The 119,203-nt window shown below is 38.7% G+C and overlaps 1 protein-coding gene and 1 pseudogene across 2 annotated transcripts; both read right to left on the bottom strand.

Moving 5' to 3' along the window:
• Positions 1-13,507: 13,507 nt before the first annotated feature.
• Positions 13,508-85,073, bottom strand: LOC110157672 (NACHT and WD repeat domain-containing protein 2). 2 transcript variants are annotated; one of them, XM_055156662.1, is made up of 9 exons: positions 84,998-85,073; positions 84,709-84,833; positions 83,939-84,114; positions 72,840-72,928; positions 48,878-48,994; positions 24,277-24,480; positions 22,519-22,669; positions 19,382-19,971; positions 13,508-17,404 (listed from the first exon to the last, which is right to left on the bottom strand). In XM_055156662.1, the coding sequence occupies exons 3-9, from the start codon at positions 84,087-84,089 to the stop codon at positions 13,508-13,510; spliced, it is 5,199 nt and encodes a 1,732-aa protein (XP_055012637.1). In that variant the 5' UTR covers positions 84,090-84,114; positions 84,709-84,833; positions 84,998-85,073. The 2 variants fall into 2 exon arrangements, with proteins under 2 accessions (XP_055012637.1, XP_020777685.1); XM_020922026.2 differs by lacking the exon at positions 84,709-84,833 and having other exon boundaries at positions 83,939-84,113; positions 84,998-85,012.
• Positions 37,921-38,038, bottom strand: LOC129409910 (5S ribosomal RNA; annotated as a pseudogene).
• Positions 85,074-119,203: the final 34,130 nt, after the last annotated feature.

The raw sequence follows: 119,203 nt of genomic DNA, 5'->3' as shown, positions 1-119,203 counted from the left end.
TGATAATGCAAACATATGTAAATGAAACAAAACACAACTCTAGGTATGTTTTTGAGGAGGTAACATTTCACGTTTCTTGTACTTTGTTTTTAACAGTGGCTGAACGTAGTGGAGTATTATAGTAGCCTACTATACTTAAGTATACAATTTAACTATCTGTACTATATTGTAAGTTGATTTTACACTGAATACTTTTTACTTTTACTTTACTACATTTCTACTGCACTCTATTTTGGAACTGTACTGAAAAGTAAAAGTATTTTTTACAATTGTGTGAGACCAGCTGAAAGGGCAAACAAGCAAAATATAGAAACAAAAACAGCTAAGAAAAAAAAAGTAAAAATTGATTCAGTTATTTAACAAATTCACTACATTTGAAACTTTATTACAGCTCAGATCTGTGTGAAGTACTTTGTACTCTTAAGTCTTTAAGTGCATTAAGTACACAATGGATACTTTAATATTTTTAGTGTTGACTTTTTCATGTCATACTTTTACTTGAGTTTTTTTTCTTTTTGCTCCAATATCACTACTTTTACTTAAGTATTTCTTCCACCCATGACTCAAAACGGTAAGCTTTCTTTTAAATTTAGTCTGTACATCGCCAATTTTGTTTTTATTTGATATTTTAATGTTTTACAGACAGAACAAAAGGTGCCCACATGGTGAAGTCGTTCTCTTTACTGAAACAAAAGGACGAAAATGTATCCTAGTCTTCCATATTGTATTAGTAAGTAAATGAGTTGATAATATTGTCTCTTTTAATTGCAATTTTATGCTGATTATTTATGTGAAATTCACTTGAGATATATACAACTTATTTTTCAAACTGAAGAACAAAAATGGTTACAATTTAAAGGCACTCTATGTAACTTTTCCAGCTTGTCTTCATGGAGATATTATCATTTTGTTTGGACTGTTTGTTTCACAGACTGGCATTAAAAGTATGTATTTAGCAGGTATTTGTTTTGTTGCTCATAACAGTGAACAGTAAGCTGCCATGGGAGAGTGGATAGATAAGGACCATTCTTTTTTAGGTGTGTATTTTTATCTGTACTTTTTATTAACTTTCTCAAGTCCAGTGTTCTCCCTTTTAACCAACACCTTTCACAGGGATGAGGGCTGCAAATTAGTCTTATGTACATGGACATTGATTATTAGCAGGGGTGTTGGACTGGGAGGGTAAATGGTACTGTTTACACAGGGCCCAGTGAAGGGAGGGGCTCCTGACAAAGTTTTCTAATCTACATTTTTCTTTAGACAGCAAGTAGTGTGGGCCCACCAAGATGATTTGTACCTAGGGCCCACAATTTGGATATATGCCCCTGATGACTGGTGTCAATGTTTGTCAATGTCTCTGTCAAATAAATTAATAAAAATACCATCCCAGATCATCTTTAAAGGTCCCATATTATGCTATTTCATGCTATTTCTGTGCCCAATCATGTTTTTAAACTCCCTACACCTTCACTGGAATCATTTGGATAATTTCAGCTCAGGAACTGGAATCTCTACTGAGCAAAAAGCAAAATGTAGCTGTTAAATTGAAAACTGCCACTACATGACATCACAAGGTGGAACATGTGTAAATGAAACAAAACACAACTCCAGGTTTGTTTTTGAGGAGGTAACAACATTCTAACATGGCTTAAAGCTCAAAAGAGTCAAAGTTACATAATACAAGATCTTTCTTGTAAATTTGGAAGTAATTATTTGATTATGCACTTGTGTTATTGTTTGTTTGTTTTGTGATTTTAATGTCCTTCTTTAAAGCACTTTAAATTTCTTTGTGTACAAACTGTGTATACAAATTTGCCTTGCCCTGCCTTGGCTGTATTAGTTAGTCAGAATGGTGACTTTATCCCTGCTATTATTACTAGTACTATGACTGCTGCAGGCCATTCTGTTATAACCATTTTCCTTAACCATTTTATGAAACAAGTTTGACTACTGTATTAGCTACTTTAAAGGTCCTAAATTACACAAAATGCATTCTTGCGAACTTTAAGCCATGTTATAATGCTGTTACCTCATTAAAAACATACCTGGAGTTGTGTTTTGATTCATTCACACATGTCTGAGTAATCCTTTGTTATTAGTCTGTCTACATCTCCAAAGCTCAAAATACTCTGTTCCACCCTGTGATGTCATGAGGCGGTAGTTTTCAAGTTAACAGCTACTTTGTTTTTAAACCTTTAGTTCAGTAGATATCAGCAGTTCCAGGGCTGAAATGATCAAAATGATTCTAGTGAAGGTGCATGGAGTTTAAAAACACAATGGAGCACTTCCTGTATTACCACATGACATCACAAGGTGGAACAGAATGTGAGATAAGAGAAGAACTCAGCCTAAATATGCAGGGTTTGTGTGTTAAACATGCATGAATGAAACAAAACACTTTAGTTTTCATTCTCCCAGCAAATCATGTTATTTGACAGATACACAACTGATAGACTGTTTATTGACACTAAAGGAAGGAGAACAATGCTCCCTGAATCCTTGATGTTTGTCTGAGCAGGTTAAACGGGACCAGACGGTGCGTGAATCCATAGCAGCCATATTTGATTATCGTGTGTGTGGGCCTGAATACAAGCACATTTCCTCTACAGCATGACTTCTGAGGTTGAAAAATAAAGAAAATAAAGGGAAATACAAACACTGAGGCTGTTTTATATTTTGAACGCAGCCAACTGGATGGTGGGAAGGCTCTAGACATGACATCGGTGTGACAAGCGAAATGCAAAGTAGGGTTTCTTGTTGCATTCAAAATATAGCCACATAAAATCAATTCTTATTCGCTTTTGAATACAAAATACAGAATCTCCTTTGCCCCTCAAGAACATAAATATTTAATGCTCAAGTCTTATAGGTTCTTTGATATATGTTACTCCCATGACAACAGAAGTAATGTTATTAATATTTCATTTGGAGCTAAAGATGCATTAACTCTTCTAGGTTCAAGTTACAGGTCAGATTTGTGGAGAGAAGACACTGCTCAAAGGGTTTCCAAGGCAATTTCTGAGCAATAAAAACTCCCGTAATTAAGGTAATACAAGATAGACAACTTAAATGCCGTACTGTGGAGTATTCCAGACAAAGCAATAACTTCTGGGAGACAAGCAGATGGTCCCACCAGAAAAGTTAAATTTTTAAAGGTCCTAAATTATACAAAACTGCTTTGATCATTCACACATATGTGAGTAATCCTTTATTATTAATCTGTCCAAATATCCAAAGCTCAAAACGCTATGTTTCACCTTGTCATGTCATGAAGTAGTAGTTTTCAAGTTAATAGCTACATTTGACTTTTATTTCACGTGAATGGAGCATTTATTGTATAACCTAGAGATGTAATGATACCCAAACCTCTCGGCACGATATTATCACGATATACATCCACCGGTACGATATTTATTGCGATATTTTGGAGAGGCAAATATAATTCTAGACTGGACACTTTTTTGCTTATAAAATATCTTGACAAGATTTTGGTGTGAATTATTTCTGTCAGAATCCCAAGAATTCAGGTAAAAACATATTTCTTCATGTTGTCTGTGCTGAAATGAATCATGGGACATGTAGTTCCCTATGTTTATTAGCTGTTCCTACTAAAGAACAATGCATTTAAGAAGAGGAACTGCTAATCTGATATATTGAGACTTCTGACGATACAATATCACAATATTTTGGTTATTGTAACAGCCCTAGTATAACCACATGACATCAGAAAGTGGAAGGTGTTTTCTGTTTCAGAGAAGAACTTAGCCTAAATATGCAGGACATATGTGAATGAAATAAAACACAATGCCAGGTATGTATGCACTGAGCAAACAACATTATAACATAGATACAAGAAAATAGTGTTATATGGTCCCTTTAAGTGCCCACTGACTTTCAGAGCACCATTGGCACTGCATGGGTCAATAATAATCTTCTTCACCCATGGAGTCATTTGAAGATTAAGAAACATGCTAACTTCTTAACATTTGGCCCCTTTTTCAGAGTAAAACGTCAGGAAATTATGTGGCTCTTTATCTTGGGTGTGCATGACTGACCCTTAATCATCTTCTGCTTTGTGACTTTGTTAGCTGGCCCACACCAAACACAAGGGACTCTAATCTGTGGACAAATACAACTCAATGTACTCTTTGTTGGGCCCAGCGCAATGGTGACGCACCTGTCCACAGATATGGACTTTGGTATGTGTATGTGGGCACCAAAGTTTGTTCCGGAAATCACATCTGTATAATCAGTTATAACAAAAAGTAATGTATAATAGTAATTACCTCTGCAAAGGCACTGATGTTCAAGGTGCATTGTGTAACTTTTTGGTTTTCTCCATGGAAAAGTTATTGCTTTGTCTGGAATGTTTCACAGTATGGCATTAAACTTTTCTAGCTTCATGGAGACCAAACCAGATTTGGATTTGGTTATCTCTCTCATGACAAACAGCGTCTTTGAAAAATCCACTCTCTAGCAAACCAGGAACTAAACAAGTCTTTGGAGAAAAAAGAAAAGTATAGGAGCTAAAAGGAGGAGTGAGGCATTTTAAAGTCTTCAGTTGTAGACTTTGTGAGATAGGATTTGACTCGCCGCTCAGACAAAGACCAGCCCTAATCGCCTCATAAATTCAGGGCTTTATCTTTGAGCTGGATGAAATTGGGCTGATTTCTCTGAGCAAATACCACATATTTGATATAGAGCTTTTAGCTAGTCAAACACAGCCTATTCAAACAGCTGGGGAAGCAGTGTTTTCCTTAGCTGATATGCATAGTGCTTCATAATTTAACATAAATCGTGTTAATGAGTGAGTTATGACAGGAAACATATGTACATGATAGACAGAATTAAAATTAGAATTACCAGCCAAAATAGCAGTAAGTACCAGTATAATTAGCAGTCAAAGTACCATGGTAAGTACCACTGTAAGTAACTAGCCAAGTATCTACTAACTACCACCATAAGTAGTAAGTCCCTGACCTTATTTTAAGTAGCTACCATAATGGATACTTTGCAGCTGATGTCCTCAACATTCACTGGGGGTGTGATGCTCGCTGAAGGCACTGCACCATCTGAGGTTTGTTAGACTTTAAATCTGAATTTTAGTTTAACATAATCTGACCATAAAGAACTGATTTAGTTGGAACTACAACAGATGAGCTGATTTGTGTTGTTAAAGGAACAGTCCGGAATTTTGGACGTAGGACCTCATTTCCTTGTGAGCCACAGAGTTGGAGACGTGTGGAGACACTTTTTAAAATATTCCATCCAATCCTTTTATTTGCAGAGGTCGCTGGTGCTAGGCTAGCACATGTCAATGGTCATAGTTATCCTGTCACTAAAAACAGTCTTACCCACTTCACAAAACACCAAAACAATTATAACACCAGACTGTCAAGGTGAATGTCTGTGTTGATAGAATAATTTTAGAAGTAAAACCAACTTTGCATTTGAAGGATTTATGTCTTAGCAGCAGCAACAGCAGCGAGTTGTACTTCTAGATTGAAAGCCTGACAGCAGCGGACTGATATATTAGAAAATAGTTCCTCAACATGCAACAATTCATGCGATGCAAGGTTAGTTTTATTTCAAACTTTATTTTATCAACACAGACATTTACATCGACAGTCTGGCATTATAATAGATTTACATTGGATGTTTTGTGGAATGGGTAAGACTGTTTTTAGTGGCAGGATAACTATGGCCATTGACATGCACTAGCCTAGCACCAGCGACCTCTGCAAATACAAGGACTGGATTTAATATTTTAAAAAGTGTTTCCACACGTCTCCAACACTCTGGCTCACTAGGAAATGAGGTCCTATGTCCAAAATTTGGAAATGCCCCTTTAAACAAGTCCCTCTCAAACAACATTACTAAAGTAGGCTGAATAGGCATACATGAGTTTTTTCTGTAATTTATATTTTTACTTTTTTATTTTACATTTACAATTTTTTTCCTTTGCACATTACTTCATGATTGGTGTAAAACTGTAATTAATTAATTTATTTATTAATTTAATATATTCCACCAAATTATGCCAAAATTCTAGAATCACACTTTAACTAAGCTCACCAAGAACCAAAACGTATTATTTGGGTCACTGCAGTACCATTTGATGTACTTCTAACAACACATGAAAAGCCATGACGAAGAGGGGTGGGGCCTGGATCATAATAATACCAATGACAAAGCTGGAGCTATTCTAGTCTGAGTAAACACATGAACCATACTTCTACTGTCATATTCGCATCCCCCCCCACATACACACACACATGCGCGGTTGCTCTGTGTGACCTGGGAGACCTCCTGTTCTGCAAACACTCTATTGTAATTATGGCAGTGGCTGAAGCAGGTGGAATGTACCAGCCCATGTTGTCATAGGGCCTGGAGAGAGACAGCAGTGCAGAGCCAACAGACATGAGCTCACTGGCATTACAATGAGAGGGGGCGTGGCCACAGTGTCTGCGGGGTGGACCTGGTGTTGCCGTGGTGACTGCACACACACGACACATAGGGTTAGAGTGACACCACTGGGAAGTTGATATATATCTTTGTTATTATATTATATTGTGTTGTGTGAGCTACTGTCTCCAAATAATTTCCCTTGTGGGTCAATAAAGTGAATTAATAAAGTCTGAGTCTAGTAGCCTATTATAACTGTTATTGTTTTAAAAGCACAGTATGTCGCCTGATTATTGCTTTGCTAGGAAAGTTCCACAGTATGGAATTACAGTTGTTTTAAAAGTACCTTGAAAAACATGCATTCTTATTCTGGTGACACTGTTGTTTGTATCCCAAGAGAGAGACGGGTTTAATGCCATAGAGTGGGACATTTGTAGCCAGGCTGGCACCACCTGGTGCCTCCATTCAATTTCATTTCTCTCCAGCGACTAGGTCAGGAATCGGAATAGACTAGATGGTTTGAAAGAACCCTGGAAGTTGTAGGCCGCGGATCAGTCAATCAGCGAAGAGCTGAACCAACCCGAGTTGCGATAGTAAACTGCATACGCTATCCTCCTTTGGACTTGCTTTGTCAAATACAAACTTTGCATTTTTTATTACACCTTTAATTTGCAAGTTCATCTCACAGAAACAACGATTGTTGACAGACATGTTCACTCTCTGATTTGTTTGCTGTTGTGCCGACAATTATTTGGACACCACTGAGTGTTCCAACACATGACATACATCATGATCCAATAGCAGCGATTGGTTAAATAATCCTAATGCTGCGAGGACAGATGGTTTCCACCAAGTGAAACTGGCTGATGAATCAGGCTAGGACAAGAGTTACAATGCTTATTTTCCAATGTTTATTCATTTTATATTGTCTCATTATATATATATATATATATATATATTATATATATATATATATATATATAATATATATATATATATATATATATATATATATATATATATATTAGCTCATTTACCTCTATGTGCTTTCGGTCAACTTTTTAAAGTGCTTTCCAAGCAAATGTGGATTAGATAAGTTTAAATTTTATTTCATCCACACGTTTGAATAACCCTTTCTTATAATTCTAACTCTAACCCTAATTCTTAGTATGCCTACATTTTCTTAATTAAAGATTGGTAATCTGAAATTATCCAAATGATTATACTGAAGGTGTATGGAGTTTCAAAACACAGACATCACAAGGTGAAACAGTTTTGCTTGAGAGAAAAACTGGCATTTGAATATGCAGAGTCAACACTATAACCTAGAATAAAAACTGTGAAATATGGGTCCTTGAAATATTTTTTATAGTTTATTTATGGTAGAGAACACACTCTGACCTCTTTGTGTATATTGTGGTTTACCTGGCGTGGGTCACTGTACAGGTGCGCTCTGCATGTCTGGTCTAATTATGATGACATTGTGGGTGAGTGTTGGAGAATATTCAGCGAGCTTGTCTGGCATTCGCTATTGTACACAGAGGAGCAATTACCGGCCTATCAAATCATTTTACAGCTCTGCTCTGCTCTGCGTGCCTCTCTCAGCCATTAGTTAAACTTGGAAACCATAAATTAGACCTGTTTCCCATCATGCACTGCAATGTACGTGGTGACACACATTAAAGGTCCTATATTACGCAAAAATTGGGAGTCTTGTGAACTCTGAGCCATGTTAGAACATTGTTACTCTATTAAAACTATACCCAGAGTTGTGTTTTGTTTCATTCACGCATTTGAGTAACTCTTTATTATTAGCCAGTCTACATCTTCAAAGCTCAAAATGCTCTGTTCCAACTTGTGATGTCATGAAGTGGTAGTTTTCAAGTTAAGAGCTACCTTTTACCTTTACCCAGTCAGTGGAGGAATTAGCAATCTGGGGGCCCTAGGTGAACTTAAGTTTTGAGCCCATGCTATAATGCACTGTTTTTCAGTTGTTGTTTTTTTTTTTTTTTTTAAATATATCTATTGTCTGTTTTTCTCCATTGTTCTTGGAACTTGCACATCTCTATTTATCTATTTGAATTAGGGCAGATTGGAAACTTGTCTTATTAGGTCAGTCACCTACTGGATAACCAGAACTGAAAATAGTTTTATTTTTTTGCTATTACAATTACATTTTTGTTTAGATCCATTACATATGATTATTATTATTTTTCTTATGATTATTCTTTAAAAGTAAACCACTCTCATTTAATGTCATATTGAGAGAAAATCAACATTGATGGCACTTGGTTGGGGGCCCCTCCAGATTTGGGGGCCATGGCAGCTGCCTACTTTTGCCAAATGGTAGCTCCACCTCTGATTACAATAGAGATTGGCAATTTCCATGACTGAAATCACCCAAATGATTCTAGTAAAGGTGTAAGGAGTTTAAAAACACAGTGAAGCACTTCATGTATTACCATATGACATCACAAGGTGGAATAGAGTGTTTTCAGTTTGAGACTTCAGTCTAAACATGCAAGGTGTATTCATGTGTTAAACATGTGTGCATGAAACAAAACACAACTCCAAGTATGTGTGTGATGAGGAAACAACATTATAACATAGATCAGAAAACAGCGCAGTATGGGGCCTTTAAGAGTGCCAATTAAAACATATCTTAAATATTCTGATTGCTTTTCTATACCATGAAAAACTTTAAATAATTCTAAAACAAGAAATGAGATTGATATCTGTGGTAATCTGCAAAATGACATGAAAAGTTATCACGCATTGCAGTTAGGCCAAAAGTGAACCATTTTATTACATTAAAATGCTCCATACAAACAATGCATACACACTAGATTCATATTGCTTCAGACATTAATTTTCTTTTTCTGCTCGACTCCCAGTTAAACAACTCTGTAACAAAATGTAAGTACAACAATTATGAAAATATAACTCTCTAAACAGGTAAAGTCAGCTCTGACAATACAAAGGATACAATAGAAACATTCAACTATGACCTGCAAACATTTAAGTTATGAAAAGTCATTCAAGTTACGGAAACATACAATAATACTGGCTTCCATATGGTCACATTCAAATTATACTCTTAAAACTGGCATTCCGATATTATAGAAGAAGGACTCTTTTAAATACTTGTTAGCAAAGATAGCACATTTCTCTATCATCAACAGAATCACAGTTAAACACTAACAATTTGGTAACAATATCTTTACAGTACAAGCTTCAAAAACAAATATTCTCAACTTTGGCAATTACAAGAGAATTTTTTTTTTTTCTCAAATTGACAAAAAAAACGAAATATTTTAAAGCTTAGTGCTGCTACCCAGTTTGACACTACCCAAGGGCCGTAATTTTGTAAACTATTAAACATACAAAAGATGGAATAGCCCTTTAAAAGTATACGAAAAATGTGAAAACGGTGCCATGTGGTTTTTTAATCATGCCTGGCGTTTTATCTAGGGATGCACAGATACCAATACTGTTTTCAATATCGTGCCGATCCAGGACAATTTGCGGTATCAGGAAGTGGTTCCATGATATCAGTTTAGTCGATATCCTGGTTACGCTCATATCAGTCATATCAGTCAGTAAATGACTGATATAAGCCCAGGAATTCTCATGATGTTTGAACTTTAAAGGTGCACTGTGTAACTTTCCGAGTGAAGGGTCCATCACCATGGAGACGTTATTGCCTTGCCTGGAATTTTTCACAGTATGATATTAAACTTGCATGGAGACGAGCACCATGCCAATTTACAGGTCCGATTTGTGGAGAGGCCCCGCTTACAGTACCATGCATATTTTTTATTTATTTATTTTTATTGTAAAAAAAACACCTATAATTAAATAATATGCAAGTTTAATGCCATACTGTGGTAAATTCCAAGGAAAGCAATCTCCCTAGCATATCTCCATGGACACAACGAGGTGCTGGACTTGTACCACAAAAGGTACATAGTGCACCTTTCGTCCATCAGTAGTTACTGTACTTGCAGGAAACGTAACAGTTACATAATTCCTGGGTTTCAGATGTCATCATAGTATTCTATAGTACAATATTAATGAATACAGATGGGGGATAGTTAAAATCTATATTATTTAAGTGTTAAAATGCCAAATGATGTTGTAATACAGTGAGTTCTTGGGTTTAGGCAATAATAGAAAATACCAGGTTCAACATTTGTGAATTTACTTTTTGGATATTTCATGGCATACAATGTAATCAATATGGAAATCTGGCTCTTGCCCCTATTTGGGAGTATCATGAGATGACATTATCACGTTCTAGAATTTGAAAACTACCAATTAGATAAATTTTGTGATAAGTTAACTGTATTTTTTGAGAAAAAAAAGCAATTTTCAAATCCTACATTGGTATCGGTTAATATTGGCAAATTCTTAAAGACAAAGTATCGATATCGGTTTCAGAACAGAAAAACCTGGAAAGGCGCATCCCTAATTTTATCTGAGCAAAAATAAACCTTTGGGTTTGAAACAGACATGCTAACAAATGCTATCACGGTACCTGCAAAAACCTTCACATTATTTAGATTGTCAGAAGACATTCTAAACCAGTTTCAAATGATGTCATGCTCAATTTTTTTTATTTATTTTTTTACAAACTTGGTAACTTGCAAGTACCTGGATGCCCTGTACTCTTTGTGTAAAAGGCAAGTCCAATGCCTGTTAAGGATACTTCTAGGCCACTTAAAACGATATATATAGTACTTTGTTCTATTAATAACTGTAAATCTTTTTTTCTCTTAAACTACACGTAAAGTGCTTACTGTCTAAATCTCTCTATATATTCACATATTTTCGAAATAGAATAAAATTCATTATATCTAAAGCAACATCTTTAAGGCGAGGATGTATATGGTGCTATGCTACACTGTATGCTCATAGTGGTTTCCCCTCAAAATAAATAAATAAATTAATAAAAATAAATAAATGGCACAGACCTCAATGAAACTGCAGGTAATTTGACACTAAGGTAGACAAAGAGATGTTCATCATTTTGAATTTCACAACGTAATGCCGTATACAAGGTGCTATATTACGCAAAATTTATTCTTGTGAGCTTTAAACTATGTTAGAATGCCGTTACCTCATCAAAAACATACCTGGAGTTGTGTTTTGTTTCAATCACACATGTTTGAGTAATCCTTTATTATTATGTCTATGTCTACGTACATCTCCATAGCTCAAAATTATCTGTTCTACCTTGTGATGTCATGTAAGGGTAGTTAAACAGCTATCTTTTCTTCAGTAAAGATTGGCAATTCCAGAACTGAAATCATCCAAATGATTGTAGTGACGATGCATGGAGGAGCACGACCTGCATTACAACATGACACAGCTAAATACGTGGGGTTTGTGTGATAAAAGTGTGAATGAAGCAAAACACAACTTCAGGTATGTTTTTGATGAGGAAACATTATAACATAGATCAGAAAATAGCGTAATATGGACCCTTTAAATTGTTCACTGGATTAATGCAAATATGCAACTGTGTGTGTTACTCTTGAGTCTACAAATTCCCTGCATTTTGACTCACTCTTGTCTGCACATATAGAGAAATATTTGAAATTTCCAGGCACTCACTTTGATTGCATTAAGCACAACAGAACATTTTTATAAGTAGTTGCACAAATTGCAGCAGCCAAAAGAGATATGTACATATGTTCATAGGTCTTTTTTGTACAGTACCGACTGATGTGGATTTGAATGTAACTATGGCTTAAAAGTGCATTGTGTAACTTTTCTGGTGGAAGGTCTGTCAAATGCTTTTCTCTGTAGAGATGTTATTGCTTTGTCTGGAATGTTTCACAGTATGGCATTCTGTCTTTATGACCAAACTAGACCAAGTTACAGATCAGATCTATGGAATGGCGACCCCGCTCACAGTCAGAATGCCTGTTTTTCAAGGTATTTTTGAGCAATAAAAACACCTGTAATTGAGTAACTGTAAGTTTGAGCTGTTTAATGTCATACTGTGGAACATTCCAGGCAGCGCAACGACATATCCATAGAAACAGGCAGGTGACAGACCCCTAACCAAAAAGTTACACAGTGCGCCTTTAACGTGGACAAATACATACAATGAAATAACAGGCTACAGTCACATCGGCCCACAGAGTTTAAGATACAGTTTGTTCATTTCAGCGCAAGCAAGCAGATTTTTTATGTATTTATTTATTTATTTTTTGCAATATTGGGTCATTTTTTTCAGTTTCAGACATCTAACCAACGGACTAAAAGCTCATTTATACTCTACATTCTAAATGCATACAGATACGCATAGAGACTTCTGTCCATCATATTTGATGTTCTATTTATAATCTGGTCCTGGCTCCTCAGAACATGTGGAATCTTAGCTACGAAACTGTTCACCACTGTGGACAGTAATGAACACAGCTCAACAGCAGAGTTTTAAAAAAAGTGACTGCAACCAGCTGCAAAACAAATAAATGCTTCCCTCACCTCATTTTTCTTGGCTCTTTTCCAACAGATGTGATCTAAAAACTGCTGCGGGTGCCTCCATATTTGTTTATTTGTTTCTCTATTTTGTCCTTTTGGTCAGTTCAATGACTTTTAGTGCACTCTGGTGGCTTTTTAACAGAATGCAGCCTTTACATTGAAAACGTTTGTATAAATGCAGTGACAGTTACTTCACTTGGAACACACGTATCTGTTTACATACAAAAGTGGAGCATAAATGAGGATTAAGTGGGCCAATGTGAAATAACCTGAAAACTATGGAATGCTTAAAAGAATTAATGGCAGCTTTAAATAATACTTTTGTTCTTCAAATGCAAAAAGGACACATTATGGCAAACTAAGCCGGCACAAAATTTACATTTTTTCTTCTTTACAAGACACAGCTTTTTTCTAACAGTCTTCATGTGTAAAACTGTATTGTAGGTTGGAAGTAATACTAGTAATAGGTTGAGTGCAGCGCTAAATTGGTCAGCCCATAAATTACCCAAAGGGCTGACATCTGCAGCTGATTCACGTGGCTGTAAACAAGAAACAACTGCACCCCAGAGATTCGGACTTAGACCCCGCCCATTTCCTGGTTTTCCACCAATCACTGCAGCAGTTCAGTCTTTTTCGTTGGCGTGGTGGACTCCCCCTCCCCAGAGTCTGATACGTTAATGGGACTGTCCCTCGAGAAGACCTCAGTCGACTCCCTCCATGTACAGTCCGCTACCGTCTTAAAGGAATGGTTACCGCATTTTGGTCGCACCTTTTGTGAAGCATTATTGACAATCTGTCGACTATTCGAAGTGGCGATTTTGATTTTCAGGGCAGCATCCACACGATCCACAACAGTGTATGTGCCAATGCTACCGTCTTCAAAGCCAATAATGATGTTTAATGCCCGCTGGGAGAGTGACAAGTATGTGGGTGTCTTGTATAGTGAACATGTGCCAATGCTTTTACCATCCGCGAGGCGCATCACGATCAAATTAGAGACAACCCCAGCTTCATCGTCCTCCTCACAGTTACGGAAACACACGTAGACTAAATAGCGCCCATCTCGTGACAATTTCTGCCTCCAGATTAACCCAGCCGCATGGACAAGTCTTAGTTTACCACTATGGAGATCGAGAACGTTAATATTTTCGTCACCCTTTGAGACGATGCCAAGTTTGCCATTTGGTGAGATTTGGAAGTCTTCGAGATTTTTGAGAAAATTGGCCGGCAGCTGCACCCGCCTACAAATGGACTCATCGGCAACGCTCCAGATAAAAACAGTTTCGGTAGAAGTTATGAATACCACGCAGTCTGGGCAGTCTGGAATGAGTTTGAAGTTGACAATGGTGATCCCGTCATCGCATATGAACTTCTTGGATACACTCCCTGACCACAAGCTGACCGCAAGTAGTTTGTTTTTCGAAGTGCCTACCAGAAAAGTGTTAGCTGTCGTGATTAATGCATTTTGAAGAGTTACTAAAATGTTGCAAACTTTGTGCCCAGTAGCAAGCCTCCAAACTCTTGAGGCATTTTGCTCACAAAGAGAAACCACAAACTGATCGTTGTGGGTGATGAGAAGCTGTGATATTCTCTGTCCATTTATGCGAAATATGTTCTCTCCGGTGGTGGTTTGCCAGATGTATTGGCTGGACTTGTCGTCTGATGAGACCATGAGATCCCCTGAGGAGGTGAGGACACAGTTTTCCACTATGCCCTCGTGCTTGAAGACTGTCTCGATGAAACCTGTGCTGAAGTTCCATTTGTGCACAGCCTCTGAGCCATCCATGGTAAAGACATAGTCCTCTCGTCCGGACAGCTGCAGAGACTGGATTTTCTTGCCCGTTTTGTCGATATTGGACATGGCTGTGATGATGTCGATGTCCCAAACTGACAGGACTCCACTGCTTGCGACTGAGAGCAGTAGATTGTGATGGGCAGATTTGATAAGTTTAACAATAGCGCCTGAGATTTCGATGAGGCTAGCCATGCACTGTCCGCTGTCCCTTCTCCACACAAATATGGAGGATGTGTTTTCCATGGACGCTACAATGCTCTGTCCGTTTTTTGAGAGCACCGCGGCAACAAAGCGCTCTGTTCGCTTGGCTTTAAACTTCTCCACCATCTTCCAAACCTTCGTGTCAAGAACTTCAATGCTTCTGTCTTTGCAAATAAGAATGGACTTCTGGTCTTCAGATAACTCGATGCCCACAACTTCACTGTCATCACCTCTGCAGTCGTAATCCTCCATTAGCCGTGGGTTTGTGATCTCTTTGGTGTTCCACACTGACAAACTACCCTCATTGTCTATCATTACCATTTGATTTAAGGTGTCTAAAACCAGAATGGACTTGACAAAGCCTCCAGAGAATTCAGATGTTATAGTGGCCAGCTTGTCCCCATTGCCCAGGTGAAAGATGGATGCAGTGTTCAGGTACTGTCCACAAAAGGCATACATTCCATCAGGCGAGCACTGGACACATGTGACCTCGTACCAGCAGTGGAACTGGTAGAGAGGCCAGCCATAAAGCAGGTCGATCACATTAACATCTTTACTGGCTTCCAACCAGGCCAGAGCATGGTGGGTGGATAAGGTAAAACCGTTGATGAAGGCCACACCCCCAGCCACACCACCATGCTTCGACCCTTTGATCTCCACCTCAGACAAAAGGCAGGACTTGTGATTATCATAGATTAGCAGCGTATTTTTGGTTGTGGCTACAACCAGGTACTTTTCATCAGTTGTTAGCCTGATTCCCAGTACAACAGATCGGGCTGTATCGATCTGTCTCAGCAGCTGTCTGCTCTCCACGTCCCATGTGCTAACAGACCCGTCTTCCAAGGCTACGAGGACTATGTTGGGGGCTAAAGTGGGCAGGATCTCCACTATCTGCATGTAGCTGGAGCAGAGAGGCAGCCGTTCTGGACTGTAGGTGACATCCATAGAGGAGTGTAGAGGCACAATGGAGCAGTACTTTGGACCATCTTTGTCACACTCCAGGAGGAGGTGTCTGAGCTTAGGCAGAGAGGTGACCACTGGGAGGAGCCTCTGCTGGAGCTCAGCAGACAGGGATGCAGGGTTCTTCAGCACCTTCACCTTAATCCCACGCAAAGTGGTGGCCAAGAACTTCAGCTCCTTTTCTTGGGAGTAGCTGTATGCTACGTCAATATCAGTTAAGGCCTTGTCAAACTGACCGATCTTAATCATTGTGTAGAGCCAGCTGAAGTTCATGATGACACCGAACATGAGATCATCTGTCCTTCCACTGCGAGTGAGATGGTAGACCAGCTCAGTCATCTTCCTGTGGTTCACAAAGAAGATGTCAGGCTCCAGTAAGTTGCACTGAAAGACCCAGGGCTGCTCTGGTGTCTGCCTGTCATATGAGTACTTATCAGAGGAGGCCTTCTCGTGGGACTGCTGATGATGAGGGTTTTTATGGTGGGAAATGTTCAGTGAAGTGAAGTGGTTGTTATCATAAGTAAAGATTTTCTTTCTGCCCCCAGACCAAGCCCCCAGAAAATACTCGGCCAAGAGACTGTGCATTTGGTGGACATCCTCCTCATTACTGAGATAGAGCTTCTGAGCGATGAGGTGCAGGTGCCTGTTGGCCCAGACCATTAGAGTGACATTTCGCACTTGTCTTTCCACCAGATATCCCTCCAGCTCCTCCTTCAGCTTTGCCACTAAGTCGTAAGAAATCCTCAATGGATTTTTGAGGTAAGTCGCCACGATGACATCCCCCAGCACTATGTTATCTAGGGACAGAATATCCTCCAGCTCAACCTCAGTTAACCCTGCTTTGGCCATAGTGATGTAGCCCAGTGCTCTAAAGACAAATCTCTGGCCCAGTTTGTTTTCCACAGAGTAGAAAAGCTGCTCGATGCTTTCATGCACTGTGGAGCAAAGGGAGCGGTCGTCCACGTCTTTGTGAGAGCGCCAGTGGACGACTTCTCTGTAGATAAGATTTACAAACATGGGTAAAGTACACTTGGCCAGAGCCTCATTGACATAAATCTGTTGTCCTGAGGTGACCTTTCTCTTGACCCTCAATAACTGCTGCTTTAAAGTTTGACTGCACACTTTACGATCTCTCTGCATCAGCTCGACATAGTTCCTGTCGTCATGGATCAGGTTTCTCAGCTTTTGTAGGATGCCATGTTTGTTCGGCAACGTTGAAACTACAATACGGACCGTCCTAGGCAAATGTATGGGGAGCCACCACAACTTCCTGGCTTCATCCGCGTCTGATAACTGCTCGAGGGAATCCAGCACTATAACCAATGGTCTGTGAAATGAGGATTCCCCGAGAAGGTTGATGAAGAGTTCTCTCATCTCCTGGATCTTGTTAGGCAAAAAGTGAATCAGGCAGCGGTAGTTTAGTGCGATCTGTTCACAAATGTTCTGCAGCAGAGGCCGAAGGTCTGTAGAGGCCTGTGAGGAGCCAATGAACCGGACAATCACCACTGGGTCGGTCTCGGGGCCCATCTCCTTCTGTAGCCATGAATACGCCTGAAAGCATAAAACAAAAAAGGAGGCACATATTAGTAATGCTAGTATTTGTAGTTACATGTAAAAGGACCAGTTTGCCTGATGAGCCAGTCCCTTTTGAATCCAAAAGGGACTGGAAATAAGTTGAAAGTTTAATGCTTCGATTGCTGATTCTGTAAAAATCTGCACTGTTTCTCAGCACTTAATGCAGAGTTTTCTCCTTTTTTATGTGTAAACAGCCATGTTTGTTTTATACACGAAGGGACCATAAGACTCTCTGATTGGTTAATCTGCCTGTCAATCACGCTCTCTGAAATCAGGGAGACAAGATACAGCTCCTGATCCACTCGTCTGTGTAAAGTTTTTTCAAAGCATGTGGTTCTGGCTGGACCAGTGAAACTTCCATGCAGACGTTAGGGTAGTTAATGTATTATAAGAAGTCTGTTTTTTCATTTTGAGGCTGTCCTTCAGTTAACCTCTCCAGCCACGCTAGTCCAGTCATTAAAACATTCAGTGGTAAAATTGTAATGTCCTCAAACATTCTTGGTATTATTAATAGATGAGAGATTATATAACAAATTATTAATTCAGACACAGCTGTTGCTTCTATCAAATTTCAGTCAAAATGTATTTAAATAATTTACTCATATGTAAATATGAACGTCATGAAGTCAAGAAATATAATCAGCCAGCTGAATATTATTTAAGCTTTTTTTTTTTAACTACCAAATTAAGACTTGAAGATTTCACCTTCAAATTCCTGTTGAATACCAAATCTGTAGGCATTTTACTGAGCGAGGTGAATACTTTAAGTTTACTTGTATTTTAGCCTTAATTTTAAGGGACAATGTACACAGGCATTAAAGCGTCCATATTATATCCTATTTTCTAATCTGTTATGTTGTTTCCTCATCACAAACATACAAGAAATTGTGTTTTATTTTATTCATACATTTTTAACACACAGATCCTGCATATTTAGGCTCTCTACTGAACTACAGCATTTTGATCTTTGGAGATGTAAACAGGCTAATAGCAAAGGATTACTCAAAAAACCAAACACAATTCTGGGTATGTTATTGAGAAGGTAACAACATTATAACATGGCTTAAAGCTCACAAGAGTCAGTTTTGTGTAATATAAGACCTTCAAGCATAAATAAATAATAGAAACGTTCCATAAGAGATTATAAGTAAATATTTTCCCTCTGCGGTCCTTGACTTTCTTTATGGATATGGATAATGCATATTTCACTTTTATGTAGAAGTGAATAGCTCCCAATAGACATGATGACTACATTGTATTGATATTATTGATGTTTTCAAGGGCTGGCATGCGCTCTAGAGTTTTGAATGGCATTATATTATAGTCAGCTGTCTGATCTGAATGTGATCAGGATGCATTTTCAGCTGTACTGTATTTATTTAATTGATCATTTACAATTATGCATGTGGAATTTCTTTGTGTGAGACTATTGAGTGTAGATCATCTTATACAATTAAAGCATTGTTTTGTTGTTTCAAAATGTCTTTCATATTACATAGTGAGTTACGATGGAATTCCAAACCATGTGCGAGTGTGAATGAATGAGGAAAAAACAAAAAAATGAAGCGTGCAATAGCAAAAACATGTATCACCATTTTTTAAATTTGATGAAAGTTTTTTTTTTCCCTTTTCTTCTTTTTGTTTCCATCTTCTACAAAGATTATCAGTGACAATAATGTATAGTGCATTTTATCAAGAAGGGATAATTTTCTGATAGCTCAAAAAAGACATCTAGCTTTAACAACTATGTACATTTAGCATATGTTTTTGGGAATAATTCTGCTTTATAGTTTGGTTTCAATATTATTGTTTATCATCTATATTTACTTCAGCAATATGTCGCACAAATGGCACTCATCTGTTTTTGCAACTGCATGTTTCAAATAACAAATAACAACAAACCAACTGAATAAATGCATACATAAATAAACCCATACATGAATATTAGATTACCTGTTTGGCGACTTCAGCGAGCAGCAGTGTTTTCCCAGTACAGGGCCCTCCATACAGCACCATGGGGGTCATCCTGCTCCCTTTAGAGGGCATCAGATACTCTTGTATGTAATCCAGGGTTTCACTTGGGTACTCGTACAGTTCAGCGTAGGTCTTACATAGCGAAAGGTGCTGGAGAATCTCATCGTAAACCGAATCTGTTTCTGTATCAAAGTTTTGTTGGACCGTGGCTTGTATTATATCCACCATATCTTCATAAAACTGTTTACAGAGACCTTCTACGTAATGGCTCTCAACTTCTTGCGAGTATCCTAACTTCATATCGCAATGTGTGACCGAGGAGTACACGCGGAGGTTGGAGGCAGCTACCACGGTGGGGATGAACTCGTCTCGTACTTTCAGAAGGCGCTCGTAGGCTTCCTGGTTACGCATGACCCGGTCGCTACTGACGACGATGTCCATGTACTTGGCCATCTCCGGGAGCTTGGCGAATCGATCGAAGTTGGAGATCTTTCGGATGTAGCAGACACATTTCCTGAGAAAGGCAGGGGTTTGTTTTCCCAACGCAAAGTCGAGTTCATCCTCCAGAGCTGAAAAAAGAGAGACAAGCCCGTTATATAAATTTTCTTCCATTGTTTTTATTGATTTTATTTGTTTTGTTTGAAGCTTTAAGACACTACACAGTGACGGAAGTGAACAAAACTAACACTGACAAAGAACATAAGTAAATAAATATAGTCAGATACCTGCATTTGTGTACACATATATATGATCTATGGGGCTGTCAGTAAATCAATACCCACATGACCATCAATACAAAAAACAGCATCAAAAATATAGATATGATATTAGTTTTCACAATGCATGGAAATTTCAATCAATATGTGTTAGAATGTTTTTGTTATAATTATCATTTATTGCTTGTGGGCGGATATACATTATTTGAGTGAATATTTTGTGAATATTTTGAAGTTTAAGGTCCTATATTACTCAAAAACGACTCTTGTGAAATTTAAGCCATATTATAATGTTGCTACCTCATCAGAAACATAAGTGGAGTTGTGTTTTGTTCCATTCACACATGTTTAAGTAACTCTTTATTATAAGTTTGTCTACATCTCCAAAGTTCAAAATGCTCTGTTCCACCTTGTGATGTCATATGATGAAGACAACAGCTTCTTTTACCTTTAGTTCAGTAGAGTTTGGCATTTTCAGGGCTGAAATCCTCCAAATGATTCTTGTTAATGTGTATGAAGTTTAAAAACACAGTGGAGCACTTTCTGTATCCCCACATGACATCACAAGGTGGAACAGAGTGTTTTTCTGTTTGAAAGAAGAACTTTTTCTGTTTGAGAGCGGAAACTTTTATGAGGAAACATTATAACATGGATCAGAAAATAGCGTAATATGGGCTCTTTAAGTACCAGTTTGACTACAAAGGAAGTGGCCAGCAGTCATCTAAACTACAAAAAATAACTGATTTCTTTCAGATAAAAAATTTGAATCACTGTTTCAACACTGTTTCTCGAATACAACAGCTGTCGATGGATCCTAACCTAATCTTGGCATTACAAAATTAACTCAAGGGTTCTAATTTACATTTAAGTCCTGATCTAAGGCTGTGATTAAAGCCACTGCTGCTGCCTATAGATAACCATCAAAAGACTGACGGAAATCTTGCCGCTGAAGTGCCTTTTAGCCTGCGATTAGCCCGATTTCTCTCAAGCCTTGTTTAAAAGCCCAAACAAAATTGATAAAATCTTATAATCCAGCGTCACTGAGCCGTATCACGGGCTCCCCCACAAAGAAACAGCTGACTGACCCTCCTCCAGCCTCTCCTGTGTAGTCCGGTGCACATGGCAACGCAATAATTACCAGAGAGAGAGAAAGAGAGAGAGAGGAGGAGAAAGCAGGAAAGTTGGGATTTCTAAAAGAACTGGTAGATTTTTCTTTTCTATATTTTCTTTTGCTTTTCTACTTTCAGAAGAATGCTTTGAGTCCAGAGCGCATAATTATAGAGCTTTAAACAAGAGAAGTGTTTACAGTTTGAATCAAATTATAAAACTTTAACTGCAATTACTGTAGGCACTATGGGAAAAGACTGCTTTATTTGGATCAAAGACTACTTCCAAAAGAGACCACTGTACTGTTTTTGTTATATAAAAAGCATTGCACGAAAAAATAACAATCGAAAACCTTTAACAGCAAGGTTGCAAAGATCTTCCTTGACAAAAATCGATAGAGTGGGTTCATTCTCATCAAAGAGTCTTAACTTTTTCAGCATTTTAAAGGTGCCTATCTCCAGGGAAATTATATTGTTTTGCCTAGTATTATTTTGCCTCAAAGTATGGCCTTAAACTTCTCTATCTGTATAGAGATAAGCGGCTAACTCTAGTTTCTTTACACCATAACAGTCTATTTGTGTTTTATTCATAATCAGAGACCATCAGCGCTTTTATCTGCTTCGTTCAGTTCGTATTATGTCATGGTAAAAACTTGTTGTTTTTCCAATTCTCGCAACTTTTCATGGTGCACTGTGGGAAATTTTGAATGCACTATTTTTTCACTCACTGGACATTTGGACACAACTAAAATGACACGATCGTAAATAGTCACGCGGGGAATAGTGTGAATATTCAGACACAGCCATAAAGAACACTGATTAACTGTTGCCGAGCTACCTGTGAGGTTATACAGAACTAAAGCATGGCAGTTAGCATTAGAATTCTCACTGACCATCATATAACCATAGACAATGTATAAAGAAGTGGACTAAGGGAGTGTGACGTCACCCAAAGCTCCAGCCAAATGAAGCGCACGAGGTTAACAGTTAATTTAGAAACAGCTCCATATTAGACAAAATCGAAGATAAAAACACCAGGATCATGTAGAGCGGGATAATACGAAAATTTTAAAACCAAAATGATGAGGCTCACTGCAGCAGTTACAGAGAGGTGTGACAATTCTTCAATGTAAAGTCAATTGGAACAAGAGTCGATGGAGCTGGAAGCGCCCCCATGCTCATTTCCTATTTAGATGCCCATTTATATATAGAGTCTATGGGTCTAAAAAAGTATGCACTCGCTGACTGCCCTCAAACAGATGATGGTGGAGACATTACAGGAGCAGACACTGACCTGAGCAGAGGAATTTCTTGGCCTGGAGGCTCTTCATGGTCCCTTTCTCCTGGAGCTGGAGCACGGCCGTCCTGAAGATGCGCTTGATCTCCTCTGACACACTCCTCCAGGCCTTGTCGTTCTTGCTTTTGGTCACACTGCTTGATTCCATCTAACAGGAGCAGGAACAGGAAGAGTCTCAATCTACATGTCAGGCACACGCTCCATCTTATACACACTTAACACTGGTCAGCTGAACATGTTTTGTTTTTGTTTTTGTTTTCTAGTTTGAACAGGTCAGTCTTCAAAATAATAAAAAGTACAACCTACATATTAATTATGTATTATTTATTATATGGTCCTGATATTTAATTTTAATTTAGTACAAACTCATCCACAACATTGATTTGCTACATACTCTTTGGGCTTAAGTGTTCAAATACAGATTTAATGCATGTTCTTTAGGCAAATGGTCAGCCCAAACTAAATACTGGACTCTGCTGAAGATTGAAGGCCAATATGCTAAAAAGTGCAGATACAGTTTCTCTTAGCACAAGTTCATAGAAATCCACAGCCTAAAATATTCAAGCAACACAGCATGACTTTCTGTAGGAAGTTAAAACCAAACTTTGAATAATTCTCTGTGGAGACTGGCCACGTCTCTGTAGATAAGATCGATCCCGATAAAGACATTATACACTTGAAATGACGCAAACCAGAGGTGGGACCAAGTCGTTGTTTTGCAAGTCTCAAGTCTTTGACCTCAAGTCCGAGTCAAGTCCCAATTTAAATACAGGCAAGTCCAAATCAAGTCTCGAGTCACTGGCTCATAAGTCCAAGTCAAGTCCAAACCGTCTGCTTCGAGCTTCAAGTCATTTCAAGTCTTTAAACCAAAGTACCAAATATATCTTAGATTTTTGCAATTTTATAGCTTAAAATAAATTGTACTTAAGGAAGTCATGGTATATTTAAATATGAGTATTTACAGAGTATATAAGAGTTGTAGAAATGCATTTTTTTTTTTCCTTTTTAAATGTTTTGACAAGATCTTAGTGTGAATCATTTCATCAGAATAGAAAGAATTAAGATTTTAAAGTGCTTAACATCAGTTATTTTGTTGTGTAGTCTGCACTGAAATGAAAGGATTGTGCTCTATCTAGTTCCTTGTTCCAGTTTTGCTGTATTGTACTGTATATGTGTAATACATTTGAGTATCACAGTACTTCACTTCCATCCAAAGTACCAAACAGAAGTGGGAGGGACATGTTCCAGTTTGTTCCTGTAAGATTCAGCTCCGCATTTATCAACTGAAAACCAAGTCGAGTCCCAAGTCTTAGTCCATTTTATCAAGTCAATTCTCAAGTCCTAAAAATAGAGACTCAAGTCTGACTCGAGTCAAAGTCACGATTTGCAAGTCCCCACCCCTGACGCAAACCACCAAACTGAAAACACTATCGATCCTTTGCAGTAACGTTATGGTGGGTGTGTTTTACATGTAGCACATCTCTATGGTGGAGTGTTCAGCAGTTACCATGGAGACACAATTAGCAAACACTGTCAAAAGATTTAAAGATTTTGTGCGTTTTATTCTACTTAAATTGGTTCTTTCTGGTCAGATTGCGTTAAAACAAAACTCAGATAAAAGTCTAACTTGAGATACAGTGCTTCAAACAGAGCAGTGCCTACGATTAGCATCAAATCCCCAGGGAACATCGATGACATCAAGGATCAAAACACTTGAAATGACACAAACCACCAAACTGAGAGCATAATACTTACAGAGTTCTGGTAGTTCTTGAGCAATTGGGCTTTGGGTTTGAGGTAGTAAGCGGGTGGTACTGAGTTCTCGTCCCGGCAGTACCACTCCTCCAGTATGTGTGTGTCTAGCCCCGCCTCCACCGCCGCATCCAGGATCATCTCAAACTCGGCCGATTCCACCTCCCCGGGCACACGAATACTGCCATATTTCTCCCCCACCAGGCCCTGGGAGACACCAAGCCAGGAAGGACAAAGAAGGTTAGAGCAGAATCGTAATCTCCAAACAGTTTATAGGAGCTCCATTTCTTGGATCAGTGGTGCACGGTGAATGGTGAAGCCAACGGTGCTAAGAGGAGCTACTTATTTAAGGCAATTTCAAAGCCTACAGCAATAATAAAGCACGATACAAATTCAAGTGTGCGGACTATAATCTCAAGCACAGTACGGATTAAAAGGGGAAATATTGCATCTGTGTGTTATGTAATAAGACTTTAAGTAGCGGTGTTAAAAATACATGCAGGGAAAATGAAAACTGCTTGTTCAGGGACACACCATCTGCCTGTATTGTAATTTGAGTTGAACAGTTGTACGGTGTCTGAGGAGTGCCAAAATTAAGCCAAAGCAAAGCAAAGCAAAGAGTATTCACATAATTGAAAGATGAGACTGTTCCTCAGATTCTGCCAAGGCCATTAACCCAATTTTGGAAAAAGAGTTGAGGCTTAAATATGCAATTGAGGTATTATGCATGAAGGAGTAAACGGGCAAACAGATAATAGCATTTGAAGATGAAATGGAATATTGACAAAAATGAAAATCTTGGTCTCTAGATAAAATTTATAACAATGTCAAGGTTGTGGTTCAAGTATGGTACAAAAAATGAATTAACTGTAACCTTAAAACACAAGACTGCCTTATACCATTGTTTGAAAGATTACGATTTAGTTTTATACATATAGCTTGTTTTCTACTCAATTCTCAACATTTGCTCAAAAACGATACGGTACGATATTTTAGGCTGATATAATTATAAATGGGACACTTTTGTGCTTTTAAAATACCTTGACAAGATTTTGGTGAAAATTATTTCCGTCATAATCCCAAGAATTCAACTCAAAAACATATTTTTTCATGTTGTCTGCACTGAAATGAATCATGGGATATGTAGTTTCCGATGTTCATAAGCTGTTGCTACTGTAAAACCATGCATTTAAGCAGAGGAACTTGTAATTCGATATATTGTGACAATTCATGATAATATTGTGAGACTTCTGACGATACAATATCACGATATTTCGGTTACTGTTACATCCCTAGCATCCCGGTTTCATCATGGTACATGTATAGGTGGTATCCCGGTTTTAGTATCTCGAATAAGACAGTATACCGGTTATGAGAAACCAGGATACTGTAACTGGTTTATTCCGATAGTAACCGGGATACTGATGTGCATGTGTATGTACTCATTGACTCCTGTGAGCTTTAAATTGTTAGAATGTTGCTACCTCCTTAAAAACATACCTGGAGTCCACCTGTGTCAGTTCAATAGAGATGGGTAATTCTAGGGTTGAAATCATCCATATGATTCTAGTGAAAGTGTATAGAGTTTAAAAACACCGTGGAGCACTTTTTGTATTATCACATGGCACCAGAAGAGTTTTCAGTTTGGGAGAAGAATGAAACAAAACACAACTCCAGGTATGTTTTTGATAACAACACTGTAACATAGCTCAGAAAAAAGCATAATATGGAGCATTTAATGTTCACCACCACCTGTTTAGTTTATTTGTTTAATATTATGCAACCCAAAAAAATTCATTCCCAGTCAATATTGTTTTCAAAATTACAAATGTGTTGCTTTGAGCTCTCTATTGTCTTTAATTAACCACAGAAAAATCCAAGCAGCTTTTATCCTTCTGAGAACAGATGGCCCTATTTTAAATGACAGAAATTACCACATTAATTAACATGGCTTTATATCAAAACACACACACACACACACACACACTCACCGTAACATTAACATTTGTATTTCTTGTTTTATTACGACTCCAGCCATCGCCAACGCTGCGCATATCTGCCATCTTTGTGCGCAGGAAGCTCTCATCGCAGTAGTGCCATAATTACCCAGCGTCCAATGAAACGTGGTCTTTTCATAGCGCCATTATCTCCCACTCCACATTGGCATATACTGTAAGCCTGAATGAGCAGCCCCCAAGCTTTTTGATTGACAGACGATTTGTCATGGTCGGAAATGATTAGGGCTATTTCCTGACGCGTAATATCAGATCTATTCACAATGGCTACTCCACTGTACGAAACACTGTCTGATCTTTATTCTGTGGGTCATTTACGCGCTGCTAGAGGCCTGGGGAAGTGTGGACTTGGACGAAAAAAGGGGTAAGGGAATAGAATTGGCCTCTACATAAAATTTATAACAATCCAACAAAAATGTGCTAAAACATGCCTGCAGTGTCAAAGTTGTGGTTCAAGCTTCAAGGTTTGCGCTTTAAGCCATGTTATAATACTGTTTACTACTTAAAAAAAACATACTCAGAGTTGTATTTATTTCTTTCACACATTATTGTCATTAGTGTGTCTATATCTCCAAAGCTCAAACTGTTCTGTTCCATCTTGTGTAGTCATGAAAAGGTAGTTTTCAAGTTAACAGATACCTTTTACCTTTAGGCCCTGTTTACACGTACATGGGTGTTTTTTAAAAACTGAGCCATTTCCCTTCATTTGTACCTATTTTTTACATTCAAATGGTGAATTTGCCTTTGAAAACAAATCTTTCTAAAAACTCTGGCTAGAGTGGAGATTCTGGAAAACTATGGTTTGGCGTTTGCATGTAAAGTGAGATAAAAAGAGTTTTAGACAGCTGACACGCCAAAAGTGCGACCAATGTTTCCCTTTAGCTCTGATGATGATCTTGGAAGTATTCAGAGCAGCAGTTGCATTTGCACACACAGCTGATGTATCATATCAATGACCAGAGAAGAATGAGCTCGGAGGTCAGCAATTTTGTCACAACAGATCTGTGTAGAGGCGAGTCCACTCAGTAATGCACGTTTTTCAAGGTATTTTTGAGAAATACTTACAACTGTAATGAAATAAATGCTACAGGATTAAATCTAAGCCAGGTGTCACCCAGAGGCTTGGTTCCAGTTATGATGGCACCCAAGGGCATATTTATCCGGGTTGATGTTATTTTGGGAAACTGAGGGAGGGAAATATCCGTTTCTCAACATACCTGGCTATGTATAAACGTAGCCTTAGTTTAGTAGAGATTGGCAATTCCAGGGCTGAAATTATCCAAATGATTCTAGTCAAAGTGTATGGAGGTTAAAAACACACTGAAGCTGTATTACCACATGACATCACAGGGTGGAACAGAGTGTTTTCAGTCTGAGAGAAGCACTCAGCCTAAATATGCAGGTTTGTGCTTTAAATGTATGAATGAAACAAAACACAACTCCGGGTATGTTTGTGATGAGGAAACAACATTATGTGTAATACGCGCTCTTTGAAATATCGCAACAATATCGATATCACAGTTCTGAGCAGCCATATCGGATATTACAAAAATGTCCAATATCTTGCAGCCTTCATCGGTACGGTGCTAGCTAACAGTAATGACGTTTGGTAGCAGTTCCATGTTGGGTTCCTGGCTGCATTGGCATTGGCTGAAGCAGCAGATGCAGAGAACAAACCGAATGGGACGACGGCATGTGGCACGGTCAGCAAGAGCGGCCCACACGCAAAGCTACACATGTCCATGAAGTCTCCAAATCATCTGAGTTCATCTGGTTTATTCTGCAAGCGGGTTCCATAGACCAGTTTTAAAGATGAAAGAGTTGGTGCATGAAAAAACACTACCTTGTCTTAAAGAAGAAATATTATGATTTTATGAAATACCAAAACATGTATGTATGGTGTAGAATAATATAAGGAAATGATCCCTCTGTTAAATGGAGCCTGTCAGCAAATCCTTCGCATTACGGGTGCAGGTTTGTGAAGCGTTCCTCTGTGAAGTAGTTAGCACATACAAAAAGCAACCTGGGCACGTTCGTAGGCACATTTCCCCAAAAAATAAAAAAATAATCCAAGTAGTTCTCAGCCAACAACAGAACACGTAGCTTTATCAATGCAACACTTTCTTCATCATGCTGCGCTTGGACTGCAAACCAAAAACAAGATGGTGGACTCTGAGAGAAATTAGATGGAATTTATTGAACTTGTTTCGCCTTTTAAGGAGATTTCCTCTGAAATTCAGTGACATAACAGATAGAGAAAATGTGACAGATAGAAGAAAATGAACATCGCGTATCTATCTACTGGAATTGAAAGGTGTCTAAAATGGTATAATGATATCTTTGCAAGTACTGTATGTATTTCAAATTAAGCTTTTTTCAGTCAGTACAAACCTTATATACCCAGGAAACACTATTAAAAAGCTGAAAAAGTTGATTTAGCATAATATGTGTTCTTTAAGGAGCCTACATTACGCTACATTTATTCTTGTGAGCTTTAAGTCATGTTATAATGCTGTTACCTCATCAAAACATAGCTGGAGTTGTGTTTTGTTTCATTCACACATGTTTGAGTTTTCTTTTTTTATTAGTCTGTCTACATCTCCAAAGCTCAAAATGCTGTATTCCACCTTGTGATGTCATGAAGTGGTAGTTTTCAAGTTAAAGGCTACATTTTACCTGTAGTTCAGTAGATATTGGCAATTCCAGGGCTGAATTTATCCAAATGACTCTAACGGAGACTTAGTGAAGATTAAAAACACAGTGGAGCACTTCCTTTATTAAAACACCACGTTCCACCTTGTGACATCACAAGGTGGAATGGAGTGTTTTCAGTTTGAGAGAAAAAATCTGCCTAAATAAACAGCGTTTGTGTATTAAACTTGTGTGAAGAAATAATAATAAATAATATGGGCTCTAATAAAATGCCATACATTTTGATAATTTTTTTCATTCAAGCACTTTGACGATTCACTCCCGAGTCCCAGAAATGAAGGAATACAAATTTGGAAACGTGCCATGTTTCTGAAATAGTAATTCTACACGTCTCTGTGGTAAAAATAGGTCAGGTAACAAATCGCAGTCTGCTCAAAATAACAGGCTCCAACCCAGACAGAGGCAGGGATTCCCCCAGTGTGTCTCCTCTGCCAAAATCAGGCATTTAGCTCTTAAGTAGGGCACACTATATTCAGTCTTGATTGATGGAAAAGGTCACAAGCTGGATTCAAGCCCAAAACAGTTCCAGAGCCAAGATAAGATAGGGATTTCAAGACATTTTGGGTTTTATTTTTAATTAATTTCTTTTGCTATTTTTGGTTTTAAAAAGAATGTGCTGGTTATTTGGCAGAAAGTCTTGACAGATATTCTGTTCAGGGGCAACTGTAGCTCAGTTGTTAAAGCATTTCTCTACTGATCTGAAGGTTGGTGGTTTAAATCCTGCTCTCTGTATAAACATCATTGGTTGAGTGGTCAAATCCACTGACACACAGGTTGCTGGTGTGATTCCAGCTTCACAGATGAATGCTTTCACTTAACCCACCTCACCCCCCGTGTCTGCGTACACTAGTATATGAGTGTGTGTGTGAATGGGTGAGTAGTTCCTTGTTGTACAGCACTTTGAATGCCTTGAAGGTGGAAAAGAGCTATATAGAAATGTGACCAAGGTGACCATTCTTGAATGCATACAAGGTTTTGGATGTTAAAGGTGCATTATATAATTTTTTGGTGGAGGGTTGACCAACTGCTTGTCTCCATAGAGAGGTTTTTGGTTTGCCTGGAAAGTTTTACAGGGTGGGATTATACAGTCCCTGACAAAAGTCTTGTCGCTTATCCATTTTGTAGAAACAAAAGCTTATAACCTGACTTTAAATTAATCGATTGGTTTTAGAAATGTCTCATATGAAAGCTAAAACCCTCAATATACTAAAATAAATTTGCTTCACTGAAGAAAGAAAACCAAAGAATCTTGATGAACTCTGGGAGGCATGTAAGACGCTTTCTTTGCTATTCCTGATGACTTCATCAACAAATTGTATGAATCATTGTTGAACCACATGGATGCAGTCCTTCAAGATCATGGAAGTCATACAAGATACTAAATATAGATCTCACAGTACCACTACTTCATTCACTGACGTTATGCAACATATTTTTGTATTTGAAGTAAATTATTAGTTAAATTTTCTGTAGGCGACAAAACTTTTGTCTTGCCAAAATCTGACCTTTCTGTGTTCATTAAATGATCAATCTTTCTTCAGTGAAGCAAATTTATTTTAGTATATTGAGCATAATTTAGGAGGGTTTTAGCTTTCATATGAGACATTTCTAAAACCAATCGATTAATTTAAAGTCAGGTTATAAGCTTTTGTTTCTACAAAATGGATAAGAGACAAGACTTTTGTCAGGGACTGTACTTTATACTACTATCTATTTTGCAGTGATTCAGATACAGGAGTGTTGCAAAATCACATTGAGTGGGGTTGCCTCTCCATAGATCTGACCTGCAGCTTGTCCTACAGTGGCATTGCATGTTTGTCCCCATGGAAATAGATACATTTAATGCCATACTGTGAAATTTCCAGGCAATGCAATAATGGACTAGCTGGTGACAGACCGTATTCCAGAAAAGTTACACAGTGCAGCTTTAAAATTAGATCCCTGTAGCTACATCAGTGTAGCCAGGCTGGCACCACCTAGTGCCTCGACTCAGTTTAATTTCTCTCCAGCAACTAGGTCAGGAATCAGAATACACTAGATGATTGGCAAGCTGTGAAGCCATGACTGGGTTCATTTTGTGGTACAGCACAACAGTAAACAAAGCGGTCAAGATCGATGTAGATGAAGCCATACATTCTGTGTTGGCAACGATTCCTGAGATTGAGGATTTAAAGCCCGAACAAAGAGGATGTTTGGTAAATTTTATCAAGGGGAAAGACATTATTGCATTACATACATCATGACCAAATAGCAGTGATTGGTCACTGTAACCGACTACCGTCAAGAGAAGGAATCCTAATGCTGCGAGGTCAGACCTGATGAATCAGGCTAACATCAGTGAGCTGTGCTGAAGAAATGGTATAAGAAATAGATCACAATATTCTGAGATAGATGGTCAAATTTTCAGTATATTCTACGTTTATTGCTTATTGATACTTTGCAGTGAAGTCACGCCGCACATTAGCAAACATGGACAAAAAATGTTTTAAGTTTTAACTCAAGAAAAAATATAAAATGGAGAGAGATTTGTTTAAATGCACAAATCAGCTCACTTGTTGTAGTTCTAACCAAGTCAGCTTTTTCTGGTCAGACTGTGTTAAAATTAAGCTCAAATGTAAGTCTGTGTTTAAATAAAGCTCAAATTTAAGAGGTTCTAACAGAGTAGTGTTGTCAGTTTCAGCTTCACACCCCCAGAGATTGTTGATGACATCAGCTGCACAGTATCAATAGTGTGCTTCTTTACAAATGCAACAGACATTTCATTGTAACTCATAAAATTGTGTAACCGTCCATATTGGTTATAGAGTTTTAAAAGGTGGGGGCACACAGACCCTTATGTCCCACTGGTCGCTCCACTCCTGCTCTGACTCATTGGAGATGCAGTGTTGTTTTTTTTTTTTTTTTACACAGGGCTGAATTCACTGAACCACACTGGAGCTTGGAGAGGCCCAGAGAGCAGGAAGTTGGGTTCTGTCAGTGCGCCCGCTCCAGATAAATGGAGCGGGGGACTGGCTTTGTGAGAGGAGGTTGTGGTATTATAATTGGATATGATCAGGAAAAGGTTCACCAAGATGTATGTAGTTGTTGTCAGATGCCCTACTTCTTTGTTTCCCCAGGCAAGAGAACATTTGGTACAACCTGAGAAATAATTTAATGGTAGTGAATTTTACTGATCTAGTATATTCACTCCATAAATATCAATACCTATCCTGCTTGTGGCATATAGCACCGCTGGGTTTTGCCCTGGCCCCAGGGTAGTATTCCTTAAAGGGGAAGCTGGGGGTTGCGCAGGTGAGTGCCAGTTTCCTATAAGTGCCAGAGTGTTAGCTGGGCCCACACTGCTTGCTTGTTTGTGGCAACTGAGCCAACTTAGGTAAATATTATTATTATGCATTGAGTTTTTAATGCATTTTGTATGGCAGGGCTGTGTGATTTTAAAGAGGACTTGAGTAAGTGCTGGGATGAGTGGGCATGGGAAAGTCGACACCACAGGTAGCTTTTTAATGGCTTTTTAATGGTTTTACATTTGCTTAAAGTTTGTCTGAATACTTTGTAACTGTGTATTTTTGTTTTTATTACAGTGTTCATTTGTACTGCTGCCTGCTGTTCTTTATAAATTGTTTTTTGTCAGTGGATGAAATCTCCTCTGGAAGTGCTTCTGCTGAATATCTTTACCTTTATAAAAAAAAATCTTTTGTATCCTTGGGTCACTTTCTGAGCTACATCTATTTTATGTTTAATGTTTTAACATAATTTGAATGAAGTCATTTGTGGTGTAAACTGCTGTACTTGTCGTGTATCTTGTGGGGTGGTGTGCAGTTCAGCGGCCTGGCTCGGCTTAAGGTGATTTTGGTTTCATTCATTGTCTATAACAAATAATATTAGTAAAATAATGAAAAAAGTATAAAGGGCACCCATCCTCACGCCTTCTGTGAAAATAAATAACATTAACGTTATGCTCGTGTCGGTTTTATGCTCAGCTACAGTACCACTTTGCATACTTAAAGAGCCTGTGCTTTCTTTTTATCTAAATTAATAATTAGGACTTTGTGAATATTCAGAATGCTATAAATGCACGAGAAAAATGATGAATACAGAATATTGTCCATGTTCAAATACTCATTTTCAAGACAGTAAAAATCAAGCATGGCATCGTTAAAGAACATATATGGTGTTTGTATCTGCTATATAGTTATAATTTATGACACCCGTGGATCATTATGTTATAATTTGCACATTTTATATCACATTATATATCTAATAAAAGAACCATATCCGCTGACTTGTGCTTCAGAAAACTATGGTGCCCAATGGGAGCCTAGTGATGTTTTTATTTGTACCAAAATGACAAGATGCTGCAGAATTCTACGCGTATTATCGATTAAGAAAATAAAATTGAAGAACAAAGTAAGCGTAGTGGGCAGTGGATTTATACTGGTGGCAATGAATAGGGGGATTAACATGTACGAGTCACTTCAAACACAACTTCAAGAGGGTAAATGAGAAGGGGACACAACTAAAACATGGCTAGAAGCTCTGAAAAGTCAATTTTATAAAATAAGTCTGCTAAAAATGTACTAGCCTGTATTTGTATAAGAATGAATGTATGGATGAGTGTATATTTAACAACATACCGATATTGTGGTTATGTAACCTGTGTGTATCATCTACACACCACCATAGAAAACACATGTTTGAAGGCTTTAGATTCTTTGGAAGGCGGCCATCTTAAGTGGATTACACCTCAGAATATTCCAGCCTCCAGTTTCTCTGAATAAACCAGTCTGACTAACAGCTTTTATTACTTCAGTGACCAAAAGTGCATGAGAGCAAAAATGGTGACAACAGCAAACTGAACTCTGTGGACAAAATGTTTCCACCATTTCTTTCTCTCTACTCTTCTGAACGAAAGGTAAAAGGAGCTCTTAACTTGACAACTACCACTACATGACATCACAAGGTGGAACAGAGCATTTTGAACTCTGGAGATATAGACAGACTGATAAAAACGTGTGAATGAAACTAAACACAACTCCAGGTATATTTTTTGAGGTATATATATATATATATATATATATATATATATATATATATATATATATATATATATATATATATATAGATAGATAGATAGATAGATAGATAATATTATAAGATGGCTAAAATTTCACAAGAGTAGATTTTGTGTAATATAGGACTTTAAATATGCATTTCAGATTTTAAGTGTGGGTAGGACTCGCACATAACAAAATGCACAAAAGGTTTCATCTTTAACAAACTCCATTGTTTAAGATGCAATAGCTTTTTTAAAAAAATTCCAACTGCAGTATTAGTTTGTACTGTATTATTACTTTAGCAGGTACTAACTACTGCTTCATGACATCACAAGGTGTAACAGAGCATTTTGAGATGTAGACAGACTAATAATAAAAGATTACTCATACAAAACACAACTCCAGGTAAGGTACCAACATTGTAACATGGCTCAAAACTCACAAGAGTCAATTCTGCAAAAAATGGTGACAACAGCAAACTAAACTCTGTGGACAAAATGTTTCCACCATTTCTTTCTCTCCCCCTCTCTCCTCCTCCCCCTCCTTCTCCCTCTTTAAGCTTTTCATCTTTGGGAGCAGGTCCGTACTCCGGCTAAGTGCACTTTATTTGATGAGCTAGCCGGGAGAGTCGACCCAAGATTTTTTACACAGCTCCGCTATGAATCAACAAATCCATCACGGCGCAGTCAATCAGTCACTGCTCCACGGAGTCCACAGATGTGAGACTTGCAGCGTAAGCTTTAGCTCTGCACACAAAAATGCACTGGGAGTTATGGTCCTCAGCTCTCTTTCAGGTACAAAAAACATGTGGGTGTGTGTTTTTTTAACGATAAATGCTGTTCCACCTTGTCATGTCATGTGGTAATACAGGAAGTGCTTCAATAACATCACAATGCACTTTTAATTTCAACTGCAAATATTACCTTGTATTGTATTATTACTTTAGCAGAGGCCATGCTAACTATACAGAAAATGAAACTGCATTATCACAAAATCCTCAACTGCACATCTCCTTGCATTGCACCCTGTGAACCTGTTTTACGGTCAGTGAAAAAAAAAAAGAAAGTCGTAAAACCTGATGATCCACTGACTCCTGATACACCTCCTAAGGGCAACTTTTACATTTTTTCCCTTTCTTTTTTTTTTTTTTTTTTTTACAAGGGGACATTCAAGACCGTTGGCGAGCAGCGGAAGACATGGGAGAGAAACTGTCATGGCTCATTGTCATGCCTAATCCCCGGGTCATCGACACTGTCACCATGCCAACACCTGCCATCTCCATGGAAACCCTCTTCACAGCATCGGCAGGTTTGAGAAAAGCCCCTAACAGCCAGGTGTGTATAGATGTGTGTCTGTGTGTGTGTGTGACCACCTGTCTTGTATTCAGCAGTGCCCTTTTAAAAACACACACTTGCACCATTGATCTAGACTCATAAAAGAAGATCGACCAAAGCTGGTTATATTAGGAGCCCTATATAAATGTACAGTCTCCAAGGACAGGACAAACTATAGAGAAGGATCTAACTTTTAAGACATTGGCAAACACGCAGCTGCTCTGAAGACATGAATACTGTCTTCTTTCAGTCAGTAGCAGTTTTTTCCTCTGTATTCAGGTCAATACAAAAACCGATCCATTGGTCTCAGTGCATTTCACATAAAACTTGAACAAGAGAGCGTTGCATTTTTTAGAAGAATTGTCAATTCAACCTTGTATTTCAAAACAGAATTGATTAAAAGTCCATAATTTAATGTTTTTGTGTTATAATCCAATTGATACTTTGTAGTATCACCACTTCTCAGTTACCTAGAGACACAAAGCACACATTAGAAAACACAGTCAAAAAAGCTTTTAGAATCTCAGGTTTGTAATTTTATGTGTAATCGACATGTTTAACAGCACAAATCAGCTCAAGTCAGTTCAGTCTGTGTTAAAGGGACAGGCCGTAATTTTGGACATAGGACCTCATTTCCTAGAGGGTTGGAGACTTGTGGAGACACTTTTTAAATATTCCATCCAGTCCTTGTATATGCAGGGGTCACTGGTACTAGGCTAGTGCATGTCAATGGCCATAGTTAGCCTGACACTAAAAACAGTCTTACCCACTCCACAAAACACCCGAAGCAAAACTATTATTACGCCACACTGTCGATGTAAATGTCTGTGTTGATGGAATAACTCTGCATTGCATTTGAAGGATTTATGTTTGAGCAGCAGCAGCAAGTTGTATTTCCTGATAGAAAGCTCGGCAGTGGCGGACTGATATCACCTAGCACCTATTTTACCAGCAAACTAAAATGCTGCTGAGAAAATAGTCCCTCAACATGCGACGATTCCTGTGATGCAAGGTTAGTTTTATTTCCAACATTATTCTATCGACACAGACATTTACATCGACAGTCTGGTGTAATAATAGTTTTGCTTCGGGTGTTTTGTGGAGTGGATAAGACTGTTTTAAGTAGCAGGCTAACTATGGCCATTGACATGCACTAGCCTAGCACCAGTGACCTCTGCAAATACAAGGACTGGACGGAATATTTAAAAAAGTGTCTCCACACGTCTCCAACACTGTGGCTCACTAGGAAATGAGGTCCTATGTCCAAAATTCTGAACTGTCCCTTTAAAATAAAGCTCAGAATAAAGTTTGACAGAGTAGTGACAACAGTTAGTATCACACCCCCAGGGAATTTTGATGACAGCAACCGCAAAGTATCAACGGTAAACCAACAGAATTGACTACTACTGACTACCACTTATTTCTCAAGTTGTACCAAATGTTCTCTTGCCTGGGGAAATAAAGAGGTAGGGCATCTGAGATAAACTACCAAAGCGATGTGACTGTATTTTTATGTGTGAGAGACTTGTTAACAGCACAGATCATTCACCTTCCAGCTAAGTCGGTCATTTATTTCAGATTGTGTTAAAAAACAAAGCTCAAGACTAAAGCCTAACTTGAATAACAAAGCTTCAGACAGAGCAGAGCCTACAGTTAGCATCACACCCCCAGAGAATGCTGACGACATCAGCTGCAAACGATCAATACGTGGCAATTATGATATGCAAAACCCATCCGGAATTACTCATGATTGCATTTCAACAACCATTCTTTCAAAGCTATTCTTTTAACTTCTAAGGGACCCCATTCTCCCCCTCCTCTCATTTCTCCTTCTCTATCTCCTCCCCTCCACTGTGATGGAGCCTCATCACAGTTTGACGCTGCTCATTTAGACTAGTAGTAAGTGCAGATGCAATCGAAGCCCGTTATTCTGTGGTGATGGCTCGTTGACAGCTGCTGAGATTGTTGATGCTACTTTTTGTTTGTTTGCAGACAGCTTTAGGATAGTCGATAGTTGCGTTTTCCTTCTGCCAATAGAATATCTGTTGTCAAAGTACAGGTAAGTAATAAATAACTCACCTTTATGTGACAGATAACCCTATGACTTGTCAATCATCATATCATTTTTGACTGTTTTCCTTACGACCTCTTGTATATAACGGAGATATTTTTTTCATTTATTTTTGACTTATACATTTATATAATTATGCCTTATTTAACACCTGTCTCTTGCTGTCTTTTTGCTATTTATTTTTATTTAATTAATTAATTAATCATTGCATTTATATAGTGCCTTTCAAGATACCCAAAGTGCTTTATAGTTCATTATTCATTCACTCAACACTCAGTGGTGGTAGGCTACTACTGTAGCCACAGCTGCCCTGGAGCAGACTGACAGAAGCAATCCTGCCAATCTGCGCCACCAGTCCCTCCGACCACTACCATCACTCACGCACACACCACTTTCATACTAGGCAATGTGGGTGAAGTGTCTTGCTTAAGGACACAATGACATTTTTTGTGACTGGCGCCCCATTGTGGCACCTGATTTTCCCAGTGGTCTCCCATCCAAGTACTAACCAGGCCTGGCCTTGCTTAGCTTCTGAGATCTGATAGGATCAGGATTTGACAAGCCGGTATGGCCACACATTTAGAATTTATTATTACCATTTATATTTTTTTTTACTGTTTTTTATTATAAAATATTGTGATGTGTGAGCTACTGTGTTCCCTTTTGGATCAATAAAGTTTGTCTAAGTCTAAGTCTAAGTCTCTAACTACTGCTAAACATTAATTGTCAGCAGTACAGTAGTGTTTGGTGCATTTAGCTCTTTTCCTGACCAGCCAGTTCCTTCTACATTCTGTTCGAATCCAGAAGGGATCAGAACTGGACCGCAGAGGGTGAAAATGATCTGTCCAAATTTTACATAATCCAGCTACAGCCACTAATTTGTAGCATGTGTCTGTCAAATCTCTCTCTCTCCAAAACTCTTGTAACATTCAGAAGAAATGAATCACTTCTTTCATATGCGATAAGAAATAATTTGGTGCGTCGATAGTTGATTCTGTAAAAATCCATGCAGTTTCAGTCCTTCATCAGGATGTAACGATATCCAAATCTCTCAGCACGATATTTTCACGATATGCCTCTCAAATTATATTTTTTTGTGTTATTTTGTGGAGACTAACAAAACCATGAATATGCTCCTTTTTCCTTTTAAAATGCCTTAACAAGAGTTACCCCAAATAACTCAAATTAAAAGTACTTATAACAGTTATTTATTCATGTAGTCGGCACTGAAACTGAGCAAAGGATCATGGTCTTTTTTTAGCTATTGCTGCACCATAGCTATACATTTAAGCGAAGAAACATTTCTTTCTTACTTAACTATTTTTCTCATTTTATGTATAAGCAGCCACGTTTGTTTTTCAGAGCATGCTTCTCTCTGATTGGTTAATCCACCTATCAATCACGCCACCTGGAATCTGGAAGACAGGATACTCCTCCAGATTCACTCGTCTTTGTGAGGTTTTGTCAAAGCGTGCAGTTCTGCCTGCTCAGGTAATGTACTACAATGGAAATAAAAATAGATGTTGGTAAAGTTTTAGAAATACTTTTAGTATTACAATGGCTCTGTGTGAAGAGTCACTGACAGCTGCTGAGACCCTGAAACAGTCTCTCAGAGTGGGGGATGCTCCTGATTGACAATGAGGCTGTAATTACACACTGGGATCACTCATGACAAAATGTGTTTAAAACTGCAAAACTGTTTCAATCCATTTTGTATTATCTTACAACTACTATCCAAAACTACACCAGTCATTTTGCACTGACGCTTGTTTTACCACTGAGGACTTTGGAAGAAGGTACTATGTTCAATGGTCATATTGATACTTTGCAGCTGGGGTCATCAACATTCCCTGGGGGTGTGATGCTAACTGTAGGTACTGCTCTGTCTGTCATATTCAACTTTGATCTGAGCTTTATTTGAACACAATCCGACCCAAAAGAGCTGAGATCATTTGTACTGTTAAATAGTCTGTCAGACATACATTTACAATCACATGGTGGTCTGTGGTGGAGGGTTCAGAAGTTACCATGGAGACACAATGCACACATTACCAAGATAATACAAGATAATACAAAATTAATTTAAGCAGCACGTTTTCAGGGTCATATGAGTGTTCAGGGTCCTGTTGAAGTGTTTGATTTTCAACAAAAAGGTGAGAGTGGCAAACTGAAAAAAGCGTTGTCTATGTGTGAGAGACTTGTTTAACAGCACAAATCAGCTCACTTGTTGTAGTTCCAGCTAAGTCAATTCTTTATGGTCAGATTGTGTAAAAAAAAAAAACAGAAAAAAAAAACAGATTATAGCCTCCAGTAAGCACCACACCCCAGGGAGTGTTGACGACATCTGCTGCCTGTTATGGCTTATACATAAATTGCAATATTCTTTTATTAATCATAAAAGTCCTTGGTTCAGAGCTGAATCAACTGAGACCAGACTTGTATAATTATGCAGTACATGGTAATAATGAGAAACAGTAACTAGATGGATAATGAACAAATGCCAGTGAATAGAGTGTTAATGCTGCAGTCTTTAGTCATTTAATCGACTGACTGGACATCATTTTTATCTCTTTTATCTCAAAATGTAATTTTTTTTTTTGGTATTTAAGGCAGATTAAAATCATGACTCACACGTTGAATCTTTCTTTATATTAATACCATAGACTGTATGTATGAATGGACATAGCAAACCCATGAGCCGCCGTTCCAATTAGGAAGCGAGCATGGGTGCGCTTCCAGCTCCAATTCACTTTGTATTGAATAAATGTCACCATCTCTCTGTAACTGCTACTGTCAGACTCCTCATTTTGGTTTTAAAATGTTCATCTTAACCCGCCCTAAATAATGTTTTTATTTCGCTATTTTGTCCGTTAATAAATTCCTATTCCTAATAAGGATGGGCATGATTAGTTGATTAATCGATAATTGATCATTAAGAATCTCATAGATTACTTTCATTTTCATCGACAAACCAAATGCAGGTTGCTGTGCGTAGCGTGACCAAACAGGGGTCCGTACATGTGTCTCTCTGCACCCAGAAGGAGCGAGTAAACACAAACAGTCAGTCAGTCTGCAACGTACCGAAGCACAAATGCGTATTTAACGATGCCTTGTAAAAAAATTCCACGCTTTCCATTTCGGAAGGGACAAGTGTGAGGCCATGTGCAGAGTGTACAAAGCAGCACATTTGTTTCAGTGTCCAGTGGGAAAAAGCTCACCAGGACACCGAAAACATGAAAAAACTTTGCCAGGTGAGAGTAGCGCAATGTCGATGACGAGTCCCCACCTCCCACCCCCCGTACGGTGTCCTGGTTTTGACAAACGCAAATATGGTCACACTAACCTGTATTCCACTGACTCGTGTCCTTCAGTCCGACAGAAGTTGACCGCATCAGAGCTGGTTTTTTTTTCCTTCGCTTAGTTTATGCAAATTAGCCATGCAGTTTAAGTTTCGTTTCTGTGAAAGTTGCGCAAAGCTTATAATCTCAAATGGGCTGATGTGGCTCTAGAGTGGTTACGGTTTATATGTCGTAAAGTTGAATTTATTTATGCAGATTGATAGTGCAGATAGTAATAATAATGCTGATAAATTTTAATATAAAACGTTAATGATTAATCGATAATCAATCGTTAATTCTCCCGACGATCCATAAGGAAAATTTAATCGAATGCCCATCCCTAATTCCTAATATTGAACTTGGCTCCAAATTCTCTCCTATAACTGCTAGCCTCTCGAGCTTCATTTGACTGAAGTTGAACGCCATGGGTTACGTCACATTCCCTTAGTCCACTTCTTTGTACAGTTTATGATTAATATATTGTTTCCTAGTACCTTTTTTCTGCATAAATATGTGTATTTATGAGCTCCCCCTGCAGGTGTAGTCTTGTGAGTGCAGTTTGTGTCAGATACACAGAGATACGTAATAGTTTTGAAAGCTTTTCCCACTCCCCCAAGAATTTAGTTAGTCGACTACAGTGTTATTGCGTACATATATCCACATTCCAGTCGCATAACCCACTGACATTGTTTCTGTCCTCACTGATAAATCTAGGTCTCTCGCTTGTTAAAAAATAAACAACAATCCTCTAGAGATCGCCCTGGCAACCTAGAACTGTCATAATTGTTGATCCAAACCCTGATCAAAGAAACCACGGCATTCCCTTTTGGAAATGCTGTGGCCGGGGCAACCAGAGGGCTAGCCATCTGCATCTGACAAGAATAAAGGTGCTCGGGGGTCGTCGGTACGTATTGAAGGACCGTAATATGGCATTAAAGATTAAACCAGCCAGATGGGGAGCCTTCACTGTGGAGTGTGCGGGGTTTGAGAAAGGTTGTAAAGATCCAGACATCAACAGATTCTATTTCATGTCAGGAAGAGTGCCGCAGGTGAAAATGTTGGAGGTGGGTGGTTTTTTGGAGAGGTCTTTAGAAGCAGCAGGGAACAGCCAACAACAAGTGCATTCTGGGACAGCATATACTTCTTCAAACTAGGGTAGTCAAAAGTATAGGGAAATCAAATACTAAACAACAGGGGCGTAAAAAAATATAATAACAAAATATTGTGATATCGTATCTCTCTCAGTCTCACAATAATATCGTGGGCCATCTTCTTTTCTCCATGAAGATGTTATTGCTTTATCTGGAATGAAACACAGTATGGTATTAGACTAAGTTACAGGTCAGATGTGTGGAAAGGCGACCCTGCTCAGTCAGAATACCTGTTCTTCTAGTTATTTTTGAGCTATAAAACCACCTATAATTGAAAATGTAATGTAGATCTGTTTAATGTCCCACTGTGGAACATTCCAGGCAGAGCAATGACATATTCATAGAAAAAAGTTACACTGTGCACCTTTAAATTAATTGTTATGTAGCAGCAACAGCTAAAAATCAAACAGAACTACATAGAGTTTTTTTTTAAATCATTATGGTATTACAATCGGTATTGAGTATCGTTACTGAAATTGAGCTTGAAATTTTAGTATTATGACAAAATCCGTGTATCATTCGTTTTCAATGTAAAACAAAAAATAAGAAAATGAAAAAACAAGTGTTTTCTTCATTGTCTCCAAAACCAAAATGAAGACAAACGGATAATGATTCATTTTTTTCACTTTTCGATTTTGTGTTTAAATGAATAATGGAAAAAAGGATAATGACCATTTCCCGTTTTCATGACTTAAACTGTGATGATGGACTTCTGCACTGCATACAGACTGAACCAGGACTGAATCAGGACTAAAACAGGACTAAACCGTTTTCAGTCCTGATCTGGTCCCAGTCTCAGTCCTAGTCTCAGTCCTAGTCTCAGTCCTAGTCCTGTTCCCGGGCTCAGTCCTGGTGTCAGTTCTGGTCTGGTCCCGGTCTAAGTCCTGGTCTCAGTCCCGGTCTGGTTCCAGTCTGGTCCCTGGTTTAGTCCTGGTTTAGTCCTGGTTTATCCCTGGTTCAGTCCTGTTTAGTCCTGGTTCAGTCCGTATGCGACACAAAAGTCTGGCATCACAGTTTAAATCACGGAAACGGGATTTTTTCATTATTCATTTAAACACAAAATCGAAAACTGAAAAAAAAAAAACCAACAACGAATCTTTATCTGTTTTTTCATTTTAGTTTTGTAGATAAATAATGAAGAAAGCTGTTTTTTTTTTTGTTTTCTAATTTTTTGGTTTTATATTGAAAAACGAATGAACGAATGATACACAGATTTGACAACACTACTTGATAATGAAGACATCGTTTTTGCTATTTTTTGGGTTCATTGCAGACAGCCTTAGAATAGTGAAGTTTAATTCCCAGTTTTCCATAAAAATTCCTACTGAAATTGTTCGCGGTAAAGTATGCTTAGAACAAATATTTACTACAACTACACAACTACTTCAGGTGCTCAGTTCGGGTAAACTCCAGGTGGAAATGCTGCAAACCTGATTCACCATTTTATGTTGGGAAAATGGCCTCAGGTAAAGGTGTTTTTTGTGGGTGAGTTTTTGCAAAAGAGGAAACCAGAACTATTCCCAAATTCATGCACTGGTTGTGTGTGCTGATCGGCTGAGTGTGGAGAGTTTGGAGGGGGTCAGGCAGGGTTAAGGTGGTGAAATTACAGAGGGAACAGAGGGCGCCGGGGCTGATGGGAAAGAATCAAATCACTACAGCTGTGTACAGACAACACAAAAGCACAAAGTCAGTTCTATTCAACTTAACAATGGACCGTTCACTTCAACCAGCGTGTACATTAAAGCCACAACTTTTCAGGTGAAAGATCAGCCACCTGCTTGACTCCATGTTGTTTTTGTCCTGAAATGTTCTACAGTATGGCATTTAATAGGAGGGTTTCAGTCACGTGATCACGATGACATGCAAATTTCAGGTGGGGGGGGATTTAGAGCAAGTAGCAACGCAAAAGTACGAGCAGTTAGTTGACAAATATATTGGACGTGACCCCATTTTACTGAAAATGTGAGAATTTTCGACCGAAGTAAAAGATTTGCCGACAATCGAGGCAGTGGATATCACGGACTATCTAGTTCTCCAGACATCGTTCTACACCAGACAACAGATGAAGGTGTACAAAAGTTTGGAGGCATATAACTTTTTTGTCAGTGGATGGGTCCACAACCTCGGTGCAAAACGCCTAAATGATGATTATCGTTTGGTCTTCGCCGGGGTGAGTGTTTCTCCTATTTTATATGTATAGACTGTTATGGAAAAACTGCAGTGTATCGGCAGTAACCTATCTATTCAGACTATTTAATGTCAACAAATGTCGTTAGCCGTTAGTCGTTAATGATTCCTTTATGTTTAGGTAAACCACAAAAAACAATTTAGCTTTGTAACAAACCTTTGATGAAGTGGTCACTCCAGACATGAGCATTTGCGGATTCTGCTCCTCCCGACCGCAAACATAGGTTTGTAATCCACTTTTTACGGCTTTGTTCAGTCAGCTTTTCCCATTTCTGACCTTTGTGAACGACTATATTCGGTACTCTAAAAAAATTGCTTTTCCTTCTCTCGTTTAGAACAATTGGCACAGCCGTAAACTACACAACACATCGGCATTTTCCTCCACTCAGTTCACTTCCTGCCCTCCATCTGATTTTGCGTGCTGACAAACGTAGCCCTGTGACGTCATGTGAAACCCAGCTATTGAACTATCTCCATGGAGACAAGCAGGCCACCAGGCCAATTTACAGGTCAGAGCAGTGAAAAGTGGACCAGTTTTAGAGTTTTTTCAAGGCAACTCAAGCTTTTTACATCAAGAAACCACTCACCCATTCACACAAACATATACATATACACACTGGGGACAAGGTGGGTTAAGTGTCTTGCCCAAGGACAAAGCAACAGCATTCATCTGTTTCAGGATTTGAACCACCACCCTTTGGATCAAACGGACAAAACGCTGATGGGCCAAACCATACATGCATGTATCAGCAGGGAAACAGCTAGAAAAAGGTTAAAAGCACTAAAGTAGATTTCGGATAAGTCGTCTGCTTTAAAAAACATTGCTGACACAGATTACAGACCACCCAAAAGTATCAATTCACCACACAAATTGAGAAGAAACTACATTGCCCAAAAATGCCTCATTTCGCTTCAGGGCATGTTTTCTAAAGTGAAGAGTTGCACTTGTTACGACACAGTTTTTCATGCCTGCTGTAAGCTTGCATCACAACATACCCAGTCAGAAGAAAGGGTGATGGTTTCAGTTTCATTTGGTCTATGGTAACTTCACTATTTCCGATATGTGCTGCAACAGAGATTATTTCCCTTTGGTACTAAAGGCAGGCGGTACTTATCTAGCTGTACTTCTAAAAATATTCAGAAAATTTACAACATTCGGTACTTTTCATCACTTTAGTAAACAACTACTTACACTTCAGTAGAGGAACATGGACAAAATATATTCTATTTTTTTTAAGGCATGCAACATTTGATTAAAAAACCTGCAAAAACATAATACAAATAAAATTATATATACAAAATGATTCAGTTTGCAGAGAGTGTATTCATTCAGTAGAGTGTGTGAGTGTAGAGTGTGTTCATTCACTTTTTTGTAAGGATGTAACAATAACCAAAATCAAATAATCAATAACCAAAAGCTCCTTTGCTCAAATGTTTTTTAGTTGCAGCAGCTAAAAAAACAGAGGAAACTACATACACCATGATTCTTTGTTCCATTTCAGTGTAAACAGCCAGTATTAAGAAATGAATTAAAAAGTCCTATATTACAGAAAGTTTACTGTTTTAAGCCATGTTATAATATTGTCACCTCCTCAAAAACAGACCTGGAGTTGTGTTTTGTTTCATTCACACATGTTTGAGTAATCCTGCATTATTAGTCTGTCTACACCTCCAAAGCTCAAAATGCTCTGTTCCACCTTGTGATGTCATGAAGCAGTAGTTTTCAAGTTAAAAGCCACCATTTGCTAAGTAGAGATTGGCAATTCAGGGCTGAAATTATCCAGATGATTTTAATGAAGGTGTATGGAGTTTAAAAACACAATGGAGCACTTCCTGTATTACCACATGACATCAGAAGTATTTTCTGTTTGAGAGATGAACTCAGCCTAAATATGCAGGATTTGCGTGTTAAATGAATGAAACAAAACTCAACTCCAGGTATGTTTTTTGAGGAAACAACATTACAACATAGATCAGAAAATATCATAATATGGGCCCTTTAAAATTATAGACACAAAAATATATATACACAAATATATAAACACTACTCTTGTACAATAGTGAGCTTTGTTTGCTTGTTAGCCTGGCCTACACACAGCTCAGAGTGAAGCGATGCATGCAGGACAGCAGAGGACAAAACTCCAGTCTAGTGGAAGAAGATTAGTGTCCCCCCCGAGACCTGCGCTGGCCCCTGTTTTACCCATAATGCATTACTCCTCTCTGTGATCTCTCACCTCAATTTCAACCTCTCAAAACTGATCCGTTCCATTTGAATAATTCACAATCAATCTCTGGTTCCCCTCAGCCCTGTCTTCTCTTTGCATTAGTGTATTTTATAGTTTTATGCAGGTTAAAATTATCTTCAAAGATGTGTCAACTGTAAAGATGGCTGAAAAATTAAAGGTTCTATATTATGCAAAATGGACTCTTGTGAGCTTTAAGCCATGTTAGAATCTTGTTATCTCATCAAAAACATACCCAGAGACCAGGACTGAAATCATCCAAATGATTCTAGTGAAGGTGCACGAAATTTAAAAAGTGGAGCACTTCCTGTATGACCACATGACATCACAAGGTGGAACAGTGTTTTCAGTTTGAGAGAAGAACTCAGCCTAAATATGCAGGCTTTGTGTGTTAAACATGTGTGTTGTGTGTTAAACTCCAGGCATGTTTGTGATGAGGGAACAACATTTTAAAGGTCCAGTGAGGTTCATTTGGTCTTCCGATAATTTATGTTATTAGTTTTTTTTTTTTTTTCAGACCAAGAGTCACAGCAACATCATGTGACCACTCTCAGGAAAATCGCTAGTGAGCAGTCGAAAGGGTCAGGTATGAAAACAAACTCTTGGTCTGAAAAAAGAATCTAATAACATAACATTTTAAAGGTGCATTATGTAACATTTTGACTGTGGGTTCGTCACCTGCTTCTTTCTATGAATATGTCACTGACTGCTCTGCCTGAAATGTTCCACAGTGTGACATTAAACAGCTCTACCTAATATTTGTCCAATTACAGGTGGTTTTATAACTCAAACGTACCTAGGAAAACAGAGCGGGTCGCCTCTCCACAGATCTGACCTGTAACTTGGTCTGGTTTAGTCTACATGATGATAAAAAGGTTTAATTCCATACTATGACACATCTCAGACAAAGCAAAGCATCTCCATGGAGAAAAGCAGATGATGGGGCCTTTGCCAGAAAAATTACACAATGCACTTTTTACATATTAACAGCTTTAACCTTTAACAGCATAGCTAATTTTTGTGTAATTTTAGTCGTAAAAATGTGTTTGGAAAGCCTTGCCCTTGTTATTTCATTGTCATTCTAAACTGTGATGGAGATACTACAGCAATAAAAGCAGATTTCCGCCTTATTAGCTAGTTTCACATTGTTATTGGCTGTTCGGCGTGCACAGCTGGGGAACAATTTGGTTTCATTGTCAAGTAACTGCATCGCAATCAGATGGAAAAAAGAATTGAACGTAATATTCTTTTCGTTTTGCGGGGGATTATGTGTGTATTTTTAAAAATTGCGAGGTGACGGAAGAATCTGTGAAGATGACAACATGACTATCGAAAATGATGGTGAATTTTTATCAGACGATTTTCAAGTAAACAAACAAACTATATTTCTTCAACTAGAATTCGTGCCACTGGAACATTGCAATTGTAACTTTTATTTGCCCAGAGTGAAATAAGTTTCATATTATGTCTTTTTCTCTTCTATGTTATAATGTTGTTTCCTCATCACAAACACAGCTGAAGTTGTATTTCGTTTTTTTCACACATGTTTAATGCACAAATTCTGCATCTTTTCTCAAACAGAAAACACTCTGGTCCACCTTGTGATGCTTCTGGTACTGCTACAATATTGTGTTTTTAATACATCTTCACTAGAATCATTATTTATAACATTTAGATATTTTCAGCCCTGGAAATGTCAATCTCTATTGAGCAAAAGATAAAAGATAGCTGTTAACGTATCACTACATGACATCACAAGGTGGAATAAAGCAGTTTGACTAGTAATAAAGAATTAAACAAGCATGTGTGAATGAAACAAAACACAACACTGAGTATGTTTTTGATGAGGTAAGAACATTTTATCATGGCCAAAAGCTCACAAGAGTCAGTTTTGTGTAATATAGGAGCTTTAAAAAATAATACATTCATAGATTACTTTTACTAAGATATATAAGCTCAAATATATTGGATAAAACAAATGAACAGCTAGAGTATTACAGTAATGTTGCAAAACCAATACAAGCAAATGTCTGGCTACAACAGTGAATGTAGAGAGCAGCTTCGTAACGTACTGAAATCAGACACTAATCAGATACTAAAACTAGTATTGAAACTAGATCGTCATTTGAGCAAGTATCAATATTAAAACAGTCACATTCACAGGACAGAAATGAACCTTTCCTGAATAAATTTAGAATGATCTTGAGCTGGATCAGAACAAGTATAAGCACAAGCACATAGACTAGTGTACGCTCATGGACCACTAAGGGATCACACAGATATAGGACCACATGGTTGAAAATCACATTCTGTTATCTAAATGCATCAAAATCAGAATTGAGTATCGAGTCTTTTCCTTAATATTGTAATAGAGTTTGAAATTTTAGTATAGTGACAAACTGCCAGCATCTGCCTTTTGGTAAAATGTCTTAACTAATTTACTTCTCTTAAACCTGTTCAGTGTTCATTTAAATAGTTTTATCTGTGAATATTTCTTACCACAAAACATGGTCCGGCAGAGGTCTTCAGGCATTCCTCCAGCAGCTTCATTCTGAGCCTCTGCAGCTCTGGACTGTCCCACTCCTCGGGGTCCACACCCCAGTACAAGTCCACCACCTGGACACAAGAAATAAAGTGATAAACATGGATGTCTTTCAAGTCTTAAAGGTGCACTGTGTAACTTTTCTGGTGGAGATGTCATTGCTTTGTCTGGAATGTTTCACAGTATGGTATTAAACCTTTCTATCGTCATGGAAACCAAACCAGACCAAGTTATAGGCGGTTATAGGCACTATGACTGTCAGAATACCAGTTTTTCTAGCTATTTTTGAGCTATAAAAACTACCTGTAATTGAATAAATGTAAAGTAGAGCTGTTTAATGTCATACTGTGGAACATTTCAGGCAGAGCAATGACATATCCATAGAAACAAGCAGGTGACGTACGCCCAATCAAGAAGTTACACAATGCACCTTTAACTGTATCATTGTGTAACATGGCATCAATTTGCTTTTGTATGTGAAAAAAAATACTAAACACTAAAGTTGACACTTGCTCTGTTGTAAATCTGCAAATTTGATGCCAAAAGGTGACAATTAGTAAATCACAAAGACCTGTTAAAACTATGTGTGAGACTTTGAAATAATTTGCCAACAGAGTTTCTAACCAGCACATGCTTTAACGGTGTGCTATGTAACTTTTTGGTTGCGGGTCAGTCACCTGCTTGTTTCTTTGGATATGTCATTGCTCTGCCTGGAATGTTCCACAGTATAACATTAAAGTATTGTAAGTAAGTATGACAGTTCTACCTGACTTTTTTTTTTAAATTACAGTTGGTTTTATAGCTCAAAAATACTGACAAAATACAGACATTCTGACGGTGAGTGGGGTGGCCTCTCCACTGATCTGACTTGTACCTGGTCTGGTTTGGTTTCCATGAAGATAGAACACATTCCAGACAAAGCAATATATATTTCCATGAAGACAAGATAGTATAAGAGCGGAATGTTACACTTGTTATGCGGTTCATATTTCAGTCATCTATTGCAAATGTGTTTAAAGGGCCCATATTACACATATTACCATGTTTCACATTATGCTGTTGTGTGGTAAAACAGGAAGTGTTTCACTGTATTTTTAAACTCCACACACCTTCACTAGAATCATTTGGATCATTTCAGCCCTGGAATTGGCGCTCCGTACTAAACAAAAGGTAAAAAGTAGCTGTGAACTTGAAAACTACCAGTTCATCAAATCACAAGATGGAACAGATTATTTTGTGCTTCGGAGGTGTCGACAGACTAATAAAAAAGCATGACCCAAACATGTGTGAATGAAACAAAACATAAGCTCCAGGTATTGTTTTTTTCGAAAACATAACATGGCTTAAAGCTCACAACAGTCAGTTTTGTGTAATATAAGACCTTTGAAATATCCTTACATCATTTTTACATACATCTGATCACAATAAAATCAGAGTAACACAAGTAACCCTGCACCCCAACCGATCCTCAAACCTAAATACTAAAGTAAACATTTGTATGTGTATTGTATCTAGCTCAGGCCCATTCATACTCATATAAAACTACGCTGTATCCCAGGAGGACACTATGGAAGAAACCCACGTTCACTCCCTCCCTCTCATTCACACTATACTGGGGTCTTCCTCAACACATTTGTCACAAGTGTTGGCAGCCCAGACAATATGCACCATAAACAGACCGCAGGGGGGATCTCCCAGCCAGCTCTGTGAGAGAGGGAGAAGAAACACTGCTGAAAAAAAAGAAGGAAAAGGTACTACATGTCTTCTGTGGAGATGCTGGCGTTGGCTTATCTTTAAGGACAGCATCCTCCCTCCTCCCGGCAGCTCTGTGGCAGTGACAGATCTCAGGATGCTGCAGCAAGCCCTAAACTTAAAGGGCCCATGTTACGCTATTTTCTATGTTATGGTGAATGCTTGTTTTGGTAATACACTGGGCCGATATTTGTCCTTTTTAGCTTATCAACTATCGGCCTTAAATATCCAGCAGAGGTCGATATTTTGTTTGGCCCAACCAGCTGCCTTCATATGTATTAAGAGTATATGTATATGAAGCTTTATTTGAACACTTAAGTCCAAAGAGGGTACTGTAAAAACATAACTATACTGGATTCTACACACTTTTGTCGTAAGAGAGGGTTGTGGTTGAGTTTGTACTAATTTTTAATTTGATAATATGGGAAAAATGATCTAAATCGGCTCAACATATTGGCCCAGATATATCGGTAGAGGTCACTGGACATTGGTTCCTCTGGATTCTAAACAAACAGGTATCGGCATCGGCCATGGAAAAATGCATATCGGTCGATCTCTATGATGTTATAATGTTGTGGATCTGACTACTCTCCCAAAGATATTTATGTCGAGAGTGTGATTCAAACTGCCAACCTTCAGTTCCATGGACAAACACTCTTCCAACTGCGTTATTGTCATCTCAAGAGGTGCTACACTTTGTTTTTAAACTCCATACACCTTTGCTAGAATGATTTGGATAATTTCAGCTCTGGAATTGTCAAATCAACTGAACAAAAGGTAAAAGACAGCCGTTAACTTGAAAACTACAGTTCATGACAACACAAGGTGGAACAGAGCATTCTGAACTTTGGAGATGTAGACAGACTACGGTAATAATGCAGGAATACTCAAATGTGCAAATGAAACAAAACACAACTCTGGGTATGTTTTTGATGAGTAACAATATTATAACATGTCTTGAAAATCACAAGAGTTAATTTTGCCTAATATAGGACCTTGAAGAACACCAAACCTCACTCCTCCCGGCAGCTCTGTGACAGTGACAGATCTCAGTGTGCCGCACCGAGACCTTACCTTTAAAATTAGATACTGCTTGAAAGAACCCAGTTTGTAGTCCCTTACAAATGTCCCATCATTACATATTCTTCTCCAGATTTCGCTCACCCGCACAGATCGATTTTAGTCCTTAGATATCCTGCTGCTTTTGAGCAAAGACCCAAAAAGTACAAGGGAAAGCCGGGGATAAAGTGATGTGAAAGAGGAGGTGTCGTCAGCCAGCTTCACACTCCACTGCTCCTCAGACTGGGAGGGGAAGAATGGACAATGAATGGGAATGTAGTACACGTTATGGATTTATGGATAATTTGGGTGGAATTCACAATGTTGGGGAAAGTAAAAAGTAGAGCTAAAGAAATTCTTGATTGACTAAACATGTATTGCTCATTGGTAAGTGTGTTCAAAAGGGGGGCGTGGCATAAAGCTCTAAAAACTATTATGTGTCTCTATATATCTGACCCAAACTGCACTCACAAGGCTACATCTGGAGGGGGAGTTCAAGTAAAAACAAACAAAAAAGACAGATAAAACTTGTGAATCATGCCTTTTTACATCGAAAAACCCAAAAAAAAACCCCAAAAAAAACCAAATCTCAGCTAATTGATTCACTAACTAAAATTTGATTCCTAAAAATGAATATGTAACAACTTGTTAAAACAGACCTGTTCTGCAAAAACAACTTGATTTGTGCACGCTTGAGCAAACTTTAAAGGAACAGTCAGGAATTTTGGACATAATACCTCATTTCTTATTTAGCCAAAGTGTTGGAGACGTGTGGAGACACTTTTTAAAAAAAATATTCCATCCAGTCCTTGTATTTGCAGAGGTCGCTGGTGCTAGGCTAGTGCATGTCAATGGCCATAGTTATCTTGCCACTAAAAACTTACCCACTCCACAAAACACCCGAAGCAAATCTATTATTATGCCAGACTGTCCATGTGAATGTCTGTGTTGATAGAATAATGTTTGAAATAAAACTAACCTTGCATCACATGAATCGTCACATGTTGAGGGACTATTTTCTCTGCAGCAGTGGAATTTTACTTTGTTGGTAAGATAGGTGCTAGGTGATAGTGATATCAGTCCGCCGCTGAAAAGTTTTCTATCAAAAAGTACAACTCGCTGCTGCTCAGACATAAATACTTCAAATGCAAGATTGGTTTTACTTCTAAAATGATTCTATCAACACAGACATTTACATCGACAGTCTGGTGTAATAATAGATTTGTTTCGGGTGTTTTGTGGAGTGGGTAAGACTGTTTTTAGTGGCAGGATAACTATGGCCATTGACATGCGCTAGCCTAGCACCAGTGACCAGTGACTCTGCAAATACAAGGACTGGATGGAATATTTTAAAAAGTGTCTCCACACGTCTCCAACACTCTGGCTCACTAGGAAATGAGGCCTTATATCCAAAATTCCGGACCTTTCCCTTTATTTTCTTAATCAGTAGAATTCGACAGAGTGGTGTAGTAATTTTGGTTAAAAAATTCATAAAAATTGCTACTCGATAACGTGATCTGCAGCTATCATCTGAGGTGGCGACTCATATGTTGTTGTGATGACATTTACAGGTCAGTTCCCATTGAGCACCGCAGTTTTGTAATGCGGAAGTCAGCGTACTTGTTTCTTTTACTGAGTTGGAATAAAGCATGTTGAGTTTTGGTGATGTAGACAGTCTAGTAATAAATGGTTACTCAAATATGTAAATGAAACAAAACACATCTCCAGGTATGTTTTTGAGGAGGTAACAGCAACATTCTAACGGGGTTTAAAGCTCACAAGAGTCAGTTTTGCATGATATAGGACCTTTAAAAAATATCCCACTTTTAAACAAAATCTAAAACCAAGCTGTGTGAAAGCTGTGTCCATCTTCCATCTTACCTCACTCCAGGTAGCATCGGCCACTTTAGCCCTCACCGAATGACTGATGGCGCCGTGATGACTGGCAGCCTCATAGAACTTAAAAAAGCCATTGCGGGACATTGGGTCTGACAGCTGCGGAGAGATTGGCCCCGTCCCATTATAGGAGAGGGGCGGCGGGCCAGAGAACACCTCCTCGCTCCATTGGTTTGATTGTTGCCCTGCACCTGGATCACTGCTCTGGGAGACAGCTGTCAGACACACAATCCATCCTGACTCCTCACTGCAAACTGGAGGATACTACAAGTTTATTTTCATTACTGATCTACTTATTCTTTTTAAACCAGACAATCTGAGGCAAGCTACGACTAGGGTTGGCAAAAGTATCAAAAATCTGATGCCTGACCAAAGCTAAAAATAGTATCTAAACTAGGTAGTCATTTGTGCAGGTATTGATACTAAAAAAGTCACATTCACAGGACAGAAGTGAACCTTTCCTGAATAGCTTTAGAATGATCTTGAGCTGTATGAGAGCACATAGAATATTATACGCTCATGGACCAATATGGAAACTACCTGGACCACTGAAGGATTACACAGATATAAGACCACATGGTAATATAAAAGAAAGTACTCTTATATTATATACTATGTTGAAAATCAAATTATGCTTCCTAAATAAACTGTGTTTTTATTATCATTGTTGTATCTGAATCAGTGTTGCTCAAAAAAGTAGTAGTACTAGTTAGAACTGGATGATTTGAGAAAAAAATATCCAGTTGAGATTTTTCTGACATTATTTAGTTGAAGTAGTAGTGAAAGAAGTTGCAGTAGAAGTAACAGTAGAAGTAGTAGTAGTATTAGTAGTAGTACTAGTAGTCGTAGTATTTTGTGTTTTGTGTTTTGTTTCATTCACCCATGTTTGAGTAACCCTTTATTATTAGTCTGTCTACATCTCCATTTTTCTTTTCAATTCCAGGGCTGAAAAAACTCAAAAACTGCAGCACTTCCTGTATTACCACATGACATCACAAGGTGGAACAGAGTGATTTCCATTTGAGAGGAGAACTCAGCCTAAACATGCAGGATTTGTGTGTTAAAAATGTGTGAATGAAACTAAACACAACTCCAGGTATGTTTGTGATGAAGAAACAACATTATAACATAAATCAGAAAACAAAATAACCTAGGCCTTTAAAGTTCAGTGCGGACCGATACTCTGCAAGTAAATGGAAAACTTGTGAAGGTTTCTTATATAAATTCCTTATCAGGAAAAAGAAAAAAAATCCGAGGCTAGCGTGTAGTGAGTCATTCAGTGTAGAATAATACAGAAGCGTACAGTGCGTCTCCATGATTTTCAAAGTTGTGTGAGAGCAAGTGAAGTGCTTTGTCTAACCAGTGCTTTTATAAGAAACGTGGGCTGTGTTTCTCAAATATGATGTCTTCTGAAAAGCTTTGCCTTGAAAGGTTCCCACACCCACATCAGCAGCTCAAAGCAAAGTGAAAAACTCGCAGGCAACATTTCGTTTCGGACTGCATTTCAACGTTTCTCCAAAGGTGCATTGTGTAACTTTTCTGGTGGGGGTACGTTTAATGCTTGTCTTCAAGGAGATGTTATCGCTTTGTCTGGGATGTGTCACAGTATGGTATTAAACCTATTCTATTTCCATACCAGACCAAGTTAAAAGTCAGATCTGTGGAGAGGCAACCCCGCTCACAGTCAGAATGCCTGTTTTTCTAGGTATTTTTGAGCTATAAAACCACCTGTGATTTAAAAAATATAAGGTAGAGCTGTTTAATGCCATACTGTAGAACATCAGTGCTTCAACCTACTTGTCTACCTTGTAATAGGTAGGTATAATCTGCACTGTGGAACATTCTAGACAAAGCAACAACATTTCCAAGGAGACAAACAGTACAGAATCTGTATTGTCAAGTCTTTTCCGTACTATAGACCTTTTTCACAATGGCCGGAAGTGCCGTGATGTAGGGTAAACGTCACTTACGTTAATGCTTTTCTATGGCAAAATATCTGTTTAAATGTCTCACGTATTTTCCGCCAGCTTCATAAATCTACGCCAACACCAAATCTTCATCCAACAAGGTCGACAAAGGACAGATTCGACTAGAATTAGTGAACTGCTCCTGAGCAAATCTAATGTTATGGTCATGAATAAAACATAAGTAATAAGTAAATCGTTGATAAGTAACTTGTAAATTCAGACTGATTCTATAATTAAAATTAAAATTTGATTTTATGATGTAGATATTAGCAGAGACAGAGAGATTTGTGCAGTTCAAATGCCACAGATGTTCACAGATTACATATCTAGAATTTAAACTGCACAAATCTCTCTGTCTATGCTACTATCTGTGTCTGAGTTCACAAGTTACTTATTAACGAATGACTTATTACTTATGTTTTATTCATGACCATAATCTTAGATTTACTCAGGAGTAGTTCACTAATGCGTCGTCGTTGTTCGCCTTTACATTTTCGTCTTTCTTTCCTTGATAGTTGTAGATAAATTCTTTCATGGACAGAATATGTCCTTTGTCGACTTTGTTGAATAAAGATTTGGTGATGGGGCAGATTTATGAAGCTGGTGGAAAATACGCGAGACATTTCTACAGATATTTTGCCATAGAAAAGCAATAACATAAGTAAGGTTTACCCTACATCCATTGTGAAAAAGGTCTATTGACGTTGAAGTTAAAGATAAGAATTATGACAACACTATATGAAATTAAATACAAATATTACAAAATAATAAAATTGTAAGCTATTTTTCGCAGTTGTATCCTGTCACATTGCTATCTTCATTTCATTCCAAGAGACACCAAAATCCAGCCTGCTCTTACGACTCTAACTGAAACTGGAAAGTATGTAGTTCAAAATCACACCATTATTCTTGGTGTGTAGCCTCAAGCATCCTACAGGCGGATAGGAGTCGTAGCAGTTGTAAATTTCATTGCGATAGTTAAATCACACTTACTCTAACCACTGTTGCGGAATCTAATGAGAAGATACTTCATTTTGATCCTGTACCCTGGAGCAGCCCTGGGTCTCCTGCTAAAATGCAAAACTCATTTTCTCACACCACCGTGTTTTTCTAATGACTACTTGGTTTGGGGTTAAAGTACTTATAGTAAATATTTATCATAGTTTTATAGTAGGTTAAATGACCTATATTATGCAAACCTGACGCTTATGAGATTTAAGTCATGTTATAATGTTGTTACCTCCTCAAAAACATACCCCGAGTTGTGTTTTGTTTCATTCACACGCATTTGAGTAATCCGTCATTATTAGTCTGTGTACGTTTCCAAAGCTCAAAATGCTCTGTTCCACCTTGTGATGTCATGACGTGGTAGTTTTCAAGTTAACAGCTAACTTTTATCTTTAATTCAGTAGAGATTGACAATTCCAAGGCTGAAATCATCCAAGTGATTCAAGTGAAGGTGTGTGGAGTTTAAAAACACAATGGAGCACTTTGTTTTTGATGAGGAAACACCATTATGACCAGATGATCAGGAAAGAGCATAATATGGGCTAATATGAGTTTTTGTTTCAAACTAAAAACACTCTGTTCCACCTTGTAATGTCATGTGGCAAGACGGGAAGTGCTCCTCTGTGTTTTTAAACTCCATATACCTTCAAGAGAATCATTTGGATCATTTCAGCCCAGGAAGTGCCAATCTCTTCACAGAAGGAACAAAAAAAAAAGGTACAAAAGGTAAAAGTTAGCTGTTAAATTGAAAAGGTGGAACAGAGCAGTTTGAGCAGACTCATAAAAAAGGATGACTCAAACATGTGCGAATGAAACAGAACACAACTCTAGTAGTATGTTTTTGATGACGTAACAACATTCTAACATGACTTAAAGCTCACAAGAGTCAATAGTGCATGATATAGAACCTTCAGATGTAAATAATTATGTTATCTACTGCATGTTTGAGTGCAATGAGTAATCTAATCTGTCATATACACTTTAAATCACGCCGCTACAATACCCATCGCTTCCTCCCACTCACAGGAAGTCTCCCTGTCGACCTCTTTGCGCCTGCCAACCACAGTGGCCATCACGCACCGCCAAACAGTCAACACCAATAGAAGGAAGCAGGTCCTGGCCACAGCTGTGAAAAGCACTTCCAATGGTTGTCACTCACACGTCCTCCGCCAGCCTCCAAAAACACGGCGGCGAGAGGGGAGGTGAGACACAAGGTGCACAACATTTCACCACGATTTCCAACAGCAGATTTGAGAAGCAGATGGAGTGTGTCACTTGTTCGAGTTATATTAGAAAAACTTGGATGGATACAGCGATGGGGAATGTTGTGATGACATGAGAGAGGTGATTTTTGGTTATTTTTGATGGTTTGATGTCAAAGTAAAGCAAGATTCAATCACGACTGAACATGGACGGGCTAAGTAGGGTTATAGAGATGAAATCTGTAAATAAACCCTGTGCTGGACTAAAGCAGAACTAAAACTGACGTCAGGTCTAGACATAAGACCTTATGTAATTGAGTTACCTAAATACTAATTATAATTAAAGCTAATATTGAAAAGCAAATAGCACAAGCAATACCAAGAACCACATATTATCTAAGATCACAAGAGGAATATTTTAAAGGGCCCATATTATACTACTTTCTAATCTATGATATGATATTGCATCTTCATCAAAACATATCAGGAGCTGTGTTTTGCTTTATTCACACTTTTAACACATAAACTCTGCATATTTAGGCTGAGGTCTTCTCTCAAACAAAAACATAATAAACATAATTATTAATACCTGAAGTTCTTATATCATACACAATTGACTCTTGACTTGACTCGTGATCTTTAAGTCATGTTATAATGTTGTTTCGTCATCAAAAACATACTTAGAGTTGTGTTTTGTTTCATTCACCCATGTTTGAGTAATCCTTTATTATGAGTCTGCTCAAAATGCTCGGTTCCACCTTCTGATGTCATGTGCTATCACAGAAAGTGCTTCACTGTGTTTTTAAACTCTGTACATCTTCACTAAAACTATCTGGATGATTTCAGCCCTGAAATTGCCAAACTCTACTGAACAAAATGTAAAAAGTAGTTACTATCTTGAAAACTACCGCTTTGATGGAACAGAGCCTTTTGACAGTAAGACAGTAAATATAACTCAGGTTATTTTTTGAGGAGGTAACAACATTATAACATGACTTAACATGACATGGCTTCCTGTGAGCTTCAGGATAGACTTTAAAGTTCTTTTATTGGTTTATAAAGCTCTTAATGGTCTTAGTCCTATTTATTTATCTGATCTGCTTTTATCATATGAGCCCTCTTGGACTCTCAGGTCCTCAGGTAGTCGTCTTTTAACTGTCCCAATAGTCCAAACTAAAACTCACGGTGAGGCGTCATTCAGCTTTTACGGCCCCCATTTGTGGAACAGTCGACCTGAGGATCTGAGGTTCGCTGCGAGTGTTCATATTTTTAAAAGTAAACTCAAAACGTATCTTTTTAATTTAGCTTTTAATTGAAATTTTACTTGTTTTTTCATTATTATTATTATTATTATTATTATTACTATTTGCTTTTAATTAAATTACCATTAATATTTTATTTAGTCTCCATCTGTTTTTAGCTCTCTATTTATATATTTACTATAACCTTTAGGAGCTTTATGATCATGTTTTATTGTTGTATATATGCATGAAATAATGGGGTGGGGGGGTTGCTGTTATTTTTTAATATTGTAAAAAAAAAATTCTGTTGCATGTGAAGCACTTTGTGCTACATTTCAAATCTATGAAAAGTGCTATACAAATAAAGTTTGATTGATTGATTGACTTAAAGCTCACAAGAGCCAATTTTGCATAATATAGCCTTTAAATTCACATTATATTCTGCAAACCAATTTTCACATAATAATTCCCGGTGATAAAAACACACTTGTTAAAATACTGTGAAACATGGCATATTTGATTGTGTTTATGGTCTGTCACTGAAGTTGTCATTTTCAGTGGATCTCAGTCTGTCTCTCTCTCTTTGGCAGCGGGCCCCTTCTCCATTCACTCTCCTGTTGTTGTCTGGTCCGGGCTGATTCACATTGACGTACCAATATGCCTCCACACCATCACAACTCTCCCAAACGTGTCACCGAGCTCTGCAATATTTATCACCCACAGCACCAAGCAGCACATCCAGGTGCAGGGATGGACCATTTATTAGGTACAACTTGAGCTAACTGTGCTGTATACACAATTCTGAATCAGGCTTTCTGTCACACTCACTGACACTGTTTAAGTCAGATATGTTAGCACACTGTCAAATTAACGCAGCCTACTAAGTCATTGAAGAAAGCATCTGTAACATTTAAAGAAAACATATTGTGCTTGTGTCTGCTGTATAGTTTTAACACCAGTGGATCATTATGTCGTAAGTTGCGCATATTAAATCACAAAATTGATCTAAGACAACTTAATAAAAGAAACAAGTCCACAGTAAACTGCGTTGCCCAATGGGACCTCACGTCGCTCTAATTGTGATCACAATATCACAGCAGTTTTTTGTTTGTTTTTTTCATTTGTACCAAAATCACTACAAAATGTTGCTGAACGTAGTAGAGTGCAATGAGTGTATGCTGGTGGGAGGGAAAACGGGTATTGATCGGCAATGTGGCGTCAGGAAAATATTAGAGAGGAGAAATGAGAAGATTCATTTCACCAAATGCATGAAGAAATATGTTTTTTACTTGAATTCTTGGGATTGTGACAGTAATAATTCATATCAAAATCTTGTCAGGTTATTTTAAAAGCAAAAATATGTCCTATCTACAATTAAATCAGGCTCTCCAAAATATCGCAATAAATAATGTACCATGAGATGCATATCATGATAATATCGTACCGAGAGATTTGGATATTGTTACATCCTTAAAACTAACTATAGTCAACTATATTAACTTCTGCCATAAAACAAATAATTTCTTGTGAATACTAATCGCAAAAAGATACAATACGTAAAGTTTCAGGTTGAGGGTACACCATCCATCTCCATGCGTGCTTTGCATAAAATATTCAACACTATGGTATTAGACACATCTATCGCCATGGAGACAGGCAGGAGACGCCATCAAGCCAGGTCAGACGTGAATGTTTCTCAGGGTGGAATAGTGTGGTATAGTCCAGGAAACAGGCAGGGGGCTTATGGATTTTTGTACCATATCTTGTTTGAAATTTCAGCATTTTGGACAAGGTCTGTATCTTCCTCTTTTAAAATCATTCTTATAGTGCATCGTACTTGTTGTACATTTCAATGATGAGCAGTGTTCAGCTAAAATAGCCCCACATTCCAGATCTGAAGATACATTTATGCTGGCATCGGATCTATTTTCGCTGTTTTCTTCTGTCTCTGGGGGTTTCTGTTGGTGGTTGTTTTATTCAGCCTGATTTCATGCCCTTTCTATTCGGGCGTCTTGGGCATTATACCAACTTGTAATATTCTAACATTCAATAAATACAGCAGAGCTTCTCCTACACTTGACCTGTTACGGGCAAATGCCTTCCAAGGGCATTAGAAAAGAGCTTAGCACAAGCTGCTCGAGCTCTTACGTAATCAAACGCACCCCCCACTTTACTGTAGTTTATGGGAGAGGCAATCAAACAGAGAGGCAGAGTGAGGAGGAAGGGAGACTTGAAAAAAGAAAAAAACACAAGGAATATGGCCAAATTAGTCCCATGGGTATTCACGTTATAGCTTTCTACCGCGTTTTATCTGTAACTTGAATTATTTCATCTTTATTAGAACTAGTATACGACCTATACACTGTATAAAGAAGTGAACTAAGGGAGAAAGATGTGTTCAGTCAAATGAAGCTCATCGAGGCTCACACTTATAGGAGCCAATTTGGAGCCAGGTTCCATAGTGAGAATCATAGCAACCAAATAACCAATCCGGAGCAAAGCTATTGAATATAACTCCCCTAGACTGTATATATAACTGGACATAACACACTAGCTGTCATGTCCCAAATCATAGTGCATAACGCGTGGGTGCACTTTGGCTCTGTCTGACCCTGGCTCCAAATCATTGTTTAGCTATGTCCATTTATATATACAGTCTATTTATACATACAGATAAGACACATAGTAACATAAAGAAAGAACTATTACTTGTGTTGGAAATTACATTCTATTGTCTAAAGAAGAGCTTTTTTCATTTTGGATTTTCATTGAAGTATTGAAATTGGTATTGAGTATCAACTTTACGCAGTACTTAAAGCTAAAGTATCAAAGTATTGGAACCAAAAACACTGGATTGGTGCATCCTTACTGAAAAGAGGTCAAGTCAAAAGCTCTCTTATGGCCACGTTTACATGATGTTTTTATTTCAAATCAATTGTTTTGAATTAAATAGTTCAGAATTAAAATATTCTCCTTCAACTTTACGTGGCAAAAAAAATAAAAAATAATAATCCAAATTGAGGTTTACATAGAAAACATATTAAATTGCCTTTATTTAATTCTGCTCAATGTTTTGGGGTCAAGGAGGGTTCTGATTGGACAGGAACACAAATGTATTTATGTCTAATAGAAGAAAACACACACTTCAGTTGCTAACGGCTTTTTTGGCATCTCGGTTTGTCATTACGCCATAGACACAAACATGATACAAACTTTTTTCACAGTTGTTCCAATGATAATTAAACAGTAGCTTGAGAATTCTATCATCACACTTTACATATGTCAGCTGAGGAGGAGAAGAGTATTGAAGAAGGGAGGAAGAAGACAAACTGAGTCAACGGCTGCTCTACCTCAGCCCACTCCTGCATCCTGCTCACAAATCCAAAGAGCAGTGGATGAAAATCCGAAACGAGGACTGGTGGAGCCGGATCGCGTCAAAAGGGCCACCCAATGAGCATGCACTGAAAGACCAGAATTATTTTTAAGAAGAATAAACATTTACATGATCGAGAAATAAATTAATTCGGCTTTAAAATCGGAATAAACTATCCACTTACTTCAGAATAAAATTTTATTCTGAATAATAATTTTCATTAGCAATTAAGTGTTTACATGGTCTTTTTAAAGCAGAATGCATTTATTCGGAATTAAAGCTCTCATGTAAACGTGGCATGTAACACTAGGTATTTCTATGTATCTGACCCAAACTGCACTCACAAGACAACATCTGCATGGTAGAATGAACAAGACAATTATTTATGCAGAAAAATGTAGAAAACAGTGTATTTAAATGAAGATTAAACTTGCGAATCATAGTTTAATCTGCCTTTTTAAATACCAAAAAGTACCAAATCTTCATCTAACTCCTTCACTAACTTCTCCTTCCTCAACCAATTAATCAACCAAACCACTAAAGGACTTTATATTCGATTGACCTGGCTTAGTGCTATTATTAAAAGAGATCCATCATTATAGTTTCTCCAGTATACTTATTTGCATCCTACCCCCATCTTGAGTGTCCTTCTTGCCAAAATTAAATCAGCGCTCCCACCCCACACTCGCTCAGACAAATGACTAATGCCTTAGTTTAGCTTTTAATTAGCATGCATCTCCACATACCCAACACAAACATGTATAGCCCCCCTCGCTCGAGAGCCCTTCGCTGTCAGCTCTGGGCCAATTGCAGTCTCCCACTCGCGCGCGTTGGAAGTTGGAAGTAGATTAGTGACAGTGATAAGCTGTGACTGATGTGCAGAGGAATGACTTTTCCACAATATGGCCGACAGAAGAGGGATAGGGAGATCGTGTGTGGGAGGGTTTTATTTTTCTAAGTAATAGCAGTCGGTGGTTACAGATGAAGGGAGTGAACCTGAGCCCCCATATAGAAGAGAGATGCACAGGCTCGCTCAGTATGGTTGTGTGGTATAGTTTGAAAGCGGCCCATGTGCACGCTTTGAGGAGACTCAAAAGACCAAATAATAAAGTCTATAAACATGCACTAATGCCTAATCATGGACTCATCATAGACAAAAACGGTGCACAGTTGGAAGAAGAGACTAAAAACACCAAATAGTGCAAGTATACAGACTTAAGGCCGCCACTCACTACAGGATTTTTCGATCTTGAACAATTTTTAAATGTGCGGCAAAAAGCGCACACCACCAGTGTTGGGAGTAACACATTATAAAAGTAACAAATTACTGTAATGCATTGCGTTTTGCTGTAACGCAGTAATGTAAGGCATTACAGGGAAAAAAAATAGTAATAATTTACTCAGTACAAATGTAACGCGCTTTACAATGCTTTTTTAACCTGGATTGAAGTGGTGGGTTTTTCCTCATACAAATTCGCTTCGTTCAGTTCTGGTTTAGTTCTGGTTTAGTCCTGGTTCAATTCTGGTTCAGTTTTGGTTTAGTCTTGGTTTAGTCCTGGTTCAGGTTATATACGGCGTGAAAGTTCAGCATCTTCACAGTTATTTTGGTGAGAGTAACTTAAAAGTACTGCAATAGTTGTGTAATGCCTTACATTTTAAATACAGTAATACTGTAATGTAACAAATTACTTTGAAATGACAGTAACAAGTAATAAATAACACATTACAGTTTTAAAGTAACTTGCCCAAAAGCGCACGCCACAGACACAAGGAGAATATTATGAGACTTAAAATCTCCGATCGCAAAGACTGGAGCAGGATATGGCTGCGTACCACAGGCTATAAAGTTGTGAGCACGATTGCTTCATGTCTACAGTAAAACCACTCACTTTGAAACTCTTAAGTGTTCAAAAAATCAGAACACTGCACTTTTAGTTTAGATACAAGTCAAAACTGTGCTATTATTATTTGTGGAATGTGGTCCAATACTTCAAATGATTTTTAAAGCATAAAAGATTGACGATAAAGGACACAGAAAGTAGGGTTACTATCAGTAATCTGCAGCTCCACCTCGATCCATGTGCTGCATAGATATAAACAGACATACAAGAAGACTCCTCTTGCGTTTTTACTTTTAAAGAACACCTCAGACTGGATTAATAGCGTGGTTTTGTGGACTGGATGTCATTATTTCTATGGATAATGTGGATGAGATGCTGCTGTTTAAATTTACCACTTTACAAGAGGTGAGTAATAAAGTCTTCTCATTATTTTCACAATATCCCGAGTTTGTATCTTGTGCCTCTGTGACCGTCACTCCTCTGCCCCTGATGCTGTGTTTTATTGGCTGTTACAGTGGTTTATTTTTTACAATATGACAGAGCCGCTCAGAGTCACACTGACACCACACACACACGAGAAGCATAGAGGCGTCAAAATCACACACAAAGACAAAAAGTCAGGTCACGTCTCCCTGAACTTGAGGAGAAGCACAACGCCGCCAAAATCGAGCAAATTCTCCTGTAGTGTGTGGCGAGCTTTGCATTACTAAGCATAGCTTCACCGTGGAAAATGGCGAATGGTGGTTGCAGATGAAGGGAGTGAACCTGAGCACAGAAATGCACAGGCTCGCTCAGTATGCTTGTGTGGTATAGTCTGAAAGCAGGCCCTGTGTACGGTTTGAAGAAGAGACTATAAACACCAAACAGATTTACATGAACACCATATACTGTATTTATAAATGGACATAGCTAGGGCTGGGCAACATGGAGCAAAAAATATATATTGATATATTTTGCTATATCTCAATAGTACAATATATATCTTGATAAGTGTATAGAAAAAAACAATTCCCCCAAAACTCCTGCAAAAACAAATATGCCAAATTCCACAAGGTCTTTTTTTATTGAAGTGCAGGAGGTAGGCAGTTCATGTAGGAACAAAGTGCTTCTGCCACATTTAAGATTACAAAAAATCCTTGATTACATAAATAATAATTTTACTGTGAAATAAAATAAATAATACATATTGCCTTCTTTTCATTCATAAATAAAATAACTCAACTCGTAACCGTACGAGAACCATGAGCTCCTTTAGCAGAGTAAGCTCGGGAGGTTTCTTATTTTGACAGACCCAAGTTCATCAGCAGCAGTAAGGAGCTCTGAGGTCTCCCACAATCCACTGCAGCTCAAACCCAACGTTTCCAAACACTATTGTACAAGTGACACTGCAGCAGATTATTGATTAAAATCTTCTGCATAAATAAACTTTACATTACTAAACTTTACAACATATAAAGCACAACCACTATAGACCCACATTAGCCCGTGAGAGATTATAATGCGTTTAATGCAGTTTTGCGCAAGTGTTTACGTTTTACAAAAACGAAACTTAAAACTGCATGGCTAATTTGCATAAACATTGGCTCCCACTCATGCAGTTCAGCTTCTTTCGGACTAAAGGCCACGACTCAGTGGAATATGATTGTGCTTTCTGTGACAGAGGATGTGCTGCTGATGGCCTTGTCTGTAAATGGAGGAAAAGGTTTGTGGTGTTAGAAGCTTTTCACTGGCACCAATTTCACAGTGGTAGTGAGGAGTGAATGAGACACAAGCGAGCAAAATCAGGGAGGCGGGAGCGTGCGGTGGTGACGACAAAGAAGGCAAACAAGCGAAGCGGCGAAATCAGAATTGAATATAAGTATTATATCGATATATACAATATGTCAGAATCCATATCGAGTTTAAAATCCACCCCTAGACATAGCTACCCTCCTACCCACTGCATTCCAAATAGGAACAGAGCATGGGCACACTTCTAGCTCCATCGACTCGTCATTTCGATCTTAAAATGTTCATATTATCCAGCGTTACATGATTCTTGTGTTTGTACATAGATAGTTTGTCTGTAAATCAAAATATAAACTTTAGTAACAGACAAATCAGGTGCCTCCAAGCGCTAGCAACAGGTTTGATTAACAGCATCGTGAAACCAGCGGTGTGGGCGAGGAGGGTTGTTACCTTCAGTGCTGCTGAATCCTACATGTATCACTCATTAATAAAATAAGACTGGAGAACATACATGTGAAAGTATAGAGCAGTAGGTGTCTTGAAAATAAGTGATGCACGACTCACTCAAAATGGAACGATAACATGGTTAAAAGTCAATTTTGCACAATAGGTCTGCCTTAACATCAACAAGGAGACAAGCAAATGACAGATCACACTATAGTAGAAAGGTTAAATAGTGCACTTTTAATATTATATGCAGTTATAGCAGGATGTGTAAGTGATTCAGATGGTTGCATTTAACACAGTTTAACAGAGCCCCTAACCCTTTAATAAGGCTTGATCCATTAACTGTACATCTCTATCACAATGCAATGTCATGTGATTGAGGTTATAGTGGTATATTTGCAGGAAAATTTACTGCTTATGATCATTCACAATTCAGAAGGGTCAACCTAAACTGGTCTGAGGTCCGCATTTGGTCCCTGGGCCATAGTTTAGACACCCCTGAGTTATACGGCTGTGCATCCATATGTGAATGGTAGTAAAAGCAGGCATATATTGTGATAAATAATAAAATGTGTATAAAGCAAAAATCCCTTTGGTGGCTTCTGTCTGACTGAATGAGGACGCACCCATGGGTCCTTGGGCTGAATGCTTGTGCCCTCTCCCCTCTCTCTCCCCTCTCTCTCTCCTCTCTCTCTCTCTTCTCGCTCTCCACCCTTTCTCTTTCGACCCTCTCCCCCGTCTCACTCTCTTTCTCCTCTCTCTCCTTCCCTCTCTTCTCCCTTCGTCTCCCTCAATCCCTCTATCCTATTAGAGCGGTGCAGGGGGTATGGCTGTGGTGGGGTGGTTGGGAGGTTTCGTCAGCTTGGCGTATGTGTGTCAGTGTGTGCCAGTGTGTGCCAGTGTGTGCCCGTGCGAGTGTGCGAGAGACGGAACGGGAGGTGGCAACGACACATGAATTAAAAATTGCAGCTAAAAATAAACACAAGTAAAAAGCAGACATACATTACAACTGGAGAAGCAAAATGAGCTAACAGGGAGAAAGGAATGATCTCATGCCTTGGGTAAATATTGTTAATATAAGCGCTGTCAAAAGTATCGAAAATCAGATACTAATAGATTCTAAAACTAATATGCAAGCAGATACTCATTTAAGCAGGTCCTGATTCTAAAATAGTAACATTCACACGACAGAAATGAACCTTTCCTGAATAACTTTAGAATGATCTTGAGCTGTACACATCATTTTTACTCACACTACTAATCAGGATACACTGATCCAGCTTCTAATACGATGTCAATGTTTTGGCTTTAAGTATCTATACTCGAAATTAACCGATACCAGTGCAGAGACTGAGGGCCTGTTTACATGAGAAGGCTTGCAGGTAAAAACAACAAAATATTTTATCGGAATTGCCTTTCGTTTAGATGGTGACGGCATTTTTGGGGCTTAAAAACGCAAAAATCTGAAACCACCCTCCAGAGTGGAAAAGTTGTCTACACAGCCCAAGACGCAAAACTCTGGTCAGATCTACTCATGTTGCATCCGTGTTTATGTCATATACATCTCCACCTAGCGTCACCACATAGGCGCCTGGTATGCACATCCAATTGAATTCCACACATTTTTGCGTCACCGTATGCACGCAGATTTCCTCACGAACATGCTCGTCTAAACATGTAATAAAAAGTGCAGACATGACGCCACTTTTGTGTCTTCTGTTCAGACCGTCATCATATCAACGTGAAAATACAATATGTTTCCTTCGTGCAAATGGCGTATGGTACTAAATGATCCAAATTGTAACTGTTATTTATCATTTAATGTTTAACGTCTAGTAAATTTTATTACTAGAGTTGGATGGCCAACCGATATATTGGGCCGATATTTGCACTTTTTTTGTTTATCTGCTATTGGCCTTAAATCCCCAACATAGGCCGATATGTTGTTTCAGTGACCACATTTGGACATTTAACTTTGAAGAGGGCTCTGCTCAAAATGTGACTACACTGATGGGTCTGCAGTGAAGCAAACTGATTGTTAAGTTTGATGTAATTTCAAATCATATTATTTGGGTAGAAATTATCAATATCGGCTCTATTTAACAAAATCTTCCGTATCATATCAGTGTATCCCTAACTACTACAGCACTGATATTACTGAACTCAGAGCACTTTCATTTCAGGCCTTTTGTAAAGAGTAAATAGGACGGACACAAACAAAGCAAATGCGTTTTGACGATTGATTTTAAAATTAGGTCATTTTTTTCCACAGAGAGTTTTTAATCCACAGATATAAACAACTTGCCATCTACCAAGACCTTGACACTGTCCAGGAATAAAACAAAATTAACAAAAAGGAAAAGCAAATACAAAATGGCCAACAATATGAGTGGGCAAAGCGTGGGTGAGGATAAGGAAGAGCAGGGGCCTTGAGGAAGAGGAGGAGGCAGAGTAAGTGAGTCACACAGTATTAAGTCCTGGGCCTTCTGCATAATCATTTCAGATCACGCTTCGTCACCGCCAGCTGAATCACCAGACAGGCACGTGGCCACCGAGAACGCAGCCAAAAAAACACTCCGACAAACTCCCCTCGCCCGGGTTATTTTACACTGGTATCGCACACAGCTCCAGCTCCTATGTTTAAAGCTGTAGGCACAGTCCTATACTAGAGAGCAGTTGATCGTTATTGAATCGAAATCGCAATTTGAATGGACGCAATTAGCAAAAAGTAAAGTCAGCGATTTTTTAAATAACGCAGTTTACCCACAAACGACAAAATATTCTGTTTTATTCTGCATTAAAAACATAAACTGCTAACCCTGTAGTTTAGACCTGTATGAGCATTACCTGAAAAATACTTCTTGTATTACTTTGACTGTGTTATTAGAAATCATACTAAACTTGTACTTTTAAAAAAGCTGTTCTGTACTTACTAAACACATTTGGACATTTTTTAAATCTTATGCTGTGTGTGTTTAAAGGAAATAAATGCTATTTTCAGTCTCTACCTTAATATTGAAAAATATCAGGTTTTGTCAGATACTTCCGTCATTGGTAGCGGACCGAAATTCATGGATTTTTGCATCCCTAGTAGATATAATTTTGTGGACTGCGCATTAGACCAAATCTTACAACTAACCGTAACAAGGGTTTGAATAGAACGTATGGAGAGATTGCTAAATTACTCAAGCATGAATGGCATGAATGACATCTAAAACCTCTTCAGGCATGTTTTTTGATGACGGAACATTATAACATGTAGCCTAATTCACCGTCTGACCTCGCAGCATTAGGATTCGTTCGCTCGACGGTAGACAGGCACTTTTTTATTTAACCAGTCGTTGCTATTTGGTCATGACATATGTAATGCACCAAATTCTGTAGAAAGAAGGGCAATAACATCTTTCCCTTTGATAAAATTCACCAAACATTCTCTTTGTTCCGGCTTTAATCCTCAATTTCGGGAATCGTTGCCAGCACAGAATGTTTGGCTTGGTCTTCATCCACCCTCGACCGCTTTGTTTACTGTTGCGCTGTACCACAAAAGGGACCCAGACAGGCGCTTGAGTTTGATGTCATGGCTTCACAGCTCTTCACTGACTGGCTGGTGCATGGTCTACAACTTCTGGGATTCTTGCAAACTGTCTCGTGTATTCCGATTCCTAACCTAGTCGCTGGAGAGAAATGAAATTGAGAAGATGCACTATGTGGCGCCAGCCTGGCTATATAACATGGTAGCAAGCTTCAAAAAGTTAATTTTGCTTAATACCCCCTCTTTATGAATTTCACTGTTTCGTCATGGTTCCAATATATTTCTCCTCCTAATAATCAAACCACGTAATTTGATATCGTACCATCTCTAGATACCATACACAGTTAATCCTGATTTATTTGCAGATGCTTCGAGGCAGTAATGAGCTTTCAGCATTCGCGCAGCTGATGTGGGACTTCCTGCTGACTACAGTTGACAGAACAATTCCGGGGTCACGTTCCCTCCTCAGAAACAAACCCCTCTGAAGACTTCAGGAATAATCTATATCCAGAATCTCCCACTGGCTCCGGGGCTTTTCCACATTTGTCCGACAAACAGCTCGCTCTGATACTAATCTGACCGTGTACTCTGATTAGCAATTCAAATCGGCTCCATCGGCGGACCCCACAGGCAAAAGCTCCCACTGCCCACAACAAAAGAAGGCTCCAGTGTTCAGGGTCTGTGTTTGAGCCAGTCACTCACTACAGTCTTATCAGCGCCAGCCTTCTGTGAGCTTTAGGGCACACACAGACCAGTGCATGGGACTGCAGGGGTCCCATGACATAATGCAAACACTACTAACGTACAGTAGTGTAAGTGTGGAGGAACGAGCGATGGCACAAATAAACAGCAAGTAAAAGTGTCTGATTGTGCATTTTAGCAAGAAGAGTTTACAAAAACAAATATCTCAGCTTTAAAAATATGATCGGTGAAAATAAAGTGGACTGGATTTTATCAAGGAGCGATGAAAGAATATTTTGAATGCAGTAAAATATAAAGAGTAAAACTGCAATGATTTTAAAAACTGATTTCTAGACCCAAAGTGCTTTTTATTGCAGTTTTCATTCATTCCATACTCTGAGGTGGTAAGATTATTGTAACCTCCAAACACCACAGCACTCACACTGCCCTAAGCCCTATTTAGTAGTGATGCACCGATGCAGCTTTTTCAGTTTTGAGTGATTTTGAGACTATACCTCTAGATACAGAGACTGAAATTTACTTTTATTCCCTTTAAACAAAAATAAAGTAAGCCACAACTCATCCAAAACTTGTCAAGTACCTACAGAACAGCTTTGTTTAAATATGAAATAAAACTTCAAATATTCTGGTAACATTCAGGTAAAGGGTGCTCTTGGAAAAGGATCAAAACTTTAGACATAATGAAATCCTAAGTTGACCACTAAGCCCTGTTTGCTTGAAAAATGTTGGCTTAGTTTAGTTTAGACCTGTATGAGCATTACCTGAAAAATACTTCTTGTATTACTTTGACAGTATTATTAGAAAGCCTCATCATATTAAACTTGTATTTTTAAAAAGCTGTTCTGTACTTACTAAACACATTTGGACTTTTTTTTTTATCTTATGCTGTGTGTTTAAAGGAAATCATGTTATTTTCACCCTCTGCCTTAGGGTCATTTAATATCAGGTTTTGTCAGATACTTATGTTGGTATCGGAACAGAATTTCATGGATTTTTGCATCCCTAGTAGATACAATTTTGTAGGCTGTGCATTGGACAGAATCTTTCAACTAACCGTAACAAGGGTTTGAATAGAATGTATGGGAGAGATCGCTAAATTACTCAAACATGAATGGATTACATGTAAAACCTCTTCAGGCATGTTTTTGATGAGGGAACATTATAACATGTAGCCTGATTCATCAGCTGGTTTCACGTCGTGGAAACCGTTTAAACCGCAGCATTAGGATTTGTTTGCTCGACGGTACACAGGTACTTTTTTATTTAACCAGTCGTTGCTATTTGGTCGAGACTTATGTAATGCACCAAATTCTGTAGAAAAAAGTGCAATAATGTCTTTCCCTTTGATAAAATTCACCAAACATTCTCTTTGTTCTGGCTTTAAATCCTCGATCTCGGGAATTGTTGACAACACAGAATGTATGGCTTCATCTACATCCCTGATGAGCCCTGATGAAGCCCTGTTTGGTTGAAACATGTTGGCTTTGGTCATCTAAACAAAGGCCTTTTAACTATATTTTTCCTCGTGCAATTTTTACTTCTTTGGCCTGCCTGGATTTCATTGTGTCAAAAGCTCAAGCACACTGAGACTTTCTGGGCGACTATATGACCAGTCCTGAAGACTAGTGCCAGTCTTCATAGCCTTCTTCTTCAACAATTTATATGTTTGACCAGGATATCAACTGATCAGCTGATATTTAAATGCCAATATCTGATCCAGCTCAGTTTTCAGGATTGATACCAATATCAAATACCACTACTAGATCAGTGCATCCCTACTGCTGAGCTTCCGAAATCAGAAGAGAAGAGATTGGGACAAGGTGGTACAGCATTGTGGAATACCCTGGATAATGACCAGTCAATTTGTCACTGATATCTGCAATTTTAAACTATTTTTGTAAACACCTTCCTTTCTCAACAATATCTACAATATGACAAACATCTGTGGTCATATCACTCCTTCACCACCAGACAGAAGCCAAAGAAAAGAAATAGGATTTAAAAATGTTTTCAAATCCTCGTGACTCCAAGGACAAAATGTTCCCATGCTACAAAAACACAGCACAGCACAATGATATGCAATGCAAAGATTCTCTGTGCGTTATTATACTGTCAGTGGTTACATATAAAATTATAAGAATATATAAAAGTAATAATTAATCACCAATTACCTGGAACTCAATGCCATAGTTCTCCCTGCAGAAGTCTCTGAGTTTGGGGTAGACGTGTTCCTTCAGCGCATTCCTCTCAGCCTCCGTGTCTGGAAGCACAAAAGAAAGAAGATGCCGATAAGTTACACAACAGTCTGCTGCGACCTCTCTGTGGCTCCATCTGTGGGGGGGAAATAGGACAAAACTATATTCCCAATGTAATACGTACTGGTGCACTGACCCAGAGCTGAACCATACTGTTTGTGTGTGTGAGTCTGCTACTTTCTCTGGCAGTGGAGTCTCTAATAAACCTTATATATTATATATAACACTATGTTCTGATCCAAGTTATAATGTTGTTCCTCAACATAAGCATACCTGGAGTTGTTTTGTTTCATTCACACGTTTGATACAGAAATCCTGCATATTTAGGTTGAGCTTGTCTCTCAAACTGAAGAAACGGCAAACACCTTGTCATGTGGTGATACAGGAAGTGCACCACTGTGTTTATAAACTCCATACTAGAGGTTTGCACGGGACAGAATTTTCAGTCTTGCTTCTGCTCTTGCCCACGAAGAACTGTAATTTTCATTCCTGCTGTAATATTTTGTCCCACTCCCGCCTGCAAATCCCGCAAGATGGGGATGTTCGCTTTCTTAAGCTCTATCAAACACAGAGAAGCGGAAAGGAATTATTAAAAAATGCGCGAGATTACACCACATCCGCAAGTTTAGGCTGCTTAAAATGTTTTAATTAATGCCAAATAAAATATCTAGTACAAATTATGGATTATAGGCATACATGAATCATTTGTATATTTTACTTTACACTCATATTTGTGGGACTGCAGTTTATCATCCCACATACCCACTCCCGCAGTGTGCAGTCCCGCTTCCGCCCGCGCCCGCAATGAGCTTTGACAGTGTGTCCCGTGCCACACTGTCATGCGTTGTGTCGAGTGCCGGGCTCTACTCCATACACTAGAATCACTACAATCATTTGGATGATTTCAGCCCTGGAAGTGCCACTTTCTACTGAACTACAAGGTAAAAGGTGGTTGGAACAAGGTGGAAAAGAGCATTTTGAGCTTCGGAGATGCAGACCATCTAATAATGCAGGATTACTCAAACATGTGTGAATGAAACAAAACACAACAACACAACAACTACAAGTATGTTTTTGAGGAGGCCTTATAACATGACTTAAAGCTCACAAGAGTCCATTTTTGTGTAATATAAGACCTTTAACTCCACTACTTGACTGAAAACAGCAAACACATTTGACCAACAATATAGCTCATCAAAACATAACACCAACTGACCAGCAGGGGGCTTGTTTTGGTTTAGCATCAGGTTATATTCAGGTTAACTACAACAGCATTCACAACTTATCTATATGATGAGCCCTTTTTCTCCATTTTTAGACACACACGCACACACAGACACACAGACACACACACACACTGACCTGCTCCTTGACTTGTGGAGGTAAATTGGTCTAAAACACAGTGAAGCGGACTGTCAGGATGTGGCACTAATGAGGCCAGCGGGTGCTCACTTCAGGGCCACTCTGAGCACTCAGCATCAAAACTGGACACACATTTTATCGTGGAACAACTTATGGTTTTAGCCTTGATATGCTTAAATATAGTGGTGGAAAAAGGTAGAGATGGATCGATATGTAAGTTCGCTGATATGTGGATTTTTTTGCATATTGGTTATCGGCTTGGTTAAGAGACTCATGTAAGATTTAAGCCAGTTTTCAGGTTAACAGCTACCTTTTACCTTTTGTTTGGCAATATGGACTCTTTAATACAGTATACTTATCAATAAATGCAAATTGGGCAGCTAAAAATATGAATTTTCAGTAGTATTTTCAGGTTAAAAGGCCCATGCACCTTCACTAGAATCATCTGGATCATTTTGAGCTTTGGCGATGTAGACAAATAATAAAGGGTTACCGAAACATGTGTGAATGAAACACACAACTCCAGGTATGTTTTTGATGACGTAACAAAAGTATAACATGGCTAAAACCTCAAAGGAGTCAATTTTGTGCAGTATAGGACCTTTAAAATATCTCATTGCAATCCAAAAGCTCCTCCCTTCACTCCAGCACATTACATCTGCTCCTGCATTTTCTGACAGATTAAAAGGAGAGCTCCAATGATGCGGCAAGCCCCATTTATTTCATTTGCATACAATTTAGAGATATGAGTTTAGTATGACATTTCACTGGGGTGGCTGCTGGCGTCTACATACCCCCGCTCTCCCCTAAGCCTTACTAAACATAGACCAGAGAAACATGTCACTCCAGATCTGCTCTCAAACTGTTACTATGGTGTCTACGGAGATTGGTAGATGCCATAGTAACAAAACAAAAAAAACAGGATACCACAAGGGCATGTCCATGAAAATTGTAGTAATTTTGGGAGCTGGAGTGGAAAAGTAGGGCACAACAATGAGCTCGAGGCAGGAGGCTGGTCCAATGGTCAAAGCTCTGTAGTGTTCCTCAGCAGTATGGAAGCATCTTTTCTGCATATCTTTACACACATTTTTACTTCAAATCATTGACTGTATAAAGAAGTGGACTAAGGGAGTGTGACGCCACCTATAGCGTTCGGCTCCAGTCAAATGAAGCTCACTGAGGCTTGCAGTTATAGGGTGAATTTGAAGCAAAGTCTATATTAGGATAAGGAATTTATTTACATTAATGCAGACATTTTAAGGCCAAAATGATGAGGCTCACTGCGGCAGTTCCAGAGAGAGGGGCGACAATTGTTCAGTGTAAAGTGAACTGGAAAATGGAAACAGTTGATGGAGCCGATAGCGCTCCTATGAACACTATGTTATTTGGAACATGATGGCTAGTGGTTTAGCTATGCCCAATTGTATTTACAGAGCTTCAAATGCAACTGAAGTACTCTGCCTTCGCCCTAGCCCTCAGCCTGCCTCCAAGAATGCAATGATTAAAGCAGACCCATTTAGCAAAATCAACTTTTCAGAGCTTTTAACCATGTTATAGTTGTTTCCTCTTCTAATTTCCCCTCTCAAAGTTGTGTTTAGCATGATTGGTGCATGCTTGAGTAATCTTTCAAGGTTCAAGGTTCTTTATTTGTCATTCAAGCAGGCGAGAGAAACACGTGAAAGAACAAAATTTGTTCCTCGAAGCCCAGTGATTAAAACAAATAGATATATTTATTCTTTAATCTCCTGTATTCAAGATGCCATTGCTCTGATCAGTTGCTGTTTTCACTTGTTTTCACCTCCACCGATACACGCCCACTGATCTGTACTTACTTCATCCTCCAATTTTACTTTTTAAACCATTAATGCACATAGGATTTAGCAGCATCATGTAGCTATTTTAGTACAAATGAAAATAAAACAAAATGACCTACTCGCTAGTGTGATCTCCAGCTATACATAGGAGGTGATCGCACAATGTCAGCTCCCATTGGGCGCCGCAATTTTCTAACACAGAAGTCAGCGGACTTGTTTCATTTTAGATCAATAAAGCAATTTAAAATGTCCAAATTAGAACATTATGATCCATGGGTGGCTATTTAAAAAAAACAAAACAGGTTTTAAGTTACTTTGAATACATTTTTGGTTTTCCATATGTGTTCAATCATAGTTTTGTTGCTTTCAATGAGAATCTACCCTGTAAATAATCATAGAAACTGAAGAAAAATACATGAAACCATAGACTGTATAAATAAGTCGACTAAAGCAATAGGAATTTATAAAAGGAGAAAATAGTAAAATAAAAACACCAGGATCATGTAGAGCGGATTAATATGAACATTTTAAGACCAAAATGACGAGACTCACTGCAGCAGTTCCAGAGAGAGAGGTGACAATTTGTCAGTGTAAAGTCAATTAGAGTCAGAGTTGATGGAGCCAGAAGTGCATCCATGCTCACTTCCTATTTGGAACGCGACAGCTAGCAGGTACGCTATGTCCATTTTTAGATACAGTTCAAACTGGTAGTGTTACTGTAACTCGAAAGCAACCCTATCGCGTTCTGAAAAGGTGTGCATAATTTCATCAACTCTGCCCCGTTTGGAAGCAATCAGCTTTAAATCCCCTTCATATAAACAGTTCCACGTTCGCTTCTGCAGATACATGAAAAGCAAACACTCCGCTGTGATTGTGGGGCTCATTACAGTGTACAGCAGCTGTACCCCAACACTGTAAACTTTGTTATCGTGCGCTGCGCTTTCATTCATGCTCACTTTCTTTCATCAACGCGCAATCACTGCACACAATCACCCAGCTCCTCTCCAGCCCCACTCCAGACGCGATCAGGGCTGGAGAATACAATTACACATCTCTGATTACAAAATATGGAAAATGCCGATCATGAGTGCAAGTATCGGGTTGTAAATGGGACAAGGTTGTATGACATGCTGGTTATCTACTCCACTGGTATGGATTAGTGTCATGATCCTGAAATTTCAAACTAGATTTCGATGCCAAATGCCAAATGGGAGCTGTCATAGGTGGAAAGGTCATCACAATGATAGTTTGGGGCCGATATATTGAGCTAATTTAGGCTTTTTTTTTTTTTTTTTCCAAATTATCAAACTGACATTTCATACAAACTCATTCACAACCTTCTTTTGCTACAAACTCTGTAGTGCAGTGTAGTCACATTTTTGCAGTACCCTCGCTCAACTTAAGTGTTCTGATGAAGATTTATGCATATTTTTCATCCATATTTAGGCAAAATATCGGCCTCTGCTGGAGATTTAAGGCCGATAGCTAATACACTAATAAGGGAAAAAATCAGCTCTCTATCTGTTGTTGATATAATAATTGTGACAGGCCTGGGTACAATATAAAATAAAAATGAAATTTAATTGCAAAATGTCCCAAAAACCTTCAAATGATTTCATAGTATTTCTAAAACACATGTTGTAGCATCTTGAGATATGACTTGGTGCATGTGCAAAGCTACAGTGCAGTGAGCAAATCAATATGGAATGACCTGGAAGGAGCTGAAGGCGAAGCCCGTCTATGTAAAGCAGCCATCCATAAAGGCCAGATGTTCAGCAATCCCTCAGCACTGGGACAGCCTACAGGTTTCCGACTAGCATGCCCACGGATCACTCCAAATACTGTCACTACTCATTTTTAAAGGGCGCGTACTAGGCAATTTTCTGATGTGTTATAATGTAGTTTCCTCATCAGAGACACACGCAGAGTTGTGTTTTGTTTCATTCACACATTTAACACACAAATCCTGCATATTTGGGGTTCTTCTTTCAAACAGAAAACACTCAGTTCCACCTTGTGCTAATACAGGGAGTGCTCCACTGTGTTTTTAAACTTCACTAGAACTATTTGGATACTTTTAGCTCTGGAATTTCCCATCTCTACTGAACAAAAGGTAAAAGCCAGCTGTGAATGAAACAAAACACAACTCCAGGTCTGTTTTTGAGGAGGTAACGACATTATAACATGGTTTAAAGCTCACGAGTATCAATTTTGTGTAATATAGGACCTTTAAAACAAGCAAAAATAAATTATAAAAAAAAAAAAAAATGTTCGCTGACTATTCAACATAAAAGAATTTGATTTAGAAATAATATTTGACGCAACACCGCAATGTACTATGTCAACAGTTCCCCCGGCAACATCTGCACCGCCAGCTGTTGCCTTCAATGTCACTGGGCGAGCTTTCTCAACCTTTTTTCTAAATATAGGCTGAATTTCCTATTAATGAAATGCTCCAGGGTTAATTTGTCAAACGAATGAATAATTAGTTCAAAAGGAAAGTAGTGCGTAGCTATAACTCTTTAAATCTCTGGTGAAACTGTGGGTTTATTTTGCCACCATGAAGTCAGATGTGTCAGTAGTTAGTGTCGCGAGGCTCTGTCCCATTTCTGTGCACTATCCTCCTCAACTTCTAGTGTCATCAGTTGTGAGAGGAAATGAGAGGGGGTCATACAGCGGAGAGGCAGGTTGGCACTTCCCAGTAGACATGATTGACAGCTGAGGAATGGAGACGAGAGAACAGAAATGGGACATGTCCAGAGTGTAGGCTTCTTTTAAAGAGCCCATATTTCGCTATTTTGTGATCTCTGTTAGAATGTTTCCTCATCACAAACATATCTGGAGTTGTGCTTTGTTTCATTCACACATGATTAACACACAAACCCGCATATTTAGGCTGTGTTTTCTCTCAAACAGAAAACACTCTGTTCTTCCTTGTGATGTCATGTGGTAATACAGGAAGTGCTCCACTGTGTTTTGAAAATCCATACACTTTCATTAGAATCACAATTTGGATGATTTCAGTCCTTGGAATTGCCAATCTCTATTAAACTAAAGAAAAACTTGAAAACTATCGCTTCATGGCATCACAAGACAGAACAGAGCATATTGAGATTTGGAGATGTAGACAGACTAATAATAAAATGTTACTCAAACATTTTGAGGAGGTAACAAAATTATAACAGAGCATAAAGGGACAGTCCAGAATTTTGGACATAGGGGCTCCTTTCCTAGTGAGCCAGAGTGTTCGAGACGTGTGGAGACTCTTTTTAAATTATTCCATCCAGTCCTTGTATTTGCAGAGGTGCTGGTGCTAGGCTAGTGCATGTCAATGGCCATAGTTAACGTGCCCCTAAAAACAGTCTTACCCACTCCATAAAACACCCGAAACAAATCTATTATTACATCAGACTGTCCATGTGAATGTTTGTGTCAATAGAATAATTTAAAAAGTTAAACCAACCTTGCATTTGAAGGATTTATATCTGAGCAGCAGCAGTGAGTTGTACTTCCTGATAGAAAGCTTGGCAGCAGTGGACTGATATCACCCAGCACTTATCTTACCAGCCAAGTAAAATTCCACTGCTGCTGAGAAAACAGTCCCTCAACATGCAACGATTCATGCGATGCAAGGTTAGTTTTATTTCCAACATTTTTCTATCGACACAGACATTTACATCAACAGTCTGGTGTAATAATAGATTTGTTTCGGGTGTTTTGTGGAGTGGGTAAGACTGTTTTTAGTGGCAGTCTAACTATGGCCATTGACATGCACTAGCCTAGCACCAGTGACCTCTGCAAATACAAGGACTGGATGGAATATTTTAAAAAGTGTCTCCACACGTCTCCAACACTCTGGCTCAGTAGGAAATGAGGTCCTATGTCCAAAATTCCTGGACTGTCCCTTCAAAGCTCACAAGAATCAATTTAGATATTTTAACTCCTGTAAGTGTAAAAATATTATTCTTTGCATTTTGTTTCTTTTTTACTTACTTTCTTACTCTCAGCTCTTAATACACCTTAACATATATTGTGTATTAATATCTGCCAAAACAGCTCAATATATCCAGTATGCGATCAATACAACTCAAGTTTATCTCATTGGATGCCTGGCCTGTTGTAACAATAGAAATATGTTTTGTACACAGTTGGAGACAGTTGCCTAAACAGAACCTTCAAAAGAACACACGGATTTTCCTGTCAAAATCCCAAATGAAAATCAATCCAAACATTTACTTTGCCTCAAGATAACTGACATCAAAAAGCAATAGTGAGCAGCAGACAACACAGAAAGCCTCTTTGAGAAGCAGAGAGACAAAAATGCAATTACCTGTGTAACTGGGAGAGTCAACAAGCTCAATAAACTTTTGCAATCATGCTCTGTTGACACTGACGTGCCTGCAAATTTATTATCAAAGGAATTCTGGTGTCAGATTTGATGTCGAGCAAATAACTCTTGTTTCTTCTTTGTACTGTAATAGAACTTTGTGTTTTAACATATATTTTTTTCTACTTAATTATTACTTACAGTTCAGATTTTCACGCCATATACTTTTTATAGCGTGTGTACTAACAGCCCTCTATAGACTGTGCACCAACCTGCCTCTCCCTTAAGTGCAGAAAATTTACAATTGTCTTCAAAAGGGCTGGGGTGCATAATGATCAACATTTTAGATTCAGCAGTATTTTCTAGGATTCATTTAAATATACCTTAGCTTAAAAAACAAAAATATACTTCTATGTTCGGGTCAATCAACAGGCAAAGCTCTCTCTATCTACTTTCCTACCCTCAACTAACTAACTGGAAGGACATGATCATGGATACAAGTGATCGAAATGAGTTTCTTCCTCCCAGTGGCTGGATGCTCCCTTGAGATAGGGTGAGGAGCTTGGTCAGACAGGAGCAGCTTTGAGTAGAGCCACTGCTCCTCCACATCGAGAGGAGCATCTGTTCCCGACGTCTCCCTGGGGAGATGTCCGGGTCATGTTCCACCAGGAGGAGGCCCCAGAAAGACCCAGGACACACTGGAGGGACTATGTCTCCGGGCTGGTCTGGAAACACCTTGGGAAGTGTATGTGAAGAAGGACATCTCAGACTGGTGAGTCCCCGTCCCCAGAAATGTGGAAGACAGTGGATGGAAATTTCAAAATGATCGTGAATCAGCAGAAGAGGAGCAGTGAGGAGCATTGGGCTCCATGCAGCTGGAGGTCATGAGGTGTCTCATCAACAAAGAAAAATCTCTCTCCTCAAAGAGATGTAAAACCTAGAGGCCAAGCTTCAGACAAAAGGGTCATCAGAGAAAAACAAGCTCCACAGGAGCAGACAGCAGAGGTCAGAAGCTCCAAAGAGTTTGAGGAGCAAACCTGAAACTTGAAATCTGTTACATTTTACCTGAAACAAAGATAAAACTGCTCTGATAATTGTATACATTTATAAATGGATTCATAAAATAAACAATCTAATACTAATGAATATACCACATTCTTCCACTTAAGTTATATAAATACACATGAATGTATGGATGAAATTATGAGCTTGAAGTTCAAGTCTACAAGAAAATTCTTCATTTGGTTGCTGCTTTTTGATTAATTTTTTTTGTATTTATTTTGACCTCCATTAGCTGTGCTTCCACACAGCTATTCTTCCTGGAGTCATTTAAGATGGTGAAGTCAGAGTATTCAAGAGAGCCAACTATAAAGCCAGTGTCAAGCACATAAAGTCTTGTAGTCCACCAGAGGAGCAAAACTACTCTGCCTCTCACTCTTATAAATGGTGCTGTAAACTTCAAATAGATCTTACTGTGCTTTTTCCCGTGCACTGTTAAATAAAAGAGTACAAACAAATGTAAAAAAAAAAAAATCAACCTTGAAACCACATTGCAACATTCCAGGTTCTAATCTTGGACTCAGCACTGGAGTTAACTACATAATATCAGCTGGTTAAGATTTATTCTCCACATTGAGACAGATTGGCTATAGCAAAGAAAGGTTATGCTAATAGAATGGACACTGCCTTAATATGAGCCGTATGTATTTGGCCTGCAGTATTGATCGACTGACCCCACTGAAAATGTGAGGAACATTCAGACGCGCCCTCTAGTCAAAGTAAACCAATTACTGTCACATTCATTCACTTTTAGGCTTTTAAATCACTCATTCACTCATTCATAAAACAGACATGGCCGTACACGAGACTATTAAAGGTGCACTGTGTAACTTTTCTGGCAAAGGGTCTGCCATTTACTTATTTCCATTGTGATATTACTGCTTTGCCTGGGGTGTTCTGCAGTATGGCATTAAACAAATATATCTTGTTTTTAATTGATGAGAGGTGTTTTTATTTCTCAAAACGACTGCAAAAATATGAACTATTAAAGTGAGCATGTCCACTTCTCCTCAGATCTGACCTGTAACTTGGTCTGGCAATGTTAAATATTAAATTAAGATGCGTTACTGTAGAACATTTCAGGAAAAAAAATAACACGGAGTCAAGCAAATGGTGGACCCTCTACTAGAAAAGTTACACAGTGTACCTTTAAGCAGCAACCGGAATAAGACGACGCTAGTCCTTCATACAACAGAACACCAGCAGCTCTAACTGATTTGTGTGGTTCAATTTGTACCAACTGAGAAAGAGAATTTTTTTCCTTATTAATGAACAGCGATGGGAAGAGTACTTTGAAAATGTAGTTACAGACTACTGAATACCCAAATTAAAAAGTATTTTGTAACATATACTGATACATGGTCCAATCACAGTACTGTATTCTAGATACTTAGAATATGTTTATATCGAGTTGCATTTAAATTATAGTGTAAAAACACGACATAGGATTAAAACCAGTTTCATATTTGTTTCAACATTAGTTATGCATTTCCTGTCACTCACTGGAGAAGAAAAAATCACACACGCCTTCATCACAAGAGCTGTACTGTCTGTTTTTCTCACTAATTCTACATTGTTTAAAGCCTAAATTGTGTGGAGGAATACCACAATGTATTCCTCCGATTTTAGAAAAGTACCACAGTACTGTAATACAGTTACTCAAATGTATTCAGAATATTACTGGTACATGTATTCAGTTACTTTCCAGCGCTGATAATGAAGCAGTTAATTCCAACTGCTACTTGATAGCCTAGCTACAGGTGGCTGGACATTTCATCATCTAAACTGCAGCTGTAATGGCCAATCATTTCAGTTTTTGGACCATAGAGTTTTTGGACAGTAGTAGCCTCTCCTATTATTCTGTTGCCCTCTTCCTTTTGTGGCATACTGTGTTCATTTACCATGCAGTGTTTACTCTAGTTCACAGAGCCTATTTTTACCCCTCACCCAGAGGGCATATTCAAATACAGAGCTGCACTGGGTGTCTCCCTCCTGAACCAAATGCTCTGCTCTCCACTCACACCCCGCACCCCGGGCTGAATGCAATCTGTTATTTTGATGACACCAATTACTCTTTATGTACAGTTTAACTATTTTAGCCTTTGGATGTCACACAGAATTGTTTAGCGGACAAGACACCACCAAGCAGGACACCATGGAAACATAAACTGAATGTCTGAGTGATCTTAAACATGGTTTGAGACTTAATCCCCCAAATGCCCTAAAACCACTTGGCAATAAAAAAAAAAAAAAAAAAAAAACACTAAATATCTTTATTTCCGTGAGTTTAGACAGTTTAGACAGTTTTCTGTTGACACATTTGATCATCATTCAGTTAAAAGGACACTTTTTTTCCAGTGCCTCAGGATGTACAACCATTTTCACTAGGGCAGTTCACTACAGTCTCCCAAGCGTTCATGCTGACTACAGTGCGCAGAGACTTGGGCACTTACCGTCTGGATTGGCACAGATAAACACTCGGACACTGCGGCCAGTGGGCACATGGTGTGGCGGCAGCGCGAGGATGTTGCCGCTGATGGCCGCTCTGCGCATCGCTGACTCCCGCGGACACTGCTGTCTGCTCCCCACTCCCGACGGCCACATGGTGGGGGGCGACTTCCAGCGTGGCTACATACACACACACAATCCCAGAAAGGCACATATTAGCGCAAGGCACATGGATAGATTTACGCGCAGTTTTCCTTGGTTACATTTGCGCACGTGGGACGTTATGGCAATTGCTTCCTCTTTTAGAAACTGTTGACTTTTGATGTGATATTTGGACTTTTGTGGAAATACAACAGTACAATCCCAACCGTTCCGTATGTCATCAAAATAATTTGATTTAAGCCATAATTGTATTCAATTTGACTTTCTGATTCACATTTAAAATAAAAACTCAAATTATTTTCCATTCAGATGTGATGCATTATGCAACTGTTGTAACGCCTATGTCACGCGCACAAATGCCACTAATTGGAATAAATGGATCTGACATTTTTACATTGTGATCATACTACACGTGAATCTTGCATTCAAAAATATACGGTCATAATAATAAGATATTACGCACAGCCTACTACCGTCATGGTGCATGCGTAAATTGTGAGCATGTCCTTGGATGCATTCATGATATTTCATGCCACTGTGGAACAAACAAACAGAACGAGACGAGACACAACTGGGAAAAGACGAGTAAGGCAAGCATCAGCCGTGTTCCCACCCCAGAGAAGATGCTTGTAAAGGCGAATAACCGCTAAGAGAGGTTATCTCGCCAGGTGCAGATGTCAAGTCGCTGGTTTTCCGGAGTTGGTCTATCCTGAAAGCTTTCTTTCAAAGACGGAAAACCTCCAAACAAAACAAAAATAGGGAAAAGTTGGGCAGTCCACTACTCAATACTACATCAAATCCTCCAAAAACAGACACTTAAGAACCACCGCATCCACAGAGAAGACTTGACTACAAGTGATGCTGGAGACAGGCACAACAACAGGACACTTCTTGTTGCTCACATTCATTCGCTTCATTTCTTGGCTTCTCAAAATATCCAAGCGTCGTGGACGGTAAAAAGAGAGTAAAAACGCCCATCAGAGTCGCTGTGGCCGAGAGACGACTCCGGGAGACAGAAAAACGAGCGCCGTGGATCGGAGTGCTCCTTTTGGCATTCTGCTGTCTCTACGAGCCGACCGAGCTCTGAGCGGGGGAAGAGCGTGAAGTCCAAGAAAACCACGAGACCACTGTCGATTTGTAGTTTCAAAATAAAACATTCAATAACGCCAATCTCCTGTTCAAATCGAGCAAGCCACTGGATCTTAAGATTAATCGTAAAATATTACGAGGCAACGAGACGATACTACGTACCCGCGTTCCAAATGCTCAAACACCCCCTGTACCCGGCTCCTTAAAACCGCGCTTTAACGCTGGAAGTCACAGCCAGTCCTCTCCTCGCGCTCTCGTTCTAACTTGATGGAGGTCACGGTGGACCACCAGGATGCTCCACGGACCATTTATTCATGTGTTCAAGCGCTTTACGCATCCACGGCGACCAACTGCAAGTCTGATTAATTATGCGTAATGGTTCAGTCTGTATTACGCACAAACTTTTAAACACGTGATCAGTCAAAAAGGTTCAAAAAACACTTATTTGCCTTCTGTCAACAATTTCAGCTTTCAGTCCTGGTGCTAAAATTTTAAATTTAAATACGTGGATATAAGAGTAATATTTGCTTTTTTACAGTACCTGTCCGTCCTTTGTCACGGATTAGGTAACAGCCCGGAGCGGTGGCTAGAAGCGAAAGGAGGAGAAAGAAGGAGGAGGAGGGCTTTAGAATTAATTGCTTTATCGATAAGCGTAGCTCGGCGCTGCAGCCCCTGGTTATTCGTGCTGGAAGTTTAAGTGCATTGGATTTGTACTAAACGGAATTGATTACTGTGCTGTTCTTGTGAGGGGAAACGCTGAACCCTATATTTCCCCCCTCTCTTCAGTCCACTCGCGCAGTGTTTAACAGCAGCACGAGCAAGCATTTTCTCTGAATGTGATGAAGGGCGTCCGTCGTCCAAAACGCGAAGTTCAGCCACCGCGCGCCTTTAAGTTATGGCTGAAGAAACGACCACATGACTGACGGAACAATGCTGACACAATTTAAAACTTTGATGGCGAAGAAGAATCAATGTCAATTTAAAATATGCTCTAACTCTAAGGCCAAAGCCACAGACACATCTGCACTTTTGTAGTAGTAAAAGTAGGGCACACTTACAACATTTCACTATTGTAATAAAATTTGGTTAAGTGCACAAATAACTTAGTACAGAATGACTAACTTAAAGACTTAAAGATAATTGGTTAAACTTACAGTGGTGATGCTTCTCGTCTTGATGGAAGATTTAGAACACTGTCTCCTCAGTTCGTCCCATTTAAGGCAGCCCACAGGGGCGAGGGCACACACCGAAACCAAATCCAAACTCCGGAAAGCCCAACGGAGAGGTGCGCAGGGGGAGACGCGCGGGTCCCAGCAGAGTGCGACCTTTCCTCATTTGATTGTTCCGCTGTCTAATCCCTCGTCGGTTAATCACAAGCTTGACTAGATGTGGTGCTGTGTGTTTGCCAAATCTGTGTACTTTAGGCCTATTCAAAGTGATTTTATTTTATTTTTTTCAATTTTGACTTTCTCAGAATGCCAAACATTAACATAGTCTGAATACTATTAACGTAGCCTATATCAGTGATTCTTAGCCATAGGGTCTTGACCGCCTCCTTGCACAATCAGTAGAATATATAATGTATTGTAATATAATCAGTGTTGGGGAGTAACAGATTACATGTACCAGAGTTACATAATCAGAGTACACATTATAAGTAACTGTATTCCGTTACAGTTACTGTTTCCATGAGGGGTAATTAGATTACAGTTACTTTGTTGAAATGAATGGATTACATGGCGGTATTTTCCAATTTTCACATTTTGTTCTATATCCTGTTTTTTGTTTTGTTTTGTTTTGGTAGCCGGATGCTAAACCAGGACTCAAACCAAGTCTAAACCAGGACTAAATCAGGATTGAACCAGGACTGAACCCAGGTCTAAACCAGGACTAAAACCAGGTCTAAACTAAATCTCAACCAGGTCTAAACTAGATCTAAATCAGGTCTAAACTAGATCTAAACCAGGTCTAAACCAGGTCTAAACCAGGACTAAACCAGGACTAAAACCAGGTCTAAACCGGGACTTAAACCAGGTCTAAACCAGGACTAAATCAGGATTGAACCAGGACTGAACCCAGGTCTAAACCAGGACTAAAACCAGGTCTAAACTAGATCTAAACCAAGTCTAAACTAGATCTAAACCAGGACTAAAACCAGGTGTAATCCAGGACTAAAACCAGGTCTAAACTAGATCTAAACCAGGTCTAAACTAGATCTAAACCAGGTCTAAACCAGGACTAAACCAGGATTAAAACCAGGTCTAAACCAGGACTAAAACCAGGTCTAAACCAGGACTAAACCAGGTCTAAACTAGATCTAAACTGGGGCTAAACCCAGGTCTAAACTAGGTCTAAACCGGGTCTATTTTTAATACAGTTAAGTAAAGACTGGGCTTTTTATTGTCTTTTAGCAAACAAAACATTTTATGTGAAGATATCCTGGTCTTTGCTACTCTACAGAAAATCAAGTATTCCAAAGTATTCAGATTACGTTACTCACCTAAAGTAATTTAATGGATTACGTTACAAACTACATTTTGGTGTGTGTAATCTGTAATCTGTAGGGGAATACATTTTAAAAGTAACCTTCCCAACACTGAATATAATGCAATGGAGTGTTCGTTTCCAGTCAAATGAAGCTGACAGTGTAGTCACAGGGGCAAATTTGGGTCCAGTTTTCATGATAGGAACTGGTGCTTGCTGGCGGGTTAGCTATGTCCATTTATGTATACAGTCTATGAGTAGGCCCCAGGTTACTTTGTACAAAAAGTCAGGCCCTGAGATCAAAAGATTAAGAATGCCTATATGATTTCAAGAGGTGATATTCTTTCGCCTAAAATTTTCCACATATGGCATTAAACCAATCCATCTTGTATGTTCCAGATTCACCACAGAAAATCATTACACGGTGATTTATGAGCCAATTTCACTTAACGATTTGTAACAGATGCTCGACCTTAAACAGTTATAATTTTATAAAGTCAACAAACTGACAACTGAATTTGACAACAAGGCAAAATCTGTCACGTTTTTACATCTAAGCAGCTCTGCCCTTTTAAATCATTCAGTATCTGTCCTTGAAAGCAACACACACAGACACACATACTTACACTTTGGGGTATATTTGGACATCTGTTTGCAAATGAACTTCAGATTTCACTGAGCATGTCCAAACTTGGGACCTTGCTCCTCTGTTACGTGACTCACCATCTTTCGAAATGAAGACATGATGTGCCATTTGTAGGCGCACAGAAACAAGACACTTCTGGTTCATTTTGCGTTCCCTAATTACACACAAACAACTTCACAAATAACCACTGATGGATTGGAGTGTCGGCAAAACATCTGGTAGAAAAAGGAACATGTGGGAGTAGAAAAGACATTGGGGAACATCTATTTTTGCCTTTGGTGCCATTGCATTAACCCATTAGCTGCACTTTGAATTGGATCTTTAGTAGCAGAGCAAGGTTAGTGCGTGCTCCCCGGTCATATGTGGGAATTCTCTTCGTAAAAGGATTGTAGACAGACAAAGAAGCGGAGATGGTTGACATTTCCGCGAGCACGTCCTTGACTGAAGAGGCACTTGGGGGGGTTCTGGTCTAACTGTGAACTTTGACCCCAGCTAATTTCCCTCCCTTACCTGGACAGAGCTGTATTGATCTGTAGCCTCACTTATGAATGGTGAAGACATTGTAATAGCACAGAAAGCTTAGAAAAGTCTTATCAGTTTCAACAAGGAAAAGAGCAGAGCTGAGACAATTGTACAGTGAAGACCCAAGTGTGTTTATTTACCAAGAGTAAAATCATCTTTACAAAACCCAAAATGTAAGCTTTTTTTGTTACCAACTCAAAAACCTACAAATACACAAATACAGTCTATGGTAAACAGTCTGTACTCACATGTGCATTTCTGCCGCCTCCTGTCTGTGCTGGAGTGTGGTTCAGAGTGTTACAGAATATTCTACATTAGACTCAAGCTAAATTCTTTCAACAAGGTCTGTTTCCCGTAAAGGACACCTATTATGCAAAATTAACTTATCTTTTAATCATGTTATAGCAGTTTCCCCTTCTCATTTACCCTCTGGAAATTGTATTTGGAGTGATTCGTGCATGTTTGAGTAATCGTTAATGACTTATTTTCAAGATGCCATATTGCCGATCATGAGCTCTTTTCACTGCCACCAGCATACAGCCACTACTCTGTATTAACTTTCTTCTAAGATTTTATTTTCACAATCAGTGATACGCATAGCATTCAGCAGTTTAGCGTAGTCATTTTGATACAAAATCACTAGTGTGATGTGCAGATATCCATATGAGTTGCCAGTGTTAAGGATTTGTTGGTGGTGATATGTCAACATGTGGCGATGTGGGTGTGTCTTGCAAGAACCCAAGAACATTTACATTTTATTTAGACAGCGCACCAGAGGCTTTGGAACAAGTGTCCGTGCAGATGCCTGTGTGTCTGTCTGCAGAAGGCGGCTTTCTGTGGCGTGTGCAGTATGGACCATTTACACATCGGCCCCAACAAATCCGTAACACCAACTCTGTGTGTGATGATGTTTAAGATGACGTCAGTTCCCACTGGGCACTGCATCTTTCTAAAGCGGTAGTCTGCAGATTATTTCTTTAAGTGGTTTTAGATGACTATTGCGATTCAAAATGTGCAAATAATAATATAATGATCCACGGGTGTTGTACATTTTAACTATATAATAAGCTCATGCACAATAAGTGATCTTTAAAAATGTAAATAATTTTAAATTCTACTGAAAACCATTAAAGTATATTACACAAATTCAGTGTAATCCCTTTCTCTTCTTGAAATTCACGTCTAAAAGTCTGTCTCTTTTGTCATTGTGCCTGTTACAATTTAAATATTAGACTCTACTATTTCTAGCATCTGCACAGACTTTTATACAGCACCTCTTTTAATTGGGCTCTCCCATACACCAGTACAGGTAAGCATAGCTAAGTTTAATAAAATTATAAAGTTAGCCTTAGCAAAAAACACCAAAAACATTTAGTCAGTTAAATCCTAAAACAAAAAATAGATATCTATATTAATTTAGAATGTTAAATGTAGAAAACAAACTAGATTCAAAAAGCTAAAAATATTTGGACACCCCTCCTCCTCAGCTCACAGTCCTCTGCCCCGGAACCTTCTTAAGGTGCTCTGGCTGCCTGGGTACTCTTTTGGCCAAAACACCTAAAATGGAGGACAACAGAGGTAAGTGTCATTCCAATTATGGTAAATGAACTTTTTAAGTTTTCTTTTACAAATCACCTCTTAACTGAAGATAATTTGTGGTATCTGTTGTTAATCACAAGATAGAACTTTGTTGGTTTTGAAGTGAATCCTGTGGCATGTATTGGTGACATACTGAGACTTTTCTGGGGTTGTTCTACATGTATCCCTATGGTGGAATGTTTAGGAGTTACCACGGTGACACAGTGCACACATTAGCAAACACTGTCAAAGTTTTTAAGACCAACTGAAAACTCAAAAAAAAAAAATGCCACATGTAAGTTCTCCATGTGCTCCAGTGATGATTGCACTTTTCAAAAGTTACTGCTCGCCCTTGTGTACTCCACATCTTTGGTGCAACTACAGGAAAAAGTTTCCAGAGTTTGACGGAGACCTATAATGACTCTTTGAGAAAATTACTGAAAGTGCAGAAGTTCTGTAGCACCAGTGAAATGTTTGTAAACTGTGGTGTGAGACACTGTGTTGTCACAATTAGAAGTTGTATTTATTCTTTTAGGTGTAGAGCCATGAATCTGAACAATCAACTCATTCGCGCTCTAGTGTGTCCTGTGAGGAGCTCTGTCATATTCACCTCTAAACTGTGGAGACACTGGCGCTCTTGTCTGTATACATTATAACATGCAGTGTATATTTACTTCCTATTTTACTTCCTATGAACCAGATATTATGTGTTCTTAATAAAGAATTGGAATTGAATAGATTTAAACACAGGAGCTTGTGATAAATATGCACGTTCATAGTCCTGTTTAGGTGTTTGATTTCCAACAAAAAAGGTGAGAGTGACAAACTGAAAAACTGTTGTCTAAGGCCAGCAAACTTGTGAATGTAATTTTACTTGAGAAATGTGTTTAAGCGATCAAATCAGTTCTTTATGGTGCTAAAATAAAGATCAGATCAGTGGATGGCATCTGTTGCAAAGTATCAACTGTCATTTGCAGAATTTTAAAAGTATAATTAAAGGTGTGCCAAGTGACTTTTCAGGTGGAGGGCACACCACCGGATTGTTGCCACGGGGTTGTGGTTTTGCCTGCATGTTCTCTCAGTTAGTTGTTTTTATTGTTAAAGATCCCGTATTACACTGTTTTCTGATCTATGTTAAAGTTGTTTCCCCATCACAAACATACCTGGAGTTGTGACTTGTTTCATTCACACATGTTTAACACACTAAACATTGCATATTTAGTTCTTATCTCAAACTGAAAACACTCTGTTCCGCCTTGTTGTGCCATGTTTTAATACAGGAAGTGCTCCACTGTGTTTTTGTGCCAATCTTCACTAAACAAAAGATAAACGCTAACTTGAAAACTACCACTACATGACATCACAAACTGGAACAGCATTTTGAGCTTTGCAGATGTAGACAGACTAATAATGCAGGGTTACTCAAATACATGCGAATCAAAACAACTCCAGGTATGTTTTTGAGAAGATAACAGGATTATAACGTGACTTAAAGCTCACAAGAGTCAATTTTACGTAATATATGACCTTTAAAAACATGAAAAAGATGAAGTCACTCTTGGTTACTAAGCATTTGACTCATGGAAATTCTGTATATTTCTTCAAAAAGCACAGAAAAAGATGCATTTTCCACCTAACAAAGAGCCTCCATTCTATGTGCTGTTTTTGATTCCTTGACTTTAATACAGGGCCCGTGAAAGGGGAACAGACACCACAGTTGGTAATGTATTTATGCAAAGTAGATTAGCATTGGCACCTTAGCAAATCAGTGGGTTTATTCATGAGTGAAAAATCAACACAATCGATGAATCAGTGGAGCCCTTACAGCTTTGATTACAACTAAATATAAAAGCTTTCTCTGCTTCGGCGTGCGAGTCCTCCCCCACTCTTCCTCCTGACACTGTTTACCTTCACACATCTGAAAACACTACGTTCATATCCAAACCCCGAAGAGGCCTGAGCTATAACTAAATCAGACCTAGTAGAGCCTGGCGCAAAAGGGACTTTACTAATCCACATGCATTAGCCAAAACACACTTCTAATCAAACACTTTCACAGACAAAACACAGGATTATGAGGTGAAGGTCAAGTTCAATAATTCAATATGCAGACATAACAATCAACATGGAGCCAAATGCGTGTGTTAGCGGTAGTATTTTGCAGCCAAACAAAACAAACATGGCTGATATGTTTTGAAGTGTCTTAAAGGTTAAAGAAAAGGTGCAATTAGCAATGGGTATATCTTTAGACCTGATCTATGTTTTAATGTTGTTTCCTAACCACAGACAAAATCGAGTTGCGTTTTGTTTAATTCATTCATGTTTAACCCACAAACCCTGCATATTTAGGCTGAGTTCTTCTCTCAAACTGAAAATTCTCTGTTCCACCTTATGATGTCATGTGGTAATACAAGAAGTGCTCCACTGTGTTTTTAAACTCCACACATCTTCCCTCAAATCATTTGAATTTCAGCCCTGGAAATATTTAGCCTGATTCATCAATCGGTTTCATTTTATGGAAACTGTCTGACCTCGCAGCATTAGAATTTGTTCACTCGACGGTAGGTGGGTATTTGTTTATTGAACCAATTACTGCCATTTCGTCATGACGTATGTAATGCACCGCTAACAGGGCTAACTGGTATATTAAGTTTTTCCCAAATCCCATAAGAAGAAGTGCAATAACGTCTTTCCCCTTGATAAAACTCACCAAACATTCTCTTTATTCCGGCTTTAAATCCTTGAGCTCCAGAATTGTTGCCAACACAAAATATATGACTCGTCTCTGATTGGCTGGTGCCCGGACTTGCACTTCCGGGGTTCTTGCAAACCGTCTAGTGCAGGGGTCTCAAACTCAAATTACCTGGGGGCCACATTAGATAAAGTCTGAGTGAGGCTGGGCCACATTGAGTATTCGATAAATAGCAGTTGCACGAAAAAAAAAAAAGGCCGTATGTGCACATGTACTCATATTAACAGATCCACTTAGACTCGTTGCTTCACAACTGCTGTAAATTGAGTTTTGGGATGTAAGTTGCGTTAATAATCTGTTGTGAATTTGCATGGGCACCGATTGCAGCTTCATCTGTCAGTGCGGCCCGCGGTAGGGGGGTGGGATTGTGCGTACATCTACCGCGGGCCGCACTGACATTATTCTTTGGAATTAAGTGGAGGGCCGCAAAAAATCCTTCCGAGGGCCGCAGTTGGCCCCCGGGCCGTGAGTCTGAGACCCCTGGTCTAGTGTATTCCGATTTCTGACCAAGTCGCTGGAGAGAAATGAAAATGAGTGGAGGCACTAGGCGCCAACCTGCCTAGGAATTATCCAGCTCTAGTAAACAAAAAGTAAAAGGTTGCTGTTAACTTCAAAACACAACTTCATGACATCACAAAGTGGAACAGAGCATTTTGAGCTTTGGAGATGACTAATAATAAACTCAAACATGTGTGAATGAACCAAAACACAACTCCAGGTATGTTTTTCGCAAGGTAACAGCATTATAACATGGCTTAAAGCTCACAAGACTCAATACAATAATATAGGACCTTTAAGGTTGAAGCTTTGAGTTTCAGAGTGATCAAAAATATGCACTGTTATCACTGCAGTTAACAACTCAAGAATATAGTGTAACAGTAAACCCTGAAGTCAAGAGACAGACTAAATTTGGATATTTCCTAACTCTAATATTTAGAGAGACACCGTGTTGATCTATATAAACAGTGAAAGACAGTTATTTATATAGATTTGTTTGGATTATCTGCTATTAATATGTATTCTATGCTTTGAGCCTACAGCACCAAGCCAAAACAAAAACCAAACTATGATGTCTTGTAATGACTGTATACCTACAACATATCAATATATTAACAGTAGCTCAGTTGGTTGGAGCGTTTGTCCGCTGATCTGAAGGTTGGTGACTCGAATCCTGCTCTCGACATAAACATTGAGATCCTTGGGCAAGACACTTCTTCGTTCCCAGTGTCTGCGTACGCTGGTGTATGAGTGTGTGTGTGAATGGGTGAGTGGTTCCTTGTTGTAAAGCGATTTGAGTGTCTTGAAGGTGGAAAAGCGCTGATAGAAAAATGTGACCGTTTACCATCATATGCCACTTATGCAATCATCTGACCGTCTCTACAGTAAGAACAGTACATTTTTAAACCCATATCATTTTTCTATATACTGGCTACTATTGCAAAACCGTGTGGGATTTCTTATTAGCACATTTACCTAACACCATCTCCACAAAGACTATGGACCAGTGGATCTAGTGCCAAAAATAGACTACAGAGGAGACCAGCAGCCAAGTTAGAACTGTGTGAATCCTCACCTCAATACATCACGGTGAACACTACAGTCACTGCATGCGCTCTGCGGTCAGTGGGGGACAAAGAAATAGAATATATCTGGTATTGTTGTTCATGTTTACAGTTATTTATTGCGGCAACCACCACATAGCACTTTTCATCTCGTGCCAATTAGTGTTTTTGTTTGGGCTCCCACTGTGACCTTCTCTCTGTGTTTGAGTTGAATCTGCATGGGATTTTCAAAGTGGGAGAGGCATGAGGCGTAGTTACTGTGGAACATGGCCAAATATGAAAAAAGCAAACAAACAAATCTACAATGCAAAACTAGTGTACAGGAGGTGGTTTGAGGCTATTGAGAACTTCATTATTTCAGATGGAGTACAGGTACTAGTATCTCTCTATGGGAGTTCACTGTTTTTGAAAGAAATATTCAAACTTATCATCCACAAATGTTGAACCTATACCACAGACTGTATAAAAAAGTGGACTAAGGGAGTGTGATGTCGCCCACAGCGTTCAGCTCCAGTCAAATAAAGCTCATCAAGACTAGTAGTTATATGAATTTGCAGCTGAGTTCCTTATTTGGAATTTCTACCGCGAGTATCGTAGCAACTAAAGAGTCAATCCAGAGCGAGACTGTTGAAGGTATCGCCCCTTCCCACCCACACCGCTGGTTTAGTACGGAGTGGGGTTGCTTTAGTAGGGGTTCTTTTCAATGCTGTCAATCAAACCTGTTGCTAACGCTGTCAGAAGCAACCTCAGGGAAAGAAGGTGCCTGATTTGTCTGTTATTTATGTTAATATCGGGATTGTGTAGAGCCAATGAATGAATACGAACAGTTTAAGCCCACCTAACAGTAGAAATACAGACACAGGAGTGATGTTTATTTGAGTCAATAGAGCAGGAGGTGCGCCCATGCTTACTTCTTATTTGGGACACGGTGGCTAGCAGGTTCGATATGATCATTTGCAGTCTATGACCTATACATTATTTGTTTGGAATAAAGTTCACAAATGGGGCTGGGTATCATTAAGAAGTTGCCAATACAATATATACCTTGATACATAGGCCACGATACGATGCAGTGACCTTTCGATTCAGTACGATATATTTCGTTCAATAAAAAATAAAGGCTAAATTATGCCTGTGATACTAAAAGTCTTTGTTCAACCACTTCTTGTGCAAAGTGAATATGAAACACAAACAGTTTACTCATCAAAACAGTGAAAATGTCAAATGTGTTGCATAAACGAGTTTTCTTCCACTAAACAAGCAAAGAAACTGTAGCCCTGTGACAAAATAATGTATTAAAATATGCCAAAAAATACTCTTGGTGATATATTGATACAGCAGCCAACAATATCGATACTGAATCGTCACATTAAACAATACAATATATCGATATTTTGATATTTTTGCATACCCCTATTCACAAACTTGCCATAATAATCCTATGGGTAAAAGTCCTTTCAACTAATCATCATGTCTTTGGAGTTTAATTACTTTCTAAAGCTGTTGTAAAAAAAAACAAAAACACACATTTGAGGTTTGCTTATTTATGCCAAAGACATTGCAGTATTGTGGCAGTTTTTGTTTCATTTGGTTAGATCTAGTAAAACTGGGGATGCACCGGATATTGGCAGTGATACTAAGAAATTTGCTGGATCAGATATTGAGTTCCATTGAGTATCAGGTATTGGGAGATACTTAAATCCATAGTATCGGAATCGGAACTGAAAAACGCTGTAGACTATTACAACAGAAATTACATTATGCAATCTCACCTGTAATAAAAGCGTTGTATCTTGATAACTGATAATGTAATGTGTGATTGTTTCATTTAGCTTCATCTGCTACAATTGAATTCCCTAATGAATAGATTGTATCATGCAAGTGGATGAGTGGTCAGTACTTAAATAGGTGTGTCCAATGTGGTCAGCCTCAGTGTGAAATCGCTGAGAGGAAAAAGCAGAATGAGGTCACGCTGTAGAAAGACTTGCCTCTGCATTTCTCTGAGACTAATGACCCACTTCCTGTACGAGTGTGATCATCATCTGTGCATGTGCTCTGATAGGAAGAGCGTTCAAATCAACCAATTATTCTTCTGCTAATGTTCAAATCACATTAGATCACATCAGAGCACTTGAGGTCTTCAGGGCTTTTTGTGTCGAACCTGGTCACAACCTGAAAAAGGGAAAAAGTTGGTCTTATCAGTCATACTATTGACCTGAGGATGCGAAATATGCCATTCTGGACTTTGTGAGGATCTTTCCCAGTCCAAAATATACAATATTTTGATGTTTTGTTTTTATCTGTAAATGGACCTGATTTCTTAGTTAGTCAGAGTATTGGAGACATGTGGAGACACTTTTTAAAATATTTCATCCAGTTCTTGTATTTGCAGAGGTCGCTGGTGCTAGGCTAGCGCATGTCACTGGCCATAGTTAGCCTGCCACTAAAAACAGCCTTACCCACTTCACAAATAAATAGATAGAATAATGTTTGAAATAAAACTAACCTTGCATCTCATGAATCATCGCACGTTGAGGAACTATTTTCTCAGCAGCAGCGGAATTTTACTTTGTCGGTAAGATAAGTGCTGGGTGATATCAGTCCGCCGCTGAAAAGCTTTCTATCAGGAAGTACAACTCACTGCTGCTGCTCAGACATACATCTTTCAGATGCAAGTTTGGGTTTACTTTACAACTAATTATTCTATCAACACAGACATTTACATCGACAGTCTGGTGTAATATTAGATTTGTTTTGGGTGTTTTGTGGAGTGGGTAAGACTGTTTTTAGTGGCAGGCTAACTATGGCCATTGACATGCACTAGCCTAGCACCAGTAACCTCTGCAAATACAAGGACTGGATGGAATATTTAAAAAAGTGTCTTCACACGTCTCCAACACTCTGGCTCACTAGGAAATGGGGTCCTATGTCCCAAATTTCAGACTGTCCCTTTAAACTTATTTTGCTCCATACAGTCCCTGACAAAAGTCTTGTCGCTTATCCATTTTGTAGAAACAAAAGCTTATAACCTGACTTTAAATTAATCGATTGGTTTTAGAAATGTCTCATATGAAAGCTAAAACCCTCCCAAATTATGCTCAATATACTAAAATAAATTTGCTTCACTGAAGAAAGATTGATCATTTAATGAACACAGAAAGGTCAGATTTTGGCAAGACAAAAGTCTTGTCGCCTACAGAAAATTTAACAAATAATTTACTTCAAATACAAAAATATGTTTGCATAACGTCAGTGAATGAAGTAGTGGTGCTGTGAGATCCGTATTTAATATCTTGTATGACTTCCATGATCTTGAAGGACTGCATCCATGCGGTTCAACAATGATTCATACAATTTGTTGATGAAGTCATCAGGAATAGCAAAGAAAGCATCTTACATGCCTCCCAGAGTTCATCAAGATTCTTTGGTTTTGCCTTCCATGCTTCCTCTTTCATTCTACCCCAGACATGCTCAATGATGTTCATGTCTGGTGACTGGGCTGGCCAGTCCTGGAGCACCTTGATGATCTTCGTCTTGAGAAACTTTGATGTAGAGATAGAAGTATGTGATGGAGCACCATCCTGCTGCAAAATTTGACCCCTTTTATGGTTGGGAATGTAAGAGGAGCTAATACTTCTTGATATTTTAGGCTATTGATATTGCCTTCCACCCTGCAAATGTCTCGCACAGCCCCATACTGGATGGAACCCCAGACCATGATTTTTCCACTACCAAACTTAACTGTTTTCTGGGTGAATCTTGGATCCATGTGGGCTCCAGTAGGTCTCCTGCAATATTTGCGGCGGCTGTGATGTAATTCAACCGAAGATTCATCTGAGAAATCCACCTTCTGCCACTTTTCCTGTGTCCATCCTTTTAGCAGGCTGTGGGCCTTGGCAAATGCCACACGTTTTTTTAATTGCCTTTTGTTTAGTGCTGGTTTCTGTGCACTGATTCGACCATGGAAGGCCATTTCGAGACAGACTTCTACAAACTGTTGTGGTTGACACAGGGACTTGAGGTGACCAGGCCTGGTGGAGTCTGCTGCAGTGGAAAAGGGGCTGGCCTTGGATTTTTTAATCAACAAACGGTCCTCCCGAGCAGTTGTCTTGGGGGGTCTGGCAGACCTGGGCTTGTCAAAAACATCTCCAGTCATTTCAAATCTTTTTCTTATTCTTTGTACTTGACGCTGAGACACATTGAAGGTGTCAGCCACCTCAACAGTGGATCTGGTCTTCAGCCTCTTGATAACTAACGCTTTGGTCTCAGGGTGGATCTTAGGCATGTTGTCAGAGGTCAAGTTGCAGTTGATGTGAAGGTCTAGTGTGCTGGGGTTCTTTTTATTGATTGATTGATCAGTAACTGATCACAGGTGAGGCTGTAATCTAGGATTGGGTGCAACATATGACAAGGCGACAAGACTTTTGTCTTGCCAAAATCTGACCTTTCTGTGTTCATTAAATGATCAATCTTTCTTCAGTGAAGCAAATTTATTTTAGTATATTGAGCATAATTTGGGAGGGCTTTAGCTTTCATATGAGACATTTCTAAAACCAATCGATTAATTTAAAGTCAAGTTATAAGCTTTTGTTTCTACAAAATGGATAAGCGACAAGACTTTTGTCAGGGACTGTAGACAATGTAATCTCTCATTTGTCCACTAGTGCCTCTGAAACTTGTGGGATACACACAAACAGATGCATGTGCCCACTGCTCTGTACTTACTTGATTCTCAATTTTTTCTTAATTGGTGATACATGTAGGATTCAGCAGCATCGCATAGACATTTTGGTACAAATAATTTAAAAATCTGCTACTCACTAGTGGTTTCTGTAGCTATCATTGAGCGTTGTTGACTCTTTGTTGTGATGATATTTACGGTAACGTTATCTTCCACTTTTATGTTGTCATTTTAGATTAATATTGTGATTTAAAATGTCCAAATTTTAATATAATGATGACATAATGATAACTATATAGCAGACACAAGCGCAATAGGTCTTAAAGAATGTGAGAATGACAGTATAACCACATGTTTACCGTCCTGTTATTTTATTGAGCTATTTTCTGGCTGCATATTTCTTTAACAATTTCATCTTCAAATATTCTATGCAAGGAGGACTGTTTCCTTTTAGCTTCCAATTATTTAGCATCTTGTCATTCAACAAAGGAAAGAAAACAGGTCCATCCCGTCTTGCATAATTGATGTGGAGAATGGCAACAGGAATACGGCTGCTTAAACACGTCATACTCAATAAACACATGAATGAGATACACTAGCTCCAGGGCATTCAGTCACGCTATAGTACGAGCTAAATGGTGCGATTTAACTACAACGGTAACAAGAATATAAAGAATATAAAGGGAATGTAACTGTGATAAAAACAAGTAATTTACAAATGTATGGCGAAAATGTTGAGCAATTGAAGTCGCAATTTTTGAATACAGGAAGTGCTCAACTGTTTAAACCCCATACACCTCCACTAGAATTATTTTGATGATTTCAGCCCTGGAATTATAGCCTGATTCATCAGCTGGTTTCACTTCTTAGAAACCATCTGACCTCGCAACATTAGGATTTGTTCGCTCGACAGTAGAACAACTTTTTTTCATTTAACCAATCGCTGGTTTGGTCATGATGTATGTAATGCACTGCTAATGGGGCTAACTGGTAAGTTAAGCTTTTCCCAAATCCCATAGGAAGAAGGGCAATAACAGAATAACTTTCCCCTTGATAAAATTCACTAAACGTTCTCTTTGTTCCAGCTTTAAATCCTCGATCTCGGGAGTCGTTGCAACACAGAATGTATGGCTCTTCCCTGATTGGCTGGTGCCCGAACTCGCATTCCCGGGGTTTTTGCGAACCGTCTTGTGTATTCCGATTCCTGATGTAGTCGCTGGAGAGAAATGAAATTGAGCGGAGGCACTAGGTGGTGCCAGCCTGGCTACTGGAATTGACTCTTCTCTACTGGAAAAAAGGTCAAATGTAGGTGTTAACTTGAAAAGATCACAGGATGGAACAGAGCATTTTGAGCTTTGAAGATGTAGACAGACTGGTAATACAGGATTAGTCAAACATGAATGAAACAAAACACAACTCTGGATATGTTTTTCATGAGGTACTGTAGTGTCTGATATTATCCATTTTAGGCTTGTGAGCCTCATAGCCCCTGTAAGGTCTTAATGTGTGCAGGGGGTCCATATTCCAAGAACTGTAAGATAAACATCTGGAAACGCTCAAAACCTTGGATAAGAAGTGATCAGGTTGAGAAAGGTTGATGCTTATAGAAACTATAAAATCTGAGAATATCTGACTTAGAGGTGTGTCGCCTATTGGCCAGAGCTCGCCCGGACCTTTGTCTGTAATTAGGCTTTTTTACTTTTTGTAATAAATAATACATTATCAGAGCTTGTTTTTTGGATTCTTCTCTGAACACTCCACACCACCATCACAGTCAGGTGAATAGATGCATTGGGAATTATAAAATATTAACCACGACAGTACAACATAACATGACTAAAAGCTCACAAGAGTCAATTAAAGATATTACCTTTGACAAAATGAATGATGCTAAAACATTTCAACACAAAAGCAATTGTAATTCTATAGATATCATAAGTAAAAGAAAGGAAACTCGGGGCAGGACCGTGACAGCTGCGTGCCATAACCTACTGCCACAGCTACGATCGCTAACTCCTGCTACGAAGAATGAATGCTCTGTCAGACGAAGAAAGATGCCCGACCATCTGGAGATAATTACTCTTTCTGAATGCGTTTAGGAGGTAATGCCCGAGTTGGTCTTTTTAGTTGAAAAATAGGCACAGACAATGACACCTAAAGAATATTGTAGATTGTGTAGGAGGAAAATAACATAGGAACGGTGCTGACATAAAAGGCAAATACACACAGGAGATGGGAATCGAAGCGCAAGATCATCTATTGTTAAGATGAAAAGCAGTGCGTTGATGTACCCTGATATATGACTACATTGTTGGCAAGTGACTTATGGTGTTTTCTGTTACGCTGCAGCCTGGTCAAATCTATTTAGTGTGATTTAAAGGTAAATTTCAAAGCTAGAGCATGTAAGAAATCAAATATAGTGTAAGCTTTAAAGGTCCTATATTATGCCAAGTTGACTCTTTTAAAGCTGCATTGTGTAACTTTTCTGATGACAGTTCCATCATCTGCTTATGATTGCTCTGCCTGGAATGTTCCAGAGTATGACATTAAACTGCTCTATCTTACATTTATTCAAATACAGGTGGTTTTATAGCTCAAAAATACTTCCATTCTGACTGTGAATAGGGTTGCCTCTCCACAGATCTGATCTGTAACTTGGCTTGGTTTGGTCTCCATGATGACAGAAAGGAGTACAGTACAGAAACATTCCAGGCAAAGCTATAATATCTCCATGAAGAAAAGCATCTAATGGACCCTCCACCAGAAAAGTTACACAATGCACCTTTAAGCTTTATGCCATGTTGTCATGTTTCCTCATCAAAATATACCTGGAGTTGTTTCGTTTCATTCACACATGTTTGAGTAACCCTTTATTAAACCCTTTAATATTAGTCTGTCTACATCTCCAAAGCTCAGAATTAGACAAACTTTATTGATCCACAAAGGAAAATGCTCTATTCCACCTTGTGATGTCATGAAGCAGTAGTTTTCAAGTTTGTTATTTCTTATTTATTTGTAAAGGGACAACACATATTAATGAATATTTAAAATGTAAATACGTAAAGATTATAGTCAACATGGCTAATTTCCATCTTCAGTCCCTCAGCAGGTTGATGTAAAATCACCTACAGAACAGGGAAAAGTACAGCAACAATCACACCGAAGTACATAACACGAGCACACTCACTATACATGCAATTCAAGTTAACATCTACCTTTTACCTTTTGTTCAGAAGAGATTGGCAACTCCAGGTAAATAATATGCTGGGTTTGTGTGTTAAATATGAGCGAATGAAACATAACACAACTCCAGGTACATTTGTGATGAGGAAACAACATTCTAACATAAATCAGAATAGTGTAAAGTGCTCCCTGTAACTGCATGGTGCAGCTATAAATCCTGTAATGGGGTTTTGAGGAGTATATCAAAGACATCTGGTTGTGTCACTGTAATGACTTGAGTCCTGGTCCATATGGCGTTTCACAGATTTGACAGAACATGTGGCTACGTCTGAGGAGTTATCTGTATTCTCACAAAATTGCAAGACGGTGACATCTACAACTGTAAAGCCTCTTGGATTTTGAGATGTGCTTAAAGGTGCACTGTGTAGCTTTTTTGTTAGGGGTCTGTCACCTGCTTGTTTCCATGGATATGCCACTGTTCTCCCCGGAATGTTCCAAGGTGTGACATTAAACAGTTCTACCTTACGTTTATTCAATTACAGGTGATTTTATAGCTCAAAAATGCCTAGAAAACCAAGCATTCAAACAGCGAGCGGGGTTGTCTCTCCACAGATCTGACCTGTAACTTGAGTCTGGTTTGGTCTTCATGAAGATAGAAAGATTACCGTATTTTCCGGGCTATTAGACGCGCTCTTAAGCCTCTAACCCCATCAAAAAATGACCGCATGCCCCCCAATCCAGAGCGCCCCATACACGAATCCACTCGGGTGTCCCAGCAGGACTTCAGTAAACTACAAAGCCGCACCACCCGCAGCAGACGCAAACACGCACGGAACAGACAGCGACCGCACAGCGAAAAACACCCACGGAACACAGTCCAATGTGCCACTCTGAGCCAAAACTGAACAACTGAGTCACTGCGAACACGGCAACAATCCAGTGGTCCCAGACAGCACCCTCCCTACACACCACAACTGAACAAAGCCCAGAGTCACCGTGAACGCGCCAAACAAAGTCCCCCATCGAACTGTTGTGTTTTGTTTAAAGTCCAGTGCAGTTTATTTGTGAAAAAGTTTGAAAATAGACCATTTAATGACAGTGCGTTTTATAATCCAGAGCGCCTAATAGCCTGTAAAATACAGTAATACCATCCTGTGAAACATCCCAGACAAAGCACTAACCTCTCCATGAAGAAAAGTATTTGATGGAAAAGCCACACAATGCAAAGGGACTATGTGTTTTTCCGTTTTGTTATAATTTTACTTCATCAAAAACATGCCCATATTTTCATGCACCCTGCATATTTTCTCCAAAACAGAAAACACTCCTTGTGATGTCATGTGGTAATACAGGAAGTGCTCCACTGTGTTTTAAACTCCTCACACCTTCACTAGAATCATTAGTTGGATATTTTTTTAAATTACAGTCTTAAAGGTGCACAATGTAACTTCAAAGGTGGAGGGCTGGCTTCTTACTGTGAATCTCCATGGAGATGTTATTTCTTTGCATGGAATTAGAGCCCCACAAAACAATGCGTCGCGGGACACATTTTGAAAGCTCACTGCAGGCGAGGGTGGAAGCGGGACTGCACACTGCGGGAGTGGGCAGGTGGGATGATAAACTGCAGTCCCGCAAACTAAATATAAGTGTAAAGTAAAATATACAAATGATGACTGTATGCCTATTATACATCATTTGTGCTGGACATTTTATTTGGCCTTAATAAAAACATTTTAAGCAGCCTAAACTTGCGTATATTAGACAATTCCTTTCTTCTTCTCCGTGTTTGAGCTTAAGAAAGCAAACGTCCCCCATCTTGCGAGACTTGCGGGCGGGACAAAATATTGCAGATGTGGGTGAGAACCGGACTGAAAATTACAATTCTTTGCTAGAGCAGGCGGGAGTGGGATTGCACAGTGCAGGTGTGGGCGGGAGCGGGAAAATTCAGTCCTGCGCAGACCTCTACACGGAATGTTCCACAGTATGGCATTAAACTTATCTGCCTTGCATGTACTCAATTACAGACAATTTATATCTGAAATACCCTAAACATGAATTCTTACCATGTGCAGACTTGCTTCTTCATAGATCTGACCAGTAACTTGTCTCCATTGTTCAAGTTTATTTCCAGACTGTATAACATTCAAGGCATCGTAATTATATCTCCACGGAGACAAATAGGTGGTGGATCCTCAAACAGAAACGTTACACATTGCACTTTTAAATGAGGTATCTTTTTATCTGAAGACGAAAATTTACAAGCAGTGCCATGATTTTTGTTTATTTTTTTGTTTGTTTTTTGCTATTCACACAAGACAATGATCCAATTTTGACATGCATACCTATTTCCAGACTGGGGCTGTTCTGATGGCACAGCCGACCTTCAGTATCCAGGGAACTGCAGTCTGTCTTTCATGTTTCTATTCCATGATCAGGAAGCAGAGTTTTAATTATCTTTCACAAAAGTCTAATCACCACGTATGAACTGAGAAAGAGAAAGCCAGTGAGAGTCAGCCTTGGAATATGCCTCCATGGCCTCCTGTGAAACTACGTCTGTCCATGTACATCTCATAATGAATGCTTTTGTAAACAGCTCTGCTCATATGCCTTTCCTTCGATCATCTCTTCAGTACAAATCTTTCACGAATTCAAATGAGGGTCAAAGGTCGTGATAACATGTATCTCTAAGCAGCCAATTTACTACTATAGGCACTGGAGAAAGTCTGAACATCAACAAAGAGATCTGCCTCCTAGCTGCAAAATTCCTATAATTCTCTTTAAAGCTTGACTTTTGACCAGCACAAACTTGAATTAGCATTTTCGCTTGAAGCTGCTGTGAATGCCAAGATCAGTGAATAATTTTAAATGAATCATTGTCACGTGGCCCTTGTGTTTTGAGAATTTTCAGAAGCAGAGTGGGAAGACTACAAAACAGGTTAGCATACAGATTTAGTTTTAGTTCTGATCTATGTTTTAATTTATTTCCTCATCACAAACATACGCGGAGTTGTTTTGTTTCATTCACACATATTTAACAGCCTTGTATAATTAGGCTAAGTTCTTCTGAAACTAAAAACTCACTGTTCCACCTTGTGATGCCATGTTCCACTGTGTTTTTAAACTCCATATACCTTCAGTAAAATCATTTGAATGATTTCAGACCTGGAATTGCCGATCTCTATCTAGCAAACAGTAAAAAACAGCATTTAACTTGAAAAATATCACTACATGACATCACAACTGAGTATTTTGCACTTTGGTGACAGACAGACTAATAATAACACATTACTCAAACATGTGTGAATGAAACAAGAACATTTTAACATGGTTAAAAGCTCATAAAAATAAATAGGTAGTTGGAAGTAAATAAGAGTAAAAAATATAGGACCATGAGCCACATCTTCAATACAAGTTTATTGAAGTGAAGGATTGGGAAAATCCAATACACATTTAGCCGTAATAAATATAAAATGTAGTTTTAAACTTTATATTTAGCTAAAATTTTCATAGTTTTGTTGTACAGTTTTTACTTTCCTAAAAAAATTACAAGACCGTAATTTAGGCTACTGAACGGTAGTAGGTTTCACTTCGTGGAAACCGTCTGACTTAGCAGCATTAGGATTCATTCGCTCAACAGTAGGTGGGTACTTTTTTAACCAATCGCTGCTATTTGGTGAAGATGTATGTATTGCGCTGCTAACGGGGCTAACTGGTATATTAAGCTTTTCCCAAATCACGTTAGAAGAAGGGCAATAGCGTCTTTTTCATTGATAAAATTCTCCAAACATTCTCTTTGTTCCAGCTTTAAATCCTCGATCTCGGGAGTTGTTGCCAACACAGAATGTATGGTTCTTCGCTGATTGGTTGGTGCCCGAACTCGCACTTTCGGGGTTTTTGCAAACCATTTAGTTTATTCTGATTCCTGACCTAGTCGCTGTAGAGAATTGAAATTGAGCAGAGGCACTAGGTGGCACCAAATTGCCTACTGGAATTTTCCATCTCTACTGGAAAAAAGGTAAAAGGTAGTTGTTAACTTGAAAAGATCACAGGATGGAACATAGTATTTTGAGCTTTGAAGCTGTAGACAGACTCATAATACAGGATTAGTCAAACATGAATGAAACAAAACACAACTCTGGATATGTTTTTGATGAGGTACAACATAAAATGACTCCGGCTTTTAATTCTTGATCTCGGAAATCGTTGCCAACACAGAATATATGGCTCTCCGCTGATTGGCTGGTGCCCGGACTCACACTTCTGTGGTTCTTGCAAACTGTATTCCGTATATATAATATTCGTATATATATGTATTCTGTATAAGTACTGTATTCCAATTCCTGTCCTAGTTGCTGGAGAGAAATGAAACTGAGTGGAGGCACTAGGTGGCACCAGCTTGGCTAAAGGATTGGTAAAATACAATACAAATTTAGCAGTAGTGAATATAAAATTTAGCTTTAAACCTTATTTAGCTACAATTTTCCTATGGAGTTTTGTTGTACAGTTTGTTTTACTTTTCTAACTAATATGACAAGACCATAATATAAGCTAGTGAATTGTGGAAAACATCTTTCCATTTTTTCCTGTTTTCTTTTGATCAAAAACTGCATGAGCTTACCCTCCACAGATCTATTGCCCTGGTGGCGCCAAATAGATTAGTTTTAGTTTAGTTTTTAGTTTTTCCAGTCAATCAACATGATCATTAATCATATTACAATGATTTAGCACAGAAATTATGCATGTCACTAATGTTACTCTACAGACTGAAGGGCTTTAGGCTGAAGTTTGAACTAAACCTAACCCTATTAACTTTTAGAACAGGATGCATCACTTTTCCCTATGTACACATTATGTTTTAATACCGTACTGGGGAGAATTTTGGGCAATAATACCTTCATGGAGACACAGGCAGTGGATTCTACACCTGAAAAGTTACACAGTGCTCTAACATTCAACATCTCTCAAAAGCAGTCCCCTTATTTTCATATTTTTGTGATGTATTTCATGGTTCATGTACGCTGCATATTCTGCTTTCTACACTTTTTCCACACACACAAAGCCCCCATACTGTACTGTCACTCATGGTGTTGGCGCTAAAGACAAAATTCTGACTTGCAGGGAAAGTGAGGGGGATAGTGAGGGATTAAAATGGGGAAAGAAGGGGGCTTTGCTTTGATGTAACAACACTTCAAAGATACATCGGCCCTAGGGTTTGGGGGCCTTCCACTGTACAGCTCTGAATTCTGTCAGGATGTCTTCTTCTCTCCGTAACATTCTCTCCCCCTCCTCCTCTCCTCCTCTCGCCCTCTTCCTCTCTCCTCATCTCCTCCTCTCTTCCTCTCCTCTCTTCTTTTCCTTTCTTTCTCTCCCCTCTATTCTTCTTTTCTTCTCTCCTTTCCTCCTTTCTTCCTCTTCCTCTCCTCCACTCTTTCTTTCCCCCCTCTCCTCCTCTTCTCTTCCCTTCCTACCCTCTCCTCCTCTCTTCCTCCCCCTCTCCTCTGACAAATGCCTGTTTGCGTGCTTCTCAGTGCGAGTTACACTGGAACACTTTGTAGGAAAGGCAAAAGCGTGTGTTGAGTTTGGCAGAAAGAATCCAGCTCTGATCCCGGGATGTGCCCCCTGCTGGTCCTGGCTGCGTCTGCGCCTCGGATTCAGTTTAAAGTGTTTCGATGCGTCATACTCTAAATTTGAGAATTTACTTCACATTATTCTGACATTATTCTGACATCTTCACTGTTTAGGGATGATTGTAGCTACTGTTATGTGCAATAACTTATCACAATATTGACACTGAAATATTAATTAACATTAACAAATGAGATTGTATTAAGTAATTATATATGAACCAAGACTTCAAGCCTAGAGTTAATGTTAGAAAGGATAATATTAAATTCTTTTAGTAAGTAATTTCATCCTTCAGTGTTAAATGAATGCATGGGTTAAAGCACTGTTTCCCAAAGACTGGGTTGTGACCGTCAGGTGGGTCGCAAGAGATTTTCACAATCTGCATGTAGGTTGGCAATATACATATCAGAGCCTGTATAAAAAAGTGGACTGAGTGAGTGAGATGTCACCCATAGCGTTCAGTGCTGCTCAAATGAGGCTCGCAAGTGCTAATGGTTACAGGAGCGAATCTGGAGCCTCACTGCAGCAGTTACAGAGAGAGGGGAGACAAGATCCTAATGTAAAGTCAATTGGAGCCAGGGTCAGAAGAAGCTGGAAGAACCTCCAGGCGCACCCCCCTGCTCCTCACTTTTTCAGCAGTGCTGCATTGCCTAATCAATTTTCTGTGGGAAACACTGATTACTGTTTTTCACAGTTTAAAACTTTAATAATACTAATTGTTCAGAGAGTCACTATCACACAGTCAACAATAAAATATCTTCATTAATGTTCAATAATGCATACATTTTGTGATTTACGAGTAATGTCTATTGACTGGGGTCACAAACGTTTGTGACTTTTAAAATATGGGTCCCCAGAAAAAAAAAGTTTGGGAAACACTGGGTTAAAGGTCCCATATCCCCATATTACAAAAAAGTCTTATGCTGCTGCCTCCTCAACATAGCTTAAGTTGTGTTTTGTTTCGTTCACACATGTTTGAGTCTGTCTACATCTCCAAAGCTCAAAATACTTCACTAGTTCACTAGAGATGGGCAATTCCAGGGCTAAATTTAACCAAATGATTCTAATGAAGAAGTTTAAAAACACAGTGGAACACATGACATCACAAGGTGGGACAGTGTGTTTTCCGTTTGAGAGAACAACTCCGCTGAAATATGCAGGATTTGTGCGTTAAATGTGTAGATCAGAAAATAGTGTAATTATAGGTCCTTTAAAGTGCACTATGTAACTTTTCTAGAGGAGGGTCCGTTTAGATTTTTGTCTCCATGACGATGTAACTGCTTTACTTGGAATGTTTCGCAGTATCATATCAAACTTAACCATCTCCATGGAAACAAACAGACCAAGAGGTGTGTGTATTCTCTGAGCAATGAAAACACCCACGATTGAATGGATTGAATATGGATAAGTTTAATGCCCCACTGTAATACAATCTCCACAGAGACGAGCACAAGTCGCGAACCCTCTACCCAAAAAGCTACACAGTGCACCTTTAAAGTGAAGAACAGCGTGCCATAGATCTCACCTCAAAACACCTGCCTGGATTTACACACAGACTGCAGTGCCACTCCTCTCAGTGTATGTTAAAGCGACTCACTAATGGCAGCTCTCTTGATCAATAATATAGGCTGGTGCTGGGCCCTGCTGAGGAATAATGCATGCCATCCTGTGATTGTAAATGATCAAAAGGAAAGTGGTTTCATGACAACTTTCTTCCTGGAACGCTGAAAATTCCCAACGGTGAAAGGCACGAGGGCTTTGATCGTTTCTGTCGAACTCCAAGAACTGCTGAGAAATGAAGGGAAATGTCATCTCCAGTGAATTGTTTTATTATGGATGTTTTTTTTTTTTTTTTTTTTTAGAGAAGACCTATTGTGCTTGTGTCTGCTATACACTAGTAGTTATAATCTACGACACCCGTGGGTTATTGTTATATTTGGCACATTTTAAATCGCAGTATCCATCTAAAATGACTTAACAAAAGAAACAAGTCCAGCCAAATTCCATGTTAGAAAACTCCTATGGATAGCTGCAGATCACACTAGCGAGCAGCAGATTTTATTCCATTTCTTTCCATTTGTACCAAAACGACTACACTGTGAATCCTGCGTGTATCACAGATTAAGAAATTAAACTGGAGTACAAAGTAAGAACAGAGCAGTGGGCGTATGCTTGTGGCGGTAAAAAGAGGAGTCTTGAATATAAGCAATTAAAGGTGTCTGCACAACTTTTCTGCGGGAGTGTCTGCTATCTGCTCGTCTCCATGGAGATGTTATTGCTTTCCCTGGAATATTTAATGATATGACTTTAAACGTATTCTTCTATCGTTTATTCATTATGTGTCTCTATTGCTCACAAATACTAAAATTCCTTCTGTGAATAGGTGTGACTCTCTACAGATCTGAATCAGTAGCGTAATGCTGTAACCTGCTCATCTCTCTTGTTATAGATAGGACAGAAGGGCTGAACCAAGAGCAGATAGATGGAGTGGAGTAACATGGGATATATAGAAAACCTGTGCTTGGATTTTAGTTGAAAGTCATTACAAAGCATTATAACAAAATATCTGTCTTTCAAGTCCCACAGTGTTTACTATTTATTGAAATTACTCTTAAAACACTGAAAATGAAATTAATAAAATGCATTTTTTTAAATTACTAACAGTTACTATTTTAAAGCATTGAAAGTTCTGTTCTCCTTCAGGGTAATATCATCATCACTCTCCGTCTGACTTTATTTCAAAAACGGTAGAAGATGCAGATCTACTTCTATTCAATGTGCGTCCCCAGAGCCAAAACTCAACAAAGACCAACGCAAGGATGGAACAGTGACAGCGAGCCAGAATGCGAGCGTGTTACATTTGATCTGGTGCGCATTGTTCCCACCATCAACTCCTTCTCCCAGGTCTTGTCCATATCCGTCTCGCTCGCCTGAAACGAACTGATGCGTCCAGAATTTGACAGAGGTGATTGCAGATCCTTCTCTGTTCACTAAAGGAATCTCTGCACATTCTGTACATTTGTTGGGATGCCTCCTGTAAGTTTATTAGAGGTGCCAGAGCAGCTTGAAGGTCTGACACATGGAAATGATCTGACATGTTTGTTTCTGTGTACTGTATGTATGTGATGTAAACGTTTACTCATCGTGAGCAGATCTGACCAGAGTACTACATACTAATACTACAACAACTACTACCACAATTAGTACAACTGCTGCCACAACTGCTACAACCATCTTGAAATGATAATTCAATAGAAATTAAAGCAGAAACTAAATGAGCCCACTCTAAACCATAATCTTGCGCCAAAGTGTAATGTCTCTATAGACCCCGGCTCTTTATATAGACGGCTCATGCATGCCATCCCACTGTAATAAGCACCTCGCCACATCTGACATCTCCGTTAAAAAGCCCTTAATTAAACTCCATATATCTTGTTCTACAGGTGGCTGGCTTCAGAGCTGCTGTCATGTCCCTCACCATGGCAACTCCCCGCTCCCCCCCCCCCCCCCCCTCCCCCCCTCTCTCTCTCTCTCTCTCTCTCTCTCTCTCTCTCTCGTCTGTTAACGGGACTCCTCCACTTGTTGGCTCACCTGGCTTTCTGTATGGTACTGGAGCTCCCTGCTATTGCACAAGTGAGATGTTATGGATGTCAGCGCAGTGGGAGAGGACAGCAGATGGTCTACCAAAGACCTAACTAAAAGGAAATAGAACTCAGAGAATTTTTGCCTTTTGGTTGAGGCTGACTTTGACGAGCGGCCATGTTGGTGCTTGGTACAAGAGCCAACTGAGAGCTCCAGAAAGACTGACTCATGAAAAGAAAAGTTGGAAGAACAAAATGTTAAAATATGGTGGAAACTAAATTGCTGCTACTTGTGCTAATAATATTCCTATCACTTATACAATACTACTACTATTACTACTACTAATACCACTAGTACTACTAGAAAAATTACTAATAGTATTACTACTACTACCAGGTTCTTTGGAGGCCTGGGATTAGAAGCCCCCCTCTAATATAAATGAATAAGAAGAGGGTCCAAAACTGCTATTGCTACTGCTACTACTGGAACTACTATTGGAACTACTACTACTACTACTACTACTACTACTACTACTACTACTACTACTACTACTACTACTACTACTACTACTATTGGCTACTACTACTACTACTACTAACTACTACTACTACTACTACTACTACTACTACTACTACTACTACTACTACTACTGGAACTACTATTGGACTACTACTACTACTACTACTACTACTACTACTACTACTACTACTACTACTACTACTACTACTACTACTACTACTGGAACTACTATTGGAACTACTACTACTACTACTACTACTACTACTACTACTACTGGAACTACTATTGGACTACTACTACTACTACTACTACTACTACTACTACTACTACTACTACTACTACTGGAACTACTACTGGAACTACTACTACTACTACTACTACTACTACTACTACTACTACTACTACTACTACTACTACTGGACTACTACTACTACTACTACTACTACTACTACTACTACTACTACTACTACTACTACTACTGGATCTACTGGAACTACTACTACTGGAACTACTACTACTACTACTACTACTACTACTACTACTACTACTACTACTGGACTACTACTACTACTTGGACTACTACTACTACTACTACTACTACTACTACTACTACTACTACTACTACTACTACTGGAACTACTACTACTACTACTACTGGATCTACTACTACTACTACTACTACTACTACTACTACTACTACTACTACTACTACTACTACTACTACTACTACTACTACTACTACTACTACTGGACTACTACTACTACTGGATCTACTACTACTACTACTACTACTACTACTACTACTACTACTACTACTACTACTACTGGAACTACTACTACTACTACTGGACTACTACTACTACTACTACTACTACTACTACTACTACTACTGGACTACTACTACTACTACTACTACTACTACTGGAACTACTACTACTACTACTACTACTACTACTACTACTACTACTACTACTACTACTACTGGAACTACTACTACTACTACTACTACTACTACTACTACTACTACTACTACTACTACTACTACTACTACTACTACTACTACTACTACTACTACTACTACTACTACTACTACTACTACTACTACTACTACTGGACTACTACTACTACTACTACTGGAACTACTACTACTACTACTACTACTACTACTGGATCTACTACTACTACTACTACTACTACTACTGGACTACTACTACTACTACTACTACTACTACTACTACTACTGGCTACTACTACTACTACTACTACTACTACTACTGGCTACTACTACTACTACTACTACTACTACTACTACTACTGGACTACTACTACTACTACTACTACTACTACTACTGGAACTACTACTACTACTACTACTACTACTACTACTACTACTACTACTACTACTACTACTACTGGACTACTACTACTACTACTACTACTACTACTACTACTACTGGAACTACTACTACTACTACTACTACTACTGGAACTACTACTACTACTACTACTACTACTACTACTACTACTACTGGAACTACTACTACTACTACTACTACTGGAACTACTACTACTACTACTACTACTACTACTACTACTACTGGTACTACTACTACTGGACTACTACTACTACTACTACTACTACTACTACTGGAACTACTACTACTACTACTACTACTACTACTACTGGACTACTACTACTACTACTACTACTACTACTACTACTACTGGAACTACTACTACTACTACTACTGGACTACTACTACTACTACTACTACTACTACTACTACTACTACTACTACTACTACTACTGGACTCTACTACTACTACTACTACTACTACTACTACTACTACTACTACTGGACTACTACTACTACTACTACTACTACTACTACTACTACTACTACTACTACTGGACTACTACTACTACTACTACTGGCTACTACTACTACTACTACTACTACTACTACTGGAACTACTACTACTACTACTACTACTACTACTACTACTACTGGACTACTACTACTACTACTACTACTACTACTGGACTACTACTACTACTACTACTACTACTACTGGAACTACTACTACTACTACTACTACTACTACTACTACTACTACTACTGGACTACTACTACTACTACTACTACTGGAACTACTACTACTACTACTACTACTACTACTACTACTACTACTACTACTACTACTACTACTACTGGACTACTACTACTACTACTACTACTACTACTACTACTACTACTACTACTACTACTACTGGAACTACTACTACTACTACTACTACTGCTACTAGTAGTAGTAGTACTACTAGGTTTGTTTGTTGGGGGCCCAGGACTAGAATCCCCCTCTAATATAAATTAACAGGAAAAGCATCCAAAACTACTGCTACTGCTACTGCTACTACTACTACTACTACTACTACTACTACTACTGCTACTATTGGAACTACTACAATTACTACAGTGCCATTTCTTGCTACATTCTTCCTACACAATGTAAAAGACCTTAACGCTATGTAAACACTACAGTTTATTATAGTGAAGTCATGTAGACTAGTAATTACATGCCATATTTAGGTACTGTGATTAAATTCTATTTTTCAGATTTAAAAAAATTCTTGAAACTTCTGAAAAGAAAAGTAAGAAAATGGTGGGGGACCTCCGTGGAGCTATGTGTAAAGGTTTAAGGAGAACAATTATATATATATGTATAAATATAATATGTGGGCTGTTGTGAGGGGGGTTTTCGCTCTCATTCACTCAAAGCAGGACCACCGAGACACAATGCTAGGCTAATGAGCTCCCGTAGGACAGCACCACTTCCCACTTCTGAATACTGTCAGAATACTCTTTACAAATCCTCTTATTACAGGGCGGACCAGCTTTAGTTTTACCTACATCACGCCAAGTTCCTGCGCAAACCAGTGTCCATGTTAAATCTTGAATTTAAAAAAATCTCTTGGCGTCCAATTAGTAATTTCCGGTTGCCAAGTTTTCTGTTTATAGAAATGCCTTTATTGATTTATTCCTCATATTGATACTCACCATGCTGACGGTGTTCTACATGTATGTGTACGTCAGAATAATAAGTTACCACGGCGACACATTGCACACATTAGAAAACAGGCTGATAAGTTTTTAAATTGTCTGTAAACTCAAGAAAAACACAAAATGGATTCAAACAGCACATTTTCAGGAGCCTGTGATCAATTTGTGCATTCATGGTCCTGTTTAGGAGTTTGAATTTCATCAAAAAGGTCAGAGTGACTAACTAAAAAACTGTTTAAGATTTTAGGATTGCTCAAACATGCACAAATCACTCCAAATATGACTTTCGATTTTGCATACATTTGCTGATTTAATATTGGTAACATTTTATCCCATGTTGATGATATCAGATGTAAAGTATCAATATAAGGAAATGAAAGGTTGCATAGATTGAAAATGTAGTTCCAGTATTTGGGGCTCTGTCTGCAAAAGTATTAATTAGACACAACGTACAAGCTCACAGGGGCCCTAAAGCGGACTAAAGTGAATACTGGCTTCATGATGTTTGGTGTCAACAAAAATGCATCACACCAGGACTCAAAATAGTTCAATTGTCTAATTTTGACTGGAGTTCTTATTGAAAAAAGTTGTTCTCTTCTTTTTCCTATGACCTATTTCTCAGCCACAAACACAGAAAGAAGCACGCCAGCTCCAAACAGAAGTTATATTCTGGTCTGGGAATCAAATTCAGGAGCTTGGTATTGTGAGATGAGTGCAGATTTAACTTGATTTTTGTTGGTTGAGTTCCGTTGGTTGATTTTGTCTTGTGAAATTTACTCAAATCATCATCATTTTAACTTGGCAAGGTATTAGTTTTTGTAACGTCCTAGTTATTATTGCTCTGACATTACAATGACTGACATGTTGTAGTAGCAGCGAAGAGGACATATTCAATTTTACTTTTAACAACTGATTCGTCGCCTTTTGTCTCCGAATCAAATTAAAAAAGTCTTTTGACAAACAACATTTGATTGAAAAGTTTCTGCAATCAAGAAACACAAAGAATTGAGTGTTTGATCCAACTGTTCACCTTTTAACTATCACAGAGAGAGAATATCAAAAGGATTTAACATCTTAACAGCATGAAAAACAGAACAATACTTAATTTAAAAAGACTTGCTGCAGTCCAAACTTATTCATCACTTTTCTCATTATAATTATTCACAGCGATGCGTTTCTAAGTGCGTTTTCCTACTTTCAGATGCCAGATCAGTTTTTTTCTGTGAGAGTAACGTTAACAACTAGCATGCTAACAACACACATAGCATTCGTGGACCATAAAAAACACCTTATAATTAGATGCAAATAGCACATAGCACACATCTTATCTCATTTTGATGAAGTACTGCCTTTACAATATATCTGTACGGAGGTAAAAGATTTGACTTTACATGAAGAACAGTGGGTACAGCCTCTTTAAAAGGCCCATTTTACACTGTTTTCTGCTCTGTTATATCATTGTATCCTCCTCATAAACATACTTGGATTTTAGTTTCATTCACATGTTTGCTTAGGCTGAGTTCTTCTCTCAAACTGAAAACGCTCTTTTCTACCTTGACCAGATGACCATTTTTATCTTCATTATTTATTTTTTGAGCCCTGTGTCCCCTCTCCCAGCAAATTCATCCAAAACCAATGATTTGTCCCAGTTTTATACAAGATTTTTGACAAATTTGATCCCTGCCAACAGTAAAGAGAGGCATAAATTGTCTTTTTTTTTTTTTTATTACTTTAAAAATACTGCTTAAAAATGACCAAAACACAAAGAAAATGTGATTACACTGACTCATGTTAGTCATGAATTGGTCAAGTGAAGAACAGTTTTCTTCAATTATTCACTCATTTCACAGTCACGTGAACAAAACGAAGCATAACTCAAGGTATGCTTTTGAGGAGGTAACCTTCTAACATGGCATTTTAACATTGCTTAAAGGTGCACTATGTAAACTTTTGGCTGGGGGGTCCATTACTTGCTTTTTTCTATAGATCTGTCATTGCTTTGCCTGAAATTTTCCACCGTATGACCTTACATTTATTCAATTACAGGTGATTTTAAAGCTAAAAACATGCATTTTGACTGAGCGGGGTTGCCTCTTCACAGATCTGACCTGTAACTTGGTCTGGTTTGGTCTCCATGAAGATAGAAAGGTTCAATGCCATACTGTGAAACATTCCAGACAAAACACTAACATGTCCACTAAGAAAAGCTTGCGACAAACCCTCCACCAGCAAAGTTACACAATACATCTTTAAACACCATGAAAACAAACATGTCCGACTAGGTTACAACGTGTCATTGTGCTTCAGCTGTAGTTAGTGAAAGGCGTCGCTCGTTCGCTCAAACAGCCCAGAGAACAGCGTGTGCGCAGAGAGACAGGGATGAGTTATGGCGAGGGGCAGGGTTGATTCTCAGGGTTGCTCTCCAGCGCACCAAATGAAGATGGATTCCTCTGGGACGTGTGTCTAGAACGTTATGTGTGTGTCCACTAGAAAGATATGGACCCTGAAAGTGAAACGTCCTATGAACCTGTCAACATGATGGAGTGTGTTTACATCTGGGAGCTATGTTAAAAAGCCACCTCAAATCAGATGTATGGACTACTCAACGCATTGGTCTCTATTGTATTGTTATATATGGTATTGCATTAAAGGTCCTATACTACTATACAAAACTGACTCTCGTGAGCTTTAACCATTTTATAATGTTTTTACCTCCTCAAAAACATACCTGGAGTTGTGTTTTGCTCGAGTAATCCTTTATTATTTGTCTGTTTTCATCTCCAAAGCTCAAAATGCTCTGTGTTGTGATGTCATGAAGAGGTAGTTTTCTTTTACCTTTAGTTCAGTAGAAATGGGCAATTTGAGAACTGAAATAATCCAAATGATTTTAGTGAAGGTATATGAAGTTTAAAACCATAGAGCAGAATTTCCTGTATTACCACATGACATCACACGGTGGAACAGTACGTGGGAGAAGAACTCAGTCTAAATATGCAGGGTTTGTGTGTTAAACGTGCGTGAATGAAAACACAAAACAAACACAACTCCAGGCTAGGTTTCTGATGAGGAAGCAACATTATAACAGATCAGAAAATAGCGTCAAACATGGGCCCTTTAAATGAATTGTTTATGGACATCTCAAGGACCAAAGCGCCCACCTACCTGCAGCACTGTGACAGGTTGAGGAATCAGCCGTTGTTACCCAGAGAGTCATTTGGATTGAATTGATAAGAAGGCCATTAGCGGTCGCTTCAGCTCGTTGCCATGGCGATGGGTCTCCTTAGCCGAGAATGTTGCGGTGCCCTGGGTTTCTCTGCAAAGGGAAACTGAGGTGCACAAAAAACATGTGTATGAAAGCATTATTCTGTTCCTATTGAGTTAACCCTTGATACAATTTCAATCACCAAGTCCAAATTCTTTTCTTTACTGGGCTGACACAGTGGACCTGTCATATTGGCTTGTTGTTACTTAAGATGCTTTTCCATATAATTTTATGTGTGTTACCCAGGGTTACAGTAAAAGCATGCATACACTTGTAGTAGTATTTATCTTGCTCATTTGAAATGACAAATATTTGCAAAATACCTTCATTTCAACCAGAGGCGGTGCTACCATTAGGCAAAAGTAGGCGGCCTCTTAGTGCCCCCCAATCTGGAAGGGCCCCCCAACCAATCACCCTCAGTGCCACTAATGGCCGAGGCCTCAGAACAATTTGATTTTTTTTCAGTATGGCATTTACTTTTAAACAAGAAAACACCATCAAAATAGTATCTGACTGTCAAATCTATTTTAAGCATCAAAGCATCCCCCCCTTTTATGTTAG

Source organism: Boleophthalmus pectinirostris, unplaced genomic scaffold, assembly GCF_026225935.1.
Source record: "Boleophthalmus pectinirostris isolate CB_2022bp ecotype Guang Dong unplaced genomic scaffold, ASM2622593v1 HiC_scaffold_20, whole genome shotgun sequence".
Classification (NCBI taxonomy): Eukaryota; Metazoa; Chordata; class Actinopteri; order Gobiiformes; family Gobiidae; genus Boleophthalmus; species Boleophthalmus pectinirostris.
Note: the sequence above shows the minus strand (reverse complement) of the source record. Positions and strands in the feature narration are given on the sequence as shown.

Bases quoted from the DNA above. Each gene is read 5' to 3' on its own strand.
- LOC110157672 (XM_020922026.2), bottom strand. The intron at 48,995-72,839 runs GTAATTGGTGAT...TCTTGTGTCCAG, and splicing joins ACTATGGCATTGAGTTCCAG to GTGGTGGACTTGTACTGGGG. The intron at 22,670-24,276 runs GTAAGTATTATG...TGCTCCTGTTAG, and splicing joins TCAAGAACTACCAGAACTCT to ATGGAATCAAGCAGTGTGAC.